Raw genomic sequence first — 106,425 nt, 5'->3', positions numbered from 1 at the left:
AAAGAAGGAAAAGAGAAAGAGAGAGAGCGAGAGCGCGCACCAGCACACGCAGCAACACCACGAACATCAGAGGACAAGAACACACGACTCAAAAATGAAATAAGCGAAGATAGAAAGATGAAGCGCAGAGCAAACGAAAGAAAAACGAGGAGAGCATGCCAGGGAGGAGAACCAACAACCACACCAACAACAAAAAGATAAGCGTTGAGGGCAAACTCGGAGCATACAGAGAAAGAAAGCGGAGGGGAGGAAAAGCTCAATGAAACGCAGACAGACGCCTGCACATACACACGCACACAGAGAGAGAAGAAAAAAGAAAGGAAAAACGGAGGTGAACAGCCACGAGAAGGAGAGAGACAGAGAGAAGGTGCACACTGGGCACCGACGTGAAACGAAAAGGAAGAAAAAAACGGAAAACAAAGAAGCACACACACACTAAAAAAGAATCACCCAAGACGTAATGCCAAAAGAGAAAAGAGAGAGATTAGGGAGGGGAAGAGAGGTTTCAGGAGAACAACGCAACAGTGATGAGAATAGCCGGAGGTAAATCGATATATAAATACCATCATAGCTTATATACATATGTATATATATACATATGTATATATATATGTATATATATGTAACACTGCGTTTTCTTTTGGTGGGTGTGTGTGTGTGGAGGGGGGGGTATCGCTCCGCCTCTGTTTGTTTATTCAGGGGAGGAAGAAAAAAGAAGAGAGGGGGGATTTAGTTTTCAGTCGTCACCTTTTTTCTTTTTTCGTCTGTCCTTGTTGCCTAGCGTACGCCTCCGCAGAAGGAATAGGAAGACAAAACGGAAAGCAGAACTTCACAACTTCAGCATAGACAGAGAGGGACACGCATAAATATTTATATATATCCACAGTGAAAAAGGGGGACAAACGAAAGGAAAAGAGTGAAGAAATCAGCGGGGAGAGATACGGGAGGAAGAGCGGGGCGGCGGAGAAAAAAGGAGCAAAAAAAAGAAAAAAGAGGGGTCGGGTGACAGCGCAGGAGACGAAAGAGAGAAAGAGAGACGAAAAGACGACAGCGCTGCCCGCTTTATCATTGCATTTCCTTTCGCCACCATTTACTTCCCCTCTCGTACGAGAGAAAAACAGAGGAGGTAAAGCGCGGTGTCCATCTGTATATGTGCGCCAGTGCGTTCCCCTTCATCTCTTCGCCCTTTCTTGCGTCTCACGAAGGTATTATTTTTCTGTCTGCCACCCCTATTCTTCTTCATCACCCGCTTCCGGCATGTTTGGTGTATTTTTCTTCTGGTTTTGTTGAAGGTGGAGGAGGGTGGGCAGCGACAGTGCGTTCGAGAACGCACTGTCGCTGGCTTCAGCTGTAGAACCACGTGTATCAGCGGTGAAGGATAGCGACAGAAAGGAGAATGAAGAGACGCTTTGGCAGCCGTCCACGCACATGCGCCAAAGCGTCGCGCCCTCAGTACCGCCGGAGCGGCAAAAGGGTCCCGAGACAATCAAAGCCTCGCAGGCCTGGAAAACCCGTCTCCTGGCAGGTTGTGTGCGTGCTTGTGTGTGAAGAGAGAGGCGTCCCCATGAGACAGAGTGGGTAGGAGAGGCGGACGCTTGTTCGTGTGAGTGCGCGCACGGAAAGAAAGGCCAGAGGTCCTCTTCACATGTTGTACATAAATGTATAGACGCATACGCAAACAAGCACACTGGCTAAGATGGATAAGCATACACGCATGCACACACACACACACGTCACAAGCAACACCAGACTCGTCAACGCTACTGTCGCTCTCATGCATCGAATACGTGTACATGAGAAAGGGGAAACGAAACTGCACACGCCTTAAGCGGAGCCGACTGCCTGAGAAGAGGTACACAAAAGAGAGTAAAGGGGGGGCGGGGGCGGAGGCGGAGGCGTACGCTGAACAGAGGCCACCGTCACAACCGTCTTTGACAGAGACAGAGAGACGGGGGAGGAGAGGAGGCGATACGAATACACAACCCGCACACGAGAGATGAAAGACAAAAGAAAAAAACACCCGACAAAAAAGGACCGCAAGGCCACCAAAGGAGGGATAAAAAGAAACGAGAGAAAAGCTCGACGCGGTGCAACACCGACGGAGCGAAAAAGGAAGACAAGAAACGAAATGAGAAACCAAAAATGCACGACGGACAGCGGGAGGGGAGAAGAGGGAGGATAGTACCGGCCGAATAATAGTGAAGAGACGAGAGAGCAGCCCTTCAAGCCGAGCGGCCCAAGAGCGGGCGAAGAGCCGGTAAGAGAGGGCATGCATGCAGTGCATAGACCTTGTGCAATGAAACGCAGAAGACCGTAGCGGTTTGCCAGCTGTGTGGTACGGCGCAGGGGATGAGAGAGGTGAGGCGCGTATGCGTGCACGGGTGGAAAGAGCCGGCATTCACACAAAGCAGAAGGGGGGAAGCTGCTCTTGCCCAGCTCCCTCCTTCGGAGCCGTCCCGACCCCTGCTGCGCCGAGACCGCCACTGCTGATGTACACTCACGGATGCCGGCCAAGGCAGAGAACCATTGCTGCATACACGCATCGCACGAAGGAAAAGGGTGTTCATGGTCCGTTCAGCCTTGCGCGAATTCGCTTCCTGCAGTGATCGTCCTCCAATCACTGCTTATGTGGGCTGAAAGAAAAAACGTTCCTCTGCGCTGTTTCCTCCACCCTCCAGGCACCTAAGAGAGAAAGAAGAGGGGGGAGGCGGAGGGGGGTGGCGTTCGACCTCGTGCAAGAACGCACAGCGATCAAGAAGCGGGAGAACGAAGAGCCGGAGAGGCGAAGGTGAGCATTCCTGGAAGCACACGAGAGAGGCAGAGGGTACGAAGGGGCGCATGTCGGCTGACAGCCCGTCCCACGCCTGCAGTACCTCGCACGCGTCTCCCGGATCATTCTCACGATTCCTGTCGGCGCAAGAGCCTTTGTAGGCGGATGTGTGCGCGGAGTGTGCGTGCGCATCTTCTCCCCCTCTTCATATCGCGCTTCTTTCCTTTGATATTCTTGTCTCCGGCGTGTGCCCATTCGCCTTCCCCCCCCTGCGCCCCTCTCGGCTTATTCATAGGATGACGCAGAAGACGAAGGCAGACAGAGAGAGCGGCTCGAACGGCATTGCGAGAACGGAGGGAGCCGAAGCGTGAAGGCAAAAAAAGGACGGAGCTGAGTGAAAGGAGAAACATATCAACGATTGGGAAAAGCCGGGGGAGAGGGGAGGGACTGGGACAAGGTGGAGGCTTGCGGGTGGTGGGGTGGAGAGGATGGGCGGCTGGGTGTGAGCAGAAACAAAAAGAACGCGGGCTTCGTTGCGTGCCAGTACCCATGGGAAGAAAAATGCCCGGCGCAAACTCACACACATCTGCGCAAGTGGGCCCACGTCCAGCGAAATAAATAAATAAGGGCCCAGCATCGCTTATCCGCTCTCTCTCCCTCTCTGATGACCATGCCGGCTCAGGCACTCCCTCAAGTGTAGAGAAGCGAAAAAGGAAGCGAGGAGATAGACCGACTTCAAGCGTCAGGAGAGATGGGGACAGAGAGGATTGGAGGAGGAGGAAGAGAGGGAGGGAGGGGCTGGTGGCAAAGATGTATATATGACTGTGAGCCTCTTCACCTCGAAGGGAATGACAGAGAGGGGCGAGGGGCCGGTGTACCGCACTTGAGTGGAGAGCACGTCGTTGAAGCATCTGTGCCCCTGCCTTGCTCCCCCACCACCACCCTCCTCCTCCCCGCAGAGCGCATTTCATCGAGGAAAGCACAGATACAGTCCACAAGGAAAACAAGAGGAATGCATATAGATAGAGAGAGAGGGTCGTAAAATCGAGGAGGGATGCGTGTGAGAGAGGGAGGGACGGGGAGGAAGGAAAGAGATGGCGCGTATGCGATTCGAGGGTGGCGGCATGGGGACACGGAGCACTCCAAGTGAAGACTGGAAAGGAATGGCGGCGTCGGCAGCTCCCCCCCTCCCCCACGCCCTCCCCGAAAAGTCTAAAAGAAGCACCAAACATGTGAAATCAAAGACAGGTAGTTAATACGGGCGGAGCGAAACCAAAGAAGGGGATGCACAGGTGCAAGGAGAGAGAGAAGGGGCATTTCCTGGTTAAACCGCGAAGCGTACGGTTGTGTCGAGGAAACAAACGTTGACGAGGCACATAATAAAGAGGAACGCTTTTGCTGCAGGAATAAATTTAAAAAAAGAAGGCATCAGCGGTGTTGTCGAACGAAGAAACCAAAGACACACATGCGGGGGGAGAGGGGGGGCAAAAGGGAGCGAAGGAGAGAAGCTGAGAAGCGTGCACTTAGTGCTCCTCACGGAGAAAAGAAAGCTCTGTGCGCGTGTAAGGGGAGTAAAGGAATGGGAGGAAGAGGCCGTAGCAGATGCTTCTTCTTTTTTGGGTGTGCGTGCATGTGTTTGTGTGGGAGGGGGGGCGGGGGCTTTCTCCGCCTTTTTCCCCCTCTCAAATAGAGCAATTAATGCGCACACGCTTCAGTGCCTTTTTTCCCCCGGAAATACCGGAGAGAGAGAGAGATGAACGCGGATATGCACGAGAATCAAAATATACAACAGTGGGGGGTGATAAAAAAAACGTAGAGAAAAGGTGGCAAGAGAGAGAGAGCGAGACACACCCAAATGCATACACCAGATGCAACAGGCACGCAGGCACGCACACAAGGAACCAACGTGAAAACCAATTTGCAGCTTTCCGCCCGGATTTGGAAGTGTGTGTGTGTGTAGGTGTTCGCCTTGCACGGGTTCTCTGGATCTTTTCCGTCCCCTCCGCCTCTATTCTTTCCATGTAGTGCTTGGTACATGAGGTGCAACCGTACACCAGCACAAGCGCACATCCACACACAAACAGATGCGCCGAAAGATAAAAGAATCGCTGCACATAGCCCATCACCCCGCCCCTCGCGTGAAACGCGCCAACGGTGCCGACAAAAGAGGCGCGGCGGGTAGGGGTCACAAAGAAAAAAAGCAACTAAAAAATAAAGTCGGAAGAAAAGAAGGCAAAGTACGGGACAGTGGAAGGGGAATAGGAGGAGGAAAGAAAGAAACTGAGGTGTATCACCCAAACGCACATGCGTATATGTGCAAGTGGGACAGAACAGAACGACGATGACTGCTATCATACGAGCGCTAACAACGATAAAAAGAACGAAAAAAAAAACAATATCGGGGCGTGGTGGAAATGGGAGCAATGAAGCATGCGTACATGTACGTCCGTACGTGTATGTGTGTGTGTGGTGTGGAATGAGTACACCTCCGCCGTCCACCAACGCATGAAAGGAGCACTGTACAGAGCTGTAGCACCACAACGGCGAGAAGCGCAGGCAAACGCATGCTTAAATACAGACACACACACACACATATATATATACTCCCACGGGCACCTATGCACAAAGCGGAAAGGAGAAATAAAGAAGAGGAAGAAAGGGGGGAGGGAGTGAAGGGAAACGTCCAGCCCTTATAACGAACGAGGGTACAGCATGATTTCAATTACCGCAGCAGAAACAAACTGAGACACAGAATACGACGAGCCCTTAATCACAGAAAGGGTGTGCGCGAGGAAACCTACAGAAAGAGGACAGAGGGAAAAGGGAGGCATCAACCATGAGGGAGGGGAGGGGGGAGGAAACAGCAAACGATGACGACATGGGCACGCAGGCAAGCGCATGAAAAGGAAAAAAATGTGCACCACGGACCAAAGGAAAACCAGTAAAGTGTCAAGAGACCAACTAACGCAGATCACCGGAAGGTAAACTGCTCAACGAAGATGAAAAAAAGCAAGCCCGTCTGAGCACGCATCGTACCTACGCAGAAGTGATTTTGGCGTCGCGCGCAATACATGCAAAAAAAAAAAGAAACAACACCACACGGGTGGTAGAAGTTGAAAACGGAAAAAAAGATTCACTCCTGCACGACCCTTCGTGCAGTATGCGGGGAGGAGGGGATAAAATGCAATCATGAGGGCGCGCATAAGGCTCTGATTAGAGACAGACGATCCGATGTGAAAAGAACAGGCACCCCATCCCGTACGCGAGAGAAGACATCCATACCCCATCTGGAGGACGCACACGGGAAGACATCCTCGTTGGTGGGCACGCGCAAAAATCGAGGGAGAGGGGAGGGGGAGAAGGAAATGTATTCAGAGCTGCACAAAAAGAATACAAAAGACACATGAATGGAAACAGCCATGCCGGAAAGGAAAGGGCAGTGGTGGAAGTAAACTCACCAGCGCACGTGACAACAGCAGTTGGGGCAAAAAAGAGAGAGAGAGGGGCGTGAAGAAAGGCAGTCATGCAAGACAGGCTATCACGGCACCTCGGGCAATCGAACTGAGGGAAAATAAAACGGCAAGTTGGTGAAGAGAGGGGGAGAGAGGGGGGAGGGATTCGAAATGCGCTGGAAAGGCGTAAAAAGGGGAGCGAAAGAGAGAGAGACCCCAAAGACGATGTTGAGGAAAGAGGGGAGGAGAGCACATCAGTGACGAGAAGCAACAACAAAAAATAAGAGCAAGCCGCAGTTGGGTGTCGTATACACACAAGAACTGAAAAACGCACAGACACCTACTCACAAGGCAAGAGAGAGGGGGGTCAAAACGAAGAGGAGGAAGAGAAGAAGAAAGCGTACCTGTTATACGTATGCAAACAGACCGCAAAAGAAAAGCACGGTGGGGGAGGGAGGATGAAAGAAGGAGGTCAGTACACACATACACACACAGAAGCACATAAATGAATAAATAAATAAATATATATGTCGACGAAGAGGAGCAGCGGAAATGAAACCAAAGGAAAGGGAAGAAAAAGGGCAAAACTGCTGTGGGCCTTGTTGAAGGAGCGAGGTAGGGACGGCCGCGAAAGAGAGAGCCCCCGCGACGGTAAAGCTGATCAGCCCCGGCGCATTCTGCTTCGATACGTGACTCACACGTTAAAACTAAAGAGCACGATGAAGGGGAAAAAAGAAATCCGACTCGTGGCTGCCGAGGAGATTGCCTGAAGATTGAGGAAGGGGCATCTGCATGTGTGTGGGCGCGAGCAACAATCCAAGCACAGACACAATTACGCTAGAAAAAAACAGAGCATCTAACAGAGACTGGTAACATTAAATGTGTGTGTTGTGTGTATGTGTGTGCGTGTGCAGGGGAAAGGGGGGCGGAAGAGAAAGAAACTCGTCCGGTCATGAAGAAAACGTGACCAAAAAGGGGGAAGGCATATGTGCATGCGAGGGGGAAGAGAGATGCCGGGAAGGTCCCTTCACATACCAGAGACGACCCAAGCAGTAGCAAACGGCCGCGAGCAATTCAAAGAGAGAGGGAAACAAAGCGAGAGGAAGAGGGTCAAGTCGATAATCAGCCCCGAACCCCCGTGCGACACACCAACCTACACACACACAGGAGAGAGGAAACACCTACGTGCACATACATAGACGCAAGCGCCCACGTCTTCCGGTGAGAAACACAAATCCATTTTGGTCCATAACGAGGCTGGAAGACGCCACGCAGCTCCCCAAGCGACAGAGTCAGAAGAGCAGAGGAGGGTGGGGGGCAAAGGACAGAGAAGGAAAAGCGCTAAAAGCGTCTTAACTTCTTGGCTTGGGTTGTTCGTTGAACGACAGGCAAAGACCGACCAACTACAGACACGTTTTCTTCTCCCTCCCTCCCCTCCCTCTGCATGTCGTCCTTCATGTTACTTGCCGGCGCGTCGCCTGAAAGAGGAGTGTAGCTGTGGAAACGTATGCGAAACATAAATGAAAAGTTGGAGCTTGCGGAAAGAACAAGTAGACCACACCAGACGACCTTAGTTCTCTGCATCGCCACGGTTATGCGGCTGGACAAAGAATAGTATTACCGCCTAGATTGAGAAAATCGCAACGCTCAAACAGTTAGGCACATGCGTATACGCGCACACGAAATAAAAAAATACCTGCAATTAGAAAATTCAAGAGGAGCCCATCGCCAAACAGCTAAGGAAGAAGAAAAAAATAATGAAGAGAGTGATCGCCTCATCTGCAAGCGATAGGGAAGACTCGTGAGCGAGCACTAAAGAACGAAACCGAAAACGCCAAAACGAGGTGAAACGTCCGGCAAGCGGCGACGAGAACAACAAGAAAAAAATGTGCGTCGAAGTTTCACCTCAAAATGCACACAGGAAGCAGCAAACAGAAAAAAATGACGACAATTGAAAAGTAAAAGAGAGAGAGAGCCGGGCACACAATAATGAAACTAATACAAAGGGGAGGGAGGGGGGCAGAGAAACGCCAGCCAGAGACATGCATACACACACACGCACAAACAACGAAAATGGAAAGAAAATGATTCGTAAGAAAAGGCAACCTTACGGATAAGCAGACGCACTTCTGTGATCACAAGCACAAACGCACCCTTCAACGCACTCTCTCGAAACCATTGGCGGAGCTTGCGCGCGTTTCCTTCATCCCGTCCGTCACCTGCAAGAATCGCGGAGAGGGCAGGGGGGAGTAGGCCGATGCCTCTCTCGTCCGCCATGGCTCTTCTCGATTTGGTTTGTTCCCACATCTGCTGTCACTCTCTGCTTCGCTTGAAATGAACCTCTCACACACAAACACACACACACAAGAAATAAAGAAGAAACAGCTCCCACCCCGCGCCTGCTGGACTGCTCTGAGCACACAGCCTTTTACACGCACATGCAAGGGAGAAAAGGTACGCAGGTAGCGGCCATACGAAATTGGACGACAAAAATGTGTGGGGGGGGGGGGGCGAGCACGCCAACGCATCGACGGCGGGATAGAAGAGCCCTGGAAGGCCAAAAGCGATGACGATGAGAGCGCAACACGGAGGAGCAGTTGGGGACACGCAAAGTATAGAAGAGTGGCTAAATGGCGACAGTGAACAGCGCGGTGGCGCCCTCACTGTGAAACGAGAAAGGGAGAGAGAGAGGCACACACACGCACCAGGCCGCGTACAAGACGAGCCTGCTGGCGGCCCCCATCTGGAGGAAGACAAGCGCGACGGGAAGATGGACGAGAACACACCTACAGTCCCGGCACCCACCGGCGACATAGAAAAGCGCGCACGCAAAAACAAATGGGAAAAGGGGGAGGAGCATATATACATCAAGGCAAGACTGCAGCCCCCCCTCCCTCACCTTCCCACCACGAAAGAAAAAGGGGAGAGTGGCTCACAGACGCACCGACACACATGGCCGTGAAGCGTGTCTGCAACGGCCCCCCTTCAGTTGTCCAGGAAGAGGGTGGAATCCTGAGCAGCGGTATGAGCGAAGCGCATGCTGTATGGATTGTTACGGTATCGCATCGACCTTGACGCCCCGCTGCTGGGCGTGGTGGCCTGGCTGCTGCTGTTCAGGACCATGGTCAGGGGGTATCGGGTGAAAGGGGAGGCCGCCCGCGAGTTCGTCTGTTGTCGCGAGTTAGCCTCCCAGCCTCCTGGCTGCGTGCCTGGGTCCATAGAAGGCGCACCCTTGGCGCCCGCGTATGCCTGCGGCACACCACAGCCAGCGCAGTGCGAGAGGTACGGCACCTCGGTAGAGGGCGCAACATCCGCTGCATAGACCGCTGTAGTTCCCTGACGCTCCATGCGTCTCTGCCGGAGGGGTGCCACGCTGTACTGGCGACCTCCAGCCCCATAGACATTGTGCGCTACGCTGCCAACTGAGTCGCCATAGTCGAGAGCTGCCTCTGATGGCGCCAAGAACGAGGTGAGGTGCAAGTTTGGCTCCGCTGAGCCAACTGAGCTGCTGCAGTGGAATTCCTGATAGAAGTCACCGCTTGGCTCGTACGCATTATGGACGACGCAGTCATACGTGCACAAGGGCTGCTGCTGGTACTGCTGCTCATACAGCTGCGGTGGCTCCTGCTGGATGTAAGGGTTGTGCACTGGCGTGTAGGAGACGCTTGAGCAGTTGTCCGCTGGCGATGGAAATTCGGCACTTTGGCAGTGGTGCGGCACCTGCCCGGAAACCTCCGCAACGCTACGGAGCGGAGACTGTACAAATACGCCAGAGGAGGAGTGTGGTGAGCTGGGGCAGGGCCTCTCGGGGGCCGAGTTGGCCACGGGCAGTCCACGGGTCGTGGTGGCTTCGACGGAGAGCGCCGGCGGGAGCGGCAAGCGGCGAGCTCGAGTCGACATCAGCGGCTCCGCAGGCGATGTAGGTGTTGCCGATGCGCGGGCCCCCGGCTCAGCGGAGTGTAACATGGTCGTGGAGAGCATGGATGATGAGGAAGGTGTGACGGCCGTGCCGGGCGGCATATGCGCTGTCGGAGATACTGAGACGCTGCGCTGCTGAAATGCTCGGCGAGGCGCCGGAATGTCGAAGCGGGTACGCTGCGCACCCTGCGGGGAGTACTGCGGAGTGGATGGTTGGCTGCCGTGCACAGGCGACATGTCAGAGCTCAAGTAGCTCGCCGCCAGCATCGGCGGTGGGTTTGACTGCGTGGCGTGATAAGAAGAGGCGTTGCACGGCTGCTGCTGCTGCAGGCGCTGGGACACCGGCATTTGAGGCTGGTGACCTCCGCGGTGATAGCCGCCCGAACTGGCGAGAGGCGTCGGTGCACCACTGCTGTAGACGCTGCTGGCCTCACAGAGGGGCGCGCGGGTACCCCACGTGGCGGGCGCCAAATTTGCTGCCGCTGCACCGTGGTGGCGCCGAGCGTGACGAGAACTGTTATCCTCCGCCAGCTTGGCCATCAGCGGCACTCCGTTGCAGGAGTCGAATGGCATTGTGTTGTGGATCTCACTGCATGCCCGCATTGCTGCCCCGGTCTCCGCATAGGTAACGAAGCAGATGATCGTCTCGTGCTCGCTAGTTTCAGCGCTCTGCGTCACCCCCTCCGTCTCCTTTCCTTCGGCTCTGTCGGCACAAGTCAGCTTCAGGCGTCGCCCCCGCCCCCCGGAAGCTGTCGGTAAGGGGTCATACGTGTCGCTATGCACCGAGATGTCACTGACATTTCCAAACTGACCAGCAAACACCCTCATCTCGACCTGGGTGATGCTCGCCGGCACATTTCGGATGAACAGCTTGCGCGCCTCGTGGCATCGCTGGCCGTAGAGTCCACCGTCATGCTTGTTCTGAGCCCATTGCGTCACCACCTCTGGCATCGGAGGCGTCGTCGGCAAGGATGCCGCACGAAGGCGAAAGAAGGCGCGGGCAAGCAGAGCATCCTTGTAACGTTCGAACTGCACAAAACCCGTCTCCTTCGAGATCCCAGTCTTCACGTTTAGCATCACTTTGGCCGACACCACGTGGCCAAAGTTCTGAAACATCTCGTGTAGATCCTCGTCTTTGAAGGTAGGCGGCAGCTTCGAGACGAAGATGTTACGGTCACTGTGCCCCGGCTCAACGGATAGGGCATTCATGGCCCATTCCCAATTGCCCGGCTCATCGAGAAACGTCTGGAAGTCCGCCACGTTACCGGAGATGTGTGGCTGCGCCAAGACGCCACCACTTGACTCGCTCAACGGGTGCTCCGAGCACGACGAGTTTGTGAGACCCGTTGACAGAAGGCCGTTGGCGACCGGGATGGCAGAGGATACAGAGTGGCAGGGGCTGTGCACCTGCGGCGCGACGTTGCCGGAGCCGTGCGCGCTGGAGATGCTCTCTGGCTCATGGGGCATGGTTGCTTTTTGGCAAGGTGGAAGGCGCGGAGCTTGTGGGCAAGGACTTCAGGGCAGAAGCAGAAAGGAGAGGCGAGTGGCGGAGGCGTACAGAGAGAGAGGGAGACAAACACGTGAGAAAGCACGAGAAAAGAAAAGGTAGAGCGAAGGGGTGGAGAGGAGATCGAGAAGGACGCGAAAGTGGCGTCAGTGCGTGTGTAGCCAAGGGAGAGGGAGGGTGGGGTCCGTGTTTGCTGTCCCTTGTGTGTTCGCAGAGGAATACAGCACACAAAAAATGGGATAGCGCGAGAGGGAAGGGGGGAGGGGGCGGCGATGGCGGACACGAAAGCGGTGACAGAACAAGAGAAGAAAAAAATAAAGAAACGACAAACTTAATGAGGGTGAAGAGGGCAAAGAGAGAGAAAAAAGGGCAAAAACAGCACAATGGAATCGATTGGGCTGGAGAAGAGCGGGGGTGGAAAGGGAGAACGAGAGAAGGGGAAGGAGGAGAAGGGAAGAGATTGGGGGAGGGGGGAGGAGGTGTGCACAACGAGCGAGTGAGCAAGTCCGAAAGGAAAACGGGAAAAGCGAGAACGAGTGAGAGAAGGAGAGGCCGTAACGTCCCTGGAAGGAAAAGCCAGCAAAAGAAAAGAAAGAGCGAAGCAGAGAAGGGCACAGATACACCAAGGCAAACACACGGTAAGTAATACACACACGTCGCACACAAGTGGTTCGATCGCTCTTCTTCTGGTCGTTGTCGCTGTTATTGTGGTCGATGGAGTCGGTACGGTTGCTTTTGTACGCCTTTTTTTCTTCTTCGCAGCTTCGTCTGTCTTCACTCTGCCTATCTCTGTGCGTAAGCGTATCGGGGGGGGCGATTAGAGTAAGCGGTAAGCTCTTTGCCTGCTCCTCACTCCCTTGATCTCTCCCAGCTCCCTCAATGCGCGCTTGCGTCTACCTGCGTCGGATCGCGCTAGTTTGCGTTGCCCTGAAGGAGCGCTCGAAAAAAGGGCAAACAGAAAGATGGGCACTGAGGGTCGTGGTGGTGGGCTTGCCGTGGTTATTATTTAGAAACTGAGAGTAAACAGTAGAGGAGAACAGGGGGGAGTGTGTGGGTGGGGCGGTGCACACATACACGTACACGCGCAGGCCCAGAGGCAAATGCTTTCTGAGAGAAAGCGGCGCAGAGCGGCAGAGAAAGTGACGAGAAAGGGACTAACAACGGGGAAAGTGGGCAGGTGAAAGAGGGGGAGGGAGCGGAGTGGGTTGGCCGGACGGATTCGTGTCAAGGGTGTCTCTCACTTTCACACAGACACACACACACAAAAAAAGAAACAGCGCACGCGCGGGCACAGCACCAAAAAGCACGCTGGCAAGCCGGGAAAACAAAAAGAGATTTACCCTACACGCCGGTACAGCGTTCGCAAGTAAGATTTGCGTTCTACGTTGAGGCCGAGACGATTGCTTTCGGGGGCCTGCCTGCTCGCTCACTTTGGCGTGTGACCGTTTTCTCGCTTCTTCCTCTACAGCCAATGATGGGAACACGAACTTCAAAAAGGGCAGCACGGCAATGCGAACTCCGTCAGTGTGGATCCTGGGAAGAGGGCAGTGCTCTACGAGGGGTCGAGAGGAATATCCAAAGGCCAGGAGAGAGAAAAAGGATAGCTGCCGTTTTCGTTATATATGTGTGTACTGAGCGGAGAGACAGAGGAAGAGAGGAAAATGTGTGAACTCCGGGAAGGGGTCGGGAAACTGAGAAGTGTGTAGGTGTGTGTGTGTGTGTGGTGGTGGTGGTGGAGGGGGGGAGTAGCGTTCCAGACGTGGGTACTGCAGTCGTTGGAGGGTTACCTCTTTTGAAATGGATTCACCAAGGCAAGGAGTACGCGAGGGAGGGGGGACATTATGATGAGGTTGGGGAAGAATAAAGTGCGCAGCACACGAGCACGGCGCGGCCGAGGACGATAGAATCGAGTCCGGCATGTGTCAAGATGGAAAGCAATGCAGCAGCACATGCGACAGCAAGGGGTCCTCTTCCTGCGAGGGGGGAAAAGCGAAAGGCATCCAACGCTGCTGCTTCGCAAACTCACGCTCGCTCGACGCCTTCGGCATCGGTCAAGCATGCAAGACAAGAGACCGAAGCCGGACTCATCACCTTTTCCCTCTGATCTCCGTCGACTCCGAGGGGTATGGGGGCCTTTCTTCGCCCAACACAGAGACTCCTTTCGCCCCCCTTTGATAAAAAGGGCATCTGTGCCAGCGCCAGTAGCAGCACATATACGCTGCATCGCTGTCGCTATTGCGTCCCTCGCCTCCTTTTTTTTTCAGACGCATAAGCCCTCCGCACGAATCGTCTTTACGCTTTTTTTTAGAGAAAGCGCCCAAGGGGGAAGAGAAGTACTCGGCATCGAACAGTCTATCACACGGGCACGCACAAGCTCTTCACTCCTGCTCCTCAACTCCTCTCTCACTCACTCTTTCAGGCTTGCCGCATTGAATTAGGTCTGCATTACTGTTTCTTGGCTTAACTCAAACCACTTAAGAGAGGGACAAAAAAAAAGAGATGCGCCAGTCGATGTATTACCCGTCTCGATACCAAAATTCGGTCACCCTCACATCTGCATGCACAGGGTGCCCAGCGCTCCGTGAGCAGTACGGGAAGTCCCGCAACTCTTCTCCTCCCGTCCCTACAGAAAGTGAACAGTTCGGCGCGCTGCCTGCGAGGCGGCCGACCGCTTCACCTCCTCCGACTCCACCTCCTTATAGGTGTGCTTGAGGGCGCTCTTCGCTTGCCGACGCTCGCGTTGGGCAGCCTTGACAGCCTGCCGGCGCATCTTCTTCTCTTCTTTGGTTTCGTCCTTGCGACGGACCGTGAGCACGAAATCGGCGCAATCGCGTACTCGGGGCGACTTCGCCCTATCCTCGCTGTCCGAGTCGGAGGTCGGCTCGCGCACCTGCACCCTTTTGCATTCCCTCTTCGCAGAACCGTTGATGGTAGCAGCGGCGGCGTTACTGCTGCTGCTGCTGCTCGGTGTGGCCCCGGAGCTGAGGAGGTTCCCCTTCACCACTGCCGTGCCAGAGGTGCCGTCACCATCGCCGCTACGATGGTCAGCGCTGCGCTCGGCCTCTCCGCCTGTTGCTTCGCCGCCACGACGCGACACTGACGCCTTCCTCGCCCTGCGCGCCTGCGCAGAGTGGCGTGGTGCTTGAATCACGTTTGGCTGGTTGTAGTACGTCGAGCACATGCTGACGGCCGTCTCGCAATCCAGTTGATACGCCTTAGGCTTCACCTCCATCACAACCAGCTCTTCCTCTTTCTCGGCGGTGCTGTCCTTCTCCGGTGTCGGCGACCGGACTGCCGGCTTCTCAGGCGACGAGCTCGCTGAGGCACTAGCAGCCGCAGCGTTGCGCCGGGCCACACGCATGCGCGCGGCACGGCGGATCTCTTCAGTGCCTTTCTGAAACTCCTCCGCAAAGCGCTGATGCTTCTCAGGTAGCACTGTCGTCCTATACACACCGCGAGCATCTGAGTCGAAGGCGCCGACGTGGTGCGAGAGATACTTGATCTGCTGAATGAGACCCTTGTTTCTGTGTGGCTCTGCCGTCTCCACGTCGATGCCGGCCCTGCTCAGGAGAAACTCTTCCAAGGCAGTTAGGTAATTGTCCATGGGTAGTGCGCCATGAGTACGTGGGTCATCCGTGTAAGCGTCGTTGAGTCGCGCATCGGCGTCGAACTCGCGCATCATCTCTGTGAACTGCCGGTCCAAGGCCCGCTGGGTGGTGTCGTGCGCGGGATACTCCGTCCCGTCGGCCGCGTGGGTGCGACTGGGCCCGCCCTCCGCGCTATCCACGGGAGCGACAACGCGGCGTCGTCGTGCCGTGCCACGTTGGTGTGCGGCCTTGATGGCTGCCTTCTCATCCTCCGTGAGGAGCCGCCACAACTCTCCATCCTCTTCGTCGAGTCCGTTCCAGTCGTCATCGATGCCGTCGTCCATCATGACATCACTACCGCCTTCTTTGCCCCCGCCGTTGTCGCAGCTGCCAAAGACAAGCTGGCGCAGGAAGTCGTCCGTCACCTCGCACTCCACCTCATCATCGAAAAGCTTCTCCACCTCTTCCTCCTCCTCACCACTGACACTATTCCTATCACCTCTTTCTCCGCTCAGGCGAGTGGCTGGCGCCAACGAGCAGCTGCCTACTAGCGCTGGGGGAGCAGCAGAAGCTAGCGCGGGCGCAGCCTTCGACTTGGGAGCTTGCAGGTGTGGGGTTTCATCCTCCCCTCTGTCCTCCCAGTCATCGTCGACCCCCTCCCCCTCCCCCTCCTCCTCCTCCTCGTACTCGTCGTCCCATTCACCCTCTCCGTCGTCGCGCTCGTTTGCCCACTCCCTCTTCTGCGCGTGCACCTCAGTGGCGTCGTCAGCGCAACCCACTTCACCCCCATATTCCACTGCAGAGTAGCGACAACGCTCATCATCGAACTCGGCGTTTGCAGCGACGGCGTACAGGTTGAACTGACGCCGTACCGTGTCGTCATCGTTGGCAGGAGCGCTGCCTTGATGCTGGCGATAGAACTCCGTCTCGCTCACCCACAAAGGGCCTTGGTCTGCGCCATCTGCATCGCCGTATGAGCGAGGCACCAGCTTATAGGTGACCCCCTTGTTGCGAGGCTTTTTGACGCGCGGCATTGATTTGGCGCTAGCGAAGCAAGAACGAAGGTATATATTGCGGTTGGCTGTTAGTCCGTCGCCGCTGCACAGGAGGCTCAAGGAGAGAGAGGGGGGCACACACAAATACACACGCATATATATATATGTCTATGTATATATATGTATGTCTGTATGTAGGCGCCCACGCGAAAACAGAAGAACAGAGAGAGGTCGCCGTAGGGCGCGAGTCAGCGCAGCGGCGACACACGAGAGGCAAATAAGCACAAAATAAATGCGAAGGCGTGACGGCACTCTGTTGACCTGCCCCTGCCCTAAGTGACCCCGTGAAAGGAAGTTTTCGTGACCGCTGTCTCTTCTTTGTTTTTTTTCTTAGTACCTCTCCTGCGAATGCTGCCAAAGACAACTCGCACGATGACTTTCATCATGAAAGGAGACGGCGTCAGCGAGGGAGGGAAAGGGGAGAGGGTAAAGAGAGCGATGAATGAGGGGAGGAACGAGAGAGGGTGGGGGCTGGAGGGGCGCGCTTGGCTGCAGACGCCGGCGTGCAGAAGTGCCTCGAAGAGATACGGGCTCTGGGCACACCAAAGGAAAAGGGTTGCAACGCCAGAAAGCATTGCATGTTTGCTCACGTACGCGCAAGATCGCTCTTTAACGGGGTGCGAAGAGGCATCGAGCACAAACACGCAAAAGGTGCCACGGAGATAAGAGAGGAGCGAAGTCACGCGTCTCCTTCTCAGCCCCTTTGTGGGGCCCTTCGAAACCCTAACATCCTCCATGCGCACCACGGAGCAGGCCCTCGTCGCGGAAGAGGACAGCAAGGTCCAACAGCACGTCACAAGAGGCACCTCGACGCTGTCGGCGATTCCCGGCATTGTGAATACAGTAACTGATGTGAACAGTTCGAATGCTTCCACAAAAATAAAAGTTGCTGCGCTTTTTCATCATCGCCCTTTCCTTTCGAACTGGGGAGGGATGGGAAGGCCGCTGCCAAGTGCCCCCCTCACAGACACACACCTGTGCTCCCCCTTCTCTCCATCTCTCCCCTCCTTCTCCCAGAGGGCGCGGAGAGGGAGAGGAGAAAAGGGATAATCCAAAGGGGAGAAGAGAAAAAAAAGAACAGGGGAATGTAAAAGAGCTGCTCGGAAGAAAAAAAACTGAGCTAAACTCAGCAGATAGCAGGTAAAAAAGCTGCTGAAAGGGATACTGGGAGGACGGCGTCCCTTATCAGCATCCTCTCAGCAACGAAGGACCACAGGCAGAAGAGTTCCTCGACGTGGATGAATAAAATGAATGGGAAGGAGAGACCCCCATCACGCGGGACGAGAAAAGGCGAGGCCTGACCCAAGCCACGGCTCATCGAGCGCCTTTTTCTCGGCGAATACTGACGCCGACGTTAGCATTCCATTGGTGCAGCGCCTTGTGACATTTTGGATCTTCATCCCCCTCGCGATCACGCCCGCATCGAGCCTTTTTTCTACCATCACTTCCCTTGCAAACACATCTTCACCACAAGTGCGCGCATCGTCGCTGTGCACTTAAGCAAAGGGGAGGAGGTGTGCCAGGCACCCAAGCGCCCAGGGTAGGGAAAGCCCCGCCCACCATGCAGGCAGAGAAACGAAGTAGAACGAAAAAAGCACTCCCGCGCCGCCCATCGTTCGTTCCTCTTCTCCAGCGCCTTGGCGACCTCGCCGATGCAGAGTGCAGCCGCGCCGAAAAGCCCTACAACCAAAAGCGAGACAGAATCGGTTGCATACGGAAGATGCAACACGTGACAGCGCCAAGGAAATTCCAAAGCAAGAAAAGACGCGAGACCGACGGCCACGACGTCACCGCGCGCTGTCACACACCGCCTTTCCGCCATACGCGACTGACATATCCAAACAGAAAAACATTCGACGTCAAAAACAAAACCAGTCACCTCCCGCAACCCCATCAAAACAGCAGCGACCGCACACTGGATATCTGAAATAGTGCAGCCGCATTCCCTCCTCTCATTGACAACAAGCACATACACATATCAACGAGCTGCATCACAGCAAACACGTCTCCGCCGTCCAGGGCGCGCCCCCTTCTCCTGCCGCTGAATCGGCCCATGCGGCCCAACGGCTCCTCCACCGCCCCCTCCCACACCTTTCCGCGGACGCCTGCTGCCCGACCAGCGCAAAACGGGCCTCGGTCGGGCTGCACGCCCTCACCCACGCGGGCAGCGGGCACGCTCAAGCACAAAGGCGGCGGCCCAGGCGCACGCCCGAGGGCCGCCAGGGCGGATGCCGACCAGCGCCAGGCCAGGGCACGCCGACAGCCCCCGTGCCATGCCGTGCCTCGCCCCCAGCCGCGCACAGCCGCTGCATCCCCTAATGCGCTCTGGAGACGCCACACATCCGAGCCTGGACGGCTCGCCGCCGCGATTCTGGGGAGGGGGAGGGGACTCGCCGTGTCGCCGCACCTGGTCGGACGCCGGGGATGCCGCACACGTCGGCGCGCACGCACGTCGGCGTTGCCTGGTGCAGGCTTCCTCGCGCCCTGTTCGCCAATCGCCCCTGCCCCTCTCGGCCGCGGGGGCCCTGTTTGGGTGCGATACACCGTGCCGGCGACGCTCGCACACCCCGCTCTTGGCGCCTGCGTCACGACGGCGACGTGGGCTGGGGAGCGAGTCCTGGGTGCCTTGCCCGCATGCGCCGCGACAGGGCGGCAGCGGCAGACACGCCGCGGGGAAGACCCGCGCAGTGCCAGTGAGATGCGCGTACTCGCCTCACCGCCTGCAAGCTCGGCGCTGGAGATGGGGGAGGGGGGGCGTCGGGCGCCGCGCCAGGATGGACGCCCCTCATAGCCAATAGCAGCAGGCCCAAGTGTCGGGGGAGGGGGGGTCTGGCGAGCATGGAGGAGGGGATGTTTGGGGCTCGCGCCCGTCATTGAGGGGCACTGGGGGCAAGAGGGCATTGCAGGGCTGCATCCGTCTCCCAAGGCCGACTCTGCTGGGTACCCACTCAGGAGCTGCTTGCAAACCGCGCCTGCTTGGGTGGCCAGAACGGCTCGCAAGTCGCTCTACCAAATGAAAAAGGCTTCCTTGATCTGGCAGCTGCTCGTCATGAATGTCGCATCGTCGATGGGGAGCGTTGATGTGCGGTTGTGTATGCGTGTGGAAGTGGTGGTGGTGTGTGTGTGTATGCTGAAGGGCGCGCGCAGTCGAGGGAAAAGCTGGGAAAGTTGAGGATAGAAAACTGAGTGCACGGCGTGAACGCCCCATAGCAGCGAATGAGAGATGCATGTGCATTGGCGCTGCGCCGCTTGCCATGTCTACACTCACATATGTGCCTGTGTATGTATGTGTGTGCGTGTGTGTTTCTTCGCTTCCGTGGACAACACAGCGCATATGTGCATTGTGATGCTCGGTGACATGTCCAGTCGACCATTCCTTTTTGCGTGTGTGTGTGTGCGCGCGCGCGTAACTTGTGGAGGACGCCGTAAATAAGCGGCTGTCGACAACCTTAGCCGCGAAGGGGGACGTGGCCAAACTGGGATTAGTAAGAGGCGTCGGTGAACCTCATGAGATTGTACAGGTTGTCCATCCCGTTGCCAAAATGCTGCGAGTAGAGAAGATGGTCGACACCCTCGGGGCTGCTACCGCTCTCGCAACCACTCCCCATCACCCCACCACTCTTTTTGGACTCGTTGCTGGGCCCAAGGGGCAAACTGAGGTTGAGCTGAAAGTCCGGGTATACAATCCAGCCTCTTGAACTCTCGTCCTCGTCGTTAGGGAGGGTATGTCGCGACGGTGGCTGCGCAGTCACGCCTGGCAGTGCCCTGGCGGTGCTGCGGTGACTCAGATCCATTGGTGTGGACGTCGCGGTTGATGGCGTTTGATGGGCAGTCGCTTCCATCTCGCCGCTGCCGCCAGCACCGCCCAAAACGAGCTTTGTCGTATCTCGCATCGGCACCGTACTCCAGTAGGCGCTGGTCTCGGGCTGCGACTGCATGTTCGATGCAGAGGCGGCCTTCGGCGTATCTGCGAGTGCAATGAGATCCTCCGTCCGCGGCTCAGAGGGTATCGAAATCGTTCCCCAAACCCCTGTGGGCTCGTTGCAGCGCCCAGGACCGTTGCAGAGGAGGGACGACTGAGATGCGGCCCTGGCTGCGCTGGTGGAGTGGTTCCTCTCGGCAAGGCCGCTCATCTCGGCCGAAGTGCCTTCCCATTGGAAAAGAAGGCCGTTGCCGAGGAAACCAGCTCCCCCGAGAGAGAGGGAGCGGGGGCGCGCATCGCCCAGATAGCCGCTCTTGCGAAATGCCGAGGAGGGCCTGCCGTAAGAAGCAGTTGCGGCTGGCGCAGGGCTGTTCAGCCGGTCGCGAACTGCGTCGGGGGAGCTCTGAGTGTCGCTCATGTTGACATTGCTGCTGCTGACACCACTGGTCGCACCGCATAACGGTGGGCCACTGCCATTGGCTGCCCCCATTACCTTCGCGGTATACGAGGTATGGTAGTTCGACTTGGCAGCGCACGTGTTGTCTGCGGTGTGAGCCCGGCCGTCTAAGGCATTCGTCTCGTCCGCTGTTAGCGCACTGTCTTCTGTTAACAGCATCTTAGCGGCCGCGGCCATCAACGGTGCTGTCGTGAACGTTGGCGATGTTACTGCTGCCGTGACGGGCTGCTTCAGCTCAGAATAGAAGCGCCTAGACGATGCATGCGGCACAGGCGAGCGGCCTGGCGGTGGCGGAGCGGCAGTGAACTTTATCGTCGAGGTACCTCTAGCGTCCATTGCGCCGGGTGCACCGTGGCTACCTAGAGAGCCGAAGCCAAGGATGCCCGTGCGTTCATCGGTCTGGAAGTCATTCGTACTGTCGCCGGCAACCGAGGGCGCGAACTCACAATTAACCGGGGCGGACAGCGTGCCGGAGGCAGCACCAAGACTGTTGGCGCTAAAGCTGCAGCCCCGGCCACCACTGGTCCCACCTCGAATGCTGTGCAATGACGAAGAAGTCGCCCGTGGGCCATGGCGCAGGCTCATCGCGCCACTAATCGCGACGCTCTCTTCCTCCGGCACGAAACGACGAGAGGCTGCGCCGCTGCTCTTTGAATGAGCGCCACCGCCACCAGCGGTGAAGAATGTGCTGGCACTGGGCAGCGGCCCTCGAGTGACTCGGTTCTGCGGCGTTGCTGTAGACGAAGGCAGGCAGGCGTCTGGTGGAAACGTGTTGGCGCGCTGAAGGCCGGCGGGCGAAGGCGCGAGAGCAGCAGCGGAGGCGGCAGCAGCAGCGGCAGACCTACTGAGGGGCACCGAGGTAATGAAGCCAGCATTGCTGCGTGGCTGCGGAATGAATCGATATGGCGTTGGGGCGTGGCCACTACTCGGCATGTTACTACCGTCAGACTCCGCTGAAGCAGGCTGCTGCTGCTGTTTGGGCTGTTGCACTGCGCCGGAGCGAGGCTGCGGAAGCGATAAGCCCTTTGAGCTAGAAGACTGAAAAGATGTGTTGTTGAGCGGTGTTGTGAAGGGAGTGTGCGCTGACGGTGGCAGAGGTGGACTAGTCACTCCATCGCGCGGCGGGGCGCCTGTGTAGGTGCGCAAAACCTGATAGACCGGCCCGCCTGGGCAGGCGCTTTGGTTGCTGTGACTGTTGCCGCTGCTCGCGTGAGGGCGGTTGTTGGCACCTGGGATTGGCCCAGAGGGCTGCTTCGACAGTAGTGGCGGCTGTGCAGTGGGGCGGTTAGCGACGGCGAGGTTGCTACCGTACTGCTGCAGCATCGTGTGCAGCTCTTGTGCATCGTAAGATGAAAGGGAGAAGCAGCCGCTATAGTCGCCGCCCGATACACCGATCGGGTCCGTGGGGCCGCTGCACATCCCCTGTACATTGTACGATCCGCTACTCAGCCCCACGGACGCCGCGCTGGCAAGCGCCTGCGTTCCGTCGAGCATTGAGTCGGCAGCTTTGCAGCTCCCCGTCTGCTGGGGGGCGACAGTCGGCACCGACACAGACGTTGATGGCGCCGACAATGCTGTGAGGCTCTGAACGGGTTGCTGCGGTGGTGGTGCGTTCGCCATGCCCTGCAGAGCGTACGGCAGCACTGCCGAGCTGCTTTGAACTGGTGACAGACCGGCGTACGTCGGTGTTCCGCTTGGTGACGCAGGTGCGCCTTTCGTTCCGGCAAAGGAGCGCGGCAGCAAGACCACCGGGGCGACGCTACCGTCCTGCGGGGCACGTGGTATATTGCGGCCGGCGCTGGCGCCCGGCGTCTCACCCCATACCAGTGGCATACCTCGGTTGCCTCCAGGCGCCATTGTGAGTCCAGTGGAGCCATGCAATTGCGCAGCAGGCGGCGACGTCATCGGAGTGGAAAGGTAATCAGATATGGGTAAGTCAGACCAGCTCAGCGCACTATTGTTGGGGACGCTGCTAACAAGGGTAGAATGGTGCTCACCGACGCTACCGCCGCTGCCCACGCTGCCGTTCTGGGAGAGATGGGTCACATTCCCGTTCCCACTGCCCCCGTTTGCAGCGCCAATGCTGTTGAATCTGGTGCCGCTGCTGTTGAGAGCATTGTGCCGCACAGGGGTGTCCTCCGCCAACTTCACCATGAGTGGAATGCCCTGGCAAGAAGCGAACGGCATTGTGTTGTGCACCGCCGCGGTCGCCTGCTCGGCCACGCCCTCCATCTCGAAGGTCACAAACGCGATGCGGCGGTCATCGATGCTGGCACCGGCGGCAGCGCTGTCATGCCCAGAGTGGTATGCAACGTCCGCCTCCATCGCTGCGGCGGCAACACCACCGCCTGAATGCGTAACAGCGCTCGCGGCTGCTGTGTCACGATGGGTGCTGACGGACTTCACTGGGCCATACTGACTAAAGAGGGCCGCGAGCATCTCCTGCGTAACGTCCTTTGGCACATTACGAATGAACAGCTTCCGCATTTTGCGCCGCTCATCTCCGGAAGGGGCCTTGTCGTGCTCCCGGCGGGCCCACTGCACTGTCACACGCTTCGTCCCCGTCACACACCGGCCACCCGAAAAGGCCTCCATGGCGTGCATCGCCTCCTCGTGCTTCGCAAACCGCACGAAGGCGGTACCGAGGCTGACGCCGGTGTGAATGTTGCGCATGATGGCCGAGTTGACGATGTCGCCGAACGGGGTGAACATTGCTCGCAGTTTTTCTTCGTTCAGTTCTGGCGGCAAGTCGCGCACGAACAGGTTCACATGGCTGTGATTTGCCGGCGGTTGAAGATTACGCGAAGCTGGCGAAGAGGCGCTCTCGCCACCGCCTCCACCGGCTCCTGACGTGCTGCGGCGATGGCGGCTTCCTCCGCTCCCACCTGCACTGTTGCTACCGGCCGCTGACAGTGTTGCGATGCCGTTGTTGAGCAGCAAGCTGCCGATGGAGCTGCTGCTGACGCACAGCTCCGCTGGCGCGGAGTCGTGGGGCTTGTCAGAGCGCTGCTGTCGGCTCTGCAGTGGTTGCTGAGAGCTCAAAGGGTGCCGTGGGAGAATGGGCACGGTCGGGGCGCGAGGGCTGGCTTGCGTGGTCCCCCCAGCGAGGTCATCACGGATGCTGGCCTGGTCCGCGGCATCCTCCACATCAGCGGCGGAGATGCCGATGCTCAGGTCGCTGCTTCGGCCCTGACTGCGGTCGCATCCGTGATGATCGGGAGGATTAGTACGACGCAGTCCCATGTAGCCATGGGCTGTGCGAGCGGTAGCGTCGAGTGCGGAGATGGATGATGGGAACGGCGACGCCAGCAGCAGCGGGGCAGGAGAAGAATTCTGACTGTGCTGGCGGAAACCACCGGCACGGCACGCAGAGAGCACATGAGCCCCTTCATGCACCGGGCCACATGTGTCCCCGGCATCGTCGACAAGGCGGCTGGCAGTGCCGCTGCTTGAAAGAGGCTTCATGAGACGCGTTGCGGGCTCGGCGGCGTCCCGCAGTGCACTCGGCTTCGAGGACCAGGCCGATGGCGTTGCTCTTGTGAGCGGCGTAGATGTTCTACCGGCGCTAGAGTTCTGCCGCTCGTCAAGGGCACGGGGCTTCGCCGACAGCGCTACCTTACTGCTGCTCATCGCTGCTGCTTGGGAGGAGGGCAATGGTGTGTGATGAGCAGGCAGCAGCAGGGGCCGCACCCCGTACAGATGCCTCTTTCTTTCCCCTCTTACGGCCCTTTTCTCGGAGAAGTCTGCCACCTCGGTTAACTGACCGAGGCGCACAACGGTTTAGAGGGTTAGGGCCGTTTGCAGCTGCCCCTCCACACACGCGCGCAGGCTAGCCACGCCGCAAAGAGGGGCTCAGCTGGAGAAGTGCAGAAGGGGCAGCCAGGCGTTGTGGAAGAAATGCGAGAAAAGGAGGTAGAAGAGGGGGGAAGAAAAAAGGAAAAGAGAGAGGGTGGAGGAAGAGCAGGGTACGCGCACAATGGCGATGGGGTTGGAATGGGGGAAAAAAAGAGAGGTAGCCCACTCCCCACACTCTAATGTTGCAGATAGATCGAAAAAGAGGGGGGGCACAATTAACCAAACCAAACGATGAAGAGGTGCTGCGATATGCAAGCGGGAGACGACTAAAAGAGCAGGCCAGAGCAAAGGGGAAGGGGTGAAAAAGGGGCGCAAAAAAAACAAAGAAACAATGGAGAAGAAAAAAAGGGTGACGGGAAAGATGGGATGGGGGTGGGGGTACCCAACGAAGACAACCACCCAAAGACAGGTACAATAGAAAGGAGGGAGAGAGAGAGATGAAGGTGGGGGGAGGGGGCGAGAGGGCCAGTAAAGGGGGGCGACAGAGTAAAGAGCGACTACGTCTCTTTTCGTGCTTTTTTTTCGCTGAGAGAAAGAGAGGGGGGAGGTATTCCTTTCAAACGTGCTCCTTTCCTTTTGTGTTTGGTTTTCCTTCTCCGTCCCCACGGCGCCTATACGTGAGTAGCTCGGAGTCCGCAGGAGAATGAGAGGCACTGACAAAGGAAAAAAGAAAGGATCACCGGCGGGAAAGGGGGAGAGAAGAAAGCGGCCGTAGAGGCAGATAGTCTCTACGGTTGTTGAATTGCTTCCACTCCTCTTTTCCGTTGCTTATTCCCCACCCACCCACCCCTCCTCTTCCTCCAGCGCGTGGGGATGTGTGTCTCGGCTTTTCGCTGCTGGCGTGTGCGTGTGCGTGTGCGGTGTCTTCTCTCTCGCAGAGCCTTTAGAAAGCTCCGAGAGGCAGTGCGGCAAACCGAAAAAAAAATAAGTGTCGTCAAACAAAATTCAAAGACGCAGGAGAGCGGAAGATGAACCAGAACGACTAGACACACTCGCAAACAGGGCACGCGTGGGAGAGAGAAGCACCGCAGTGGAGGAAGAAAAGAAGGGCAGGTGGCATATAAACTTTCGATGCAGTAGCCGCCTCCCTTTTCTTTCCCAGCAAGCAATACGGAGAGAGAGAGGGCGGGGCGGGGCGGGTAAAGATACACAAATCAGCGTGTCTCCGTCGGCTGGTGGGCAGAGGCCTCGTTCTGCCTGTATGGATACGCAAGAGGGAGCCGTCCTCGTCCTCCCTACCCTTTCTACTCTCTTTCACACAGAAAAGAGGAGCGAGCAGGGGATAAAAAAAGAAAGGGGAAAGAAGAGAGGCAGGGCAGGGTAGCAGATGCGCAAAAAAAAAAAGAGGCGACGGCGACGTCGAAGCCGATACAACACGCGAAATGGGAAACCTCCAAAGTAAACTACGAAGCCGTCGGTACTGCGCGCAGGGCAAAAGAGGTGAAGAAAAAGGGGAAAACAGAGGAAAAAAAAGAGGTGGAACAGACGCACTCGCAAAGAGATGTGAGGGAGAAGGAGAGAGAGAGAGGGGGGGCGGGAGAAAGGGAAAATGGGCAGCTCAGAAGGGGGCGCGGGGCGGGGAGAGGGGAAGAAGAAGGCGAAGAAGAGAGGAGGTCACTGTAACGGGAATCACAGCTAAAGCTGAGAAACACAGCCGGTCGGGTGGAGGAGGGGAGGGCAGGAGAAGGGAGGGGGGCGCCCGCACAGAATCACAAGGAGAGAGGCGAGGGATGACGAAGAGGAGGAGAAGAGCGCGAACAATGAAAAACAGCGAGCCCAGAAAAAAAGAAAGAAAAGAGCGGGGGAGAGCAAATACGGTACGAGAGAAGGAAACACAGATCCGGAGGAGAAAAAGACGAAACAAAGGCGAAGTCAGCGACGGCACAGCCACACACGAGAAAAAAGGGGGAGAGAAGAGAGAAGAGAAAGGACAATGAATAGATAAACACGGAGAACGAGAGAGGTGCGCCGACAGCTAGCAGTGGAGCACAACCGCATCCAATCAGGCAACGAAAGGAACGCAAAAGGAAACGCGAGAGTCGCAAGGACCTCAGGCACAACACGCGCAGCTACACAAGACGGGGGCAGAGACGCACGCGCAGAGCGTGCGTTACACCGATAGAAGTCACTAGCGAAGACAGCGAAGCTGCGAGACGCCCGAGCAAGAGGGGAGACAGAGAGAAGGCAGAGGTGGTGAAATTTTCGGGAAGTGGGAAGGATGAATGAAGGGTAGTCGGGAAGCAGATGAGCGGCAGCTATAGAGAGAGAGACTGAGCAGCGGCAAAGAAAAACGGGGGCGAGAGCCAACAACAACAACGAAAAAGAGGGAGCGGAAGAACGAGCAAGCAAGCAGTGCGCGATGAGTACAGAAGCAGACGCGCAGCGTCGCAAGGAGAGCGAAGTGACAGGAAAAAAAAGAAAACGAGAAAAAAGGGGGGAAGTCAGAGGCGTAAATGTCACGGTAAAGTTCAGCGGAGGGCAAGCCCACGTGCAAGCTTTGAACAAGTGCTTCACAAATGGATTAGGGCCAGCAGGCCTCCCTCGAAAAGGGAGAAAAAAAAAAGAAGTGGGAGATGAAGAGGGCAGCGCAAACAAACACAGACACACACACACACCAAAAGAAAAAAAAGTAGGCAGAAGACGTGCGATAGGGAGAGAAGACAGCGCCTCCTCTCCGCCCTACGAAGCAACAAAAGGCGCCACAGGGCCGGCTGACGATGCGTTTACTTCTATTGGAAACCTCTAATGCTCTTTTCACGTGTGCTGGCGTTTGAGCCTCGGTGTCACGCGTAGCCGCTTTACAAGACAGACGGGTTCTATAGAGGCGGGGGTGGGCGGTCTTCGCGAGAGAGCCAGAGAAGCTGCAGAAAGAAAAATCAGTGCTGGAACTTCCGTTTCCACCTTGTGGCGTGTGAATGTTTTGGTTAGCTTCACCTTGCTGCTGCCTATGGTCGTTTGCTCCCTCTATTTCCTTGGCGCGGCCCCCTATTCGGTCGGCCTACGTTGAAGGGGGTTCACGTCCTTGCTACGCTTTTTTTTTTCGCTTCGTCTGCCTCTGCCTCCTTGTGGCCTCTATTCTCGTCTCCGTCGCTGATGCTGCAGGTGTCGCCCGCGTGATGTTCTCTCCGTTCTTTTGATTCGTTTGTACGTCACGCGTTGGCTTCTCCCTTCCGACACTCTCCCGTCGTTTTTTTATGCCCTTCTTCGTCGTCTCCTGCAATTCCTCTGCTCCACAGCGGACCCGATCTCCGTACGCTTTTCTTTTCTGTATCGGGTGTGACGGCGCACCTCGCACGGGCGCTGCCGGGAAAGCGAATGGCTTTTAGAGGGGCAGACACAGAGAACGGGGGGAGGAGGAGGAGAGGGCAGAAGAAATTGCGGTAGATGAAGAGAAGAACGCCACAGAAAAAAAGAGCAGAAAAGGAGACGACGAAGACGTTTCGCCTCTTTTATGCTCGCGCTAGACAGAGGAAGAGAGAGTGATCCGCACGCCAGCAGAGACAACGCAGTGCGAAAAAGGGGGGCTGGGGTATTGGGAGGGAGCACGTCAGTTCCTCCGTTATGTTTATCTTCTCGCTCTCTTCTCCGTTTGCTTAGCAACAGACACTACACGCAGAGAGCGAAACAAAGAGAAGGTCGTCGTACGCGAAGAGAGAAAGCCGGCAAGATGGCAACGCATGCGCGCACACACACACACACCTGCATCAATGAACATACGCACACATGTATGTGTATGAGTACGTGTGTGTATGTGTGTGTGTGTGTGTGCTTATGCGTTTTCAGCGGCACGACACAATCCGCTGCAGCACAATACAACGATTCCTCTCGCCTCCTCTTCTTTTTTAACGAAATCAACGAGGGCACGCGCCAGGAAAGAAAGCCACGCGCACAAGCAAGTACCGAAGTCACAAGTGAGCGGCACCTCGAAGTTCAGTGCGAGCTCTGCCTGTGAGTGTCTGCGGTGCGCGAGAGGGGAATAGGGAGATGGGCCTTTGCGGCCGCCGTGGACGAGGGAAAGAGGGAGCCTTCTCTTCAGTGAACAGGGGAAACCGAAAGAAAAAGATGATGGAGATCACAAACACCCTAAAGAAACCAAAACAAAAGGGGGGAAGGGGCGGCGGCATACAAGCACACCAAAGACACACACAGGAGCTGGTGTGCCCGGCTTATAGGAATTACAACCAACGAAAGGTGCCTGTTGTGTACCCCTCTCGCCTCCTTGGCTTCTGTGCCTGTGTACACGTGAGCGTGAGAAGATACCCCGTGTGCGTCTTCGGACTGCTCGAGTGGGGGAAGAGGAAAGGTCAGGCAGAAGGAAATTGCACACAAGACGACGACAACGCACACACCGGCGGAGAAAGAGAAAGATGAGGTGGGATATTCGAGGAAAGCTTAGCCGAAGGCAGAGGCAGAGGCCGGGGGGAGGGAGGGAGAGAAAAGGGTAGGGGGATAGCACAGGCTCGAAAGCAGGTGACCAAAAAATTGAGCTCCTGAGCTCCGTCCTCGTCCCTCTCAGAGATGGCAGCCAGTGAAAGAAAAGACACGAGACGGAGGGAAAGCGAAGCAAGATGATACTTGATGGAGGGAGAACACGAACAACGAAAAACAAGCACACACACAGACACACACAGAGAGAGAGAAGATCAGGGAAACAATGTGCGAGGAAAAGAGAATGCACGAGCACCACCGCGAAAGGTGTTGCCGTGTAACAGAAGAGGTAAACCAGAAAATGGGGAGGGAGGTAAGCAGATGGGAATCGATGCGAAATAGGACGAACAAAAGAACAACAGGGGCACGAGCAACAGCTGCGCTGGGAACCAACCGTAAAGAGCGAAAGGGAAGAAGAAAAAAGGGCAGAAAAAGGACGCAAACAGCGAGTGTATGGACGGCGATTTGTTTAGTTTTTTGCCTCCCTCTTGTAGCGAGAGCCTCGCGCGCGCAGAGGCCCGCTGTCGTGACGTCGGTCCTTGTACAGCACACAGAGTGACCAGCACACCAGCAGAGTCACTCGCCGACACGCCAACGCGCGACAGCACGCAAAACGCCGGCAGACGCCGTCTATGAGGGAACGCAAAGAGAAAAGCGCGCAAACGACAGCACTGTAGACGATGCACAAAGCGTCGCTAAAAAGAAAATGGGGTGTGTGTGCGGGGGAGGCGCACACGCGGAGATAGGCACCAACGGCACTGAGGGTGGCGGTGGCAGGACTATACGAGCGCAAAATTACGAGCGACACACGCACTCAAAAGCGAAAGCAATATATATATATATATATCAGAACAGATGGAGCGAGGAGGCGCAGATGACGCCGAATAAGCACCTTAGAAGAAATACTGCGGGCGCAGGCAGACGCGGTGTCGGAGCGGCAGCGAGCACACAAGCGGGAAAGGGGAGAGAGGGAGAGAGTCGGAAGGAGAGAGGGTAAGAAAAAAAACACTAAATTAAATAGGCAGGCACCCTTCGTCAGGTGCAGGAGTGGCACGAGTGTGAGAGGCGTTTCACACGAGCCGATACACGCGCGCCGCGCCGCGAAGTCAAGCAACACGCAGGGAAGCCAACGAAGGGGGAGAGAGCGAGAAGAGGGGGAGGGGGGCAAAAGACGACGGGCAGTGGGTGGCAAAGAAAGGAGGGCGAGTAAGAGATGGATTGCGGCACTATGGAAGGGGAGAGGGGGAGAGGCAAGAACAGCTGGACAATGAGAACGTGCGAAGAGACACAGACGCACGAAAGGGGAGAAAAGACACGGAGGCGATACGCACGATACACAAGTACTTCGTGCAGCGTAGGGGGAGAAAACCTTTTCGACACAGGCGCACCAGAGCAGCGTTGGGACGCGCCCGCTCACGCCAACGCGCCAGAAGATCCCTAAAGAGAGACGCCGAGAGATACCTCGGCCCCTTTGAGTCGATACGTCTGCACTGCACCTGTGAATACGTGGGGCGCAGGCGCTTGTTAGCACTGCTGCAGCAGTCAACCAGTCTCTGTACGTGCAAGAGCACAGACCGTCCAGCTGACTTGTATCAGCACCGATGCCGATATGGAAATATTCGCTCTTTTGAACGCCAAGTGCCAGACATGCGCGCACCTTTTTTTTCGTTTGTTTCGGAGGGTGGGGGAGCGATTTGGAGAGGAAAGAACCGTCGATGAGTGCAAGAAAAAACCACGAGAGACTGAGAGAAAAAGATGACAGCCTAACAACAGAAAGATGGGGGCACCTGAGAGACACGTGCGTCGCGGAGCTCGAACTCCGCAGACCTTGGCTAAACACAGTCGTGGAAATAGGGATGAGACGGAGAAACAAGCAAGAGATCCGCATACAGGAAGGTGCGAGTTCTCGCTTCGTTCTTCCTTTTTCTTCTTTGGAGAGATGAGAGAGAGCGCCCGCTTCCGAGAGAGGAGGCAGACAGGGTGCGGCAAGATGAAGCGCCGAGAGACAGATTGTGAGACACAAAAGAGGCACTAATGTTTGTGCCGGTGTAGTGTGGCGCAGGCGTGTGCGGTTAGTGGGCTGGAGAAGGGAAACGGCAATGAAATAATAAAATTCAAAAAGAAGCGCAAAAGGACAAAAAACAAGCGCAACACAAAAGGTCACTGACTCTGCAGCAGTTGCGGTGATGACGAGCCGTGGCGCACATGAAAGATATTCAAGGAGAAGAGAATGGGCATGTAAGGAGACGTGTGCCGGCAGAAAAAAAAACGATGTTGTGACCGAGAGAAAGGATGGGAAGCGCAGGGTGTAGCAAGCACGCCATGCCGAGCAACGATTCAAGTACGAGAAGGGCCACAAAGGAGGACCAAAGCACGCGAAGAGTTAGAAGAAAAGCAAGGGGACAGAGACGCTTTGGTGGTGCCCGGCAGAAAGACTCAGTGGCAAGCGCATGCCGAGCGCCTCTGCCCTAGAACAAACTTCTCTGTCTTGCTCCTGGTGTCGCTCACACAGCATAGGAGCACACGAAACACACGTTCAAGATGCAAACTGCGCAGGTGTCACCACCACCTGTGAAGGTCTAACGAACGTGACAACGAATATGATCCGCGACCGTCCAAACGTATGCGCCCGGCCCTTCGATTCCTTCTTTGATTAACTCTCCTTCCATGCCACCGTGCACTGACGCACCTTAGGCACATGTGATTACTGGGAACGCAAAGATATGCCCCAAGAAAAAATGAGAAGGGCGCCATGAGCGCCACACCAGCATTCATATACAGCAGAACGAATCACCACATTGCAGACGAGAAGCGAAAAGAGAGGCAGCAGCGATTGGCTACACTACCGCAAAGGTCCTTCATTGAGGTGCAACTAACCCCGAGCCCAATCCAAGAGAAAGCCACAACGCTCTTCCAAAACGCTTCCATACCTCGTGAGAGCGCCGGTTTCGATAAACACATTCAACCAGAGCGCGCCCGCCTCCGCCGTCCAGGGCGCGCCCCCTTCTCCTGCCGCTGAATCGGCCCATGCGGCCTAACGGCTCCTCCACCGCCCCCTCCCACACCTTTCCGCGGACGCCTGCTGCCCGACCAGCGCAAAACGGGCCTCGGTCGGGCTGCACGCCCTCACCCACGCGGGCAGCGGGCACGCTCAAGCACAAAGGCGGCGGCCCAGGCGCACGCCCGAGGGCCGCCAGGGCGGATGCCGACCAGCGCCAGGCCAGGGCACGCCGACAGCCCCCGTGCCATGCCGTGCCTCGCCCCCAGCCGCGCACAGCCGCTGCATCCCCTAATGCGCTCTGGAGACGCCACACATCCGAGCCTGGACGGCTCGCCGCCGCGATTCTGGGGAGGGGGAGGGGACTCGCCGTGTCGCCGCACCTGGTCGGACGCCGGGGATGCCGCACACGTCGGCGCGCACGCACGTCGGCGTTGCCTGGTGCAGGCTTCCTCGCGCCCTGTTCGCCAATCGCCCCTGCCCCTCTCGGCCGCGGGGGCCCTGTTTGGGTGCGATACACCGTGCCGGCGACGCTCGCACACCCCGCTCTTGGCGCCTGCGTCACGACGGCGACGTGGGCTGGGGAGCGAGTCCTGGGTGCCTTGCCCGCATGCGCCGCGACAGGGCGGCAGCGGCAGACACGCCGCGGGGAAGACCCGCGCAGTGCCAGTGAGATGCGCGTACTCGCCTCACCGCCTGCAAGCTCGGCGCTGGAGATGGGGGAGGGGGGGCGTCGGGCGCCGCGCCAGGATGGACGCCCCTCATAGCCAATAGCAGCAGGCCCAAGTGTCGGGGGAGGGGGGTTCCACAGCGCAAGCGCGGGGGGCAGGCAAAGCGCGCCATCTGTTACCCGTGCTGCAGCTGCCTATCACGCATCAGAGCAGGATTCCGGGAAAGGAGCAAGCGAAAGGAGAACGACGAGAGAAAGCGGTACATATAGGCCGAGAGTGGGGAAGACCCCGTGCGGTGGCTGAGTGGAGGGCTGGAGAGCAGAATAGAGAGTAGCACTCGAGCGGGGATCAGAACGGTGCATGAAAGCGGCGCCAACAGGTGCACTGCAGAGTGCCGCGGAAGTGCCGAGGGAGGAAAGAGGAAGCGAGAGGAGACCGCAGTCGCAGAGTTGTGGGAAAGAGAACATATTTGCAGGTGTACATCAAGACGGCGGTTTTCAGGGGGGAAATACTTGCCTGGCCACGCGATCGAGGAAGTGGTGGTGGCCTTACGCGCGCGCTTATGGGTAGAGCCCTCTGTAACGGTGCAGCGCCGTATATTCCGTCAGCCAAAGCACACGATGTTATGCAGTGATGTGTGATGTGGGGGGAGGGACGCACCCATAGGGTGCGTTTTGCCGTTGTTAAAGCCGCTCCATTCAGTAGATCAGAAGCCTTGATAAGTTTCCTTGAATGTGAGGGGTACTGTCGGGCGGAGACAGAAAAAAGGGGGTGTGCTGCTTCACGCTTTCCTCACCGCATCCATCTCCCCAGATCGCCCCCCGTCCTCTTTCAGTCCACCACGAGAGCGCGGCCCCTTTTAACGATGCTTCTGCTGATGTGCCTCTCCTTTTCTTTCTTGTTATTCCCTCCTCGTTCACTTTTGTGCTCTTCTGCACTACCTCGTCGACGGATGCATGCCGAGCGCACTCATGGTGCCTTAGCTCCACCCCCCCACCCTCAAGTGAAGCTCCTCTACGAAAAGGTGATGCGTTAGAGAGGGGCGACGGTATAATGAAGTAGCCCGCTCTTCTCCTCTCTTCCGTTACACCTCCCCTCTTAACGAATCGTTCGACCGCGCTGTGCGGGTGGTGAGTGCTAGAGTCTGCCTCACGCACCCAAAAAGAGAGAGACAGAGGTTGACTGATGCTGATGGGCGGCGTGACATTCGAGCCTCGCACACGGGCCTTTCCCTTCACCACCATCCGCGTGTACCCGCGTGAATGAAACGAAAAGAGGCCATCACTTGCACTTGCGTGGTCGCCCGACTACGGTGCGCATCAAGGATCGAGCAGAAAGAGACACGCGGAGGAGAGAAATACACACAGAGAGACACAGACAGACATTAAACAAGCAAACATAAGAAAAAAAACAGTAGAGAATGCAGTGAGAAGAAAGCATAGAGAGGCGTGAAGAAGGAAAAAAGGGGGAGGAGAGGACAAGAGGAAACGGAAGAGAAGGCAGAAGGGGGCGAAGCTGTCACTCAGTTGAAGAGTTCATGATGGCTGCACTGCGACGCAGACATCCTTCACACTCACGCATGCACCAGCCCGCCGCGCTTCTCCGTCTCCTCTTGTTCATCTCCACCGAACCCTCCCCGACGGAAAACACGAGCACCCTGAAAGGGTGGGGACGCACCGGAAGGGAAAAAAAGGAGGTCGGGAAGGGAGTGGGGAGAGCCGAAATGGAGGTGGAAAAAGGGAGAAAAGATCGTTAAGAGGGAGGAGGATATGCTCATAAGGAGCCATTGGCGGGAACGCGGGACAGGAGACGGCAAAGCAGGTGGCGAGCGCACAAGCACACGCACGCGCTTATATACATGCCGACGGGTACCCTATGCGCAGGTAAATATGCGAGCGTGTATGGGCTTGTGTAGGCCGTCATCACTGCTTTCGTGCTTCTCATCAGCTCCTGACGTCCAGCTCACCAACCCTATCAGCAATGTGGAGTAAGGCGCTCAAAAAAAAAGCTCGCAGCGAACAAGAGAAAAAGGGGGGATAGAAAAGTTGCCCTAGCCCAAGCGTGAGAGTCCGCGATGGCAATGCTGCTTGTGTATGGTATCGAAGAAAACTTCATGAAACTCGCCGCCGTGGAAGACCACGCGGTAGAGTAGAAAAGAAAAATACGATGCAGGTGCGCCCTGTGTACCGTCAGTCTCAGAAGAGGCAAGTAGGGGGAAAGACCAGCAAAGAGCAGCACAGATCAAAAGAAAAGCTCTGAAGAGCGCATCGCCGCCCCACAAGCGTATGCAGGGCGACTCGCGAAGAAAGTGGAAGGGAAGGGGGACACGAACAAAGATAAGCGGAGTCAAAAAGATGAGAGAGGAATAGCTGACCGAATGGGAGGGTAATTAAGGAACGAACAAAAAGAAGGAGGACAAGACGAGTGGGATGTGTGATGTCGATTAGAGGAGCGAGGCGAACAAGAGGCATGGTGTGTACGACGAGATGAACGGTGACGCAGACTTCTTCCGTAACGACACAGGCCAGAGGCGAGTCAATCGATAGCGAAATCCTAAAAAAAAGAGAGAAGAGAGGGAAGACAGCGGGTATGTGTTTGGCGTTGGAGGGTGTTGGGTGCAACTGAATCGAGATGGTCCTATCCGCTGTACCCTTCCGTATTTTTTGTTTTTGCTCTCGGAGCGCATCGCTGCCCTCTGCAGCCATGCAAACATATCACACGCAACGTGACCGATATGAACGACGAAGCAAAGAAAAATAAAAAAGACCGAGAACGTAACACAAGGACTATAGAGGAGTCGAGGAAACCACACGTATTCGGTGCATCCGCCCACCCACAGGTGGCTCACCCGCACATGAGCCACACGCACCCGCGAACGTGCCATGATGATCTTCAGTGGGCCCACACGTCGACTTCTTTTCTGTTTGTTTCTTTCATTTTGCCGTTTGTCCGTGAACCGCTCTTTTTTCTGTCTGCGCAATTTTCGTTCTCTCTGCTCCGTCTTGGAATGAGCATGCGAAGAAGCGGAGATCAGGCGAACAAAAGATAGAGAGCGAGAGAGAGTCGTTGGGGATGGCGCGGGATACATACACACACGCAGAAGTGAAACAAAAAAAAAATCTGGAAAAGCGAACGTTACACTCTCATCCAACGGCAGAATGAAAAGGAAAACGGGGGGAAAGAGAAGAGGGGGGTGGGGAGTGGGGGTATCGGCAATTCATTGGGAAGAAAGCGTAAGACATTAGCGTCATCACCCATGCCCATGTGAGAGCACAAGAGGAATCACGCGCAGCACATCAGAAGTTCGTTATACCTACAGACTGAGGGGTACGCAGAGGCGGTCGTCGGCGGCACAACACCACAATAGCAAAAGAGAGAGACACGGCCTCCCTCCATCCTCATCCTCAGACAGTGAGGAAGAGGAGACGACAGAAAGAAGAGAGTCGGCCCTGGTAACGAATCCCACATGTGTCGCCACCTATTTGAATAAAGAGAGTCGTTGCCATAGTTTTGCGTCCACCAATCTCTGTCAGTCAAGGCATTCCTCACGGACAATATGCGCCCGCTCGTTTGGTACTCGCAAGAGCGCTGATCTCCCCTCCCCCTCCCCCCAAAGCACACACATACAGAGGGGTTCTTCCTCCAGTCTTCTTTTCTCACCAGATAGAGAGAGGAGATGTACGCGGGGAAAGAGAGGGTTGGCCAGGGGGAGGGCTGATTCCATTTCACAAGCAAGACATGGAAAGGCGGCCCATGGGGGCTTTGGCAGCCAGCAACAAGATACGGCACGAGCGCAACCAAGCGCACATGAAAAGAAAAGCGAAAACAAAAAAAGAAGTGTACCGAGAAAGCAGAAAAGGGGGAGGGGTATATCAAGCCGCCAAACATAAAGAAATATATACATGGATATGTGTATGTACATCAGCGCTTGCGCCCGAAATGCAGCTGCCTCTTGCCACAACTGCCCGTCTGTTAAGGCACTGATGCAAGCGAAAACAAAGCGAAAACACAGTACAGAAGAAAAAAGGATATGTTAGTGCAGCGAGAAGGAAAAATGTGTGTTGCTGTCTCATTTTTTTTCCGTCTCCCTTTTCCTTTGGGACATAGCAGACAGAGACGCACTGAGTAGCTGTGGAAGCCAAAAGGGGGAAGAACGTGTTGAAGCAGAGGAGATGACACGAGCAGAGACGATTGGCGGGCGTCTGTGCTCTCAGCCGGCACATGCCGTCACCTAGGATATGAGAAACGAGAACAAGGCGCCACAAGCGCAGCGGCGGTGAATCCAGTAAGTTCGAGCACACATCTGCACCATAGTCGCCATAGAAAATGAGGGGCGCGTGTAGGGGGTGGGTGGCAACCCGCACCAGTTAAGTCTTTATGGGACTGCTCGAGTGATCGTATACAGATGCGCCCACGCACTAAATGTAGATTCGAATTCAGAACAAAAGAACGAGAGAGAGAGAGGGAGACTCAAAAAGGATGCGGACTTACTTTTCTCCCCCGCCCCCACACCTCCCTCTGCGTCTGCCGTCGTTCCTTGCACGCACGATCCGTGATGTAATCCGTTCTCCTCCGCTTCCGTGGAGCAGAGCGCAGAATCAGCCGCTACCATGTCTGCGATCACTCCCAGCATGAGCCCTCCATCAGATAGTCGAGACACAAGGCGCTTTTTACGAGTCAGCTAGCGCAGTAGCATCCGATGGTTCTTTTTTTACTTAGTGCTTCTTTTGTGCGTCAGCCCTCGGTCATGTTTTTCTTTCCCCGTTGCCCTTTGCGGAACTCCTTAAAGATATGACAATCGGTTATCGAGAGAGAAATGCAGCTGTTGGTGCTCGTCGTTGTTATCGCCGCTGCTCCTTGGCGCATGCGATTTCTACTCTTCCGCCGAGAAACGATTAACGACTGATTCACCGGCCTTATGCGTCGTCTGCCTATCTGTCAGCTATGGCATCTCGGGGAGCATGGGGAGGGGAGGGGGCCATTCCTCATATACTCATGCATGTGGCGCATCCGTCCGCCTACACGCACACACACACACACAGCGAGGCGGAAAGAGAGCGCGTTGGCAGACACATGCAGGGACACGAGGAGAAAAAGGTCCGGGGAGAGAAAAAAAGCTGCTGGATTCGCTTGATGTCATAGCAGTAACGCTTGCGCCAACAGTGCCAGTGGTGGCCGCTGCGGTGGCGGACTACGACGAGGGGGGAAGAAGGGATGCGGAATAAGGGGAAGAGGGCACCGATGACTCGAGGAGTCGCGGCTGAACGAAACGAAAACAGAGAAAGAAAGCGTCGAGTGCGTGGAGGGGAAAAAGAGGCGGTTGAGGGCCCGAGCAGACTAACAGATAGAGCGCCAAGCGAGCCCATACACCGATGAGAGGGAAAAAACCTGCCATCTCGCCAAACACTCAGTCACAGCCACCTCTATGCCGGGTGCCTCTCTCTCCAACGAGGCAGCTGCCCTTGGGTGCATTCATGTCTTGCCAAGTGCTTCTCGGCTTTTTTCTGCGTGAAGTGGTGTGCGTGCATGTGTCCGCTCCTGCGCGAGCACGAGGTGGGGGGAAGCAAAGAAAAGAGATGAGCCCTCCACAGATGTACAAGTACGCACACTCGTTCGCTGGCAAGTTATACACTTCGCGTGTCGCTTTTCCGTCTGCATCTTTTCTCCTCTTCTCAACGCTTCCCCTCAGCCGCCAGGCTCGCCACGAAGTGTCTGATGCGGGTATGGTGATTCGCTGCACACTTGGCATTGCCTCTCCCTCTTTTTTTTTGCTCACACACGGGGACTCTCTTCATAAGTATGCACGCTTCTTCGGGCGTGCTCCGCGCCAACCTGTCCTTTTTTCACGCTATGTTTCGTATCTCTTGGCTAACCCTCCGCCGCCCGCATTCTCTCTCTTTGTATATATATGTGTGTGTATGCACCAGGTCTCCTATCCCTCCGCCTTGCACAACTGCCTCAGAAGCAGCGGCACCACACACACACACATATATAAGAGAGTAGCGGTGGAAAAGGAGGAGCGAGCAGCACTGTCTGGAGCAGCACTTTTGGAAGAAAGCACAAAGAGAAGACGGGGAGAGGAGAGGAAAGAGAGAGGTGTAAGAAGGGAAACAAGTAGCGAACAAGAAAGGAAGAAAGTCCCACACGCACATCTAAGAGTGAGGTGGAATGCGTGCAAAAAAAAAACTCTCGCAGGCATTCGTGAAGAGCGCACGCCAGCATTATACATGCTGGCATGTCAGGTGTGGGTGATCGCTACGGCGGGAGTGCGCGCCCGCATGCACCTTGTGTTTTCTGGGGAGAGTGTGCCGAGAGGTTGCTAATCAAGCATGTGCCTTCGGTAAAGCAGATGAACGAGAGAAAGAGAGTGTCAGAAACGAAAAAGGTCGCGACGAGAGGGGCGAGAAAACCGCTTCCTCAGCATGTGTGAACCAAACGGAAGCAAATATTTCTGCACGAGGCCCTGAGAGGAGAAAAAAGAGAAAGAAAAAAATACCCAAAGGTAATACAAAGGAGAAGATGGGTGAGAGGGGGGGTGGAAGGACGGAGAGGGAGGAGGCAGACCGAGAGAGAGAGAGGTTAAGGGAGCGGTTAAGGGATAGGAAAAAAAAACGGGGAAAGGGTTGGGAGAGAGAGGAAATGCGGAAGAGCACGAGTGAGGGAAGGGGGCGAGGCCCTGTCCCTCTGTGAAAATTTGAAAAGCGAAACGGGAGAGAAAGAGGGGCTCTCGACGTCCGAAAAGAGTGTTCAGCAGAGCGTCACAGAGGAACACGCACACACATGAAAGCATACACCGCTGGGCAGTGGCGCCGCGAACTTCGATTTCCAGTGAAGTCTTCGGCATACTGCGGATGGTGTTGAGCGCACAAAAGAGGCTTTGCTTCTTTTTCCGAGAGCTTCGCGTCAAATGTGCGTGCATGCGTCAGTGCGCTTGCGCGATTGCAGGAGCCATCTGTTATTGAGACGGTGCTGTGCCGGGGTTCTTCTTGTTCCTCTTCCTACCCGCAACCCCTAGTCCTTCACACGCAAGAGAAACAGGCTCGCAAGCACTCGCCGACTATCCACCTCATCCTCGTCGATCACATGTCCTGAAGTTACGAGCGAGGCTCCTTCGCGCTGTTGTTATCCTTGGGGTGCACTGATTCGCTTCGGGGTTCAGTGACTGCAGGCTGCGCCTCTGCATGCATGCCTGAGTGAAGAAGCAGAAAAGGGGGAGCGAGAGGCAGCAAAGTACGGCGGAAGAGTGGAAGAGGGAGGGAGGGAAGCGATTGAGGACACTCACAGAGGGAGAAAATGAGACGTAAACAACAGCGAAAAAAAGAATAACAAAGGAAAAAGGTGCTGCACGTGAGAGAGACAGACAGAGAGAGGCTGGCTAACAAACAGAGCGAACAGGCAGAGAATGAGAAAGAGCAGCTTCAAACTGCTAGAGACTGTCAGCATCCGTGAGAGGGGTGTGTAGGGAGGGGAAGGAGGGGAAAGTTTGAAAGTCGCCCACGTGTAGGATTGATGTGGGAGAAGAAAGAGAGAGAGGGAGGGAGGAGAGGGAGGTGCGTTTCACCTACACGCAGCAAACAAAAGGCGCTGCAAGCATGATCACATCACACGCGCGACGACAATCCCACCGAGGAAAAAAGAGAGAAGAGAGTAAAGAGCGAACACAGAGAGAGATCCGTTTTTTTTGCATAGTTTTTTATTCAGTTTCGGTGATGCGTATCCGTTTCACAGGAGGCCAAGAAGGCAGAGCACGCAAAGAAAGAGGCGCGGCACTCAGGCGCATAGCTGCAGTCAGGTCCAAGGAACATCCATGCGCTCCAAGAGGCCTCGTAAAGGAAAAAATTTATGTGCGCATACACCAGCAAGCAGCACACGGTGGGAAGGGAGAACGTACATGGCAAAAGAGAGGGGAAAAAAGACACAGGAGCATGAAAAGCAGCATGGGTGATGGAAAGGGGCAACCTCAGTTGCTTCGATGAGGAAGGCACAACACGGCATACATCGATCAATAAAAAAAAGCAGGGTGCATCACACACAGAGATGCAGCCAGCCAAATGGAAAAAAGTGAAGAGGCTCCGTCGCACAACGCTACACGCCGATATTAAGAGAGTCTTCGTCGCAGCGAAGGGCGAAATCAGAAACGTCTAGCATCTCATACATATGCGTGAGACGCCGTGCGCCGAGATGCAGCGAGAACAAAAAAAGAAGGTGCGTCCTCGGCATAGGGGAAAAAAAAACGGGAGATGAGGACACCAACGGCACACGCTGAAAAGGAGGAGGCGGCTCCCGAAGACGGAGAGATGGGGAGGGGTGGTGCAAAGAAAGCAGAAGAGAGTGATAGCGATAGCACCAAAGGAGAGGAGAATCGAGAAACGGAAACTGCTTAGAAGGAAGGCGGGCAATCAACAAAAACGAAAAGAGAGGAAGGGATAGGGTGCTATTTCACCTGCTCACATTGCCACACAGTACGGTGGGAGCTGCCCAACTGTAACGAGAACAAAAAAGAAAAATGAGGCTGATTTCTTGCGCTTACCGCGGGCTCTATCGCCTTCACGCTCGGCAGTATTACCCTCTCTCGCTCTTTTTCTCCTTCGTTTTTTTATTACTCCGACAATGCGGATGCTCCAAGTCACTTTTGTGCTCATAGCGTCGAGGTGATTCGGTCCATCTGAGCCAACGCGAGGCTCAGTGGAGACAAAAGCGCAGGCACAGTCCGCCGCAAAAGAAACGACAACGTGCAAAAGAAAATCAATACGAAGAAAAGGGGACACCTCTGCCTACTCCCTCATCTTCCCCTTGGCGTGTGGCCCCACGAACACGGGCAAGGGTGCCGTCGCACCGCAGACGCACATCGTCGACTGGGGGGAGGGAGGGAGCCGTAACCGCCCGCACCACCCTTAGGCGCAGAGATAATCCTAAAGAAGAAAAGAAAAACGGCGTGAGCAGCCCAAAGGAGTGCTGTTGCTTCAGAAAATTGACGGGCGTGTGCGCAAAAGCCGGCAGGCTTAGAAATCAGTCGATGGGAGAAGACGCGGCTACGCAAGTAGAGAGAGAAAGAGAAAGCCCCAACAGCCTTGCAACAGAGTCGAAGAGGAGGGGAGAGGCGGAGAAGAGAAAACGCCGAGCAAGATAAAGAAATGAACGACAACGAGAAGATAAGGCAAAGCCATGCACGTACTCGAAGCCATTGCCCCTGCACTGGGATGCAGGCGTGCGGCACACGCTCGCACCCGTATCTGTCCACGCTTGCTCGAGAACGAGGGTAACGGAGGAAGAAAGGCCGCTACTGTTTCAGCGGTGTCTGCACACAGCCTTCAAGCGTCCACCATGCGCACACCATTATGCAGCTGAGCAGTCACCATTCCCCCTGTGGCAGACGGATGCAGCCAGCAACCTCGCAGCAACGCTCCATCTTCCCTTGCCGTTGCCGCCCTTGTTCGTTTCTTCTTCCTCTCCTATGAAGCGCTCAGCTGCCCTCTTCTTATTCAGTTCAGAGAAAGGGAGGGAGGGAGAACGCGCAGGCACGCGCACGAGGCACACAGAGGCATACACCCATACCAGTACGACAGGACAAAACAGCAAAGGAAAAAAATACGAACAAAGAGTGACGCAGTTGGAAGGGCATCCCGAACAACGAGAAGAAAAGAAAAAAAGAAAGAGGACTCGATCAACGGGACTGATACACAGGTAAAAAAAAGCCAATCCTTTTCTGTCGCGTAGAGAGAGGTAAAAAAAAGGCACGCACGCACGCACGAAAAGAGAGAGAGGTGTGTGTGAGGGAAGAGAAGGGAAGGGATTAGAACCAAGAAGAAAGTCCGGCGCATCAAGCGCTGGGTAAGGAGAGGTGGGATTACGGAGGTAACGCGGCAAGCGAGATGACAGTAACAAAGTAGCATAAACGAACATAACAGCCGAAATACAATAAAGTTTGCGCGCAATATAAAAAAGGGGGGAAGAAACAGAGCGGAAGCACCAAAGGATAGCAAGGGACGAGCACTGATGCGATGGGGACAGGGGGTATGTCATTGAAGAAAATGAAAACAGTTAAGCGAAAGAAAGGGGGAGGGGAGAGCGATGGAAGAAACGGCCGTGACGAGGAAGTTCCGCTCGACCTTGTGTTTGTTGTCGTTGCTCTCCTGTGCGGTGACGGGGGTCGAGAGGAGGAGGAGGACTTAAACCAGCAAGCAAAGCGAGAGGAGCCCTCACAGCGCCGGAGATACAAACAAAAACAGAAGCGACTGAGCCCCTGCGTGCAAGAGGCTGTTGCCACTGCTCTCGAAACTCGGACGAAGCACAAAACATAGATGCGCATGTCAAGGGAGAACATACAGCAGCAGTAGCAAGAAAGACCACGCGAAAAAAAATGCACGCAGAAGCATGCGGCAGCTGATCTGCAATGTTCTCCCTCTCCGTCATCTCTCATCGCTCCTTGCTGAAGGCGCCCGCCATAACGCACAAGAACGCAAAGTATGGCGAAGAAGAGCAGAGTGCAGTAGGCGCTCCGCGCGCAGGTGCACTGTCACAAGGAAGCACCACAGAAAGAGGACCCCCTCACGAGCAGAGTGAGCGACGGACATCGATGTGCTTGGCATCCCACAAAAAAAGTGTGTGTGCGTGTGAGTAAACAGGGAGAACACCACGAGCCTTTTAGCTCACGCGCATAAAGCTGCAGTTTATGTACGGGTTGTGCCGGTAAGTTTGCGGCTTCTTGGACGTCACCGCTGCAAAGTTCTGTCGTGGGTGCAGAGAGAGAGCGTGCGCTGCCGGTGCCGTGTCCACCGTGCAAAAATGTTCCTCCCCTCCTCGGCCCGATGGCGGCGCAGCGTTCGAATCATTCATAAAGCGCCTATAGCCTGGAGACGATGCGAAGCGAGGGGCCGGAATCGCCACCGCAGCGCGCTCATCTCGGGCATCTGCTACCATGTCAGCGGCAGGCGAGTGGGAAAATTTGGGTGTCACCAGCGCTGTTGAGGGGGCTTGACTAAATGGATAGAGCTGCTGCTGCTCGAATGGTACGAGCGGCGGTGCGGGTCTGTTGAGGAAGAAGCTCTGCTGCACCTGGCTGAGGGAGAAGTCTGTCAATGAGAGCTGTTTCCAGCTCATCAGCGCGGTCGCCGTCGCTTCTCCGTAAGCGGGTGTAACGGCCGCTAGCATGCCGCCACCAAAGGCCGATGGTGTTGCCCCCAGGGATTGAAGGCGACTCCGACTCGATAAGAGCTCTGCCGTCGGCGCTAGCGTACCCCTAGCGTATTTCATCGTGTGATGCTGGGATAGCGGAGCTCTCATCACCGCGCCCACGGGTGCGTTCAACAGCAGCTCGTTGCATTGCGGCGGCGTGACCTGACGGTGATTTCTGGGCCGGAAGGCCTCTGCGGCCGCGCACATTTCTGCCATTGATGCGTTGGCGTCACTCGACTGCGCAGCGCAGATGTTGGGCGTGTTGCTAAGAGTGTGCCTGCCCGGGCAGATGTACGCGTTACCGCTGCTGACCGACTCCTTCCTACTAGAACCTTCATTTGAAATGCGACCCAGCCTGTTTCGCTGACTGTAGCTGCGCCGCGGCCGAGGTTTGGCGGCGGAAGAGGTGGTGTTCAGATCGCCATGCTGGTGGTGATGGTGGCTGTGTTCGCGGTAGTGCTTTGCCAGATCTTCCGCCAGCTTCACCATGATGGGGATGCCGTTGCACGACGCAAACGGCTTCGTGTTGTGCACCTCCCGCGCCGCCCGCTCCGCTGCGCCCTCCTCGGTGTAGATCACAAACGCAATCAGTCGCACCATCGCCTCATCCTGGACCGGAGACGTGTCCTTGTGCAGTGTCACCTGGCGCACACTGCCGTACGCCCCGAACAGCTCCTCCAGATCCGCCTTCGTGCAGTCGAGAGGAACGTTACGCACAAAGAGCTTCATGATCTTCTTGCGCGCCTCGCCAACCGGCGCACCCTCATGGCGTCTTGCCCATTGAACAGAAATGGAGCGCGAGCCGATGTGCACGCCGTTCATCGCCTCCATCGTGCGTCGGGCCTCCTCGTGCGAGCTCATGCGCACAAAAGCAGTGCCCAGGCTCGCACCCGTATGTATGTCACGCATTACAGCAGAGCTCAGAATCGTCCCGCACTCGGCAAACGCCGTCTCGAGCTCTGCCTGGCTCACATTCGTGTCCAAGTTGCAGATAAAAAGGTTGCTGTTGTGCAGGTTGTTCCCGTCGGATGAGGCGACGGGCGCGGCAGCGGCGACGGCGGCAGTGGAAATGCGAGTGCTACGTAGTTTCTTATGAACAGCTGCGCCAAAGCTGGCGTGTCTGCTCGCAGTGGGCGCCCGACTCTTCTGTACGTTAGTACGTGGAGGAGAGTGGTTGGAGTCATTCGAGCTGCTCGTGTCAGAGTCGATCTTCTGGGCCGTGCCGCTTGCCACGAGCAGACGCCCTGCGTTGGCTGACTTTGGGGTTTCAGTGTCGTTGGTGTGCCCGTCGTCGCTTCGGGAACACGCAGTACCAGCAATGTTGGCATCTCCTGTTGATAGCGGCAGAATGGAAGCGGCTGGCAGCAGCCCTAACGATCGAGTAGCACGCTGGTAGGTCATCCTTTGCGTCTCTGCCAAAGCAGAAGAGGAGCTGAGGTGGATCATCGTTCTATGGGGCGGCGGACGGAGGAGGGAGGGAATAAAGCGCAAAAGGAAATGAAGGTGAGAAGGGACGGCTGAGCACCAGAAGCGAGTGAGTGAACGAGTGAGACACAAATATATATATATATATATATATCGAAAGCGAACGAAGAGGAAAAGAGGCCCACTTCAAAAACCACGCGCGCCGAGAGAGGGAAAGGGGGAGGGAGAAAGGAATAGCAAAGGCGCGACAACAGCAACTAGTTGGCACCCACGCGCACACGGAAAGGTGAGAAGAGATCTAAAAGGGGAATGGTCAGTTGATGACAGCAGTTGAGATGGACCCTGAAGGAGAAGCAGAAAAAGGGGGGCGAAGGAAACGACGAGGGAGTGCGCAGGAGGGCAAAGAGAAAGAGAGAGGGGGAGGGGGAGAAGAAATACCACCAAAACTGCGCAGCCCAAATAAGTAAATGAATAATATGTATATATATGTATATGTATGTGTGTGTATGTATAGACGCGGAAAGGAAGTTCTGTGAGCTGACACAAACGAAAAGACAAAGGCGAATGGGTGAATGAATCGCGGGAAGTCTGTGGAACCTCAACGAAGGGAAGGAGGGAGGGGAGGGGACAGCGAGTGAGGCGGTGATGGGAGCGGAATGAAATACCAGCAAGCGCACGCACGCACGCACACACACACACACGAGACACGTGAAGCGGTGGTCGCCTTGTGCGGCGGTGAGGAGGAAAACGTGTGCGTGTGTTGCCCACACAAGAGAAAGGTAGAGAAAGGGAAGCAATGCACGATAGCGCGGGTTCAGCCGGGGGATTGGGGGGGGAAGCAACCGTGGGTAAGAGAAGAGGGAGGAGGAGGAAAGGAGCGCAGCGGCGAATACAGCGATAGCGGGAGGAAAAAAAAAACAAAGGAGGGAGACGACGAGTGAAAGGAGGCACACACAAAAAAATGACAAAAATCGTAAAAAATCAAGACGAGAGCAGCACTGAAATATTCTTCTTTTGAGTAGACAATGGCATACAGCAAAAGTAGACAGGAAAGGGAAGCGGGCGGGGGGAGCGAAGAGAAACGCACCACGGCACCCGCGCGCGGATGCGGGGACGCCCAAGCGAAGGAAACAGAGAAGCGACAAGTGGAAAAAAAGAAAGAGCGAAAAGGGGGAGAGGGAGAGGGGTTAAAGCGCAAAGAATAGCTGATGATAAGAAGCGTAAAAGCGGAAGAGCGAAAAGGTGAAGCAAAAAAAAACGTCGAGAGAGGGCGAAAAGAAGAAGAGGAGTGCAAAAACCTATCATAAAACAGAAAACGGCAAGGCACAGCAAGCCAACATATATTTATATATATGTGTGTGTGTAAAGTAGCGCACAGCAAACGAGTGTTGCTGCCAATGACGAGAAATGGGCGAAGGAGAGAGAGGGGGGAGACGAAGGGAGAGCACCAATGGGTAGGAAAGAAAAAAAGGCTCCAGCAAGTGGGGGAAGGAGGGGTGTCGCACTTAAAGAACGACGAAGGGAGGACGCCACAGAGAAGTGTACACGCGGGTAGGGAGGGAGGAGGGGGGTGAAAGCCTATGCAGACGCGCACCAGGATACGTAAGCGTACACGACGAAGGCGAGAACGCGGAGGCTAAAGGAGCAGAACAAAAAAAAGAAGGGGTAAGAGAGAGCAAGAACTAAAGGACCAATCGACAAGAAGGGAAGCGGGGGGCGAAGAAGGCACACAGACACACACACAGAGAGGGGGGTATTTTGACGGAGGTCACTACAGAAAAACAAAAATGAAGAGATCAATACCGTATTCAAAAAGTACACATGTATATATATGTATATATATATATGTATATGTATATATCTCTGTGGGGGCGGGGGGGTGAAAGAGAGGCGAGGGGGGAGGGAGGGAGGGAGGCGGCTGAGGCTGAAGAAATAGCGACGTGCGTTGATAAGCGATGCCTGCGTTCGGGAAAGGAAGTGGGTTGCTAATGGCCTCGAAACCCTACAGAAGCGCGCGAGCCCACGAGGAGAAAGGACAGGTGGGGAGAGCCAAGAGAGCGAAAAAGAAAAAAGAAATGAGAATCGTCGCGTCCAAGTGCTGCATGCAATGCGAGCGACCCAAAATGCTTGCCGTACGCGTTTCTTGATTTCTTTCTCTGTGGTTGCTGATTGGTAGGGCAGGGAGAGAGGGGGTGGGGGGAGGAGTTGGTGCTTCTGCTTTGAACGGCAGCTTCTCGTTCGTGTTTGCTTTCTTTTCTTCTTTGTTTTCTCGAAAGAGTTTATGGGAGGGAGAGAAAGAAGAAAGGGGGAAGGAGGAGGGGAGGCTCTACTGACCTTTTTTCAAGGCCGACACAGATGAACTTCGCTAGCGACGACAAGAGCAATACGATAGGTATTGATGGACACGAAGAAAGAAAGAGAACGAAAGCTTTGAAAGAGACTAAACGCTCATCGAGAGAAAATATCGCAGAAAAAAGACACAAACGAAAAATAAAAACGGGTAAATCGTCAAAGAGGGGAGCCTCACTCCTCCACACCAAGCGAGGGAGGAGAAGAAAAGAAAAAAAGGAGACGGGAGTGAGAAGACGACGACAACGGCAAGCCAAACAATGTGTGCACGCATATATACCGTGTATCAGAGAGAGACACGCACACGAAGAGAGGAAAGACGAGATGAACAAGTAGAAAGGGTTGGGGAGTTGGGAGTGGGAGGAGGAGGGGGGCGGAGGTAACAAAGAACAGATCTCCAAACGAGAGAGAGCCCCAGCAGCGCAGCAGGAGATAGGACGAACAGTAAGAAGCGGCCAAAGCACCGCGCGAAGAAATAACGGAGGAAACAAAGAAGGATTTTATAAAAAATGAGCCGCTTGTGTCCGTCCACGCCGATCTCTTCCCCTCTGTTTCCTCCGCACTGGAACGAACTCGCAAAGGAAAAGGGAAAAAAGAGAAGGGAAGGAGAGAAGAAAAAAAAGTGCGCTGTATGAAAGAGTGGGGAAAGCGGGTGCACACAATATGGTTGGACAAGAAAATGAAAACGAAGGGGGAGCGAAGGAGTGAGAGGGGGAACGTGTCAAGACGTGTGCAGGGGCTGCGTGGTCGAGCCCGCTAAATAGGTGTATATATATATATATATAATGTGTGCGTGTGTGGATATCTTGAGGCTTTGTGCTGCTCTTTGCGTATGGACGCTTGTGATAGTCTCGGCTCCTTTCGTCTCCGCCCAATGCCGCAGCTTTCTCTTTCGCGTGGCTTTCCCTTCACCGACGACGGCAAGCAGCAAATACAAGAAAAAATGAAAGCGATACCGAAAAGACAAGAGGGAATAAGAAAAAAAAGGAGAGAGCACGGTCTCGACCAGCAGATGAATATATGCAAAAAGAAAGGAGAAGGGCGTAGATGTATATATGTCTGTGTGTGCAGTCTGTAGTGTTTATTAGTTCCGATGCAACGGAGAGTCGAGTGATGGTGCCTCTCTCTCTGTGTAAGTGTGTGTCCGACAACAACAGAAAAAGTCGCCGAAAGGGAGCAAAAAAAATTGAAAACCTTTTTGTTGAGAAAAAAGGGGAGAGAGAAGAGTTGCACCCCTTTCTGCCGTCACTCCGCTCTTTTTTCCCTCCCGCCGTCTGTATTCCTGTTTCAGTGCCTCTTCTCTGGCGGTGTGTCTTCTTCCATGAATTTTTTTCACGTGTTGTGCAAGTACGTGTACGCGGATGTGTTTCTTTTTTTCTGTTGTGAGAGAAAGAGGGAAGAAGCTGAAAAAGCAGAGAGAAATATGCTCTGCCCTCGATGGTGAAACCGAAAAAAGGGGGGAGTAGACGATAGGGAGGAAGAAGAGCAAGGTCAGTGGATCGAGCGGTTCCGCCTCATTTGTTCTTTTTTCTTTGGGGCCCTCACCCTGTGAGAGCGGATAAAGCTGTTCGATTCCCTCGAAGAGGAGGGCCACACCTCCACATTCCGCCCTTAGGGGGCCGCTGTTTCTTTTTGACATGGCTTGTACCCAAGGGTAGTCCTCACCTTCGCTTACGCATGTGTGACTCAGCCCCTGAAGGGGAGGGGGCAAGCTGAGTCACAAGGTGGAGGCGACTTGAGCGCAAAACGGGATAGCAACGCCTTTTTGCCATTCCCATCGGCACGCAGGGGGGGATGGGGCAACCCATGAGCATATGTGTCCCCGCGCGTTGCGGCCGGAAGCTGTTCGAACAAGAGCAACCCATTGGGCAAAAGAGTGTTGCAATGACGAAGAGGGGGAAAAAAACGACGCCAATCCATTCAGCTCCAGGACAGGAGTGTGTGCAACGAAACAGAGAGAAAGAAAGATAGTCTGAGGCCATTGGAGGTGCATATAGGTATAAGTAGCTTTATACGTGTGTGTGTTTGTGTGTGTGCTCTCGCTCGCGCAGTCGCTGTCCTTTTCGTCTACGCTTTCCCACGCCCATTTCCTTTCGGTTCGTGTCCAGGCGGTATCGCTTCTTCTTCCATGCTGCACCTTTGGTTTATCCCCCGCCCCTCTCCTTTCCCAACGCCGCATCTAATCCATCACTCTGCCATGTGCGCCGTCGCTGCCGGGCAAAAAGATGGACGTTTGGGTAGAAAAGCAGAAGAAGCAAGAGGGGGTGGAGTGGAGTGGAGTGAATGCGGTGGCGAAGCAGCCGCGGATGTGCGTCTACCAGTGTGCGGCGTGAAAGAAGCACGCGACAGCCATCCGGAGCTAGAAGCCAAAGGTGCGAGGGTGCGAGGCAGTGATCCCGGCACACTCGGGCGGTCGCATCAGTGGGAGGGAAGAGAGAGAGAGCGAGCGAGTCACCCAGGACGGAAGTAGAGAGGAAGATGGTGATGGAGAGCAGGCGCCTCTTTTTTTGCTTGCGTGTCGTGCGAGGTCTGCCTTGGAGAGAGCGGCAACGATGCAAACGCCATGGGGAAAGAGTCGTATCGCTGTCGCTGCCGATCTATCGCCCTCTCAGAGGTCAGAGATCACTTATGAGATGGGGGAGAGCCGAGTGAGCAATGAACGGGCGTGTCGATAGACGTGCATGCGCGTCACTGTGCGCATCCGCCTGGGGAAAAGAGAGGAAGGAGAAATCGCCGCCAGTCGGTTAGCGAAGAGGAGAGTGGTGCAGAAGGCAACCCATGGGAAAGGTCGATCGCGAGAGCAGTCGCCGGCTAGCGAGTATCACTCGACCCTGAAAGACGGGCCTCGGTAACTACATTTTTTCGTGTGCGTGCTGCACCAGCGCAGCGGGTCTCTCGGTGACGGCCTCTCGATGTCAGCTTGAAAACCGTCGCGAGAGTGAAACGAAGAGCAGTAGCGCCTTGGCAGTACTGCTGCCCCTCTCTGCCTCCTCGCACGCGCCGGCCCGACGTCTTCCCATACGAGAGAAAGAGTCCTCATGGAATGTGCGCACTCTCATCGCAGTCGCTACGCCTTTCTTTTTGGGGTGTGTCCGCTCACGCGCATGTCGCATCTGATTGTGTGCTCGTGTTGGTTCTCATTCGAATGAACTGCTCCGCGCGGTTCGGTGTGTACTCTCCTCGACGTTTGTTTTCCAGCAAGGAAGGTGCTGTCACCAGAAAAAAAAACACTGCGGAAAGGGAGTACATACCGGCACTCGTTAGAAAAAAGGGGGGTGACGAAGAGGAATGCTAAAGGGAGGGGATGAGATGTATCGTCACGGAAAAGAGGCGCTTGCACAACAGAAAGAGTCTTACACACGCACACGCAAGCACAAATATGCTGACACAACAGTCATGGCCCGCAGGAAAGCAATTGAAGATGCGAACGAATGAGACGTCAGGGGATCAGCAGTGAAAGCGAAGAGGGGAGAAAGACTCGATGGTGAAAGAAAAAAAGGGGAAAGAGTTGGTCAGTGAAACAGAAGACCCTCGCGAAGGTAACCGTTCTCTGTGGACTGGAGGTGCATAAAGACAGGGAAAGAGAGGGAAGGCATGCACACAGAGGCGAAAGGATGAAGTGGGGGGGGGGGCAAGGCATTCGTGGCACCACTCTTCTGCGGCTCTCTCTTTCTCCCTGCGCTATGCATGTGTGTGTGTGTGCGCGCGCGCCACGTGCTATGGGCGTATGATAGAGAAAGAGGGATTGGGGGGAGGTCTGAAGAGCATAAGACAGACAGACACACCTATGCACACACACAGCGGCATGCGTTCGCCGCCACGTCCGCACATTAAGGGAAAAAAACAGTGAGGAAGGATGAAAAGAGAATGGGTAAAAAGTGTGTGTGTGTGTGCAGGATGAGACGGATATGAGAGGGAAAAGGTTGAATGGAAGAGAAGAAGAGCCAGAAAGGCGGATGGGCTACGCATCCTCTCAAAGCGGATGAAGCGCAGAAGCACACGCACACCAATGGAAACAGAGGAGGAGAATGACATCGCGCGCGAGATAAAAAGAAACTCACGAATGAGTGCGCTCAAGATGAAGCGGAAACTGCATAAGCAGCGCTCCACCGGGTGGGAAGGAGTGAGCGAGAGGACGCCCACTGATACTCACCCGCGCAAGCGTACACACAGACACACACAGACATATATATATATGCTTCCCTTTTCTCTTGAGACTGAAAGCTTGCAGAGCTCGCCTGCATCGTTTAAACAAAAAAAGGAAGCGCTTTGGGCACCCACGCAGAAGCCACAAGAGAGACGGAAAGGGGGGTAATTCACCTCTTGGCTAACAGCAGCCAGACGCGAAGAAGCTGAAGACGACGGGCAAAAGGGAGGAGGATGTGGGGAGGTCAGCTCCGTATCACTGAGATATATTTATAAATATATTTATATCCGATCTGAGAAGAGGCCTCGTTCATGCAGAGAGACGTGAGGTGATGGCAGGTGGCAAACGCAAGCACACACTCATAACAGAAGAGAGTGGGGGGGAGATATGTCGACGCATGAGGATCTTGAAGAGCAGCTACCGGCAGAAAATGTATGTGGCTGTCCGGGTGTGCTCACTTAGCGTGCGTGGTGTCTTTTTTACCGTCCGGTTGGCTCGTCATCGTACTGTGCGCCATCCTCGCATGCGCATGTGCGTGCGCCTATGCTGAAAGAGAGACACAATGTGTCTTCCCGCGAGAGCCGGTCGAGTTCGAAATGGAAGAGAGCAGCAACGGTGGAAGGCGAGTGCAACAGCAAGGAACAAAAAGCCTTCCGTACAGCAAAACACACACGTACACTCACGCACGCGCACGCGACAGAGGGGGACACTAAAACGTTAGGGAGAAAGAGAAGAAAAAAAATAGAGCGCTAACGTTGAGAAGAAAAGATCGGGACCCAGGGGGAAAATCCAAAGACGAGAATCGAGGAAGGCAGTCCCCGCCTCGACCTGAAAGACGAGAAGTGCCGATACGTCAGAAGGGCCAATGGAAAAAGATGGGAAGGGCGATACAGCGCTTGCGCCAAACTCTGAGCGACGGGAAAGCATTGAGAGGCAAGAAAGTGGAAGGGCTGGGCCTTCAACATGAAGAGAACGGGAAAAAAAGAGGGAGGCGCAAGGGTAACAACTTCCTTGACTGCGGGCTATTTGGCGGGTAATGCGCTCTACTTCGATAGGTTACCGTGTCTGGTCTCACTCTGTCGCTGAGGTGCAAAGCGGCGACAGTGCCGATACGCGCACGTTCGCCCTTCACCCCACCCCTCTCTACTTCTCGTATGCCGAGGGAAAAAAAACACATGTCGATTTCCATTACTTTTGGTCGATTCACCGCCCCCCCACCCCTCCCCCTTTCTCTCCGTCATCACGCGACGTCAGCGCCACCGCGCATGGAGAAGCGACGAATGGCAGCGGAGGAGGAAAGAGAAAGGCAAACACAAATATATATATATACGCCGAGAGGCGTGAGAGAAAAAAAAACGTGTGTGCGTGTGTACAAGTATGCATATAGATAGATAGATGCGCGCGCCTTCGATTTGCACGATCTGCAACGACGTTCAATGAGTATTCTCTTCCGGTTTTGTCGCGTTTCTGCTGTTGCTGCTGCTGTGCGCTCGATCCCTCTCTCAGAGGTGCAGAAGCACACACACACACAACGGCCATGAAGTCAACGAGCGTGACAAGCAAAGGCCGCATCACGAGCATTGGAAGGAGAATATCCGGTAAGTTTTGGGGAAATGGAAGAGGAGGATGCGGGTGACGAAGAAGAGAAGAGAAAAGATGATACGCGAGCAACATCATGTACTCCAGAGGGCGCCGCCAAGAAGCGAGGCCGAGGCCCGAGAAAGAGCGAGAGAGAGAGGGAGACGGGCTGTCAGTGATCAATGTGACCGCAAACAGAAAAAAAACGCGTGAAAGGGACAAAAACAGTGAACGAAAAGAGAAGCGCTCGCAAGACGCTGAATGAGAACATGCGGAGAAGAGGAGGAAGGAGGGAAGAGTGTACAAAAGAATGAGGAAAGGTCGTATCGCGCAGCAGTGAACGCTGTCCCATACACGAAGGGGATGCCTTATCGACGGCGCAGGCTTTATAGACGCTGGAGAGCAGCTGCAAGACCGCCGCCTTTGAGAAGAGAAGAAATCGGATGCCGTTGTTTTTCTTCCCCTCCTCCCCCCCCCGAAAAGTGGGAAGAGAAAGAAAGACAGGCGGAGGCGAGAGCGTCTAGTACAAAAACAACAAACGAACAGCCTGAGAAGTCGAGGAAGTTCACTTGCCGCTTTTCTGTCCACCAAACCCGCCACAAAGCACACACACACGGCTCGAAGAGCGATATGGCGGGGGAGAAGGACTCCGTTCCATGACACGCCGAAAGGCGATCGCAGAAGCGGGCAAACGTTCACACACGAGCACTGGTACCGAATAGATAGGCTCTCCCGCAACCTTGAGCCATCCAAGGAGACAGAAGCACTGAAGGAAGCTGTCCGAGAGAAAAAGACGCACCGAGTGCGGTGACGGGTGATGTATAAGGGCTTTTTTTTTGCGTTCGCGCCAAAAGGGAAAGAGATAGAGAATGCGAGGCGGAAGAGGGGAAACAGCGCAGCATGTGGAGGAAAGGGAGAGGGGGAAGAGAGGGAGAGCGGAGAGGAGGAGATGGAGGGGGGAAGGGTAGCGGAAGTCGCGCGCCACCCTGAACCGAGCCAGCATGAGAGCAACAGACATCCATGGCCGTGGGCGTTTAGGAAGGGCAGGACCTGGGGAGGGCTCTCCGTCGGCGCCTGGAAACAATCATGACGAAAGAAACGCGACGAACGGTAAACAATGTCAGCGGACAGGCCAGGGAAGAAAAGAAGGCGCGAAAGAGAGCTCAACATTCGGAGGCATCTCTGTGGAGACATCAGTGAGTCAACAGAAAATAGAGGAAAGAGGGGAGGGAGGGAGGAGGGGAGCCGTTGCAGTGCTGATCATAAAAGAGGAAAAGCGTCCCTTCACCTCCTCCTCATTCCAGGCGGGTGGCGAAGCCTTCAGGCACTTTTCTCTATACACATGTACACGTATATGCATCTATATAGAGAGACAGGGAGGAGGCGAGGCGACATCCAAACGTCTATTTCTCACGTGGGAATGCGTGGGAGGGAAGGAGACAGTGGAGGGTGGGGTAGAGGACAGAGAGGTATTGCAAGAAAAAAAGGTACACCCCGCGCTAAAGGCACAACGGAAGAAGGGCTGCGCACGGAAGGCGAACGAAGAAAAAAGATGCGGCGGGTACGTGCGCACACGACAGAGTCCGAGCATCCGAAGCCCCGCCCCCACCCCCTCCTAGCCGGAAAGAAAAAGTTGATGCGCGCGCACCTTTTCACCAATGCCCAGACGCACACAAGCTTGCAAAGAGGTACAACGGGCGGGAGTGCGACAGCGTCGCACATACGCATGCGAGAGACGAAAACGCAATGAAGTACATCTATCTAATGAACAGAAGCAACCCAGAGATAGAAACTGAAACGCAGCGACTCATGGAGAGTAGACTTGACGAGAGTTGTATGGTTGATATGGAAGGGGAATGAAAGGGAGACCTAACGGATCACCTTCCATGGAAAAGGCGAAAGAGGGAGACACGGCCAAATCGAAAATTGGCCATGCGTGGCCCGTTGCTTCCTTCTCGGCATACACCCGCTCCCCTTCCCTCCCAACGGAACCTAAAAACGAACGAGACCTCCTTGAGTACACCACGCAGCAAGACAAGACACGACCAGTCAAGCCACACGAGGATGCTCGAGCCAACAACGCACGTCAGAACGCGAGAGGAAACAGCTGGGTAGGAGCAAGCCATCGTGCACCGCCCGGGTCGTGCGAACGGTCCATCGCCGTCCCCTCATAACAGAGGAAGGGAAGCGGCAACCGGGCAGAGGCCAGGGGTGCAGATCAACGACGCAAGAATGCATACGCGACGCTGTCTGTGCACGGGCGCAGGGCGACACCGCAAGCACCACTAAAAAAGAGACATGAAACGACAAGAAGCCTCCGTGTGAAGGCCAACGCATACCAAAAACGTGGCCAAACAACAACATCGGCGATAGGCATGCCGCAATGCCAACTAGCACACATACAGTCACACAGGCAGAGGCAGACCGAGAAAGGGGGCCACCACATACCAATGCACGCATATAACAACGCTGGCCGGTGTGTTCTCACGACGTGCCCACCTTCACAAAGCCGATAAATGGGCGCATTCAACCAGAGCGCGCCCGCCTCCGCCGTCCAGGGCGCGCCCCCTTCTCCTGCCGCTGAATCGGCCCATGCGGCCCAACGGCTCCTCCACCGCCCCCTCCCACACCTTTCCGCGGACGCCTGCTGCCCGACCAGCGCAAAACGGGCCTCGGTCGGGCTGCACGCCCTCACCCACGCGGGCAGCGGGCACGCTCAAGCACAAAGGCGGCGGCCCAGGCGCACGCCCGAGGGCCGCCAGGGCGGATGCCGACCAGCGCCAGGCCAGGGCACGCCGACAGCCCCCGTGCCATGCCGTGCCTCGCCCCCAGCCGCGCACAGCCGCTGCATCCCCTAATGCGCTCTGGAGACGCCACACATCCGAGCCTGGACGGCTCGCCGCCGCGATTCTGGGGAGGGGGAGGGGACTCGCCGTGTCGCCGCACCTGGTCGGACGCCGGGGATGCCGCACACGTCGGCGCGCACGCACGTCGGCGTTGCCTGGTGCAGGCTTCCTCGCGCCCTGTTCGCCAATCGCCCCTGCCCCTCTCGGCCGCGGGGGCCCTGTTTGGGTGCGATACACCGTGCCGGCGACGCTCGCACACCCCGCTCTTGGCGCCTGCGTCACGACGGCGACGTGGGCTGGGGAGCGAGTCCTGGGTGCCTTGCCCGCATGCGCCGCGACAGAGCCGGGCATCGGGGCCAGCCGGTGGCCGCCGAGACACCACCTGTTCTCTCCGAAATCCGCACCCCCTCAGGATGAGCACGCCTAGCGGACGGAAAAAGCCGGGCTGAAGGTGTTAGAGGCCGAGAAAGAGAGTCCGGAGTGGCAAGGGCGCGTTCTTCCCCTGCCCCTCAGCAGGTCGGTTGCACTCGCACGAGGTCAAATCCCAAATCGATTGCATCACACTCGACGCAATAGCCGCAGAGATGCATGCTGCTGTCCCTTGCCGGACGAGTTAGGAGCGTATGAGTATTGCGAGGCACCACAGCCGTACCTGGCTCAGGTGTCTATGCGTAGAGCACCGTCTGTCGACACCGAGCACCGGAGCCTTCAAGAACGGGAGGAGCCTCTTTTCATGCGCTGCTGGGTTGCTCTTCACCTGCAGACTAGGCCTGCAGCCCGCCGTGGAGCATCACGTGAAGCTGCACGTGGTGACTGTGTGCGGAGAAGAGGGGAAAGAGAAAGGGGGCTTGCGCGCGCGGTGCTCGGAAAGGGGCCGGCGCCCGGGTACTTATGTGCGAGGCACCAAGGCGAAAAGAAAAAGAGCCAACAAAGAATTATAGGGGAGCTTCAGCAATGCCTTTGCACACCCATTACCGAGCTCGCCGTGTCAAAGCTAAAGGTGGGACGAAGACGGAAGGGGGAGGGGGGAAGAGGCACATGTTGGAGGAGGATAAATGTGGCACAAGAACAAAATGCTTTTCCACGTCAAGCGCGGAGCAGGCTATATACATGGAGCACGGGAGGGAGAGAGGCAAGCGAGCAACAGAAAAGAGGAGACATCGATCAACGTCAATGCAGAGTGCAGGGAAGGTGCAGCGAATTCCAAAGGAGGGCAATTGAACCCGAGAAAGAGGTCATCGCGCTGAGTTTAGGGCAAAGGTGTGGAGAGGTTGAAGGGCGAGAACAGGCAAGAAGGGCGGCCAGTGTACAGCATCCGCGTCACCGATTTCTCTACGGCCGACTCTCGTGAGTGTCGGTAACATCGGTACATATGCATACACGGAGATGCAGTATTTGTTCCCTCGGGCTCACCTCTTCACACACACACACGCCTCGTGCACTCCTCACGCTCCCCTTCGCGCCCCTATCATGCCGTTATAGCGGGCTTCCGCCACGAGCCTCACGCTCGCTCGCTCTTTCTAGAGAAAGCGAGAGAGAGTTACGCAGACCCTTAGCAATGCAGCGGCGGTGGATACTGCGAGCCCAAATTCGAAACGAGTCACTCGCACCACGCTCTGCATGCCGAGGCGGGCCTTGCACGCGTGCGATGAGCAATCTGTGCTCCTATCCACCGCTCTGCTCTCGCTATTGGAGGTACAACGGAGCGCATGTGCAGGCATGTCTGTCAGCAGAACAGTTTAGTGCTTTCAGAGGAATAGGGATTGTGGTAATACCTCATCCGACCCGGTGGAAGAGCACCGGGACCGGCCGACTTCGGGTCCGCCGGGGCATTTGATTGCGTCGGACTGTAGATGGGCGACCTCGGTGGTGTGCTGCCGGTGGCGGAGGGTTGGATACAGCTGAGGGACAACACAATCCCTTTTGGCGCGGCTACCGGCGGTGGCGTAGCCGGTGTGGGTGCGGTGCTGCTGATGCTTACGGATGGTGTAGATGGCAGGGAGCTGCTCGCGTTGCAGCGCTCGTTTTGGAGCTTCGTGTTGTGCACATGTGTCCGCACAGCACGGCGCCACGACTCAGACGCATCCGTGCGCCTCGTCGGCGACTCCCTATTGTGAGCCGCTGCATTCATAGAGACTGTGCTGCTGCCGTTGGGTGTAGTAAAGCCCATGTCAGGAGTACACATGCTGCTGGCCGCGGGCGGCCTCGCAGAGGGCGGAGGAACTGCACCTGCCTGACCACTTGCCGGCACGAAAGCGGCGGAGACGAGGCGGCTTGCAGCCACAGAACCCGTCACTGTCATGTTCGCTGGAGGGGTGCGTTGAAGCCCAGTACTCTGCTGCAGACTCCCACATGCACTGGAGAGCGCCACGGACGGAGCAGCGCCGGAGCGCAGAGGCCCAGGTGGCGGGGCTGAGCCAACGGCAAAAGCGGCGGCAGTAGCTGTCGGCGAAGGAGTCGCCTCCACGCCCTTTCGAGTGAGCTGTGGCGACGCTGTGAAGCTGCCGTTCGGGGGAAAGTAGCCGCCACTGGCCTCGCTGCATGGGCAGGAGGCCAGCGTGTGCGAAAGCTCGCAGTCCGGTGCAGCAGTGATGACGGTGGTATTGGTATCGCCTGTGGTGCTGTCGCAGTACAAGAAACTGCCGTTGGGGCAGCCGCCCGCACTGCAGCCGCCGGCCATACCGTCAGAAAGGTTCTGATAGTTGAACTTCGAGGAGGCCGAAAAGGCACCGTTAGCGGCCGCAGCGTTAGCGTCGAAGGAAAGCGAGGCAGGTCGGCGATAAGAATGTGCCAATACTGACCCGGCTGCTGATGAGTGCGGGCTGACACGGCCCTCCTTATCAACTGCATGGGCCGGCGTTAGCTGATGATACCGCCCCGTGGAGCCTCCCATGATGCTGGACGCCAGCGGAGTCATGGCAGCAGGCGTGCCACCCCCCGAGACGCTCACCAGCAACGGCTGTATCGTGCCGTGGTAGCTGCCCATGGACCCCTCGCGAGGATCGGGCGGAGGATACATCGTAGTGCTCTCAAAAACGGGCATACTGTAAGACGAAGAGGATACCTCAAAGCCGTTAGCCTCATGCATGACCTGCTGAGGTGCAGTCGCCTGCTGCGGCTGCTGGAGGTGCTGTTGGTGTGGCTGTGCCGCCGAGGCAAAGTCGAACGGCGAGCTATTCATCCCAGGCGCCATGGGCGATGTGCGCGCTGCAGGGAACCCAGCCGAGACAGCTGCCAGTGAAATCGGTCCAACCGCCTCCGCATTCTTCATAAACCGCCGTCGCTGACTGCTCTCAGCCAGCTTCACCATGATGGGGATGCCGTTGCACGACGCAAACGGCTTCGTGTTGTGCACCTCCCGCGCCGCCCGCTCCGCTGCGCCCTCCTCGGTGTAGATCACAAACGCAATCAGTCGCACCATCGCCTCATCCTGGACCGGAGACGTGTCCTTGTGCAGTGTCACCTGGCGCACACTGCCGTACGCCCCGAACAGCTCCTCCAGATCCTCAGCAGTGCAGTCGAGAGGAACGTTACGCACAAAGAGCTTCATGATCTTCTTGCGCGCCTCGCCAGCAGGAGCACCGTCGTGCTGCTTCCGAGCCCATTGGACCACTAGCGGCTTCGATTCGTGCAAGCACACCGGGTTCGCACGGTCGCTGAAGGTCTCCAGAGCGCGGCGTGCATCCGCGTGGTACGCATAACGCACAAAAGCTGTACCCAGGCTCGCACCCGTATGTATGTCACGCATTACAGCAGAGCTCACCACCTCGCCAAATGGTTCGAACATGTTCTGCAAGGCAGCCTCTGTCATGTCGGGGCCGACGTTGTAGAGGATCAGATTCGTGCTGCTATGCTCTGTCGGCGTCATGGGCGTTGGCATGGGTGACCTCGCCGTCAGACTCGGGTATTCGGTCGTCGAAACATTCCAGTTTGCGGGTGTGGCCATGGAGGACGGTGGAGTGGACAGCGCGTCCAGCTCGCCAGAGAGCGGGGTCGCAAAGCTCATGGCCATTGCAGCAGCGGCCGCCGTACCCATCGGCCCTTGCATAAGCACCGGCTCGCCGAGACGCTCCACCGAGAGGGCCGGCATCGAACGAGAAGCTGCCATAGCAACGGCAGTGCCGTAGTTGATGGGAGAGCAGCCGCAGACGGCGTCTGTGCGGAACGGCTGCTGCACATACCCTACCGAACGAACTGGAAAACCTGTGTGGGACCCGCCTCCTCCTGTGAGCATCGGCGCAGAGGCCGGTGACTGCCTCGACGCGGGCGCCGCTCCGCCGGGCGATTGGCGCAGCCTTGTTGCGCTCATCGGCGAGGTGCCAGCCGATGAAAAGGATGCCGCATGCAGATGCAGCAGTGGCCGCTGCTCTGCATCGATGAGCATTGGGGAAGCCGTCCCCATCGGCTTACTGCTGCTTCTCTTCATGATGAGGGAGAGAAAATGAGAAAAGCGGGGGGAGGAGGGGACAAACTATTTATGCACAGCACCAAAAGAAAACGCCAGCCACCACGAATAGGAAGCGCCCCAGCGCAGGCCGAGGCGTACAGGATAAAAGAGGGAAAATGCAGCGCAGCGGCGACGCACAAAGATCGAGAAGAAAGCACAGCAAAAGAAAAAAAGAGGGGGACCCGAAAAGGACCGAAAAAGGTGTCAAAGATGTGTGCGTGTATATATAAAATAACGACCACACCACCAAAGGCGTCAGGCGACAGAGAAAAGGGAGTGGGCGAAGCAGAAGGCGATCCCGCAAGGAGAATCCACAAAATGAGAGAGAGACAGAGAGACGTGTCCTAAGCGCTGGACAGCCCGTCGAAAAAGCTGCGAACTGCGGGGGAGAGCGTGAAAAGAGAAAATATCGTTCGATGCTGACTCGTGAGCTCCCTTACATATATATATACATATATATGAGCCTGTGTCTGTCTGTGTGTGTGTGTATGCGTACGTTTACCTCCTTTCGCAACGCCTCTGTGTGTGTTTTGGCTTTACTTCTCTGTCTCCCTGCGGCGTGTCCTTTTTGGGCAGAAGCGATGAAATGAAAAAGTCCGTGGACGGAGTAGAACGCAGAAGAAAAGAGTGATGGGCTTACGCTGGATTATAATATATTATACACATAAAAGAAAAAAACGAAGGACGAGTGAGGAAGGAGGAGAATCGGAAAGAGGTCGAGGTTTCGCGACGGCAACGAAACGAAAGCAAAACAAATGCAAAGGGAAAAACGTCGATCGTAATATAAAAGGAGTTACGGAAAAGAGAGAAAAAAAATAAAGTTAGAGAGAGTGTGTGTATGTGAGTGATTGAAACGAATGTAATCACGAGCACAACGCAAAAAGGTATGTCTAAAGAGGCAGAGAGGCGCAACGCAGCGCAGTACAGCGACGGACGAAGGGAGACGACTAAAAAAAAGGAAAGGGAACAACGCTGAGGCACCTACGATTATTGCACGTTTGTTTGTTTGAGGCGGTAGTCTTCCTCTTTGTTTAAAGTCAATGTGTATCAGCATACACATATATTTATGTATATATATATATATATATGTGTGTGTATATATATTAGTGAACGCTTTCACCGACTCCGTGAGTTTTTTCTTGGTATCTCTCCCGACTCCGTCGTCGGCAGGCTCTACTGCTCCCTCGAGACCTCTTCAGAATGCCAACGAAACCGAGTTCGAGACACAAATGGATGAGGATGATGAGACGGAAACGTGCTGCACGCGGGCACTCTCGTAATGGTGAGCAAGCGACACAACCCGAAAAAAAAGAGGGCCCGAAAGACGTTCGTTCGTCCCGCGCTGATCTGCTTCTATTAAACAGAAAAGGGAGCGAAAAATGAATCCCACCAAATCGGCAAGTGAAGAGGAAAATCGACGGAGGCAGAAATGTCGAGACGTCGAGGGGCGTGGAACACGAAAGGACTGTGAAACATATAAGAAAAAAAATAAGAAGGGAGAAAGACTGCAAAAGAAAGCCGTCAGCACGTGATGAGCGCTTCACAACAAAACAGAAACGGCTCTCGTGTGCTCTCTTACTCCTCGTCGTATGGTGCCACTTACTCCTTTTGATGTTGTTTCCGCTAACGTTCCTCTTCGCGTGCAACGTCCGTCGAAAAGGAAGGCAGCTGCTACGGCGCTGTTGCTTTTTTGTTGCTTCTGTAACCGTCCCCGCACGACGGCTTCACAGCAGAACTAATACTGATACAAAAAAAGGGGAGGCGGCAGAGCGAGAAGGCTCTCAGCGAATGGGAGTAAACAGATAAATGAGGCGAGAGAGGGGGGAGAGGGAGGGAGAGAGAGGGGGGGCACAGCTACTGAATGAAAAGCCTGCGAGAGGCCAATGTACCGAACGAAGTGGGCCTGCTGGGAGGGGGTGGTGGTGGTGGTGCAGAGTGAATAGCAATCCCTGTTTGGTAAATGCCAGTCTGCTTTGCAGAACGACGCCCAAGACACGCCTTGTCCGGCTATCTTCTTCAAGAGTGAAGAGGTACCGCGACGAAAACGTGGGATTCGCGGGGTGCGCCACTCGAAAAGCGCAAGAGAGAAGTACAAGGCAGGTCGAGAGGCAGCAATGACACTCTCCACGCCGCAACAAAAACGAAATAGCAATGTAACCCGGTACTTCTGGGATGGTAGGGGAAGGGGGGAGGATGCGGACACAATCGAAAGAAAAAAGGGGGTAAAGGCGCGCAAGCACACTACCGAGAGAAGAGGGAAAAAAAAACTGAAGGTGGACCGGTAAGAGGAGAGACGAGCTGACTGCTAAGCGAGCAGCGTCAGTACACGAGTAAAGCAAAAAAAAAAAAAACGGGCGTGTGAGAGCGAAAAATATATTCACACAGTAAAAAGTAAAACAAAGATGGGAAAGCACACACACACACAAGTTGAGCGCAACGGAAGGAGAGAGGGGGGAAAAGGAAGGCGAAAAAAGGAATGAGTACAAAAAAAGACGGAAGTGTAGCTCACAGTTGAAACGCAAAGCAAACAGACAAAATCAAAACGAGGAGAAGTGAGAAGTGCAGCCAAGAGCAGGCCTGCCCGGGTACACAGGCACACAGGTAATGCCCGCGCCAGTAAGTGTTTCCGCTTACCCACAGCGCGTATGCGAGGCAGACGAAGAAGCAAAATTGTTCAAAGGAAAAAAGGAATGGCAAAAAGTAAAGTAAGTACGGATCCGTATAATAAAAAACGTGGGGAGCCACTATACTTCCGTGGCGCTCAAGCGCATGCACACACACGCACACACACAAAAAAGGCTCACCCACTCCCCTCACACACAAACGCGCACCTACCCACACACTCTTCTTTCAGTTACTTGCAATTTCTCCTTTCTGGATCGCACTTCTCTTGCCGTTTCTGACTTGTTTGCTCCCCGTCTCCGTTTCTCTTCTTTGGTATGAGCTCCCTCCAGAATGGGGGAAAACGTTTTACAGCTTTTTTTTTCGGGGGAGGCGGAGGAGAGGGGGCGAAAAATGAAGCCGTTACCTTTTGTCAGTTTCTCTCGTTGTGCTTTGCAGCTTCGCAGTCCACACCGTCAGGCGAAAAAAAAAGAAAAGGAGGAGCGTAATAACAGAAGAATATGTTCGCTTTTCTTCTGTGAGGTACGCGTCTGTATAAGTGTGCGTGTGTGGGTCTGATCACAGTTGTCTTACCCGCACGTCCGTGTTGGCGAACACAGGAGCTGAAAGGAGAGGAAGGCGAACCCAAACGCACGTGTCACGATGAGCAAGACGATTAGTTCACCCACGCGCCGAGAGACGGAAAGAGAGAACGCACCGCTATGCGAAAAGGAAAAAAATTGACACACTATCCTTACAAAAGGAAACAATTTCTTCCGACGTCCTTTCGCTGAGGAAACTGAACGTGTCAATGAAAGGGCTAAGGAGGAGGAAGAGGATGAGAGCGAGAGGGGGAAAGGGAGTGACTAAAGCATAAAAAAATAAGACGTTCGAAATCGCACAAAAAATATATAAATAAATAAACGGTTTATATGCACAAATGGAGGAGAAGCAAACGTCCGTAAGAGAAGTCGATGGGAAAGAAAAAAAAGAAGAAACACTCGCACGAGCCGGAGAAAGGGAAGCGGGCGGAGAGACGGAGGGGGGAGGCGCAAGAAAATTGAGGATATAAAAGTGGTTGTCGGTGTGACTTGTGTTTGCCTGCAGGGGTCAAAGGAGGAAGGAGACGGCAAGAGGAGAGGAACAAAAGAAGTGAGGGAGCCGAGCAGACTCACATGAGGAGTGCACACATACACACACTCACGCACGTTTAATACCGAAGGGAGCTGAAAAGGGAAGGAGGCCTAGGACGCAGTTACCAGCACAGCGAAGAAAAAAAGAAACTCAAGCGGCCTCACAGACACGCCCAAAGTGCTTAGCACGAGAGCTGCACGCACAGAGAGGGAAGCTGGGGAGGGAGGGAGGGGGGAGAAGACAACCAGAGAAAACGAATCAGAGAGAGGGGGAGGAGAAAAAAAGGCCGGAAGAACAGACAAGAAAAAATGCGGGGCACACACCGAATACAGCGACAGAGGCGGAGAGCCAAAAGGCAGTCCAACTGATGGCGGCAAATGAAGGAACAGAATCCTCTTCGTCGCAGCTATTCAAAGAGAGACGGATGGGTGAGTGGAATGAGGATGACGATTCGTTCGCTTCTTCTCCGCTGCCGTGTCTTCTTTTTTGGCTGGTGGTTTTCTTCCGTCGAAGGTGTTTGCGCGTACCACAGACGACCCGTGGACAAACAAGCTCCTCGTCCTAAGCGTGGAATAAGACAGGCGAGAGATGAAGGGTGAAGTGCGCGTGTGATCGCGTTATGTCGATGAGTGTGCGTGCGTGTGTGTATGCTTCTCTTCTCTTCATGTATGCGCAGCTGAGTCGTGCCTTTTTTTATTATTGGCCAACGTGAGAGGAAGAGAGCGTAGGGGGAGAAGGCAGAGAGCGTGAGTAAGCTGCATGTGAAGACGCCGTGGGTGAGTCAGCATATGCACTTCGATCGCATCGAGCGTTCCGGGCGTTGTGCCTGCGGTCACACGCACCAGAGGTCATGCAGGGCGGAATAGAGTGCGCCTTTTCTGCAAGAACAATGATACGCTTAGGAGCTCTGGGTCTGTGTGTACGGAGACGAAAGCAGCATCACCGGCTCTTCCAGCAGCCTGCATCACCCTTCCCTGTGTCGCCAAGGGTAGCCCTTCGCGCCTGGTGTTCGCCAGCGCAGCGAGGCCCCTCGGTGGGCTTCCCTCGCCGGGCTGTATGCAGCGGGCCGTGCATCGCCTATGGCAGGGGTGACTCACGGAGCCGCGTGTTGACGGCACCAATGTGCGAGTAGCCCGTTGCCGGCAGCAGCGAAGGCAGTCGCGCCGTCCGCATGAGGTGGAGGCCGATGCTCCAACAGGAAGAGTAAACAAAAGGAGGGAAGGGGCCGCATATTCGTCGCACGACGCGTTGGCCGCCGTCATCGGCGTGATGACGCGCGTGGTGTGCTCGCCGCGGTGCACCGGCACAGCTTGCTCCGTCCGCCCTGCGTACTCGCCCACAGCGCGGCCAGCGATGAGCCACGCAGCAAGCGGCGCCACCGCATCAAGAGTGGTCGCCGCGCCCCATTGCAACGCCATCGAAGCCGGTGAGCACGGCTTCATCGCGGCTCGCGCCGGCAGCCGCACAGTCGCCGCAGGAGACGCTCGAGGTGGCCCCGTCGTCCGGCATCACGCTGATTCCGTGCGCCGTTACGTGGCGGTCTTTTCCTCCCCGATGCCGACCGGCCTCGCCCTGCCGTCGCACGCGACAAGGGCAACCCCACAAGATTGGGCGAGGAGGGGTGGGCGGGGGAAGAGGAGTGCCCTCGGCTCCCGCCTGGCTGGGACTGACGCTGAGCCGGCCCGCTGCCTCCACCCCTGCAGGCTGCGCTGCTCGGCATGTGCCTGCAAGCTGCATGCCGCCCATCCACACATGAGCTTCCGCATTCGCGGCAGGTCGCGCGGTGTGGGAGAGGGGTGGCCGGCGAGCGCGGCAGCCATCATTCGCATTGCCTCATGGCTCGCGTAAAACCCTGTCGGAGCGACGCTGCTCACGTCCCTCACTCCTCATCTGCGCTGCACAGAGCACTGGGCCGGTTTGCTCGCCTCCCCTCCCTCACCCGTAGCCACAAGATGAGTCGCCTCCGAATGTTGCCGCGCTCTTCACCTACCACGGCAAGGGCGGAGGCCGCAGCACTCTGCGCTGCCTGCCACCTCGAGCGCTGCACGCCCGTGGCGGCACCTGTTCCTCCTTGCAACGCAGCCGGCGCACTCCCTCTTTCTCCGGCGCCCCCGCCGCCGAGGGTGGGCCGGCGCGAACAGCAGCGGCGCAATGAGCGGAAGAGGTCGAAGGCGTCGCCCGCTGCTAGCCCCACGCCGTCCTTTTCTCTGGCAGTGCCGCGTCACGCCCGTCATATACGCGACACCGAAAGACCGTCTAGGTCATGGCGGCGGGGGCCTGTGCCGTGCGCGGGCCGATTCTAAAGATTCGGGGAAAGCGAGTCACCAACGAGGACCAGATCACGGCTTCCTGGGAGCAGGCGGTGCCGAGTGCGGTAGTTCTTTTCCACCCGACTTAAAGTGGGCTCTTTGGGTCCGCAGCGGTTAGGGCTGTGCGGCCGCACCTTAGGCCCCTCGGCGGTTATGATGTCGAATGAGAGAGGAGAGAATGAAGGAAAGGCGTGGAAAGGTAGAGGATACAAGTCACGTCGATGATAGACACAAGGGGGAAAGGGGTCAGAGGCGCACGCAGATGCCGGATGCAACGAGCTCAGAAGGGCGTCGCCGGTTGAGGCATGCGAGGGGGGAAGGAAGAAGGTTCGACGGGGCATACCACCCGCTCTTCCGTCTTCCCAAGCCCTCGATACACCCCCTCCCCCGTAAAAGCCTAGGAGGTGCCAGACGGCGGCACTCGAAGCCAGAGCAGACGTTTCGCTACTGCAGCCATACGGACCGCCCATAGCACCCATTTTTTTCTTTCACTGCCTCCGCCACAATCGAAAACCTTTGAGTCCTACAATAGAAGGCGCACTTCGAGAGAAGCAGAGGCGTCGCAGGGGAGCGCCTTCGACGTTCGTACTTTCTTGCGGTGCGAAGCTTACACCTCTCCTCGCGGTATCCCTTGGCCGTGCGCGTGTCTTTCCCTCCTTTCCTCTCGCTCGGCTGCGCCCGGCACCAACACATACAGGCACACACATGAAAAAAAAGGTGCTGCGTGTTTGCGTTCGATAAGATGAACGATGCTATCTTTTTGTTGTTGGTGTTATTTTTTTTCTTTGACTGCTGTTGCCCCCTGTGTGCCGTTGAAACTTTGGGCTCGCGTTCGGTGTGCTGACCTTCATCAGCGCGCCAATGAGGAAGGAACTGCCAAAGCAAGAAAAACGGGAGAAGGCAAGAACAGGTGCCAGGCAGCGCATGCCCACCACATCGGTGGTGATGCAATTGTGTGAGTGTGTATGCTGTTCTCTACCGGTGGCTCAGCAAAGGGCTGGTGTGGGGTGCTCAGAAGCATCGAATGGCACCCTGAGGAGGGTAGGAAAGGCGAAGAGAAGACGAGCAGGAATGACCGACTCTCTGAAGACGTCTCGTAGGCACCGCAGAGGCCAAAGCATGCAGACCAAAAATACACATGCACGTCTGTTAGCGCAGAAAACACAAAGACGCAGTGGCCAGAAGGGCGGCTCCATAGAGAGAGAGAGAAAGCGAGCCTATAGAGTGAGTTAGCACGCCCAAAACAGGCGAATAGACACTCAAACACATCAAGGGCGGAAGGTATGAGGGAAGCCACAGATATCGCGATAGGTCACCACACAAAGGGGCACCCTCACAGGCACTTTTATGGTCCGAATCGAAAAAGAAAGACGAGGACAAACACGCGCACACAGCGCCAGCAAAGAGCCTTCGATACATGGCAAAGTGCCGCGTGCTCGCACAAGCGCAAACAGAGAAAAATGGCGAAAAGAGCTAAAAAAAGAATGGAAGACGAAAAAAAAATGCGTATCAAGAATCGGCACTAAAGAGACGCTCAGGGAGCCGCACCGTCGTCGCCCAGAGAGTGAGCGAGATGCAGAAGGGCAGCAGCGACGTCGTGTAGGGGATTAATCACACGTGTACGCCACCTCGAGCATGCGTGAGTTCTTTTTTTTCTCTTTTAGGCATCCCCTCGTACCGTGAGAAGTTAGCTGATGTAGGCATTCAACGCATGGCTGCAGCAGCCAGACTGCGCAGCGTTCGCCCGATACACGTTCACCTCTTCTTCCCCTGCACCACGTTGCAGCCCTTCGCCCTGGAGGTCCCTCCTTAAAGATAGGCAGGTGGGCCTGTTTTGTAGGTGATTCAGTTAGCAAAACAAGGCGAAAATAAAAATGAAGGTCAAACAGACGCACACACACCATGTGCAGCGTCTGTGTGCTGGTCACCGTTGCCGTCGTTGCTCTGTCTTCTCTTTTTTTTCCTCCCTCCCTCGTGCTTGGCTGCGTTTCGCCTCTTCTTTGGTGGTGCGGCGCTGCCTTCACACTACGCGAGGGTTAGCTTTGCTCGCCGAGGTGTCAGGGGCGCACAGAGGAAGATGAAAACGGCAGGGGCGAGGAGCGGGCCGCCTGGTTGGGCAGCAAAGGCTGCCAGTGAAAAGAGAAAAGGGAAAATGGAGTGGGGAAAAGGGGAGAGCAAAGAGTGCGTATGCCTTGCACATGCGGTGACACGCGCTACATCCACGTGAAGTCCTGATGCGCGCGCGCACTCGGAGCTACGAAAACGTTGGGGGCGGAGGGGGGAAGCAACGGCACATATGAAAAGGATTCGCCGACGAGGTGGGGTGAAAAGTGACGGGAAAGCCCACGAGTTGGTGAAAGAGAAGGTTCACAGGCGGAGGGGAAAGAGGTGGCGAGAGCGGCGGTCCTATTCGCCTGTGCGCGGGAGTCGAGCCGTCTAATAGGTCCCGCACGAGATCGTCGTGTGTGGGTGGATTTGCGCGGACGCATCGAGCAATCATGACGGAGATAACCAAGAGAGGAAGAGAGAGGAAGAAAGAAAAGATGGGTGGTGAAGAAGCAGCAAGACAACATTCACAGCAAAAGGGGCAAAAAAGAGGAATGGAAGCCATTCCGCACGACAACGCACACACACGCACACGCACACACATCGACAGACGCGAGCGGATACAAAGGGAGACACAGAAGACAACGCGAGAGAAAACACGAGGCCAAGACAGGGAAAGGGGATGGGGAGGAAAGGGCCCAATATGCTCGCCAAGGACGGTGAGGCAGTGCTGACGTGCGCTCTGCACACCCTTTCCTCCTTGGCATCGCCTTCTCCTCGCCTCTGCCTTATTCTCTGCGTCATCTTCATCTTTTTTTTATGTACATTTCCTCCCTCAACTTCGCTCGGCTCGCAGGTCTGTCTGCGCAGGTCTCTAGTCGACTCTCACACGTGTATGTGCATCTGTTTGGAAAAAAGGGGGACGCCTGCGCTTAAGTGTGTGGAATGGAGTACTCATGGGCGCGTACCGTAGAGAGACTCCATCTACAACGAGTAGGAGAGTGGGTGTCCAGAAGAGTGTCCCGTGAGCCTCCCCGCGGGCCTCTCTGCCGGTGTTGGTGCCCGTATCAGTGTATCCACAAGCACACATCTTGATTTTAGCGCAGGCGCATACATACTAGCACCACACCACAAAAGAAAAAGGGAAGCCTCGAGCCTGGCAAAGCGGAAAGCGACTGAAATAGAGTTGCTCATGCGTATCCACACCCACACTTCTGCAGAAGATGAAGCGGGCAGTGTAGAAAGAGAGTGCACAAGCGAGCACACCGCGAGAGCAACAAGAGAGAGACGCATTTACACGCCGCCACTCGCACAAGCGTATTCTTTTCGTTTTTTTCTCTTCGCTATTGCTACTACTATCCGCACCGTATTATCCGCACATCGCCGTCACCGTCGTCTTCGCAGCCCTTTGCCGCTTTTTCCTCTGTTTTCTTTGACTGGAGAGAGGGAGGGGAGGGGAGGGGAGGGGAGAGAGAGGGAGAGAGAGGGAGGTGAACAGGCGCGTTGTGCCTTTCGTTTGCTGAGGAAGGCGGTGTCCGTGAAGGCGTGCGTGCGGCCGGTGTCACTAGGATGAGAAAGAGGAGAGGAGGAATACTGTACAAAGTGGAAAGGGGCGAACGCAGGCAAGGATGAAACAGGAAGGAGAGGTACGCGAAACAAAACGCAGGGAAGGTGAGGATAGAAGCATCTCTCGCGCCTCTCTCCGCACACTCATGCCGGGATGGAGCACGGAGGCGAAGACTCCAGAAATGAGAAAAGAAGTGTGGAGAAGGAGGCGCATCAACGCACTGGGCTCAGAGCAAAAAAAGAAAAGAAGGGGGAGAGTAGAGGGGTAGAGTAGAAGTGGAGAGAGAGAGCCAATGCGCGTGTCCGCCGCCGCCGCCGGAGAAAGACGAGAGGAAGCACTGCCAATGGAAAGGAGCGAAAAGAAAAGGCGAACCAAGCACGAGAGAAAGAAAACGAAGGATGAAAGAGAGGAAAAGGGGTGTGAAGGGGTGGGGTGACGGTAAGCAGCGACAGCAGGAAGGGAATCTTTGGAAAGGGAGGGCGGCCGCTTTCGACAGAGCACAAAAAAAGAGCGAGGGGAACACCAGAGCCCCACCCACAACGAAACAAAGAAAGAGAAACGAGCACCTCTGGCAAGAGCGAGAACACGAAAGCTGACCTTGGGATGCGGCAGCACCGCACACACGCATACAAGCACACGCACGCATGCCTGCAAGGGCCACGGGATAATGGCGATGTTACTTCGTTGTTGATGTCTCTGCTGACGCTTGTTGAATTCCTGGAGCTCTCGTCCTACACTCTACATAAGTGCAGTCACCTAACTTGACGAAGGACACAGGCACCCATACACAATCCACACAGACGCAGAGGCAGACGCAGACGCGCACGCAGGAAAAGAAGGAGGCAACACGCTGAGAAGCATCTCATGCATATGCGCAAGCATCTCTCACTATTGGTGAGTCCCTTTTTTTTTTGTTTCCTCGTTGGAGGCAAATTTCTGTAGGCTCTGCTGAGACGCATTCTGAGTACAGATCTGCGCGCGTATGCAAATGAGTGAGTGTGGCATGATGCCTTCACAAGAAGGCGCTTGCACGCAGACGATGCCTTTTTCACCGCTCTCTTAGCCTGTGCGTGTGTGTGTGTGTGTGTTTCCGGTCCTATAAAGAGAGTGCTTCGCTCCTCCTTTTTTCTTTCTAAACGTCTCTTTCCCTTTTTTTTGCTTCAGCTTTTCGATAGATTTTTCGGCCATCGCCTGACTTTTGCTACTCTACGCTGCCCTGCTAAGGCAAAATGCAGAGGAACAAGAAACAAAAGTTGAACCGCATCTAAAATACATACACATGTTGACTCCTGCACCGTGTCGTGATCTGCGAGCGTGGCCGGCCTGAAATGGGCTTCCTCAACGAAGCATCGATGAGAGAGACGGCAGGTACGAAATATCCATGCAGAGACGCACACAGGCAGACGCCACTGTTCAAGCATGTATGCAACACGTTCCTTTTGGAACAATACTGCGCACAAAAGATGTGGGTCCCGCATGACTATAAGGATCAGGTGGGGAGGAGGAGGAGGTGAGCGCGAGCAAAGCAAAGCTAAAGGCGCGGAAGGAACAGCATGCGCAACAAAAAAAAATTAACCCTGACGTAAATACAGGAGAGAGAGAAAGAAAGAGAAAGAGGTCGTCAAAAAAAAAAAGAGGGCAGAGGAAAAGGAAAAGTTAGCCAAAGGGAAAGCAAAGGTAACCAAGAAAAAGAAGCGGCGTCGGCAATCATTGCGCAACGCGAGAAGAGCACAGAAGATGAGAGCACGCACAAAGCGATAACAGAGTCAAAGTAAATAAACGCAGTGGGGGGAAAGCGCAGAAAGTATATACAGAAGGAGAGGAAAGCAACAGAAAAAAGGGAAGACGAATGAAAACAGATATACTTGAAGGAGCTGAGCATTGAAAGGAGGAGAATGAGTGAGAGAGTCAGATAGGCGAGGAGGAGAAACAAAGAAACACGCACAGAAGAGGAAGAAAAAAAAAAGAAGTGCGTACGTGGACAGCTTAAGGTGGGAGGAGAAGGGAACAAAAAGAAGAGGAAGATAAGCCCAGAAAGAGGGGGTGAATCGACTAAAAAAAGCCAACGCGCAAACTGAAAAGAAAAATGTACAGAGCGCTCACCAAAGAGACTTATGTAACATCAAAAGAAGGAACGAAGAAAGCGGCTGCCGTAGGCAGCGACACGCAGACGCAGAGAGAAATCGAGGAAACACAGAGTGGAAGGGGGGAAGAGGAAAAGAAAATTTGCGTTGGGCGTACAGGGGCTGTGGAAAGAGAAGACAGAGACACACAACAACAAAAAAAAACAACGGAGAAACAAAACGTCGGCTCAAAATTGGAAGGCACCCGCGGCCGCGCCTGAGAGAGCACGAGCAACCGAAACGTAATATGGCAACATCATCGAAGCGAAAGAGAGACGGATTACGAAAAGAAAATTTTGGTGCACGGGCAAAGAGGAGAAGAGAGAGAGAGAAGGCGACCGGCGGAGAGAAAGATGTGTGTTCGTGTGTGTGTGTGACGCTGACGCAAGGCCAGTGGTGCAAGCGCCGCCGCGCTGGTGCGGAGCTCTCCCAACGCGGAGGAGGCAGCGAGTACACGAGAGACTGAGCCGGAAAGAGAGAAATGAGCAGCATTGTGAAGGGCGAAAAGGAGATGCAATGGAACGGAACGAAAAAAAAGAACAGGGACGGGAAGAAGGGAAAACAAAACGAGAAGAGAACGCCAGCAGCGTCCATCCACGTAGCCCTGGGCTGAAGTCCCTTTTTTCCGCTTCTTCTAGGGCTTTCGCGGCCCTTGGCTTTTTCTTCGTCTGCCGTGCTGCGGATGTGCGTGGTTCAGATGGGGGAGGAGAGGGGAGGGTGGAATGAAACTGGATGGGGGTGGGGGTGAAGTGCATGTACCCCTTTGGACCCCTCTCTTCGAGTGCAAGTGAGGAGGGCGAAGGCGAAGCAAAAGAGGGGGGTGCAGGCAATCATTGGGTGGGCTGTAGCATACGTGTCGGGGGAGGACTCGTATGCGCGGGAAAGCGGCCTCGTGAATGATGTGCCGGTGTGCGGGTGTGGATAGCCCTCTCTCCCGGAAGGCAAGGGGATGGGGTTAAGAAAAGGGGAAACGAAAAAAACGGCAGCATCGATCCGCGCGTACCATGATCTAAAGGGAATAAAAAAAGAAGAGAGAGAAGCAAGAGAGATGGCCCAAGAAGCCAAAGAAGATGTGTTCTTGGTGACGGAGATGGGCACACGTGAGCGGAGCGGCATCTGCCTGGGTCATAATTACGAATAGTGGAGAGGCTGGGAAAAGAAGGTAAGAAAGCAATGCAGCAGTACACGCTATAGAGGAGCACAGAGCGAGGCGCTCACGGAGGAAAAAAAAAGCAACGAGAGGCGAGGGTAGCGGGAGACGCACAGGCAACAGCCAAGGCGATGTGAAGGCGCACAACAGGACACGCACGAAATGGGAAGCAATGAAAAAGGGAAAAAAAACATGATGGAGCAGCGCAGAAGGCTTCGATCCTCAACGCGCCTGTGGCAACGACATACAGACACGCACGTCTAGAGGTCTGTGCCGATCCTAAATCTTTTTCTCGTTATGCGGGCACTACAGAGGAGGCAAACGGAGAAGGAGAGGGTGCAGCTGAGGGCCTGAGGAGGGAGGAGGCGGGAAGAGGGCAACCCCAAAGAAAGGAGGAGAAAAGCGCTAATAAAGCAAAGAAAAGAAGATACAGAGAAAAGGGAGAGGAAATGTCGCGCTGCTGGAGTGAACCAAAAAAAAAGGTGAAGACGAAAAGGGGAAGAGGGCCTGAGAGGCGAGTGGAGCAAAGAGGGAAGGGGGGGCAGAGAACCTAGCGGTACACTGCGGATAAGGCAGGCTGAACCTCGTGTCTTTGCGCCAGCGTTCGCATCGTGTGCTGCGCCGCCGCTCTCCTTCTCCTTCAGTCACCTTTTCTACTTCTTTTACCTCTTTCCCTTCCGCCTTTTTTCCTTCTGCCTCCGTTCTATGCGCGCCGATATGGCAGCAATGGGAAACGGCGCGCGTCAGCCGTATATCGCCCCTAGCCTGTGTGTGACCGAACGCACTCGGCTCCTTGGCGGCATGCACACACGTACACACCTAATCCGCAGGCTTTCTATTTGCCTTTTCTCCTTCACTGTAAGCTGCCAGCGTGCCCCCTTTTGCATTAGCTTCCGGTGGAAGAGAATTTTCAAAAAAATTTTCCCAGTCTTTTTTTTAACTCTTCCCTGAGGTGCCCGCATCTGCTTCTCCCTCACTGTGTGTGTGTGCTTTTTGTTCTGTGGCGAGCACACACACACGCGCGCCTTTCAGGGTCGCCGGTGCGTTTGGAAGGTGAGATGGGGAGAGAGTCATCAACATGAACGCGCCACCACCAAGGGATAGCATAAGCGGTTGATTTCCGGCTAAACCCCTTGAAACAAGAGAGCAGCAGCAGCAGCAGAGCGCCCCACACGGACGGAACGCGAAGGAGAGGGACAACTATATAGGTATATATGTATATAAGTACATGGGAAAGCGCCTCCTTAGGGAGCGATCGAAGAAACATATGGCGAACTCGCACGATGGGGAAAGAAGAAACGAAACGTGAGCCGAAAGGAAGGGGAGGGGAGGGGGAGGGATGCTCCGAACACACACTCAGAAACAAAATAGACGAAAGGGAGCAGAAATAGGGAAAAAGAATGGACAAAAAATGCGCAAACTAAGCGCGACAGCCGCACACTCGGAGGAAGGGGAAAAGGAAGGAAGGGGGAGAGGTCAAGAAGGCAGTAAGGAGCGCACGCCCTGCAAAGAAGGCGGCAGCGCGAGAAGCTGCTGGCTAAGCTCGATGATGCGTCTGTGAGGCGCAAGCGCAAAGGAAGGAACGTGCATTCCTTGTCGCCACTGCCATAGATGGCGCTGCCGCGAACGACGCTGTTCGATAAGGCGCAGAGACACATGCGGAGCAACCGTCAAGTGCAAGGTTCACAGGAAAAGGCAGAGAAAGGGGAAAGCGTCGGGAAGTCGATCGAAACAAAAAAAGCGGCACCACAAGCACCGTGAAGGGCCGGAGGCTAAGACCTCCACATGAGTGCGAAGCACCAACAGAGAAAGGGGAAGGCCTTAAAGAGAAGCAGCGTTTCCAGCTTAGAGCGGACGATAGAGAGGAAGGGAGGGAGGAAGAGCTGCGCTTTCGTCGATCCTATCGTGCCCGTTTTCCTCTTTCCATCTGTTTCCTCATGAGCATAGCCTTTCCTTTGATGGTGCCCCCCCCTTTGGCGTCGCTCCTCCTCGTTGCTGCTGCTATTATATCTTTCTTTTTGCGCATGCATCCCACTCCCGCCCCACGCAAGGCCGATACAAGCGCCAAGAGAGTCAGAGCATTTGGCATCGGCCAAGAGAGAGAGACGGCACCTGCACGTGCGCACCTGATCACAATACACAAACGAAGCAGTTCGAAGACACAAAAGCCTTTCGGCAAAGCAAAGGCGAAATAGGAGACGCCAACAAAAAATAGTGATGGCCATTCAAAGGAGGGGGAGAGGAGCGCATCAACACACGTATCCGCCGTAACGTTAGCAACACGAAATTGCATCACTATCAGGATTCAAGATGAGCACAAGGAAACGCACCGCATATACGCTGCGAAACCAAAGGCGGGGGTACACATCGAGTGGACTGGGGAGGACGCGGTGCACTACCAGGTTCTGGTCCCTCAACCTGAAAGGAGAACCACGTAGGCACGGCAGAGCAATAAGAAAGAATGCGACCCCGAAGACGAAAAGGGTGGACAAAGGGGGGTGGGGGAAAAGGCGGAGCAAGGACTTTCGGGAAAGCTACAGGAGAGTCCGGGTCACAGCAAAGAGGGCCGAAGATGAGCTGAAGAAACAGGTGGCGGCGCCTCTTCGATAGATAGAGACGCAGAGGGCGAGAAAGCGAAAACAAAGGAAATTATAAGAAAACGCGCAAGAATCAGAATGTTTAAATAGAAGAGTTAAACGCAACCGATGCTGCCCGCGCATCGGCTCTGTCGATGCACCTCGTTTCTCCATATGCCCCCCCCGCCCTCTCTTTCTTCGATGCTCATTTTTTTTTTCGGAGGGGGGCATCCTCTTTCCTGCTAACGCCCTCTATCGTCGTTGTCACTTCCCTTGTCTGCCCTCGCGTTCCCTCCGCAGCCCTTCAGACTCCGCACAGGCGCACCAACGATTGCAACGCAGAGGTTCGCATACTTAAACAACAGAGGGGAAAAAAGGGGACGTCAGTCCACCCGTGTGAAAACGGTTGTGCAGCTGCATGAGAATGGTCTTGGCGGCGCGAGCAGACGCAGACGATCGCCTCCACGAATGCGCACAGGCAGAGAAAACGAGCGGATGTTTATACATCGAGCCCTGCTGAGAGCAACAGCAAAAAAAGGGAAGTAAGCGAAGCAAAACACAGCGTTCATCGAAGGCAAACAGAAAACGGTAAACCGCAGACCGCAGACATAAAGCGATACACAGTGCACAGTGAGAACAAAAAAGGCGAAACGAGGAGGGAAAGAAAGAGAGGGAGGCACACACACACACGCACAGAGACACATGAATAGAGAAGGCGACACTCAAGTACGCCGCTGCTGACGTAGTAGCGTCTAGGCCGGTATACGCCCGTCTGTGTGTCGACCTCTTCTGCCTTTTCTCCAGCGTTTTCCATTCATCACGAACCTCGTGCGGCACCAGTGGAAGCAGGTATGTTTGTAGAAACGCTCCCCCACTCTATCTCGCCATCCTCAGCACACGGCGCCACGAAGGGCATCGACACCTCGCGCACCGGTGCACTGGTGGGTGCCCCGTCGTTTGTCAGTCCACCGAAGGTGTGCTTGCGCGCTTCGGTATGGGCAACAGGCGGCGCTGTGGCGCTGTGCGGTACCAGGGTCGCCGGGGCCTGCCACTGAGACAGCATACTGCTGGTCGGGTTGAAGGCCGCGTTCACTGGGCTGTTAGTGGCAGAAAAGAGGGAATTGGCGAACGGCTCTGACACGCCACCAGCGCCGCTCAGCTGAGACGAGACTGAGAAGGCCGGCTGCACGTGTGCCATTTGGCGCTGTGGCGGCGAATGGTTCAGGAAAACTTCGCTGGCCGCCTGTGGGGTCGGCGGGCTGGCCTGCAGCGGTTGTGTAACGGGCGAGCCTTGCATATCGACGAGCGACACCTGCTGTGGCAGTTGCTGAGGGGACGGCGGGTTTGGGGAATAGGGGTAGTAGCCAGGGACGAAAACGTTCGACTGGGGCTGCAGCGGCTGGCCCTGCGCGTCCACAAAGACCTGCGGCAGCGCCACTGCCTGATAGTACTGCGGCATAGTGGAAGACGCAGCCGCTGTGTATAACGCCTGCGACGGCTGCGACGTCTGCGAAGCAACCCTGCTCGCCGCAGAAAAGCTCTGGTGCCCACTGGATGCTATGACGTACTGACCAGTAGCCGGGGTAGCTGTGAGAACTTGTTGCGCGACGCCGTTGTTTGGTGCGGATGAGACGTAGAGGTACGTAGTGTTCCCGCTCGCATCGATCGCAGTTTGAAGCAACGGTGACGCTGTGGCTGTCGGTGCTGAAACCGTGAAGGGCAGTGTTGGCTGCCCATTTGGCGGCAGCGAAGACGTATGGCAATCCGGCATGAAAAGGGGACTGCTTTGGCTGACATCCATCGATAGCGTCACCGGTGAGAGTGCTGCCGAGGCTGGAGTGGAGAGAGGTACTGTCATGGGCGAGACGGAAGCAGCCGTGGAGATGTGGCCGCTCTGCATCACAGATGCCGCCAGTGCCTTGCCATTCGTGTTCACCACGCTACTTTCGCAGAAGCGCTGCTTGCGGTCGATACGGTCCCGGTTGTCCTCCGCCAGCTTCACCATGAGCGGGATTCCCTCGCAGCTCTCGAACGGGCACGTGTTGTGCAGCACGCTCACCGCCTGCTCCGCGACGTCGTCTTCCTGGAAGAGAATGAAGGCAATGTTGCGCGGCTGGGTGCCCGGGCGTGAGCTGTCACTGTTGTCACGAGCCGCCGCAGGGGCCGTGTCGCTGTGCAATGTGACGTTGCTGATAGACCCGAACTTGGAGAAGATCTGGCGGAGGTCACGTGAGGTCACGTCAAGAGGAATGTTGCGCACAAAGAGCTTGCGAATCTTGCGGCGAGCGTCCCCGCACGGGGTGCTGTCGTGCTCGCGCTTTGCCCATTGAATGGAAATGGGACGTCCGTAGAGCTCGCGGCCGTCGAGAGCCGCCATTGCCGCGCGGGCTTCCTCGTGGGTGCTGTAGCGTACGAAGGCAGTCCCGAGGCTCTCGCCAGTGTGGATGTCACGCATGAGAGCAAAGGACATGATTGTGCCGTACTGCTCGAACAGCTTGCGCATATCATCCTCCGTCACAGCCGAGGCCAGCTTGCGAACGAAGAGGTTTGTCTGGCTCCGAGGCCCTTTTGGGTCGAGAGCGACAGCCTCGTACGACGGCGGCGCCGCGGAAACGGCGGTGGAGGGGTTGCTGCTGCTGAAAGATATCATCGGCATCTCCTTCATGGAGGTGCCGAACGGCAAAGGCGCAGGTGCCGCGACGAGGCCAGGCGGCGACAAGAGCGAAGGGGCGGCTGGAAGAAAGTACATTGTGTGATAACAGGTTTTTTGGTCACGCCTTCTTTTAGTCTGGCCTCTACGCCGGGGCGGGGGTAGGGAACCGTGATAAGAGGAGGCCGATACCGCAGCTCGGTGTGAGATGAAGGAGCAGGCGAGACGGAGGTCTCTAGTGCACCGGGCACGACGCGAGTCCCTGCACTCGTTGCGTGAGTTCGCAAAACAAAGCGCGCACAAAAGGGGGAGAGAACGAAAAAAAGGAGAGGCGACGTGGACAGACGCCGAGACACCGAGAGAGAGTGGCGAGGGGGGAAGGAGATGTAGAAGAGTCAGAAGCGTGAAAGAGCTACTCTTCTTCTTTTTTTTCGGTTGGTATTGTGGCTATGGCTGTTGTATCGTCGTGGTCGGGTGGGTCGGGTTGGGATGGGGGAGGGGGATGGGAGATGCACCTCGCAGCGGCACCGCCACTGAAGAGAAACAATGGCGAAGCGAGCACGCGCACGTGAGCGTTGCGTTCTTTCGAAGAGGCAAGCACAGAAAGACGCACACACCCGCTGTGGATGCAGTGAAACAAAATATAGAAGAGAACGAAGAAGAAAATGTGAGTGAGCGAACGAAGGAGGGAACAACAGGTGCGCGGGCGCCCTAGGATGATCACGTAAGAGAGGAAAAAGAGGGAGGAGGAGTGAGTGGAGACAGTGTGTGTGAAAGCGGGCCTGTGAAGACGATGATGCGAGTCCTGTCCTTCTCTTTCTGTCGACCGGCGAGACGTGGGTGCAGATTTCGGATGAGGAAGCAAGTGTGGGGATACGGGGGGGCGTGCAAAAAGGCTGGGAGGGAGAAGAAGAAAGGGGGAGGGAGGGAGGTCGAAACGCGCTTGTATCACCCAACAAAGCTGCGCGACACGACTAAAAAGGGACTCCGCTATATGTGCAGCTTATGATGGCGATTAAAGAAGAGAGGGGAATGTAACGTGCGATGAGCCGGATGCGCGCAAAATTGCGTCTCCGCGAGGAGCTGAATCGAGCTGACAGAGGAAAAAAAAGAGAGAGAAGAGGCTAAAGGAAGATGAGTGTGAGCAACAGCGACCGCGCGCGGACGTAAGCACTCTCTGAAAGATATGCGAGACCTGCGAAGAGAGAAAAGAGGAGGTGGTGGAGGTGGACAGCAAAGGAAAGGGGAAAAAAATAATGAAGAAGCGCACACAAACAGATGTAAAGATGAAAAGGAGCTTGGGCGTGACGAAGAGCACACGACAAGGCCAATGCAAACACACACACACCCACACACACACACAAACACGCAATGAGAACAAGAACGCGCCAACTCACAAAGGGGAGGAGGGGCACAGGACGGGGGCCGGGCGCAGCACAGAGGGAGGGAAAGAAGGGAGCGAAAAAAAACGAGAAGCAAGCAGATAGGTAAACAGAAGCGCGTGCGAACGCGCAAAGAAAAAATCCCCTGATCAAGGGAAGATGCCAGAAGAGAGCAAGCAACTCGACCAAAACGTTCAGGGAGACTGAACGGACTAATCAGAACTGTGTGTGTGTGTATGATGAGTAGATACGCAGCCGGCGCTGCTCCACGCGTGGAAGAACGATAGACAAGTATGGGCCAGTTGTAGTGGTGGGAAAAGGGGGGGCGGTGTTTTGCGTGCTGATGCAACACTCTCTTTCTATCGAGCCGCAGTTCTGGTGATCACTTTTTTGTTTGGTTCTCTTCAGCTCTCCGTGTCTTTTTCGTTTATTGGGTGTTTCTTTTATTCGCTCCTGCAGTATCCCTTCGACTATGCGTTATGGCTTTCTTCGGTGTCTGTGTGCGTGTGCGCTTGCCTGCTTGCTACGCGCTGATGATGCGTGACGTAGACACGCGTGGCACCCCAGTTGCCCTCTTGCTCCCTCGCTACACTTTTTCTCTTCTTTGTTGGTGGTGGTGGCTGCTTTTGCCGCTGCGCAACGCACTCGGGGGGTGGGGGGTAAGACAGTGAGAGAGAGAGAGCGAGAGCGAGCAGAAGCCCACAAGAGAGTCACAAAGGGAGGAGAAAACCGGGCGAAAAGAGGCGTGCGTCGAAGTGAAGAGATGATGAGAGAAGGGCTTGGTGAGATGATTATGGCGCGCGGAAGTGATACACATATACATATATATATATATGTATAGTTGCACAGAGGCACGGAGTCGGGGCCGAGCAGAGCTACACAGCAGCACAGACGCACTCACAGGCAGACAGGAAGAGAGGGAGAGAGTCTTCAGGCAGTTAGTCGCGACGCAAAAGAGAGAGAGAGAGAGCGAGAGAGAATAGAAAGCACACAAGAGCCGTAAATGTGAGGCCTCTTGGGATCAAAAGAAAATGAAGCAGTGCGGGTTAGCGTCGCTGAGAAATTGAAGCTCTGACCGGAAGCGAAGCGGTGAGTATGCGCAGGGGGGAGGGGGGCGCGCGAGAGGGATAGCCTGAGGAGGTGGTAGAGAGCGCTGTGTGGCACAGAGAGATGGGATGCGAAATAGGAAGCGGTGCAGGACAGTGGTGAGGGCGACGTTAGGACAGCCTTCAGAAGAGCGGGAGAAAAGAGGCGAGTCAGGCAGCACTTCCCTTCACCCTTTCAGCGATGCGCGGGAAAAAGAATGAGGGAGAAGCACCAAATGCAAAGAGGGAGAGCGAAACGGCGAGCACACAAGTCGGAGAAGGAAGTAGAAAAAAAAGGCGACGGCACGACGAGGAGCCGCGCAAACAGAAGGAGAGAGGGAGACGTCCGAGAACGAGAAATGTCACGCGCGCGCGTGGGGGAGAGAGGGGGGAAGGGGGAATCAATCAAAGATAAGCGCGCACAGAGAGAGTAAGATGGAAGAGGGAACCAGTCGATAACAACGATGAGCCTCCGTCTTCGAGAGAAAACAGAGCTACACATGCGCATACACACACACACACACGTCAGCGAGTGGCGAAATCGTATGTAGCAAAGTGAAGAGCGCCGCGACCGTAACTCTGTTCTCCTTTACGGAAGGTCAGGGATAGGTGGACGGAGAAGATGGCAGGTCGAATACGCGAGCTTGCCACGAGGCAGGGAAGGGAAGAGAAGAGCGAGGAGGCGAGACAAAAATAAGAAGATGCGAGAAGGAGGGAAAGGAGGAGATGGGCACAGTGTTTGGTGGATGGAGTGAGGGAGGGTGGAGGAAGTGACGGCGAATGCGGGCAAAAGGGGGTAAAGGAAGGATCGGATAACCGCTGCGCCCCCCTCGAGCGGGTGGTGGAGATGGAGTACGCGAGGAAGTCGGTAACAGCAAGTCGAGCACACCGTCAGTGACCACACGCTAGCACCCAGAAAAAGAAAAAGGAGTTGATCAATATGAGGCTGCGGGTCAATGAGTCGAGGAGGAATGGGGGAGGACGGCAGTGAGGGGCAGAAGTGAAAAGGAGAAGAGGCGAATCCGCCGATTCAACGCCTTTTGCGTATCCCTTTATTTTTTATTTCTTCAGTTGAGCGTGTGTCGGCTCGTTGAGCGGTGTGGACGGGGGGAGGAGGAGCACACAGGAGGAGAGCATACATGCACAGGATGACGAAGCAAGCACGCACCCACAGTGAAAGGAAGAATATATATATATGGTTGTAACTGAATGCAAAGGTAACGCAAAGTAAGCGGCTGTTCTGTGCGTGGGTGCACGTGCATAGAGGGCTTCGTAGATGGGAAGAGGGGTTGTGTGAGTCATGAGGGGCGAGAGCAGTAGGTAGAGAAGCGGCGCATGTAGGCGTGAGAAAGGGCAAGAGAGAGAGAAAGATACGGCGGGAGGAAACAGGATTCGTGGCAACACGAGGAGCAATGGGCTCTGCTAAGCGGCTGGCTCAGATAGCCTCGCACAGCAGGGCGATCGGCAACAAAATCGCACTCAAAGCGAACGGAGTGAGGGGCGCAGGAACGAAGCTGCGCCGCTCCGGTCCCTCTTACTCTTCCCCATTTCCATGTCCTGCGCAAGATCTTTTTCACGACAGCGCTTCGCCTCGTCTCGGCCTGCGTTCTTCCCTCCTCTTCTTGGCATGTCATTTAATGTGCACGAATAGCCAAGAGGACTCAGCCCGATGAATGCGCGGCTGCTCTGGGCCTATCCAAAGCACCCACGGTAAAGCCTAACTCTAAATTGACAGGAAAAAAGGGGGGTGCCAGAAAAAAAAAGTGGCAGTGGTCGACGAGCAGCGCCGCGCCCATGTGCGCGGAACCCGCGAAAACGGAGCACCGCCATGGAGCAGGCAAGCCGAGCTCAATGATAAGACGCGAGGGAAACAGAAGAAACAAAGGAGAAGTGGCCAAGACGGCTGAAGGGCGGTGCTGCTGAGGAAAGGGACGACCACACCACTTCTGTCTCCTCATTCATTCCTCACGGCTTTTTGCAGCCATGGGTGGCACAAGACCTCAGACATGGTCGGTCGCGCTGCCGGGTCCTTTTGGAGCATTGCGCGAATGAGAGAGAGCGCACCTGCAGATAGGGCAGCCGGCTCGTTGTAGGTCGAAGATACATTGGCCGTGACGGAGGTGCCGCTGAGAGGCAGCCCTGGCCCGCGGTCTGTGATGTGTGAGCCGGTCAAGTTTGGTGGTAGCCGCTGTATGGCGCGCAACGTCTGCTGCGTCGACTCGGTGTAGAACGGCGGCATCCCCGTCAGCATCTCGGCCAGCATGACACCAAGCGACCACACATCTGTTTTAGCCGAGTGCGCTTGTCCAGATACCATCTCGGGTGACAGGTAGTCCAGTGTGCCGCACATCGTGCGGCGACCCTCCACCGCCCCTTCCTTCGCGTTCTCGCTGCTCGCGTCGTGTTCCATGCTGTCACGCGGTGCATTTGGTTGGTCGTGTGGAGCTTGCGCGGTAGCCGCCGACCCGCTGAGTGGTGACGGATGCACCACAGATCTCGACCAGCCAAAGTCCGCTAGCTTGGCGATGCCGTCTGCACTGATGAGCACATTTTCAGGCTTCAGGTCGCGGTGCGCCACACCGAGCCCGTGCAGATGCGCAAGCGCCTTTGCCACATGGCGCGTATAGCGCGATGCCTGCCGCTCGGAGAAGCGGTGATGCGGGGCAGCTCTCAACCGATTCAGCAGCGTCCCACCGCTGCAGTACTCTAGTACAAGACTGATGCATTCTGGTGTGATAAAATAACTGTAAAGCCGCACAATGTGCGCGTGGCGCAGCGTCCTCTGCAGATTAATCTCCCAGCGCAGCTGCGCCTCGAGTGGTCGCCATCGCAGGCGGCTGCGGTCGATCTCCTTCAGCGCAAACAACAGGCCTGACGCACAGTGCGTAGCAAGGGTGACGATTGAATAGCTTCCTGCACCGAGAACCTCTTCACGACGGAAATCCGCGGGGCGCAGCTCATGTTGATGGATGCGGTGCGCCAGCCTTGTCATTGGTGGCGTCATCGGCGCGCCTGTGTTTGTAACAAGCACGGTGGACGGCGCTGTGGGCTTAGGGTGCGAGCACACAATGCGTGTAACGCCCGCAGGCACAAGGGAGGGCTGTGCTGCGGAGCGCAGGGATGATGTGACACCCAAGGAGAGCGAGGAAGAGACACCTTTCGCTGTGGGGCCCGCCATCGAGTGTGTAGAGGCAGTCGGGGCGGCCTTCGTGGAGACACTGCCGCTCCCATCGCAACCCTCTAACGAGGCAGGCAGGCGAGCACCTGCGCCTCTCGTCCACACCACCGGGCACCCAGCGACAGCTGAGGAACGGATGCATGAAGACGAAGATGCCGCCGACGAAGAGTGGACCGAAATAGGAACCGATGGAGTGTCAGCAGTGGCTGCTGTGGCCGCCGTCCTTCTAACCACAGCGCTGCTGGCGCTGCTGCTGCCGCCTGGGGCCGGGCATGATGATGACTCTGCATGATGACGCTTTGCCTCCGGTTCTTCCGTCCTTTCCCGGGCAAAGTCTGCATCAGCCAGCAGCGGCGGCGCGCATGCACAAGTCACACCTTTGGTAGAATTTTCAGGATGTACGCGTGTGCTGCTATTCGCGGACGGATTCAGTCGCGCCGGGGCAGGTTGCTGGTGCTGCCGCCGATGTCTCGATGGCGAGACAAGACTGCTGCTTATGCTGCCCAGTGGCGCAGATGAAGAGGGCCATAGAGATGGCATAGCGCTCCCCGTAACAACAGCAGCAGCAAGACCGTGTGGATCCTTATGGAGGTAAGAGAAAGAAAGCCAAAAGAGCACAGATGGCCCTCTCGATCTTCGTGCGTGCGCCCGTTCACGTTGGATCGCGTAACCTCTTTTCGCTCATACGCACCCTCTCTCTGCGCGTCCCTCAAATGAATTCTGTAGGTCCACTGTCACCGACCTCCTCTCTCACAGGGCATGCAAGAGTTCCTAAGCCGGTATAAGGGGCCAGGGCCGCGCTTCACCTCCACGCACAGCGCCGACCACAGAGAACGGAAGATGATACTTTCTTTGTCGCTTGCTCTTTGTTGCTGTGCTGCTTGCCGCCTAACCAGAGGACGGGGGCCTCGTCATGCCAACGTCCTCTGGGCATCGACACCTCTCTGCCGAGGCACGTGAGTGAGCGGATGAGGGGAAGAGGGCGATGAAGTGGCGCACGCAGGGGGGAGCAGAAAACAAAAAGAGAAATGAGCCAAGCGGAGATTCCGGAGAGGATGAGAGGAGTCAACGGATGAAAAATATATACACGCAAATATGAGTACACATCTGCGCATGACAAAAGGAGCCGAAAGTGCTCGAGGGAGCGAATGGCCACTACTATGGGACTGCTGCAGGGCCGCAGAGGCGTGTCCCCCTCCTGCGTGGCCTGCACCAGCTCCCTCTGTCGTACCGAGAGGTACAGTAGCGGAAATATTCACGTCTCACTCTCCTCCTTCCCCTCTCGCCCATTCCTAAGCTCCTAACTCCCCCCATATTGTCGCGAGCTTTAGGGAGGGGGGGCACAGTTCTTTTCTTCTTTCGTCGTTGGTTTCACTTGCGCGTTGTTACCTCGGAGGACGAGATTGAGGCAATCTGTGCTTCCTCGTCAACACCACCCACGAAGGTGTCGTCCGCCCCATCTGTACGATCACCCTCCGACGCGTTGGCTGCTGTTTTGCAGTTGATGCTTCCTCGACTGATTTACTCACGCAAAGGCGGGAGAAGCTGCACGATAGTCAGACGCGTGTAGCCGGCGAATGAGAGAGGGGGAAGGGAGGGAGGGAGGATGACCCCATTCTGTTCTTCCGGTGTCTCACACCGTCACGCCCCCACCCGCCCCTCCCCCACCATTCGCATGACCCTCTGTTCTGACCTCCGCAACGGTGTCCGTTGAGCGCCATAAACCCTTCGTGCGTCGGGCACAGTTATTGCCTTGGCGCGCCTGAAAGCACAGAGCAAAACACGCCGACGCAGGAGAGAGGTGCGTTGTGAAGGCACAACAGAGCGCCCCCGCTGAGGAGGAGAGAGAGGTGAGGAGAGGGGCGGCGAGAGAGTCCACTGCAAGCGCGCCCCTCTCCTCATCCCTGTCGAGGTGGTGTGTATGGGTGCATACTTCCGCCCAAGTAAAGCGCTACGAAGGGGGAAAGGGTTCACACGCACCCAGTCCGTACCTCCCCCCTCCTCCTACTCTCCCGCTTTCCCTCCCCTCACCGCCAGCAACAACATGAACGCCCCCTACTTTTCATCGCTGCGGGAGCCTCCTGACTCCTCACTCACTGCCGCGAAGGCTACAACGAGGCTGCTGCTTGATGAGACGCTTGAATTCCTTTTGTTTTTCGCAACCCCTGTGGTTGCCTCCAGGAGTCAACTTAGCCAGTCTTTTAGGTAGGCGCAGCTTTTCGGATTCACCACGCCTCGGCACGAAGCGGAGCACTGCTCCAGGAGAGGGCACCCGAGGCAGGGAAAACCCACAGCCGGCATGTACGACCAGCCGTCTAGAGCATCCTTTGCAGAAGGCTGCGAGACGGGCGCCGGCTCCCAGAGGCTGGACTGAAGCAGAGCCTCCATGATGCTGCAGCTTGGTCCGTCGCTCTCGATATCGGGAACGAGCCCGCTTGCGGCACCAAAGGCATTCGTCGACGGCGAGGACGACGGAGCAGTTGAGAGATGCGTAGATAATCCCAGAGACAAGTCACCCTCTTGACGCGCGCGTTGCAGCGCCGGTCCCTCAACGCCGGTCGGCAAGGATCGTTGACGAGGGCGCCGTGCCTGCGCGGTGAAGTGCCGCATCACGCTCTGGCCGCACGCGAGCTGGTACTGAGGAGTGCTTACCCCTTCAGTGGTAGCGGGAATAAGCATCTCCAGTACGCCGTCGAGGACGAGGGTGTGCACGAGGGTCCGCAGGTCCAGGTCGGAGAGCTGCTTCGCTAGAAAAGTGTAGCTGCTACTTGCCGATGCTGCGCCAGACGCTGACGACGACACACCGCCGACGGCAGGCCGCTGCGGCGCTGAGTCGATCATCGTGAAAACAACGGGCAAGTTGTGCGGCTGAGAAGATGCTCCGGGCAGATGATTCGGCACGTGCCCTGAGGTGGAAAGAGCCGTTCCAGGGCCGTGGCCGCGGCCAGCGCTCTGTACCGCCTCGACATGGCGCTTCATTTGGTCGAAGCTCACCATTCGTCGCGCCGACACGAACCGCGTCAGCTCCCTACGCCACTCATCCACAAACGCGACATCGAGCTCTTCGCCGCAGTACATAGCGCCCCCGGTGATGCTCGACGACGGGTCAATATTGAAGAGGGTGTAGATACGCTTCGCACGGTTCGTGAAAGAGCGGTGCTCCTTGATAAGGTTCTTTGCCGTGAGCGCTGCGAGAGCCTTGCCGAGCTCTGTCTTGGGCATCCGCACCTTGCCTAGCAGCTGTGACTGATCTATCCCGCTCGACCCGCTTGCGCGCACCGCGTCAAGAACTAAAGATAGGTTCTCGTTTATGTCGTTTACAATGGAGATATATATTTGTGCATCGGCGCCGTTGCCTCGACGCAGGCGCACACGATTCTGCTCCATGAGGCGCCGCACGGCTCCCTCACCACCGCTGGAGCCGAGTTGCAGCTCCTTCTTTAGACGCTCATACGGGACGGCTTCTTCGGCGCTTGTCGAGAGTCGGTGCAGGATGCGCTGCTCCACGGTCATAGAAGGCGAGGAAGACATCTTTAACTTGATTAGCGAGAGGCATGCGACCGACTCATTCGAGAAAGAGAGAGAAATACGTCATGCACACGCAAAAAAAAACGAAAAACAGGCACAGTAAAAGAGGGAGAGAGAGAGGCGCGCCACAATAGGAAAGACAGCGCCTTTTACTGCAAAGAGGTCGGAGTGAGCGTGCGAAAAAAAGGGAAAGAAAAGATGGTGCTGTGTGGTGCCAAAACCTCACCAGCCGAGCAGCGTCAGTTATAGAGAGGAAACAGTTACGAAGCGCCCGCGCAGGTGTGCGTTCGTGGGTTCTCTGTCTTCTTGGTACCGTTTCACAAAGGGCATGTGCGGAAGATTAGGCTCCCTCACTCGCGTGGCATGGACGCGTTGCCATGAGGGGTGATGATGGTGGGAAGGAGCGGGTGAGCGTAGGCGGCGAATGCAAGAGGAGGTCGGCCACGTCAAAGCCGCACACGAGGAGTCGAAGGTGCACCGGAGGCGAGCGGGGTGAACATATGGTGAAGGGGAGCGCATGGGGAACGTATGTGCCTGCCGGGGCAGGATGGCCCAAAACCTCGCAGGAGCAGCGCCTCTCCCGTAGCCCGTGCAAGGACGCGAGGGTCACATGAGGGAGGCCATTGGAAATGGCCGGCGTGCGCCCATGTGCGTGCATGCGCACTGCCAGGCAGCCGAGTGATCTGAGCCCTCGTTGCGTGCCTTCTTTTCTTTCGCTTGCCCTCTCGCATCTTCTCTTCGCGTTTATGTGTTCACGTGTCTCTCATCTGCGTATCTGTGTGCGTAGGAAGGAGAGGGGGGAAGGCAGGGAGGGGGGACCTCACCCAAGATGCACCGCGTGTTTCCTAAGAAAAAAGAAAAAAATAGAAGCAACCGCAACAGGCGGGAAGAAGGCAGGAAAGGGCAACACGGAGTCCACCTCCCCCTGCCTCCCCCTTCGCACTGGCTAAGAGAGAGGCAACAGCGATTGGCTACGAGAAAGAGAGAGGGCCACGGACAACACAAACGACAGCACCACGAGGACACACGGACTGGAAAAAAAAATACACTCCATACGAAAAAACGGTGAACTACAAGGAAAAAGAGCCCCCGGCTCTAGCCTCCCCTTATCCACCACTTCAGCTGCGCAGGGCCCCACCCGCCTCGCAGGTCACCAAGTCACGCACCCCTCGGAATGGATCAGGCCTACCGCCCACCTACCTACCCCGCGACAGCAGACAGTGAGGGCCGGATGAGATGTATTCGAGCAAGGCTAAGGCTCTGCCCATCATGCAGATGGTGCAACCGCCTTCACTGCCGCATGTCGCTCCGGCTCAGCACCGTCCATGGCACGACCGCAGGCATGCGTAGCGATGCATCACTCCGACGCTCCCTACGCCGTGGACACTGGACCCCGTGTCCCTCACCAGCAGCGTGTCGGTATTAGCAGGGCATGACGGGAGAGAGGGAGGGGAGGGGGGAGGGGGGCTGACTGACGGGCTTGCCCCGCATACAGAGTGCGACATCGGAGCCTGAGGGACGCCCACACGCGCTGAGGGGAGTGCCTTTACCCCTTCCCCGTTCTGAGGAGCGGATGGCAACAGCAGGAAGGAAGCCAAAGAGAGCGAAAGGGAGAGAATATCCCGAGACTAACAAGGTGGGCAGAGGGGGAGTGGCGGGCAGAAGAGATGTGAGCGGAAATGGATACGCAAGCACCAGCAGCAGCAGCGACAGAAGATGCCAGCGCAACCTTGGAGCGAGACGCAGCCGCAACACACGCGCCATCGATGACACACCGCGTCGTCTTCCGCGGCCAAAAACGGCTTTGGTTCAGGAGAAGCGGCTCAAAAAAAAGTCTTTGTGCCCTCCTCCTCCTCCACTCCCGCCTCTCACTGGGCTTTCGCTCGACCAAAGCTTTGCTGTGTGGCCTAACGACCCGATGCTCGCCGCGCACGCGCGCCCCATCCCAAATAGCCGAACACCAGCGGACCCCTCCCTCTTCATTTCCCTTTACCCATCGGTAATTCTTCGAGACACCGACTTCAGTGAGCCGCACATGCAGCGTACCCCAGTCTCACCCATCGGTGAGTGAGCCATGACAGACAGCAAAAATGGGGCTGACAGTGAATAGGGAGACCCAACAGCAGGCGAGACGACCAAAATTTAAAAAGACCACCAACACAGCACACACACACCAAGAAAGGGGAAAAAACCACGCAAGCAGAGAAGAGCAGGTGCCCTCTCTGCTGCTCTGCATTCCACAAGGAGCCCTCCTCCTCCTCTCCCCCTCACATCCGAAGGGGAAAAAAGTGCGCGCGCGAGAGAGAGAAAGAGAGAGCAAGACACAGATGCTGCACCCCTTTGCCAGCCTCCCTCTCCCTCTCCCTCGTGAGCGAACCCTTCAAGGCTCCTGGCTACCCGACCACAACAAAGGAGCTCGAGAAAGGGGGAGAAAAATAGAAAAACTAAAAATGGAAGACCGCAATAACGAAGTTAAGGAAAGAAAAAAGAGTGAGACTGTGATATCAGCAGCAGTGGCAACCAAGGCAAGGAGGAGAGTCAGCGGAAGCGCCGAGCCATCCTCACAGCAGGAGGAGAGGAAGATGGCTCAGTTCTTTTTTGCTCAGTCAAGGCACACTGTGCAGCGCTCCCCTCCCCCCAAGGGCATAAAAGTGCAGGTCTACTTCCGGAAGGCAGTTTTTTTCTTTGTTGTTGCCGCTTCTGTTGCTCGTTTGCCCTTCGTTTCCGCTGCTTTCGACCCTTTTTTATCTCTGCTCTTTTTTTTCTTTTTCTGGGCGTCAGTAAGTGCAATCAGGAGGGGAAGGGAGAGAAACTGTGTCTGTGCCTGTGTCCTCCATGGGTAGAAGCTTTCGCTGCAAGCAAAGGCGCTGGCCAACACAGAAAAAAAAAACGCCAAGTGAGAGCGAAATTGGCGGGTGTAGAGAGGGGAGGGGAGGTCCTGAACAACGCACAGGGGAAGCTGGTGGCGAGCAGACGGCAGCGCGAAAGAGGAAAAAAAATTTGCATCGCCACTCGTTGTGCTGGCCGAATTTCTGCGTGGTGGGGGGAGGGAGGGGGGGAGTAGTGGCGCTGCCATGATGGGATGCGCTGTCCCTCTTTCTCGCATGCGTGGCGACAGCCTCTCCCCATCGCGCAGCTCTTTTCGCCATGCGGTCACTTCGAGGCTGTCGCGGAAGTCAGGCGCGTGGTGGGCACGCCCCCGAGCAGCGCGTAAAGGGTGTTACATGAAAGCAGCAGAGCTGCCTTCAAGTCCGCCACGTTCGTTGCCGGACTGTTCGTAAAGGCGGAGAGGGAAACGCGCACCTCCTGCTCATCAATCACGTACCCGAGGCCGTAGCCGTTGCTTTGCATGGGGCCTAAGGTGTAGTACCGGAGCCACGGCTGGCTAAACTCGCTGGTGCTCAGCACCGGCGTGCTTGTCTTTAGAAACAGGTCATCTTCAAAGAAGGCAAGCGCGGCCTTGTCGCCGTTGATCCGCGCAATGTGGCGTAGAGCCATAAGGTGGCGGCCGCACCCCTCGCCACGCGATGCGGCAGCGGCGAGGGCGACGTGTCGGTCGCTCGTGGCGCGGATGAGCTTTGCAATCTTTTCTTTGCCATTCGTGTCCAGCGCCGCCGCGACCTCGCCGTCTTGTTGATACTGTGCAAGGCTTTTGGCCAGCGTCCGCATCTCCTCCGACGCTGTATGCATCAGCTCCGTTGAGCCGTGAAAGAAGCTGGCGGTGCTGCACACTTCTGTTATGCTGCAGAGCTTGTTGCGCATCTTGTACACGGCCAACTGCAGGCACATCTGCAGAAAGGCATCCGCGTTCACCTTCAGCGCCGACAGCTGCGCCTTGCCATAGGGTATCTGAATGGAGTGCACCTCGGTCTCCGTCACAATCGCTAATGCCTCCTGACGTGCCGCACGAATGTGCGAGACGAAGGACTTGCCGTATGTCACGCTCAAGTGGCGCACGATACTGCTCACGGCAGAGCCGTCGATGGCCTCCGTCGACACCCCGCCAACACCCCTCTCCTTGAGGATAGAAAGTACGTCCCCTATCCACTTGGCCCAGTGCACACGGTCGCTCGCTGTTGTATCGCAGTTGAACGCCACCTGCCCGTCCTCAGAGACGATCATCTGATGTTTGTCGTACCAGCGGTTCTCCAGCTCCTCTTTGCTGCCGTGAAGGGCCGAGGCCTCCGCCAGACTCTCATCATTGCCCCATTTCATGCTGTCGAGGCAGACCACCAGGATGCTCTCCTGAAAGAGGCGCAGCACCTCGGCGTTCTCGGGGGTCCTAAGCAGCTCCTCATAGGCTTGGCCCCACACAGCGCGACTACCAGCTGTCAGCACTGACACGGGAGACGTATTGTCCTGGTCAGGGGTGATGGTGAGAATCAGCTCGAAGGCTTTTTGAATCAATTTTCGGTCGAGCACGCGCTGGTGCTCATCAAAGACACGGACCATGTAAGGATGGCCATCGTGTAGCACGATGATGTGGCTGAGCTTCTCTAGGGGTGTGGTGTGCAGCCTATCAGTCTCCTTGGAAGGAACGAGGCTGCGGCCGAACTCGGTAAGGAGCGGCGACACGTCGTACTGCGCGGCCGGGTCAGCTGAGACGGAGAGCCCGTTCGTCCGAACCTCCTGGATCCAGCACGCGATGCCGTAGGTGAGGGCTGAGGCTACTCCGGCCTGTGTTCTATCCCCCCCGATGACGTCCTGCTGCAGAACAAAGCCGGCGTTCATGTTGACCTCCTGTGGGGAGCGGCTGCTGAGGGCCAAGTGAGCCAAAATATCCTCCACGTACGAGAACGGCTCCTTGCCCGCCTCGGCAGCGGTCTTATCCGCGTCCACGAGATGCCGCTGCAGTACCGGGGCGGAGGAGTCGACAAAGGAGTCCAGTTTGGCTAGATGCGGCGCCGTCACCTCGGGTGACCAGAGCGCTCGCAAGACTGAGCGATACCCGTCCATGGTGGCTGCAAGCGGCGGGACTGGCAGGCGAGGCAGACGGAGTACGTTGCCCCGGAGCTCGGTGGTGCTGATACGCTTCATGATGACCGAGACCAAGAGAGGGGAAAGGGCTCTGTGAACCGCGATGAGCTATGAATGCAGAAGGAAATAGAGAGGGGAAAGAGACGGGCTGGCGACTGGCTTCGACGGAAACCACGTGCGACAACGACGGTGTGTGCTGCGGGGGCTTTGCCTCTCTGTGTAATGGCGAGAGACGGGAGCGGTAAATCCGCCAAAACGGCAAAAGCAATCGGAGTGTGAAGGGAGCCCTCACACACACCAGTGGGGATTTTTAAAAAAGTTTTCAGAGGTGAACGGCGCCAACTGTCGACCTCCTTGTTCTGATCACGATATCGCCGGTGTATCCTTGCCCAACAGCGGCAACGAAGAAAACCCCTAAAACACCACGGCCGCGCCGTTGCGATGCGGAGTGGTTTCGATGTTTGCTTCTTTTTCTACTGATCTTCTGCCTCGCCTACGCGCGCACCTTCCACAACCTCCTTACTCGTGCAACGACGAGAGAAAGAAAGAGAGGGAGGGAGAGTGGAATCTGTTGTGGTGGTGGCGCTCTTCTTCTCAGAGTGTGTGGGTGTGTGGGTGTGTGTTTTTGTTCGCTTCGTAGATTATATAGAGCTATATAGGTCTCTGACGCACGGTCGTGGATGTGAACAACAACAACAACTAGTAAAAGATGAAGCGACGAAAGAGGCACGACCGCGTGATACGCGTGTCTACGCGTATGTGATTAGTTTTTTTTTAATGGGCGTCGCGTTTGAGTAGGATGGCGATTGTGCTGGCAAACAGATGCATTCTGGTGCATGCCCCATCGCGATGCAACGTACAGTCGCACAGGCGCAAGCACAGACAGATAGAGAGAAGGAAGCAGAAGGGAAAAAAAGATGAGATTTGGTGCTGCCGCAGAGGTCGCTGCGGAGGGGACGTCACGGGGACACCAGCGGTAACTCTGAGTAGCCTCGCCTGTGCACGCCGCCGCATCGCGGATGCAGAGCCGTGAAGACGCAGCAGCTTCCACCCACCACACTCACTGCGCATCCTGGTGGGGAAGAAAAAAATGAGGCTTCAACCGGCGAGGGGTAGGGGGAGGGGAGAGCCACAGTAGCGGGCCGCTTGACCATCCCCCGTGTGGTAGCCAGTCACCACAAGAGAGAAAGGGCCACCCGCTCGCCATGGAAAGGCTACTGCTACTGACGCATCAGCGGCATCGTCGCGCTTCCCAGTGCCTGCATGCGTCATGTGAACTGTGCGCAAGCAGTTAAAAGGATGAATGAGGAAGCTGTTAGCAGTTTAGAGACGGCATACGCGTACAGCCGCCACTCTGCGTGCTTTCCCACCAACCAACCCCCCAACCACCCACACCGTCATCCCACCCCCTCTCTCGCCCTCTGCCGTCCAACGCGGAGAGGTACCCGGACCCGTGACTCGCCTGCTCCGCAGGCCTTCTGCGCTACGGCGAACGTGATGGAGCGCGCGAGTCAGACGCAGCGAGGCCCATCGCCGCACACATACACACGCACGCACGAGCGCAGAAACACCGTCGCGACTGTTTTTTTGGCTCGATTCGATGATTATGGCAATACGTGCGTGAGCGTTCGACGGGTTCCTTTTCGGGGGCGTTTCCTTTCATTTTTTTCTTTGTTGGTTAAGTAAGAGAGCCAACGCGACAGATAGCTGTGAGCATTCGGCAGCAGCCGCACCCTAATCCACCAAACAGATGTCGTCACAGACGCACACGCACACAAAGAGAAAGAGAGGAAGAAAGAACAGAAGCGTTCGCCCTCTCAGCTTCTCATCGCCAAGAGAAGGGCACTCACCCAGGCGCGAGCAGAACGAGCCCCACACGCACACACACAGAGAGAGATACTTACACTGCTGGTCTTACATCCCTGATCACCAAGTTCCTGGACCCTACGCGACGGTTATGCCAGTCGATTTGGGGAAGGGAGGGGGAGGGCGCAGCCGAGAGGTACCAGGAACACACAGCACGACTACCGCTTAGGATGAAAGCCCGCGTCGATGAGTGGTACACAGGGAACCGCAGAGTTGAAAAGAGAGAGGAGGGGAGGCGGTGGGTACAGCCACCGGCCGTACAACGAACACAAGCACCAGCACCCACACTGTGTGTGGGTGTACGCAAAGACAGGTTCGCAGCAGAAGAAAACGGAGCCGCTGCCGCCGCAGCAGAGTGGCACTACTACTGGCGCGGAGCCGCTTCCTCGGAATCTTCCTCCGCCTCCTCGACGGTCCAGCCGCGGATCACCTCGTCGTACGCGATTTCGCTATACTTGCTGAAGATGAGTGGATCGGTGGGGCTCAGGAAGTTGAAGTTACCCTTCGCGAACTCCTCATCAGGCATGCGATCGAAGAGGGCCGTATGGAAGCGGATGTAATGGACAAGGGTGTAGTAGGTGAACATTGGTACGTCCTCCGGACGCGGAAGCGGGCAGAACTTCATCAGGAACCCAATCAGCATCATGTCCGCCCCTGGTCCGTCGTGCAGCAGCGCCTCCTCAAAGTTGACAGCCGTCACGTAGTACATGTCGCGGATGTAGTACTTGATCTTGTTCAGCGGCGGGCGGCCCATGATGTCCTCAGATGTGGCCGCCCAACCATCAAACATGGTCATCAGCAGCTCCTCTAGCACCTCGCGGCGGCGGTTGAACTTCTCGATCGGGATGCTTGTCGCGCGGCGGCTGACGAGGTGGACATGTAGCACGTACAGCCAGTACGTCAGGTCCATCTCCGCGTACTCGAGGTCGAACAGATCCTTCCACTCGGGCAGCGAGATGTGGTGGCACAGGTGGCCAGAAATGAATTCGGATACAGCGCGTACCTGACCACCCATCGTCATCCACTGAGGCCGCTCGCCCTCGTAGATAGCCATCGATGACGGGTCTCGTACGTCGATACCCTTGTACCGCTCCGCGTTCTCTGCCACCAGCTTCGCTAGCAGCTCCTCCGCGGGCTGAATGTCGGTCGTGGCGCGCGGCGTCAGGAATTGATCCGGAACGGGCTTCAGGAACTTCTCCTCCGCCACATTCTTGAACTCGCTGCCTAGGCTGGCCCACGCAGCCCCTGCCATCCACGACGTCGACGCAGACGTGGCGATAGGGGAGCAGGTAGCGGCAGCATTGGTGGTACCCGATGATGATATAGAAGTAGAAGGGCGGCTCTCGTGGTTCGCATCCGCGCTCTCGGGCACCTCATGCCTGGCAGCTAGGATAGCTGTCTTCTCCACCAGGCGCCAAGCACTACGAAAAAACATAGCGGTCAGACGTCGCAGCTGCGGCAGCCACGATCGCTAGTCCACGTAGTCGTCGTGCGAATAGTTGCCAGAGGAGCTCTCTCTCTCTGAGACACACGCACACACAGACGCACGCACTTGGACTAGAATGAATTAGAGGCTAGTTAATAAAGTCGCGGCGGCCTGCAGTTTTGTTTGCTTGCGAGGTGTTTGCAGAGCGTTGCCAAGACCTCCACGACGTGTCTGTCGCGGCGGCACCAAACCTCGATGGAGAAAGGAATTCTGCACTTGAGAGGGCAGCTCTTCACGTAGACGGATGAGCACGGCGATGCCTTGCACAAACCTTTAGTCGATCTTACACTTACGGCGCTTAAGCTGGGTCTCTGTGAAGGTCGACCAGGTTTTCATTCAGCGTAGGTCAGCTTTTAAGTGATCGCCGCAGGCGCGTTCTAGTGGTACGGATGTGCGGTGGGAAAGGAGCGGGCGGGGGAGTGGGGTGGAGATGGGGTGGAGGGGGAGGAAGTGATCAGGTGCAGCGTGCCAGGACAAGAGAGAGTGTGAAGATGTTTTTGAGAAGATGCAATGCGCAGAGCGAGAGCGAGAGAGAGAGGAGCAGATGAGGGGTATTGCCGACGGGACGCGTGACCGCACAGGTCGGCCGGGTGCATATCTTTTTTTTGCCGAATGCCGACTCCGGCCGGCGACTCATGCCCGCGCGAGGTCACCCTTCTCTTACCGCCAGGTGGCGTGTTCCGCCGGACTCGGCTTCCTTTCGGAAAATGGGCACCAGAGGCGTTTGAGAGCGCCGTCCATAGAACACTGAGAGGGAGGGGGGAGGAGAGAGAAAGTACGCCCCAGCGCATGGGACGCAGAAGAAGCACGCCGCACATCTGCGCAGAGCCGCGGCAGCGTACCGTGACGTCGCCTTCTTTTACCCTGGAGCCTTCGACGGAGACGCGCACGTGCACCAGGGAGCCGGCCGTAAACGGACGGCAACGTCAAAGCTCAGAAGATGTCGTAGCGCAATAAAGCTCAGAGACCAGGAGGGGGGAGACAGAGGAAGGGAGGGAAGCGGGCCGGCAAGGGCGGGGGGAGACGGTAGCAACACCTGCAAAAAGTAGACGCGTCGCCCACACCTTATTCACTTCGTCGACTTGACTACTGCTGCGCTTTTCCCTTTCTACCAGCTCCCACCCCTCTTCCCCTCCTCCCCCTTCCTCGGGCATTCGCACGAAGCGGCAGAGACGCGACCGTTCGTCATTGCTACTCGAACTACTTGGATGCGGCCTTGGTAGCGTGAAGCTGAGAAATTTGGCCCATGATGTGCTCGAAGGTGTCCTCTACGTCCTCGTCCTCCCAGTCCTCCTCCCACGACTTGGCGACCTCCTCCTCGAACTGCCCGCTGATCTGCCGCATCGACAAGGTACGAACAGAGCCGGTACGCGATACGTTACCTGCGCCTCCCACCGTCTGTGTCGGCTCAAAGCTCGTAAACTCCGCAAACCTATCCTCTGACTCCTTGTACCACGACGACCACACGGTCTCGCTCGAAGGGATGGCGAGAAGCGCTTCCGTCGTCTGCAGAATAGACGGCTTCGTCTCCGCTGTGGTCGCTGCTATCGTTGTCATTGTAGCGCCGCCTTTTTGGCTTTGTTCTCTTCTTCGTTTGATTTGCGTCCCTGCTTTCCGCCGTCGCTGCTCGTGGTGTCGCTCTTTCAGCGCCAGCTCGTGCGATGTGTAGAGAGAGAAAGGGGGGAGGGCGAGAGCGGCTCGTAAACTTTGGAATCGCCCGTGCCGCACCGCCGTCCACAGCCAACCAGTGAGGCAGCAAAGAAAAGAAAAAGAGAGGAGATGGGGTGGATGATGCGCACAGGCACCGGGCAGGCCATGGGAGGGGCCGGAAGGCAACGGTAGTGACGGTGAGATAGGCATTCTGCACCGCTGCTGAGCACGGTGAAAGAAGACACCGGGAAATGCGGTCTGTCTTTCCCGTCGCTGCTGCCGTCTCGTACCGCCAAAGAAATTCTTCGGTGACTCACTCACGCCCAACCTTTCCGCTTGCATTGTGTTCGAAGTAAGACACCACCTCGCAGGGGGAGGGAGGGAGGGAGGGGGAGGTGGGGATGAAAGAAGCAGGCGCGGCGGCTCTGTGTGCAGCCGTGAAGGCCCGTGCCTTATCCGTTAAGGGGGTTCGAGTTAAAGGCGCCACGCGCTCGTGGCCCGCTGCAGCACGCTTGCCATGCGCACTGTGCGCGTGGCAAGCGTGCCCCTTCTACCTCAGCAACCATCCTGTACCCAAAGGAGAAAATCAAAGAAAAAGGCCGCGGGGGAGGAAGGGGAGGGGGCGCATCGTTTCTGTGCTGAACGGCTCTACGATTGCATCAAATGAACCGCCGCTGCCTTTTCCCTTGCAGCCTTCACCTTTTCGGGGTCCGCGGTCGAGTAGAAGTCAAGTCCGCGCGCCGGGCATGCAGTTCGAGAGGCAATCGCATTTAGCGAAGTCCCGTAGTTGCGCATGAGGTGATTGACGAGAGTCAAGCCCCGCCCCTTCGTCGGCGGAAAAAGCCTCTCGATCGCTGTCGGCTTCACGATGAAATTGCCGTGGCGATCCACGTCCACCTCGATGCCGACGTGGTAGCCGCCAAACATGGTCATGCTCACAACAACGTCGCTCTCATTCACAACGCGGAAGGAGCGCGGAACGGTCTTGTCGTAGATGCGCTGGAATGTTCGATTGCCCATGCGTGGCTGGCCGTATGTGTAGACGGTTACGTCTGCAATGGGGTAGTCCATGCGCTTCAGCATGTTGGTGATGCTATACGCGCAGAGGGATGCCAGGGCGCCGCCAAGGCTGTGGCCGGTGGTGAAGATGCGGAAGACGGTGTCGGGGTCGTCACAAAGGAGGCCACGCAGCCGCGACAGCACCGTCGGCTTCAGCGTCTTCCAGATGGCGAGAAACCCGGCGTGGCAGGTGGGCCGCCAGGGCGTCTTGCGCATGCAAGAGCGGATGCAGGAGGCACAGCCAAGGTATTGCGCCGTCGTCACGTCGTCATTGTCGTCGAGGTTGCTTGCAATCTCAGATGTCTCCTCGCCAGACGCATCAGCTGCCCCCCTGTAGGCCGCCGCCTCCATCTCACGCCACACGACTCGGTGGATGTTCATGTCGTGCTTGGCGTTGCTCATGTTCGCTGTTCCGCGAAAGCCGATGATCACGCGCGGCGCCTTGCCTTTGTGCTCCGGAGCGTCGGTGTCCATCTTTACCATGAGCACCTGAACCTCCTTCGCCTCCGCCACGAGCAGTCGCACAAAGCCGTACTGCTCGACGTTGATGGGCAACGCCGCGTGGTTGGGGACGGCGGTGGCGGCTTTCACCGGCGCGGGCGCATCCGGCTTCGGCCCCTCGGGGGGTGAGGCGAGATGGTTGGACGAGCCCTTGCCGGCGAGCGCGGGTGTGAGAATCCGCTGCGGTGCGGCCGCCCTCGTGTCGAACTCGCCCGATGTGCCGCGGCTGTGGCTGTCGCTGCGCCGGTCCACAATTACCACATTCGAATCACATCCCTGTTGCGTGGTGATCGGATGCACCATCCGTTCCGTGCCATCGCTGCCGGTAGCGGGCGCGACTGCTGCGGCCCCCTCGTCACTGTCGCGCGCTCCCACAGCGACACCCCGGCCCAGCTCACTCTCGATGACGTCCTCGGCGTCGGCGTCGCTGCTATCTTCCTCGGCTGGGCAGCAGCCGCAGATAACCTTCTTGATGCCATGGGCCACGGTGCGAGGAACGTTCTGCGGTGTCACCTTGATACCTGTTCCGATCGCCTGGTCACCCGTGCTCTCCTCCACCCCGTAGGCCTCCCAAGAGATGTTGAAGCAGTCGATGGCGGTCTCAAGGTTGAAAAACGGCAGATACTGAATGGACTGGAATGGGCGGTAGGCTGCGTTGAAGATGTGCGTCTCCAGCCGGTTCAGCCCGCGCACCGGCCGCTCCAACAGGTTCTGTTCCGCCGTCCCCATTAGCGCTCCAAGGCGCTCCCGCGCCAACGTGAGCGTGCGCCTCAAAAAATGAGCGCTCTCATGTGTACGGTCGCTTCTGCCATCGTCGTCGCTGTCGCTCGAGCTGTGAAAGGAGAGGTTAGAAGGCGCATCGTCGTCAAGACTCTCCGCGTGCGGACGACTGTCTGCGCCTCCGTGCACAGAGCACTGCCGCACGTCACCCTCGCCAGTGCGACTCGTTGGCGCCAAAGAGGGCAGATCTGCCCCCAACACGGATGCAAGGCGTGAGAGAGCAAGGGGGTCCTGCTGGTCGAGACATAGCGCTCCCTTGAGATGGCTGCTACCGATGACGCCGGCTCCACCTGCAGTCGGCGCGCGCAGCGGAAGCACCGGCCCCTGCAGATCGTCGCGTTGGCGCGCACAGCTACCACTGTGGGTCCTCGGGGCGAGTCCACCTTCGCTTCGTCGCCAAATCCCCCCTCCGTCTTCCTCCTCCGCATCAGTTGGCGGCAATACAACAGTGTCCGCCGAAGCCGCAGCTGCCGCCCACGGAGGCCTCAAGGCCGCTTCTACGGGTGACTCAGTGCAACCGCTCACGGTGACACCAGCTAAGGGGTCCTGGTAGCGTGACTGCTGCGCCAGTGGCAGCGCGTCATGCCCTGCAGGGGCCTTGCAGTTGGGCATCGCCGACTCAACATCGTCATTTCCCCGTGAGTTAATAGGAGCATCCCCATCCGAGTGGGAGCGTGAGTTGTGTTGGCACCGGCCAGCAAGCCCCAGCTGCGCCGGTGGCAGAGACATACGACCCTCGCGGCGGTGAGAACCGCTCCACGTGCACGCCACGGCGTTTGCCCCTAATGATCCCTGAAGCTGTGAGAGCCCGCTGGCCGTGACGCTCCCATCTTCGCCGTGACAGCCTTGCATAGGAGATGCACTCCGCAGCATCCGAGAGCGTCGTCGTGCGGGGCCCGCGATGGCGTACGTGTCTCTTGTAGACGGTCTGCCGCACGTCAGGTCAGAGTACAGTTTCGCAACGCCTCCCGCGCCACGGCCAGCCATATCGACGCCGTCCGCTAGAAAGTAGGTGCTGAAGCGATCCATATTCATCACATGCCGCGCCGCCACGTCGACTGGCGCCAAGCGATTCGAGCCCACGGCACAACGACTGCGGCAGAAGTCACTGCCCCGCGCTTCAAAGGTGGTAGCCGTAGCAGCAGCTTCACTGTCGATGTCGAAGCCGCCCCCTCTCATCCGCTCTCCAGCCTGGTGGCTTTCTCCGCGCACTGTCGGCACCCCTGACTGATCATCGCGGCGCGCGGGACTGGCGGCACCACGGTCATTGTCCCGCACAGCTGGCGACTCGCTGCGTTGAATGCGGCCGCCGCAGCCGACGGCAACGGCATCTGTGTCTGATGCGCTCACCTGGACACCTGCCTGCAGTGGCTCCTCTCCATCTGTACAACCGAGCGCACTAGCGCCGTTGACGCGCTGTTGCAAGCTCGTCATAGAGCGGCCCTCATCTCGCAGGTCACGCATGGAGGACGGCCAGTCGGGCCGCATGGTGTTCTGCGCGCGTTCCGATGACGCGGCGAAGGCGACAGAGCCCGCTGAGCTGAGATCAAGGCCCGACAGCGCCCCACTCACGCTCTTCAGGCGCTTCTGCCTCGCCATGAACTGGCGCCGTCGAAACTCAAACTGAAGGCGGTAAAACCGCGTCTCCTCCTGCTCTGTGGCGAAGATGTACTGACTGCCGCCGTGCCGCGCCAGCCAGCGATACCACGTGTCAGGCCACACCATGTGCTTCCAGCGCGGGTCCTGTGGGTGCACTGGCACACTCTCGTCTCGGTTCTGCGAGGTGTAGACAAGCGTCATGATGTTCACAAAGAAGCTCGTCATCATCAGCATTGGGAGTTGCAGGAAGGGCTGCTGCGAGGCCAGAGCCGGGTGGCCGCGGTTGTACAGCAAAAAGAAGACGAGGCAGTGAGCCACGCAGTACGCAATGGCAGACAAGAAGATCATCAAGAACACGCGGCAGGCAAGCTGCTGGGGACGGCTTTCCAGGTATGGCTTGCTCCCGAGGTAGTTGCGCAGGTAAAGTAGCAGCGACAGGCAGACGAGACCGCCCGCAAGGTGGACTATCATGACGAGCACGTAGAGCCGCCGGTATCCGCTTTCGTTGTTGGACCCCGAGTACCACGCGTTCCTCTCCACGCACGCGTCAATCGTATCGAGCACAAATACGCTGAGCATGTAGACAGCTATAAGTATCTTGGTCCACATGGGCGGGTCATAGACGTTGCGGCTTCGCACGAGGAAGGCCTTGAGCTTGGCGAAGACACCGTCGTCTGGCTTTGCCACGGCGGGGCGGGCCCACGCCATGGAGGCCGTTATAACGGACAGCATGTACGCAGTCAGTACCGCCATGAAGTAGGTAGGAATGCGGTACTCCATGAAGGCGAGCATGGAGGACAAGGGCCAGATCGTGATGTTCAGCGCGAACAGCGGGTTCATGTACCAAAGCAGCGCCACCTGCAGGAGAATCGTCCAGCCCTGTTCGTACAAGATGCTCGTGTACTTGCAGTACGCGATGAAGCGTAGCGTGTGGATCAGCGACAAGAACATCAGCACGTAGCGCCAAACAAGCGTGGCACATGTGTAGGCATGGCGTTGGTAGGCAATTCCAACAGAGCTACCGGCCGCCCCAGCAGCCAGCGATTCCGGTACCAAGGTTAGCGTAAAGCTGAACTCGCCCGAGAACCTCGGCGTATTACCAAGCAAGAGCTCCGGCACCCTAGCCACATCGCAACGCCTCTTCGTCGTGTCACAGCGCACCGAGAGAGGATACTCCGAAACCCAATCAACTCCGGCGCCCGAGATGCGAGTCTCGGCAACGAGACGATATTGCTGGACGCCGCTTCTCTGGCCCGATGGTGTAGATAGACTAAAAGCCAAGCGCCGGTAGCGCGCCATATTGCTCTGCAGGGGGGTCAAGTCCGCGCCGCCCCACCTAAGCGACACCGTCTTCGGGGCCTCGAGGGTACCGTTGGCTGCGGCAGTCGGTAGAAAAGTCACGCAAGGGCTCGTCCACTCGTGCATGTACCGAATATCGACACCGTGCGTGGCGCCGCAGATGTTCACCATTGACCACTGCACCTTTGGAATTACCTCCACCACGAGAGCCGCGATGAGGCACGCGTACCACAGCACGAGAGTGAGCCGCATGGCTAAAGCAGAGATGGACTCTACCTGTAGCTCGACAGGCTCACAAAACCGCAGCTTCCCCACCTGCCTGCCCTTTCGACGGCCATCACGGAAGTCTGGAGAAGCAGCCCTTGCGGTTGGCGATGGTGCTGTTGGGCTGTACGTTGGTGAGCCAGCCTGCCTAGGGCGAGTACCCAAGGGGTGACTGGAGAGCCGAGCGCCGGACAGTGGAGGAGGGAGGGCGTCGAATGGCACACTCGCGGGGGAAGGCTTGCGGATATCGGTACAGTTGAAGAGCGCCGGGGCGGGCGCACCCACGCGTCTTTCCCCAGGAGACACACCCGCGGCGCTGCCACCGCAGCCAGGGTCCGTTGCGTACGCGGCGAGGAGGCTCTTGTGCTCCTTTATGTTGATCCATCCTTCACCAAAGCTGTTGTCCTTGACAAGGAAAAGCTGACGGTGCGGCGGGGTCGGTATGACGCGGCGGCGAGGCACCGCTGCCTGTCTGTCCTCCCCTTCCGCCTCCCGCATCTGGCGCTCGCGAGACCTTTTCCTGGGCTGGCGCTCCTTTCGTGACGGGTGGCTGCTGAGCTCCGTGGTGGGCGAGTCCACCCTCTCCCCTTCCTTCTGCGCGGGTCCTCTATTGGAGGTCGGCGCGGAGGGCATCGACTCCCGTTGCTGCTGTGGCGCGGACTCGCACACAGATCGCTTTCCGCCGCCAAAGGCCCCGGCGGCCCTGTCGGTTAAGGGGGGGCCCTTTGCTTTCCTGCAATCGAGAACTTCACGGCGGATAAACATGCGGATTCACTGCCAGCGCTCAGGCACGGGGAGGGCTTATCAAGTCCGTCTATCTTCTCGCTCCGGAGTGCAAGTGGGCGAGAAGGTAGTGGCCGCGGCGCGTGAAACGGCTAAAAGGGTTGCCCGCACGAAGCCAGAGTTGGACTCTTTCACGGAAGTCGCCTCACCCTTCAATACGCATGCTCGTGAGCGTCACGAGAAAGGGCGCCGAGGTGGGCCGGAAAGAAGGAAAAGGCGTTCGACGGAGTGGTGTCACGATGCGTCGCTGATGTACCGAGAAGGCTTGAAAGAAGGGGGGCGGGCGGGCTGGTGTCGACAGCAGAATGCCTCCATAGTGGCACGGTGCAGCTCTGTCGCTGCCCGCGTCCGGCTCTCACTGGATGGGCTCCCCCCTCCTGTGCGACTCTATAGGAAACGGTAGGAGGGTGGGAAGGAGAGAAACACAGAGGAGATGCGAGTGAGCAGCCACAGCAGCGCAACGCGAAGAATGACGATGAGTGAGTAGAAAAGGAAAGGACAAGTACAAAAAAGAATAGCGGCACAAGGCTAAGAGAGCGGGGAGAACACGGGGGAAAGACTGGGGACGGCGGCAGCCACCAGACACACAATCACCCCGCCCGCGCCTCTGCTGTCAAAGCCACCAACAGACGCGCGCCGTCGCACTCCTCTCCAGCGCCTATCGAAACACGGAGGGGAGGGTGAGCTAGCGGCGCGGAGATCGCGTAAGGAGGATGAATAGCTTAGTTGCGGTGACGAAAGAAACGAAGTAAAAAAGCCCGCAAGGTGAGAGAGCTGCGGTCAGTAACGCACGAAGCTGAGATGAAGGAGAGGAGGAGAAAGAAAAGTTGCCAGCAGGACGGTCGACGACGAAGGGGAGAAGGCGCGGTCACCGCCCAGCGCGCAAGCCAATGAGGCGCACGAGCAGAGCAGCCGACATCAACGACAGAAAAATCTTCTTTTTAGCACCTTCTTCCTCGTTTACCATCACCCCGTGACCAATGCGCGCTAACTTCGATACGCGCATTCAACCAGAGCGCGCCCGCCTCCGCCGTCCAGGGCGCGCCCCCTTCTCCTGCCGCTGAATCGGCCCATGCGGCCCAACGGCTCCTCCACCGCCCCCTCCCACACCTTTCCGCGGACGCCTGCTGCCCGACCAGCGCAAAACGGGCCTCGGTCGGGCTGCACGCCCTCACCCACGCGGGCAGCGGGCACGCTCAAGCACAAAGGCGGCGGCCCAGGCGCACGCCCGAGGGCCGCCAGGGCGGATGCCGACCAGCGCCAGGCCAGGGCACGCCGACAGCCCCCGTGCCATGCCGTGCCTCGCCCCCAGCCGCGCACAGCCGCTGCATCCCCTAATGCGCTCTGGAGACGCCACACATCCGAGCCTGGACGGCTCGCCGCCGCGATTCTGGGGAGGGGGAGGGGACTCGCCGTGTCGCCGCACCTGGTCGGACGCCGGGGATGCCGCACACGTCGGCGCGCACGCACGTCGGCGTTGCCTGGTGCAGGCTTCCTCGCGCCCTGTTCGCCAATCGCCCCTGCCCCTCTCGGCCGCGGGGGCCCTGTTTGGGTGCGATACACCGTGCCGGCGACGCTCGCACACCCCGCTCTTGGCGCCTGCGTCACGACGGCGACGTGGGCTGGGGAGCGAGTCCTGGGTGCCTTGCCCGCAAGCGCCGCGACAGAGCGGCAGCGGCACACACGACGGGGGAGGGGGGTGCGGTGCCGGTCAGATGCGCGTGCTCGCATTACCGCGTGCAAGATCAATACCGGAGATGGGGGGTAGCGTCGGACGCTGCGCCGGGATGGACGCCCCTCATAGCCAATAGCAGCAGGCCCAGATGGTGGTGGTGGTGTGTATGTGTGTGTGTGGGGGGGGTACCACAATGCCAGTAGGGCTGCAGGCAAAACGCGTCACCTGCCATCCGCGCTGCAGCTGATGATACCCCATCACTGCAGCGACCTGGAGTACGGTGCAGGCGCCTGTGCCCAGCTGGACGACGCCCGCTCTCTGCCTTCGCGTGAGCACAGCATTCGTGCATGTTGGTGTGAGGCGGTTGCCTCCGCGTGTCGCGCCGTGTTGCGCGGCTTCGACGGATGCCAGCCTGGCGCTCGAGAGGAGCGGCCGAGTGCGTCACCTGTGCAGTTGGCGCCAGTTTCTCTGTTCATGCCGAGTCCCCAAGCTTTCCATCTGGGCCGCTCTCTTCCTATTGGCACTCGCCACAGACACGCTGAAAGGAGACCGCACGGAACGGAACAGTGA

At 56.6% G+C, this 106,425-nt stretch overlaps 12 protein-coding genes across 12 annotated transcripts; all 12 read right to left on the bottom strand.

The window, feature by feature from the left end:
• Nucleotides 1-9,207: 9,207 nt before the first annotated feature.
• Nucleotides 9,208-11,607, bottom strand: LSCM1_04435 (uncharacterized protein; the record flags this gene model as incomplete). Its single annotated transcript, XM_067321944.1, has 1 exon — nt 9,208-11,607. The coding sequence occupies one exon, from the start codon at nt 11,605-11,607 to the stop codon at nt 9,208-9,210; it is 2,400 nt and encodes a 799-aa protein (XP_067177039.1).
• A 2,663-nt stretch (nt 11,608-14,270) lies between these two features.
• Nucleotides 14,271-16,268, bottom strand: LSCM1_04434 (uncharacterized protein; the record flags this gene model as incomplete). Its single annotated transcript, XM_067321943.1, has 1 exon — nt 14,271-16,268. The coding sequence occupies one exon, from the start codon at nt 16,266-16,268 to the stop codon at nt 14,271-14,273; it is 1,998 nt and encodes a 665-aa protein (XP_067177038.1).
• Nucleotides 16,269-19,771: 3,503 nt separating this feature from the next.
• Nucleotides 19,772-24,298, bottom strand: LSCM1_04433 (uncharacterized protein; the record flags this gene model as incomplete). The annotated part of the gene is made up of 1 exon (XM_067321942.1): nt 19,772-24,298. One exon carries the CDS (start codon nt 24,296-24,298, stop codon nt 19,772-19,774), a length of 4,527 nt encoding a protein of 1,508 aa, XP_067177037.1.
• Nucleotides 24,299-43,264: 18,966 nt separating this feature from the next.
• Nucleotides 43,265-45,241, bottom strand: LSCM1_04432 (uncharacterized protein; the record flags this gene model as incomplete). Its single annotated transcript, XM_067321941.1, has 1 exon — nt 43,265-45,241. The coding sequence occupies one exon, from the start codon at nt 45,239-45,241 to the stop codon at nt 43,265-43,267; it is 1,977 nt and encodes a 658-aa protein (XP_067177036.1).
• Nucleotides 45,242-57,866: 12,625 nt separating this feature from the next.
• On the bottom strand, nt 57,867-60,566 carry LSCM1_04431 (uncharacterized protein; the record flags this gene model as incomplete). Its single annotated transcript, XM_067321940.1, has 1 exon — nt 57,867-60,566. The coding sequence occupies one exon, from the start codon at nt 60,564-60,566 to the stop codon at nt 57,867-57,869; it is 2,700 nt and encodes an 899-aa protein (XP_067177035.1).
• Nucleotides 60,567-76,910: 16,344 nt separating this feature from the next.
• On the bottom strand, nt 76,911-78,842 carry LSCM1_04430 (uncharacterized protein; the record flags this gene model as incomplete). The annotated part of the gene is made up of 1 exon (XM_067321939.1): nt 76,911-78,842. The coding sequence occupies one exon, from the start codon at nt 78,840-78,842 to the stop codon at nt 76,911-76,913; it is 1,932 nt and encodes a 643-aa protein (XP_067177034.1).
• A 4,322-nt stretch (nt 78,843-83,164) lies between these two features.
• On the bottom strand, nt 83,165-84,928 carry LSCM1_04429 (uncharacterized protein; the record flags this gene model as incomplete). The annotated part of the gene is made up of 1 exon (XM_067321938.1): nt 83,165-84,928. One exon carries the CDS (start codon nt 84,926-84,928, stop codon nt 83,165-83,167), a length of 1,764 nt encoding a protein of 587 aa, XP_067177033.1.
• A 1,644-nt stretch (nt 84,929-86,572) lies between these two features.
• Nucleotides 86,573-87,919, bottom strand: LSCM1_04428 (uncharacterized protein; the record flags this gene model as incomplete). The annotated part of the gene is made up of 1 exon (XM_067321937.1): nt 86,573-87,919. The coding sequence occupies one exon, from the start codon at nt 87,917-87,919 to the stop codon at nt 86,573-86,575; it is 1,347 nt and encodes a 448-aa protein (XP_067177032.1).
• A 3,150-nt stretch (nt 87,920-91,069) lies between these two features.
• Nucleotides 91,070-92,953, bottom strand: LSCM1_04427 (uncharacterized protein; the record flags this gene model as incomplete). The annotated part of the gene is made up of 1 exon (XM_067321936.1): nt 91,070-92,953. One exon carries the CDS (start codon nt 92,951-92,953, stop codon nt 91,070-91,072), a length of 1,884 nt encoding a protein of 627 aa, XP_067177031.1.
• A 2,170-nt stretch (nt 92,954-95,123) lies between these two features.
• On the bottom strand, nt 95,124-96,194 carry LSCM1_04426 (uncharacterized protein; the record flags this gene model as incomplete). Its single annotated transcript, XM_067321935.1, has 1 exon — nt 95,124-96,194. One exon carries the CDS (start codon nt 96,192-96,194, stop codon nt 95,124-95,126), a length of 1,071 nt encoding a protein of 356 aa, XP_067177030.1.
• Nucleotides 96,195-97,445: 1,251 nt separating this feature from the next.
• On the bottom strand, nt 97,446-97,802 carry LSCM1_04425 (uncharacterized protein; the record flags this gene model as incomplete). Its single annotated transcript, XM_067321934.1, has 1 exon — nt 97,446-97,802. The coding sequence occupies one exon, from the start codon at nt 97,800-97,802 to the stop codon at nt 97,446-97,448; it is 357 nt and encodes a 118-aa protein (XP_067177029.1).
• A 741-nt stretch (nt 97,803-98,543) lies between these two features.
• On the bottom strand, nt 98,544-104,162 carry LSCM1_04424 (uncharacterized protein; the record flags this gene model as incomplete). The annotated part of the gene is made up of 1 exon (XM_067321933.1): nt 98,544-104,162. The coding sequence occupies one exon, from the start codon at nt 104,160-104,162 to the stop codon at nt 98,544-98,546; it is 5,619 nt and encodes a 1,872-aa protein (XP_067177028.1).
• Nucleotides 104,163-106,425: the final 2,263 nt, after the last annotated feature.

The sequence above is a fragment of the Leishmania martiniquensis genome, chromosome 29 (genome assembly GCF_017916325.1).
Source record: "Leishmania martiniquensis isolate LSCM1 chromosome 29, whole genome shotgun sequence".
Taxonomy (NCBI): domain Eukaryota; phylum Euglenozoa; class Kinetoplastea; order Trypanosomatida; family Trypanosomatidae; genus Leishmania; species Leishmania martiniquensis.
This window is presented reverse-complemented; position numbering and strand designations above follow the sequence as displayed.